General features: G+C 41.5%; 3 protein-coding genes across 4 annotated transcripts; 2 read left to right on the top strand and 1 right to left on the bottom strand.

Annotated features, from left to right (window-relative positions):
• Positions 1-2,758: 2,758 nt before the first annotated feature.
• Positions 2,759-63,062, bottom strand: ITK (IL2 inducible T cell kinase). The gene is made up of 17 exons (XM_002912500.4): positions 62,925-63,062; positions 44,075-44,179; positions 41,880-41,961; positions 40,027-40,155; positions 36,754-36,794; positions 34,066-34,217; positions 30,212-30,277; positions 26,255-26,309; positions 17,769-17,851; positions 15,739-15,872; positions 15,277-15,351; positions 13,259-13,430; positions 12,660-12,876; positions 11,478-11,542; positions 11,269-11,387; positions 8,115-8,272; positions 2,759-6,422 (listed from the first exon to the last, which is right to left on the bottom strand). The coding sequence occupies exons 1-17, from the start codon at positions 63,060-63,062 to the stop codon at positions 6,351-6,353; spliced, it is 1,863 nt and encodes a 620-aa protein (XP_002912546.1). The 3' UTR covers positions 2,759-6,350.
• Positions 63,063-75,858: 12,796 nt separating this feature from the next.
• Positions 75,859-78,484, top strand: FAM71B (family with sequence similarity 71 member B). Its single transcript, XM_002912499.3, has 2 exons — positions 75,859-76,467; positions 77,291-78,484. Exons 1-2 carry the CDS (start codon positions 75,859-75,861, stop codon positions 78,482-78,484), a joined length of 1,803 nt encoding a protein of 600 aa, XP_002912545.3.
• An 18,094-nt stretch (positions 78,485-96,578) lies between these two features.
• MED7 (mediator complex subunit 7) lies at positions 96,579-103,859 on the top strand. Of its 2 annotated transcripts, none has more exons than XM_011219231.3 (2): positions 96,579-96,659; positions 102,549-103,859. In XM_011219231.3, exon 2 carries the CDS (start codon positions 102,566-102,568, stop codon positions 103,262-103,264), a length of 699 nt encoding a protein of 232 aa, XP_011217533.1. In that variant the 5' UTR covers positions 96,579-96,659; positions 102,549-102,565; the 3' UTR covers positions 103,265-103,859. The 2 variants fall into 2 exon arrangements, with proteins under 2 accessions (XP_011217533.1, XP_034512699.1); XM_034656808.1 differs by lacking the exon at positions 96,579-96,659 and adding an exon at positions 96,665-96,764.
• Positions 103,860-108,558: the final 4,699 nt, after the last annotated feature.

A 108,558-nucleotide genomic window follows, 5' to 3' on the forward strand; every position in this document is an offset into this window, starting at 1 on the left:
AGAGAATCCCAAGCAGGCTGAGTGCGGAGCTGCATGCAGGACTTGATCTCACAACCCTGAGATCATGAGCTGAGCCGAAATCAAGAGTCAGAAGCTCAACCAACTGAGCCACCCCGTTGTCCCTCAATGACAAATTTTTAGAAAGAAAGAAGGAAAAGGGTATGAGATGGAGAGAAACTGTAAATAATACAAAAGAAGTTTCTAAGTGCAATGGGCTTGCTACGTGCAATGGGCTCACACACTTGGTGCATGCAGCTAGCAGGAAAAGAGAAACTTGATGGTCAGTTATGCAACTGATGTTGTCCATTAGATAAAACCTGAGCACTTGCTTAGAGTTGCCTCATTTTACAGATGAAAGAACTGGGGCCCAGAGAGGGGAAGGGTTGCCCAAGGCCGGCTGGACCCAGACCCAGGTCTCTCCATAGGAAACTGGGTTGCCTATTTCCTTCTTTGAATCTGGAATAATTTGTTAAAACATATGTTTTAAACTAACGTTTGTCAAATGTTTATTTAGGGCCAGCCTCTTTGCTAAGTATTATATATGGCTCAGCTCATTGCAGCCTCATGCAATCCTAAGAAGTAGCCCTGCTATTTTACAAATGAAGAATTGACGACTGGTGTGCTGCTGAAAGATTGCAGCTCCTTCCTGGGCCATTTGGAAATGCATGTCCAGCCTTCATGCTGTCTTTCTCTCACTTTGCTCATTTCTCGCAACTTCTATGGAACTGGTTTCCCTTGAAGGTCGGATCTTTTACACATAACTTCACAGCAAAGAACATTTCATCGTTATTTAAACAAATTGTATACACAATAATTCTAGATAAGAAGTGTTAAGGATGGTAGAGCATATTCTGAACAGAAGTGCAGCCACGGAGCTGAGGCACAATGGGCCCAGTGTCAGAGGCTAGCATAGCTAGCTTCCTGTGAGCCTCTGGTCAGAACATTTTCATCTACTGAGCTATCCATAACCTTGTTTTACCCACGTTTGTGTTAAAAAAAAAAAAAACACTTCCTTTAATATACCTATGGATTCATTAACATTAAACTTACAGTTTACAGCATTATAACTCATGCCTGAACGAAACTTATTTAACACACATTTTCTTGGAAAGAGATGTCACAGCCTTTTTGCTCTTAGGAACACTACATGCCACTTCAGCTCTGGGCTTAAGGATCATTTTGAACAGCAAATGACCAACAAAAAGTACCCAAGTGCAAAACATGGCACTAAATAGACCTCGAAAAGGATACTTGTTTACAGAATGAGAGCTGAAATGAGAAGGCAGAGCAGCACCTTCTCCCCCTCACCTGGGGATGTGCGGGTAGGGCAACTCACAGGTTTCTCGGCGCCAGCATGGGCACGCCACGGATGACCATGAAAGGACTGATTTGGGAGTTACAAATACATTTTGGCAAGTAGGCAAATCTGCAAGTAGAGCAGCTGTAAATAATAAGCATCAACTGTATTTGTTTATGTGTTAGACTTTTTTTAGCATGAGGGCTTCTTATGGGAAGGCTGGTGTCTGTACTAGATATCGTCTCTTTCTCCAAAACCACTGCTCTCTCCCCTGGGGACTTACCTCTGTGGACGGCCCTGCTACAGTTTCCTTGTCCTCCGGCTTCTGGTTGGATTTGGCCAACAAGAAGCCCCGGCAGTTGATGGGGTAAGGGAGGAGAGTGGGGTCGGTGTATTTATTCCCCTGGCTTCCTCTTTGTGATGTTGCCTTGGGCTTTCTTACTAAAGGTCCTCTCCTCTCAAGGCACCCTTCTCCGGGTGACTGTCTGCTTTCACGTTCAAAAGAGCACTTCCCCTCCTGTCTCTTCAGGCCTCCAGGTGGTAACTGCTCCTTGGCTGTTATTTTCCTCTGTACTACTTTCTGTGGTTCTCCTCAACCTGACCCACACTCTTTTAAATAATGCTTTCATAAATAAGTCCTCCTTGAATTATCTTAATTTGAATGTGAAGTGTCTGGTCTCTAACTGATATCTTATTCATCCTGTACGGCCAACGCAGTGCCAGGCAATGTCAGGTGAATCGATCACTATTATTTATGAGGTAAATAAATGATCTCTAAAACTCCTTCTAACAGTTACTGTGTGATTCTGTGACCCCACAAGGCAACTACACATCATGACTTGGAGAGGGTCTCAAAGTCATTGAAGACACACACTCACATACCCACAGACACACACACAAATACACGCTGCCCGTCTTGCTGAGTGGATTATGTCCCGTTTCTTCCTCAAAGTGGTGGACTTGTGTGTTGGGAGATTCCAGGGAGAGTGGGCTCTGCAAGATAAATGCTCTGAGAAGCAGAGCTGTTCATCCAACTGCTTTAGAAGTTTCTTATCCGGGTCATTTCCCAGTGGGTGTTAAGCCCAAAGGTGAGTCCCACAAAGGACCATGCAGAAGCCGCAGGCATTTTCTTTTTCTTTTCTTTTGTTTTTTCAGAAAGAGTTTATTTATTTGTTTGTCAGGAGTAGAGAAAGAGCACGGTAGCGAAAGGCAGAGGGAGAAGCAGGGAGAAGGCGGCTTCCAGCTGAGCTGAGAGCTTGATGTGGGATTTGATCCCAGGGTCCTGGGATCATAACACAAGCCAAAGGCAGATGCTTAACAGACTGAGCCACCCTGGCGTCCCAAACCACAGGTGTTTTCATTTGTGCCTAATGGTCCTCTGGGGCATGAACTGGCTCCTGCCGTGGACGTGGGCATTTGGTAAACTAAAAGGCACAGGGAGAGCTCAGCACACCAAAAATACAAGCGAGCCTTTATTTCACTGGGATTTTAAGAGGCAGGGGAACAGCTATTCATCGCTGTCCAACTGTGACTGAAGAACTCCGAATTACAATTTCTGCATGTCACCCACACAGCAGATGACAGTAAATGAGTATGGACAATAATCTGGTACTCGGAACAAGGCAAAAAATCATCTTCACATTGGCTTCTTTTCCATCAGCGTTCCTCTCTCAAATCCACTCACCATGCTGCTGTCAGAATGTATTTTTAAACACAGATTTGACTTTCTCTCCTTGCTCAATGACATCTTTTCTATCTATAGGTAGAGCTCCCAAATTTTTTGTCTCTTAAAATATGGTCCTTATCTAGATTTTCAGCTTCCTTTTCGATGCACCTAACCCCTTCTATCATCCTTACCCTTGCCAACACCTCACACCCACCCCACAACTTAGGCGCCGGCGAGGATAAACTGATAATAGCTTCCCCATCCATACATTCTGCTTCCTCTATCCTTCTACCTGGAAAGTATTTCTCTTATTTCTCTCCATTTACTTCCTAAAAAAACCCCATAATCCATCTTCTAAGCTGGGCCAGACATTATATCTTCTATGATGGTACTTCTCAAACTTTAATGTGCTTATGCTCACCTGTGGATCTTGTGAAAATGCAGATTCTCATTCAGTGAGTCTCAGGGTGAAGCCAGAGAATTCACATTTCTCATAAGCCGGTCCTATTGCTGTTGATGGTCCGGGGACCACACTTTGAGTAGCAAGGTTCTGGGAAGTTTTTCTTGATGTCCCCTTTCCCCTGAGAGATTCCATCACTTTTTCTGGGCTCTTCTCCTCTTTGACTATATTTCTGTTCTTGCTCTAGTTGCTGGATTATAATTTTACTTGTTTATATGTCTGCTTTTTTTTATGACTTACCTGGAGTTTCTAAATGTAAAGACTGTGCTGTTTTTCATCTTTGTTTCCATAGCTCTCTGCAGAGTGTATCATAGGAACACAGGAAGCATTTGATATTTACTTGTTGAACAAATGTTGACTATATATAGTCCTTACTCGTTTGTGGAACATGAAGCCATGTAATCATTTTTATTTAAGGGAAATTTTAGGTTGTTTGACATTTGGGCAAATGTGGAACCCGGGCCATATATACTGTATTTATTAAAACATACAGCTAGACCCAATCTTTAACTATGTGTGTCTTATAAATGGTTAGAGATATTTGTAACATTTTTATTGTGCATGCTAGCAATCACTGTACACTAATAAATATTCAATACATCCAAATATAAATAGTCTCAAAAGGTACAAAATGCAAAATCTATAAAATGCATCTAGAACCAAAACCTTGGATAAGGAAATTCCCTGTGAACACATGGTACCATTTCCAAAGCATGAGAGGGGTAGAAAAAAACAGGCAGGAAGCCCATTTTTCAGGATAGGACACTGGGGAGTTAACATGTTCAGTTAAGGCCCCAGTGAATCTGAGCTTGAACACCGTAATACCATGCAAGGGGCAATTTTTGAAACCAGACCACAGAAATAAGTCAATTTTGATGTTTTCCTTTGGGCTGGATGTTCTAGAAACTGTCTCTAATTAAGGGTTCCACAAGAGAATGCACAAAATGCCAGAAAGTAAACAGGGATGATTTGGGATATGTTGAGTAAGATCATGTTCTGAATGACAGAGTTTTATCTTGAGGCAACCAGTTTCACAATAATTATAGTTACAAGTTATGCATCTGAATCTCCAGCTGGTCAAAATATCACACGATTTAGAAAGAGCTCACTGCAACACCATCTAATAATCTCTCTAAAAGTTTTATCTGAACACTGTAGGAATATGAAATCTCTCTTACATCAGGGAATACCCTTCCCCACAAAGTGGCCAAGAATGCTGCAGCTGGCTCCAAGTCGAAATGATAATTAAAGGAAGCATTTATACACCTGCAGGAGGATCTTTCAAAACTGCTTTGAAGCTCACCTATAAATGGCTTCATGCAACAGGACTCTGGAGGGGTGCGTGAATCAAAGGGTTAATTAACTGGGTAACTCCAAAGTCATTAACTCTAACAAAGGTGAGAAGACAGATGAGAGAAAGAAGATCCTATTCCAAGTTGGAGAGCTACACGGCCAACCACAGTGGTCTATGTGGGAGAAACATCACTTGATGGTGGACTTCTTTATTGCCTTTCTGTGTCTTTCCCCAGCTGTGTTTATTTCCTCTGCAATCCCTTTCATCCTCAGTAGAAGGCAGTGTTGAACAGGAATAAAGAAACGTCATTGGCAGCCCACAGATGTGGGCTCTCCATTTCCTAGCTCTGTCATTTTGGCGAGCTGTCTTGGCTTTTTAAAGCTTCAGTTCCATCGTCTGTAAAATGGAAACAAGAACACATTCTCATGGGGTTGGTGTGAACTCAAGAAGAAATGAAATTCTGTGGATAAGGCCTGCAGCTCAGTACATATTCACTGTGCATACTTCAGTGTTCCATCAACAGTAGGCTGCCTTGTGCATCTTGGAAGCACCCCACTCAGTGCTTGACTCACTTTCCATCCAGATGGTTTGAATGAGAACTGAACTCTCCTAACTTCCAGGAGACTTGAAGCCTCAACCTTCCAGTTGCAAATCTCTAGGGCCTAAACAAGCTTCCAGATGTCTGCAAGGCCACACTGCCCGACACAATGCTGCCCTCTGCTGATGAGGGTGGGAGCGTGCAGAGAAGGGACTAACTCCGGAGGTCAGAAAAACTGAGGGCGGAGTCCTCAGTGGGAGCCAGTGTTCCAAAGCAGTCATCTCCCAGGATGCCTGTGGAAGCATTCCATGCAGAAGGGGAGGCACTTGGTACTAAAGGTGGGCATTGGAGTGGTAACAACCTAAGGCCTTTCTCTGCGCCAGTTGGTTCCCCACCATCTGATGCCCTCTTTCTATACAGATGCCATCTCCAACCGTGGGATCAGAACTGTTCACCCAGTACATCATGCCCCTTCAAGGAGGGAGGAGGCCGTGTGCTCAATGAATAAAACCTCCTAAAGCTGCTTCTCAGCATATCTGGCCTCAGAGGTGAGCAGCTGTTCCATCATCCTCGTTGGCAGGAAGCTGCGGCTGACAGCATCACAGCCGCTGAGCTCCCTCTTTCTGACCTTAATTAACTCACCAGTCCTCCTTGAAAAAGAGTCACACTCCTCATTTCTCTTGCCCCACATCCTGGGATTCTGTGTTGTCTGGTCAAGTAAAAATCCCTCGATCATACACTTTAGATCCATGTTGGAAATAATAATAAAAACCATAATCCACAGCCCTACCGTGTCTCTCCTTTTCTCTAAGAAGTGCAAGAAATGTTGCCTGGAAGCCAGCAGGTTGAGGTCTGCATACTGCACAAGGTAAGAGGCTGGAAGGAGGAGAGAGACATGGCTGTCACTCCCAGTTCAGCGGCCCAGCCTCCTGCCTCTGTCAGGGCGCTGCTGCCTCTGTGGTGACTCGGGAACTGGTGCCACAGACCAGCTGCCTCTGGGGAATTCTGGGCTGGTGGCGCTTTTAATGCTCTACAAAGAGAGAATTTGCTTCCCCCTTTCAGGATGTGCAGCCCGGGGCCTGGGGCTGAGTCCTGCTAAAGTCCCGATTCTGCAATTTCAGCCAGTTGACTCAAGAGTCTGCAGAAAGGTGGCCGGTCTTCTGGTTTCTAGAGAAGGAAGAAAAGGACTCTGTGAGTTCCTGGTACTTATGTGTCATAGTTAATTCCAAAGCAACCCGGAATTCACTAGCCCTCTGCTCATTTTCAAATATGCTTCCATATGTATTGTTGGAGGCCATTGTGTCTCAGTTGTTGACATCAGGGATTTGGAATCATATGGCCTGCTTTCGAATCTAAGCTTTTCCACTCATTAGCTGTGTGACTTTGAGCAGGTTACTTAACTTGTTTGAACCTCAGTTTTGTCGTCTGTAAAATGGGGATAATAATAATATCCATCTCATAAGAATTGTAAGAATTAAATAAAATCATGTATTAAAAGTACATCACAACATAAGTGCTAAATAACATCAAAAAAGAAAATATTTAGGTATAAATCTCACAAAATATGTGTAGGACCTCTATGAGGAAAAATATAAAATTTTAAAGAAAGAAATGAAAGATCTAAATAAATGAAGACATTTCATATTCAAGGATGGGAAGACTACATTAGTAAAACGTCATTTCTTCTCAATTTGATCTATAGATTCAACACAATCACAATCACAATCAGAGTTCTAGAAAGTTGTTGTGTAGATATTGACAAACTGACTCTGAAGTTTACATGGAAAGGCAAAAGACTAAGAATAGCCAACACAATACTGAAGAAGAACAAAGTTGGAGGACTGACGCTACCCAACTTCATGACTCACTATAAAACTACAGCAACAAAGAGAGTGTGGTATTGGTGAAAGAATTAACAAATAGATTTCTGGAACAGAGTTGAGAGCCCACAAACAGACTCTCACAAATACAGTCAACTGATCCTTGAAAACAGAGCAAAGGCCATTCAATGGAGAAAGGATAGTCTTTTCAACAACACTGCTAGAACAACTGGACATCCACATGCAGTGTAATGACTCTAGACACAGAACTTACATCCTTCACAAAACTAACTCAAAATGGATCAGAGACCTAAATGTAAAATGCAAAACTTAGAAAACCCTAGAAGATAACATAGGAGAAAATCTGGGTGACCGTGGGTTCAGTAATAGGTTTTTAGATACAACACCAAAATCATGATTCATAAAAGAAAAAATTGATGTTGAGCTTTGTTAAAATTAAAAACGTCTCCTCTGTAAAAGACAATGTTAAGAGAGAGAAAAGACAAACCAAACATAGACTGGGAGAAAATATTTTCAAAACACATATCTGATAAAGGATTTGTATCCAAAATATACAAAGACATCTTCAAACTCAAAAGCAAGAAAACAAATAACCCAATTAAAAAATGGGCAAAAGATCGCAATAGATGCCTCATTAAAGAAGATATACAAATGGCAAATAAACATATGAAAAGATGCCCTAAGTCATATGTCATTAGAGAACCGCAAATGAAAACAATGGGTTACCACTATGTACCTATTAGGGTGGTTAAAATATAAAACACTTGATAACAAATGCTAGTGAGGAGTGAGTGAGGATACAGAACAATAGAAATTTTCATTGCTGGTGGGAATGCAAAATGGTACAGCAACCTTCAGAAGGGAGTCTGGCAGTTTCTTACAAAGTTAATGTATTGTTATCATATGATCCAGCAATCACACACCTCATTGAGCTGAAAGGGTTTCTTTCTCTAGAGAAAGGGACAGACCCTAAAGTTGTCGATTACAATGTAGGGGGAAAAACACTTCCTTTACTGACCTCTTTCCAGCAATGACTCATGATCTGGTAGATATTCGCAGAGGCCAGCCGGGGCTTGTATAAGCGAAATCCGGTACTGATGTCTTCTACCACTTCTGAGTTGCTTCGGTTTTCATATGGGATTTTGCCTTCACTGAAGACTTCCCACATCAGCACACCTACAAGAGATGGTGAGTGCAGCACAGAAAATGATGCAGTTCACAACTAGCAAACAAATAAGCCTACATAGAGAAATTGAAGATTCCTTGACATTCAGACTCAAGTCCCTACCTTCAGGAAGGAGAATACAAAACCATCTGAGGCTTCTTAAGCCTGTACTATTTCTTTTTTTTTTTTTAAGATTTTATTTATTTATTCGACAGAGATAGAGACAGCCAGTGAGAGAGGGAACACAAGCAGGGGGAGTGGGAGAGGAAGAAGCAGGCTCATAGCAGAAGAGCCTGATGTGGGGCTCGATCCCATAACTCCAGGATCACGCCCTGAGCTGAAGGCAGACGCTTAACCGCTGTGCCACCCAGGCGCCCCAAGCCTGTACTATTTCTAAAGAACAGAGATTTCCCAATCTGCCTAGTGGTGAGGAGCTTTCAAGCTCAGTCCTTTTTTATATCTAACTCAAATGCTACTACTAAAAGTTGCAGGGGATGTAAACTCAAATGTCTTCACATCATGTAAATGGATGGAGTGGATGAGATGTGCCATAATGGAGACTAGGGGGGACTGTGGAGAACTGGGGGTCTAGTTCTGTCTTCAGAGGACAGCTGTGATTTAGCTCCAGCCACCATAGGGCACATGGGAATGAGGGTTTGGGATTGCCACATTTTCTGATTTTTTAAAAATAAGTCATAAATTGAGAGTTTAGAAATAGAAACTCAATTTGATTTTTAAAAATACTGTGTAGACAGAGCAAAACACATCCCGGGGTTGTCTATTTTTGACCTGTGATTTAATCTCCTTCCCTCTTCTGTCTTTAGCAGAAATGTCACGCCCAATTTTATTATGTACTAATATATTCATGGGATGTCAGATCCGGAAGAGAGCTTGCAGATCACCTGTTTTGGTGGTTTTCAAGGAATATTTCAGAGATTCTTAGGGCAGGGTTTTCCAAAGTATGGTTCCCAAAACAACTGAATAAAAATCACCCCAGAAGTTTGTTCAAATGGTAGATCCTGGGCCCCGGCCCAGACCTCTGGATCAGGGTTTCTTAGGGATCCCCATAGGTGCCTCTGGAGTTTGGAAATTTGGAACCTGCTTGTAAATAAGACTGTTTAGCTCCCCAAGTTGCCAGGATTTTCTTTAGAAATTGAGATTTCTTTGGGAAATTGAGGCCTGCAGCTCAAAGCTCATTTGAAAACAATTGCTTTCATGTAAACCTTGTAATGCGTTGGTTGGAAACCCAAAAGAGCTCACTTGACTTGCTTAAAATCGCACATTTAATTAGGGCAAAAACCTTAAAATGCAGGACAAAGTTCAACGGCCTCGAGGCAGGGATCAAGCTCTCAGTCCACCCAGGTTTCTGTTTCTCAGGCTTGCCCCTCATGTTTTCTTCCCCTCTCTACCCTGCTTCCATCCATTGGTCAGTCTCATTTTTGGACACTTCAGGGGGCATATCCTAGGCAGGGATGGACTGTAGCTCAGCCCTCTAATTATAAGATGCAACAGAAAATTCCCAAGCTGACAACCTGTGGTAGAATAAGCCTTATGCAGAGTTGGCAGGTGAATGTGACAAAGTGGCCATGGAGGCAAACATCTCTTTGCTGGCCACTGGGCTTGGTTCAGTGTGAACAGCTGCATCACCCATAGAGAGTGGCCACACGTCAGTCATACCTTTCCTTATTATATACGGACTTGGGGGGAGAAAAGGATCTTCTGAGATTGCTCTGGTGCAGTTTTATTTCTTCTAAATTCATTCTCTAACTTAAATTTGAATAACGAAGTCTTGGCTGGGTCTGTCAAATGGGAAGCTGTTTTAAGGAACAGTTTAGAAGAACTAGAAATTTGCAAGCCACTCGGTTGTCGGAAGTTGGCTATTCTAAAATACTGGGGGAGACTTCAAAACTGGTTCCCTGAAGAGATTTAATTAGTCAGCTTTTCCCTGGTTTCTACTCCTAAGTCGATACACTTGGCAAAATCAAACTCCACTCATTCCTTTCCAAAGTATAACCCTTCTTATAATTCAAATCAAAGAGGTTGTCCGGTACGTTTTTGTGTATAGTTTAGTCCTCACAAATTATGGCTTAGGATGATATGCAAATCCAGTAAGAATATTTAGCACTTTCTGCCACACCAACATCATTCCTTCTGCCTTTCATTCATGCCCATTTACACTTATCAGAAATTCTACTTCCTTATCACGGACAGCCAACTTCATTGTCTACTGTTCTCTCACTAAGACAGTACCCCTCTTTTCTTTGGACACACCAAATTTTTATACGTGCTGGTTTTTGGTCAGGGACACTGTTCCCTGGATCTTCAAGTGGGGATGACTGTCTCTCACCATTCAGATCTGTGCTCAAGTGTCATCACCCTTGGGAAGTCCCAGACCCTGCTATTTAAAACAGACCCTCCATCCCTGTCGCTTTCTATTCCATTGCTATTTTGTTTTATTCATACCACTTACTTATCACTATGTGACTTTGTCTTATGTATGTATCTATTAGCTTGTTTATGTGATTGTTATCTTCTCCCCCTAAAATTTGCCTCCAAAAGAATTGGAATCTTTCTTATCCTATGCACCCCTGCATTGTGAGCACCTAGATTAGCCCTGGCTTATAGTAGATGCTTGATAAATTGTTGTTGAATAAATGAGTAAAATATTGATTGAGGGTTAAGTGTGGGAAAAGAATGTTGAACAAATATGCTCCCGGTCCTTAAGGAACTCATATTCTAATCTCCTGACTCCCCCAGCTTTTGGTCTTACAGAAGGGGTCACCAGATCTGTTTCCACTCTCATTTTAACTACCATTTCAAAGATCTCCAGGAACAAATGCAGTAACGAGGCCTCTTCCCACTCTTCAGAGCCGTTGTCACACACAGACTCTCAGTGGGATGCCCTCACCATACAGTCCTGGGCAAGTAGAGTTGCCTGGATTTGACAAATAAAACAGCCAGTCGGCAGTCCTGGATCATGTGGGTGTGGGGCTAGGATGACACTCACCGAATGACCACACGTCTGACTTGCTGCTATAGCGACTGAAGGAGAAGACTTCCGGGGATGCCCACTTCACCGGGAACTTGGTGCCTGTGGAACTGGTGTACTGATCATCAAGGACGAACCTGGATAGAGAGTGGAGGAACAATGTCTGAACATTCTGGGGCCCTGAGTCCCATTCCTGAGACTCTCCTGGCACCACATGCCCATATTACCTTGTCATCCCAAAGTCGGACACCTTGATGACTTGGTTTTCTCCCACTAAACAATTTCTGGCAGCCTGGAGTGGAGACAGGTGAACAAAAGGGAAAGGAAAACTGTTGGTGGGTAATCAATATAAGGAGTCTCCTGGAATCTCAGTCCTTTGGGTTTCTATGTGCTGCTGTACAAGGGCTTTACAGATGGTGATTAAGTTTCCCTAGTGTCCAGAAGTGAGCTCAAAAGTTAAATGTGTGATCTTTTATCAGGATGAGTAAATGTGGTCCTTTAGCTTTGTTCCTGAGATCCTAAGTAGAAGAGAAATCTGTGGTGTTGTCTAACCAACGATGTGCTCTAATGCAACCTGATGCAATAGGAAATGTGAACATTAGGGATGATATGAAGAAACTATCACCCATTTGTTAATCCTCTTAAAACAATTCCTCAGTAGGAAGAGTACCTAGTCCCCAGTGAGGACCACAGAATTGTGCACTGGAAGAGTGATAAAAGACCTCACTCTTTTTTCATGTTTGAAATGTGCCTACAAATCCCAAGGGGGTATGTTAAAATGACTATCCTGAGCTCCGACCTCCAGAGATTCTGAGGATGGTTTTAGTATCACCCAATGTGATTGGGGTAGATCCCTGAATAATAGTTTGAGAAAAACTGTGCTTGTCCATTTCCCTCATTTTACCAAGAGGAAACCAAGGCATGGAGAGGTTAAGGAGAGGCTATAAGCTTCATTTTGGAAAAATGTCAATTCAGACTCAGAGGGTACAAATCAGAAACAAGGCTGAGGGGCGCCTGGGTGGCATAGCGGTTAAGCATCTGCCTTCGGCTCAGGGCATGATCCCGGCGTTATGGGATCGAGTCCCACATCAGGCTCCTCTGCTATGAGCCTGGCTTCTTCCTCTCCCACTCCCCCTGCTTGTGTTCCCTCTCTTGCTGGCTGTCGCTGTCTCTGTCAAATAAATAAATAAAATCTTTAAAAAAAAAAAAAAAGAAACAAGGCTGAGATTAGAGCCCAGATCTGAGTCCTACTAGGACATCACCATGTGGGTGGAAGAAGGAAGAAGTTGAGAATGGAAGAGAGATGGTCTATGACTTATTATTTATAATGTATTCCCAGTCTGGGTACTCCACATTTCCACAAAGCCCTTCATCCCAGACCTATAGATGTTGGCCCTGCCTCCTCTTACCAGGTCTCTGTGGATGACACATGCCTCTTCCAGGTACGCCATGCCCTCACACACATCCAGGCACATGCCCAGCAGGGTTTCTGAGGCAAAGAGCCCCCGCTGGCTGCGCAGGTAATCTGACAGGCAGCCGTGCTCCATGAACTCAAACACCAGGCAGATGGGGGCCTGCTCTAGGCACACCCCGTACAGCTGGACCAGTTTGGGGTGAGAGAGTTTCCTAGAGAGAAAAGGCAAGGGGCGAGATGGTCTAAACTCGGTCTCCCAAAATTGCACCCCTCCCCCAAACAAAAACAACTCGAAGGATGGTGAGGAGTCAGATGGCATGCGCAAAGATGAATGGAGGCCAGCGTGGCTGGCACACCGTGGACTAGAGGAGAGACAAGGGAGGGGATGAGACTGGGGAGTGGACAGGGCAAGACCGTGACAGGCCTTGCAGACCATGATGGTGAGGAGTTTGATTTGATTCTCCATGCCACTGGAAACCATCAGTAGATTTGAGCAGCAAAGTGGCGTAACATGACATCAAAATGTATGTAAAGAACACAGCACAAAACATCCTCCCCAAGACATCTTTGCGAACTTTTGTTTTGGCTACTCACATCATGACTTCAGCCTCCTCTATGAAGTCCTCTTCTGACATAGCCCCTTCTTGAATGGTTTTGATGGCCACTTTGTCCTTGTTGAGCCAGTAGCCAAGATGTACCAAGCCAAACTGCCCACTGCCAATCTCCTGCACAAAAGTGAGCTCTGTGGGATCAATCACCCATTTCCCTGGAAAAGAGAGAGAGGTTTTTCCAGGGGTGGCAAGCAGTAGATATGAGGTGTAGGGCTACAAGGAGACTATAGATAGCCCTAGATAACATGTTACCTTATTGTTAATATAACCCAAAGACAGCAAATAATACAAGCTTCAGACTTAGAACTATCATAGATAGGTAAAATTATTATCTTTTCCCCACAAATAATAACATAGGATATGCATTTAAAACCATGAAAAATGTATGTGGTGGGGGGAGATTACATGGAAGGAGGAAGGAAAGTGGCATTAATCAAGATACCAAAGAAAATAAATGAAAGGGTTCTTGTAATGTCTCAACTATTTTCTATACCTGATTGAAAATGTTTTATTGTCATTTTTCACATACAGCAAATTTCATTTGAGCTGATCATTCATTCATTCATTCATTTACCCACCAAGTGCATCCACAACGCCCTGTTCAGCCATAGCAGGGGTTGGGAGGAAGGATCCCAAAGGGTCTGGTACAGAGGTAGCAGCCAGCACAGTCTGGCACATGGTAAGCTCTCAAAAAATGTTCAGTAAATGAATAAAAGGAATCCGATTCTCAATTTTTACATTGACAAAATGAGTGGGTTCATCAAATAATCTCTGAGATCCCATCCAGCATAGATATGTTAAGATTCTACCGTTATTAGAATTAACTTATTTTCATAAGGAGGCTAAGAAAGTATGACCGTTTCCTGGCACTTGGCCTAACCATGAACAGCTCAATTTCTATCTCTTTGAGTCAACAGAAAATAGTATGGAATTCCTGCTATGTACCAGGTATGGTGCTAGTTCGGGGTGGAGAGTCCAAAGCAGTGTTTCTCAAAGTAGGACTCTCTAATCACCTGTGTCAAAATCACCTAGAGCGTTTGTTTAAAATGCAGACTCCAGGCCTCCATTATCAGGGATTGTGTTTTGGTTAAGTGTTAGTTAGTGCCCAGCAGCCAACATTCTTTTTTTTTCCTTTTTAAGATTTATTTATTTATTTTTAGCAGGGGGAGGGGCGAGCGAGAGTCTTAGGCAGACTTTGCGGGGAGCACACAGCCTGATGTGGGGCTTGATCTCATGATCCTAAGATCACAACCTGAGCCTAAACCAAGAATCGGATGCTTAACCGGCTGTGCCACCCAGGTGCCCCCAGGAGCCAACATTATTAATAAGCATCCCAGATGACTTAGATGTACACTGAAGTCTGAGAACCACCCACCCAGGAGATACACTATGAAAATTACTCCAGCTTTCTCCTCGACCAGAACAGTTTAGAACAGGGTATGCAAACTCAGATGTCTTTAGGCTCCAGGCAGATAATCAAAAGTGAGGGAAGTAGGGCCAAAGGATAAAAGGACTTATGGCAATGGAGATGCAAGCTTTGCCTAAAGGCATTGAAAAAAAAATCAGCACCATGTTATGCAGACAAACACTTGTAAATGCTTCCAGCTTCCAGCCCTTGCAATGGACCAGACCCAACAAACTAGATGATACAGAAGTTCTAGAAGACAGGGAATGTGGTCCCAAGGCATTATTTTCTAATAGCATTTAGTAGAGTGCTCTGAACAAAGTAGGTGCTCAATAAACACTTCATTGATGAACTCTTAAGTAAAACCAATGGACACTGATTTGACCTTGATAAACGTGCTCATAGATACATCTCTCTCATACACTTGAAATATTCCTTAGTGCACACCATCTCCAGACATACAGTGGACTTGTTATAATGGTTATTTTAAGTCTGGGGAAAAATCAGGTACATGGGAAGTCCATTCAGAATTTGCCTCAGACCTTTAGGGATGTGAGTTAGTGCAAATACGTAATACTGATGAATGCACTGCTCACCGTATCTCAGTCCTGCTGTGACCGGGGCTTTCTGACTCCAGGAACAAACTGGATACCGGAGTCTAGTGACCAGACCTGGGTTGATTAAAACGTGAAAGGCAGTAGTTAGAGCTTTACTGTAGCAATTGTTCAAGTTAAATTACCAGCAAAAATATAATCCAATGCAAAAGCTATTTTTATTCTGGAAAACAAATCCCAAAGTCCAGTCACTGATATTATACCTCCTCCAACAAGAGTAATAAATACAGATGGGCAGGTGGTGAAATCCCATGAGTCTAACAACAGAATTTGCTAATGGAAAATATATAATACGATTAAATATTTGGCATCATTTTCTATTTGGAGATTTAGTTATTATTTATGGTCAGCTTGTCTGAGATGAAGAAACCCGGCGAGGTGGTTGTCATTTTTTCTCTAAGTTCCCCTGCAAGGGGTCCCCCTGGCCTCATCCTTTAAACTCACCTCCTCCATTATGTTGGTGATAATTGATGAGGAGAGGGATGGAGTCAAACACATACTTCTCAGCCACATAATATCGCTTGGGGTTCTCATTTGTTTCTTTGATGTGATAGTGCTTTATACAGGGGTTGTTCTCACTGCAACAAATGAAACATAAATGCAGTGATTATTAACAAGCAATACTTAGACACAAAAATGCCTACTGGTGTCAGATTCCTATTAGCTTTGTTTTTTACCCTCGCAGAAGGATGGCAGGTATATTTCAACTTGTGTGTCAGTCTTGACAGGGTGGCCCTGGGTGCTGGAGTCAGGAGGTCTGCGAGGCTGCATCTAGACGCAATTAGAATCAGTGCCACGATGGATTGGTGATGCTTCCTCTACAGCCACAAAGTGGGGAATGGTCTCGTGTATGCTACATGCTTGCCTCCTCTGCTGTGCGGATTTTACTAACTGGCAGCAGACGATAAGGGAACACTCTGCACCCTTAGTACTCTCGCGACTTTGCAGAGCAAACAGTTAACATAGCTGTCCTGAGTGCTCTCTTTAGAAAGGCCTGCTTGCAAGGTTGGCCCATGGCTGGCATCTGAGAACTTGGATTTTGGGAGGGCTCTCACCATTCCCTAACTGGTAAGGATGGCTCCCTGTTCCTAAATTGTTTGTATAGCACTGTGGTTTATGTTCCATGCCTGCTTTTCTCCTGGGACTCTGGAATTTTGCTATGTGCTAGGCAGAGGGTGTTAGGTGACCAGCCCCCAGTGAAAACCGTGGGCACTGAGTCTCTCCTGAGCTTCGCTGACAGACACCGTTTTACCCCTGTGGTCAAAGCTCGCTGCTGGAGGAATTAAGCACGTCCTGTGTGACTCCACTGGGAGAGGACTCTTGGAAGCTCACGTTTGGCTTCCTCTGGATTTTGGCCCATGTGCCTTTTCCCCTTGCTGCTTTTGCTCCGTATTCTTCTGCTGTAATAAACGTTAGCCTTGAGTACGACTGACTATATGCTGAGTCCTGTGAGTCTTGGTGGTGGATCACTGAACCTGGAGGTGGTCACTCACCTTGGACACCCTCAGCATAGACTTTATTTCTCATTCCTTCTCCATCACATCTTATGGAGCTATAGGTCACTGTCCTCACTGTCCCCAGCCATGGCAGAGGCACGGCCCCTCTGTGATGTGCTTCCTCTCTCCCATCCCTGGGCAGCACCCTTCTTCCCCACCCCCTGTCTAGACCCTGCTCTTGCTCCGAGTCCTGCTCATGTCCTCATTCTCCCAGAAGTGTTCCCTGAGGACACCTTAATCATTCTTTCTCTCTTTTTTCTTAATTCTTACTGGAACTTGCTCATTGACAAACTGCTTTGTTCTTACTTATTTTTTAATTAGAATTTGAGACCTGAATAGGCTCTTAGACATTTGTTTTACTGAGCAGGAAGCTGAGGTACAGAGAGGGGGAGACAAGCAGGGCCTTGTGGTCAGCCAGCTGGAGCGTGATGGTGGCTTGACCACTGGAGCTCCATTGCCTCAGGGACATACCATCAGCTCTTTGAGCCTTGTTTTTTCCTATGGGGGAAGGAGCAGAGTAACTCCTGCCTTCAGAGTTTGTGAGGATGAGAAACAGTCTGTAACATTCTGGCACATGGTAAGGACTCAACAAATGGTAGGTAACTTCATTAGCGGAGCCAGAACGAAGACGCCTATCTTCTCACTTCTGGTTGAAGGTATCTTCTCTGCTAGCTGGGTCAAATTATAAACTCATCCATTGCAACTCAAGTATTTTATTTCTGTAGCGTTCTGCACTCAGGGGTGTTAACTTAGAAAGGAACCTGGCATCTGGACCCAGCTCTGTTATTTTCCAGTGCAATCACTTCAGTTATGTTCTTCATGTCCTGGCCTCGGTTTTCTCGGAGAGATCAGGGAAAGCACACCATTTCTGGTGACCCCTCTACCTCTTGCACTGTCTGATGTTGCTGTGTGGGGCTTGTGGCTTACCCACCTCAGGACCGTCTCTCCCCACTTTGCTGAGCTGACTTAACACCGTACCTTACAATGGCTTTGGTGAAAACAGACACCGTGTATGTTCCTGGAGTCCTGGAATCTCGTACCATGAAGGCTCCTTCTTTGCCCTGGAATGGTTAGAAAATATAGAAGGTTAGTGATCCCAGGAAACCAGCCTCATGCCTCCAGCTCCACTTTTTTGTCTGTGAAAGGAGGAAAGACAATAGGCCAGCTTTGCACAGAGCAGACTTTCAGCAATAACAGCTACCATTTCATTTGTTCATTCAACAGATGTTTCTTGAGGTCCTACCATGGATCAGAGACTTCTGGTGATGACATAAATAGGGAATGAAGACAGAAAAATACAAGCTCTGCCCTTTTGGGGGTCCACATGTACCAGGCTCATTACAGACGTTATCCAACCCTCACTACAACATGGCAATCTAAGATTTCATATCCTCAGTTTGCTGATGAGGACACTGAGTGCCACAGAGCTGGTGTCTTTCTCACAATCCACAACTAGTAAGGGCAGACCTGGGCTTTGAACCTTGAGCGTGGCATGTGAGCAAAGCCCACGTTCCTTCCACTGCTCCATGATACCTCCCCTCAACACATGTTGGAAGCCACTTCTCCATTCCCTTCCAAGGGCACAAAGCTTTCTGATCTTGAATCTTCCTCAGTTCCTTAAGGGGAATGTATGTATTAGGCCCTTTGTAGAGTGCTGATTTTGCTGTGGGCAAAAAGAGGGGAAAAAAAACAAACGTGAAGTTCCTGGCCTCATGAGGGAAGTGGAGAGAAGGGAAAGTCCCAAGAATGTACTCGTCACCCTCACCACCCCCAACAGTTTTGCCAGTGCTGATAGAAAAAGTACAAGCAAATGCATAAGCCAATGTATTCATTCCCAGTGGGAACTTTAAAATCTGAACTCTGTTTGAGCACCTCATGTCTAATGCTCTGTTCTTGCCCAGCTATAAATCTGTGCTGGTAATATTTGCAAAACCTGTTATTATGATTTACGTAACTTCAACATGGTGAGGGCCACAAAGTGAAGCCAGAGAAACACATGAGCCTCGTGGCGAGCCACACATACTGGTTGCATATGGAGCAAAGTCTACACAATTTAGAACAACATGAGCCCCTCCGTCAACCAGCCCCCAAAGTGGGTTGTCTATACCCAACAGAAACAATACACCGAAATGGCCATGTTAATGGTTTGACTCCTAGAACCCCAGCATTATAGGCTGTTTAACAGCACCCCTGGCCTCTATCAACTGGATGTCAGTCCCCGCCAAGTGTTCCCTGGGGGACAAAATCACCCTAGTTGAGAACTACGGATCTGGCTAAACTCCTTATACCCCTGTGTCCCACACTTTGTTGATTATCGTGATCACCTGAAGAATCTGAAGCACAGAACAAGACAAAACAAAACAAAAATAACAACAGTTAACCGTGCTTCACCCCTTACCTATACACTTAGAATCTCTAAGACTGGTACCCTGTCTCCTGAACTTTTTAGAAGCTTGCCACATGATTCTTACAGACATCTGGGTTTGGTCTCCATTGACTCAACTGAACATGGAGCGCTTACTTGTAATAGTCCTGACGAGTAGTCTCTCTCTCTCTCAAAACAGCATTGTGTGTTAGAAAGCTCACCTTGAAATATAACCTGCTACCTCTAACTTGGCCCTAAACCTGCAAGGTGTGTGTGTTTGGGGGTGGTGGCTGGGGACAACTGGCCTTTACATCATTGTGCATTCTTGCCAAACCTATAATTTACTACATAAATGTAAAACTCCCCAAGCTCTTCTTATGTCTTCTAGGATTTCAAGGATCTATTTTGAAAATTGGAGGGGTGTGGAAGGTGAGGGAATTGGATGAAGGGGGCCAAAAGGTATCAACTTCCAGTTACAAGGTAAATAAGACCTGGGAAGTAAGGTACACTATGATGACAATAGTTAACAGTATTGTATTTTCTATGTCAAAGTCGCTAAGAGAGTAGATCTTACCCATTCTCATCATAGGAGAAAATAATCTGTAACTATGTCTACTGATGGATATTAATGAAACTTATTATATTAATCACTTTGCAATGTATACATATATCAAATTATTACATTGTACACTTTAAATTTATAAAATGTTATTTATAAAATGTTATTTATCAGTTATACCTTGATAAATCTGGGGGGAAAAAGGAAATTTGAAGCTGAGACCTGAATCTTCAGGTCTCTATTGCTTAGCCATGTTCTCCCTATCCCAAGGCTGTGAATTTGGGCTGCTCTGGTTGCTGCCTGAAAACGGGGGAAGAATGGAGGAAAATGCAGAAAGCTACTGTATTTCTTTTTCTAAGATATCCTGAAATAGTCCTAGTATTCTTTGTTCACATAGAATTTATTTTAGTAGCTAATTTTTATTTCATGATTTTCTTTTCAATTTAAGAAAATCTGCTGTAATCTTTCTGGAGCAATATATGATCTTAAGCCTACAGTTTGCATCCCACATTACCCACAAGGTGTTCTGTGCAGAAACTTGGACATGGTGAGAACAGAAGAGAGGTAAACAGATTCTGATTTTCCCATTCTCAGATATAAATGTAAACCATTTCTCCAGTGAATTATTAAAGACCCTTTTAATATATGCTTACAAATCCTCCTTTAAAAAACTTGATTCTCCAAGTCTTAGAGTTTTTTCCCCTTTGGGGTCAGTAGTTTATTGAATTTCTAAAATAAAGGTGATCCATGTGACATGAAAAATCCCAGATTAGTTCATTTGATTTTAAAATAGCTTTTGAAGCGTAATTTATATACCATGAAATTCTCCCAGTTCAAGTGTACAATCCAATAATTTTTAGTAAATTTATAGAGCTGTGCAACTCAATCTAATTTTAGGACATTTCCATTACTCCCCAAATATACCTTTGTGGTTTTTTTGCACCCCTGCCATACTAATATGCTTTCTGTCTCTATAGATTTGCCTATTCTAGACATTTCACGTAAATGAAATAATATAATAGGTGGGTTTTTGTGCCTGGCTCCTTTCGCTTGGCATATTGTTTTCAAGATTCATCCAAGTTGTAGTGTGTTTCAGTACTTCGTTCTTTTTCATGGCTGAATAATATTCCATCATAAGACCACACGACATTTTGTTTATCCATTCATCAAAGGATGGACATTGGGCTGTTTCCACCTTGTGGCTACTGTGAATAGTGAATCCGTGTCTGGCTTCTTTTGCTCAACATCATGTTTGTGATACTCATCCGTGCATTACATGTAGCGTAGTCTGTCTTCAGAGATTTCCCCCTTCACTACATATTGAAGCTTTTGCTCTTGCTTCACTGGAATGTGATGGGTTAAACTCAAGGCAGGAAGAAGCAAAACTTCAGCAGAGGAAGATTTTATCTGCATATCTAAGTTATTCTAAAAGGGGAAGAAATAGACCAAAAAAACCCACACAACAACAACAACAACAAACCAAACCCAGAGGTTTATCAAGTGTCTGTAAAGGGGGGAATACAAACATCTCCTCTATTTAATTAGGAATGTTTTATTGTTGTTCTTATTCTTCCAAAGAAGCCATTATTGTTATTATTTTTTAAAACTGTAATCAGAGTGTGGCCCAACTGTTAACAAGAGTATCCACAGACGTGAGAAAAAGGGGAGGTAAGGTTTGCAGTCAGCTCGGCTGAGCATGGGAGGCTCAGAGCTCTTCCCCCACCACCGTTGCTCTAAGTAACATTCAATGAGGGTGACAGGAAACTCTGGTCTGGGGCTGAGGCAGTCTAGAGTTCTGAGGAAAACGAGGCATCCAGCATGTGTGTTACCGCCTACTTCCTGTAAGGGGCTCAGAGGAAGTCACAACCACCAAGAACACTGGAGCTTAAGGGGTCTTTGCTCACATCACCGCCATGCAGAGGGACACTGATTTGTACAATGCAGCCAGAAGGGGGGCCCTCATTCCCTTGGGACATTTTCAAGGTCTCAGTTTACCTTTTACTAATTTACCTAGAAAAATAAAGAGGCCATAATAGGCAGAAAAAAAGTGATGGAGGTGGTGAAATATATGGATGGGAATTATGGGGATGGGAGAATAGAACTTAACTCATATATTCCCTTGTTAACCGTGTGTGTGTGTGTGTGTGTGTGTGCGCATGCACCTGTGTGTATGTGTATGTAGGCATCCCTCCTCTAGTCCAGAACTATGCCACTGATTCACACTCTGAACTTGGCCTCAGTTTACTCTACTGTAACACAGATATTCTTTAAAGGGAATTCTTATTCTACCAGCCCATAATTCTGTGAGTTTCAACTATTTCCTGATTAAATGTATGAGCTTCAGTTTTCTTATCTGTAAAGGTTGTTGGGAGAATTAAAATGCATACAAGATTTCCTGGAATCTACCAGAACAAGGATGATTAGGGCTCTCATTAGCCATTATTGTCACATGCTATGGTATACCATCTGTTGGAAGTATTAATTCTACTGTCTGCCTTTATCTGAGATATATCAACATATTAGGAATATATTTTCTTCTTTCTGATCATATATTTCAAAGGTGAATTTACAGAAGGTAATCTCAACACACAGGGTAGGTTAACGCAAAAGACAGACTGATAATTCATAGCCTTGTCATGTGGCATTACACTTTAGGAGAATGTCTCTGACACATTCAGGAGCTGGATGTTTTCTTCTCTTGAAACAAACCCATTATTAGGTCAACATTGCATCTTTAATGGCTTCTTTGAATCATAGAAATATGATAAACCAATGCCTTAGAATAAGGTTCCTGCCTAAAATTCAGGTCACCCAGTGTGTACAATGAGGTAAGGTATGGAATATCTGCTCTACCTAAGTGGGTTAAGAGAGAAGAGAAACTCCTGAGGCCCAAGGCAGAGTGAGAACAGTGCCACTGGAGAAGTAACGACATTGTACCATAAGGGTTCCAAGGCCAGGCCACCACATTCCGTGGCCAGGGAAAGGGAAAGCATGAGAGGCTTCTTAGAGGCGGTGTTATCTGATAAATGGATAGGACGATGTAGGAGATGCTTTTCTGTGGTTCCCAAACTTGGGTAAGTCCCGGAATCAGCTGGGTGCCACCTCCAGACGTTCTGTCTGGTGAGGGTTGGAGTCTGGAATTTGTATTTTTAAAAATACAATCCCCTAATGATGCCCTTGATCAGCTAGTTCTCTTTAAGCATGGTTGTTAATTTAAAAACATTAATGAAGCATTTGATGTATTCATTCATTCAACACTATTTATTGAGCAACTGCATCGCCATAAATCCAATTTAGGTGCAGCAGGGAGATAAAGCCTTTATATTCTAGTGGAGAGCTATGGATGGGGCCGTACATCAGGAGGTCTAGTTAATAAAAATGTATCAATCCACCACATCAGCGTCCTATACGTGTTAGCTAAAGAGATACTAAACACACCCAGGAAACAATTCTGCTCTAGTTCCAAGCAGCAGACAATACAGGGACTCCCTGAAGTTTGCCCTTATATTACCTAAGGAGGCAAAGAGGATTCGGCAAAGCAGTTCAGAATAGTAGCAGGGGGGAATGTTTCAACTGCCCCAGCAAGCCACATGTACTTAAGTGCGTCCGAAGCACTGCTGTAAAACAGGAGACCTGCTCAGCTGATCATTCATGTGGGCTGTTTCAAGTGCTCCGTGGGTAACACTTCATTAACCAATGTGTGATTGAAAATGACAAAGCTGCACTTGTTTACACATTATAATTCAAGTTTTTAATTAATTTTGCCATCTTCTCAGTTAGTTCTCATCGGCCAGGTTTTACTCTGTTCTCCAGTAACATAGGTTGGGGAACGGGGAGCTGAGGCGGCAGCCCAGGTATCACAAGTCTGACTTGAAAAAATACAGGTTCCCAGGAACCATCTCTGGAGAGTCGGATTTGAGGTCTGGGGCCGGGCCCTCCAGGATTCTGGATTTTTAAGAGCTTCCCAGGGATTCTAACATGTGGTCTCCCGGGGACACAGATGATCTTAAGTGCTGAGCTGATGTGGAACCAAGGAGAAACCAGGGTCCAGTCATGGCTCAGCTCAATTCCTCTTCTCTCCACAAGATGTGACTCCGTAGAGCCTTCCCTGAGCTCCAAGGTCACTGAAGGCCTGCCTCATGCTCATAGTTTACCTTGAATTACCCTCTAACTCTTCAGTTTGTCTTGTTTCCCAGTAGAGCTGAAAGCTTACTGAGGTTAAAGATCCCGTCTCAAGCACCCCTAAGGGCTTCGTCCTGCGCTCAGCAAAATGGTAAGGCACTCGAGTTCATAGGCAGCGATCGTAATCAAGGAAATGGTGCACACACCATAGCTGAGCGGGCTGCTAACGCAGACTGCGGCCAGAACACAGGCTGCCTCGTGTGCACCCCTCCCTGGTAAGCACAGTCTTTTGGGAAATCCATAAACAACTGAACTTGCTCTCTTTGATAAGAACAAGCTGCCCAAGGGCAGAACATCTCACCTGTCCTCTACACTAGCTGCTTGCTAGTCGGCAACGTACCCGAAGAAAATGGAGTTCTCCGCTCCCAGTATGACTGTGGGCTTTCCTTCTCCCCTCCCCTTTTCCTCTTTTAGAAATTCTATTTTTGCCTTTGATAGAATGAATCAATCTGTTACCAGTTTCCCTTTCTACAAAAGTACATAGCATGCTAATAATTAACTGTACGCCTTTAAATTATCGTTTTGGCAATATTCATCAACCTTCCACCTTCCCATCATAGCCTTTCATTCCCTCCCTGGCACGGTCTCAGGTCCCCTTCTCTGTGGCTCATCCCCAACAACTGTGCAAATAGTGGCTACTAGGTCGGTGACCAGCTGTCGCAGTTTGTCCAGGACTGAGCAGGGTGGGGATTTCTGGACACAGGACTCTCAGTTTTTAAAACTGGGACGGTCCCAGGCAAACAACCAGGCAATTGGCCACCCCACCTGCAGTCCATGCAGGAAAGATTTGCAATTCAATTTAAAATTCTTAAAGATAGAAAAACCTTCAAGCCCAAACTGGGAAATGTTATATGGTGAAATGGCAGGAATAGGGTTGACATTTTGGCACAAATAGACTAATGTCTCCATCAGCTCATACCTACTGTTTACTGGTATCACCGGTTAGGCTAGTGTTGGGCACAGGCCATTAATATAGTCTGAATATTACACTTACCTGGAGAGATTTTTCTCTGAATTACTAATGCCTAGATCTTACCAACTAGATATTCTGATTTTATTAATCTGGGGTGGGGCTTGGGCATTGGTATTTTTAAAAATATTTCCCAGGGGACTCTAATGTGCAGACAGGCCTGAGGACCACTGGTCTAGGCATATATGCTGGTAAATTCATTGATTGCTCTGTGGAAGACTTTTTCTCTGTAACTCCATGCATTTGGTTTCTCTGAAAGAGCCATAAATGTGCAATTTTCAGTGCTACCCAAAGTGCAGTCTGAGGATGGGTGCCAGATGGCAAATTGTTGCTGGTCCGCCACCATACAAAAAGAGAAATTGAGAGTAGGCATTTAGAAATTTTTTTATAGCAATCAGAGCAACTTTACGTCTAATGAATGAAAGACTAATAAAAAAACTGAACTTGCATTTTTTGTGTCTTTGCTTCTTTATTTTTCTAGTAGATGATTTTTATTTATTTTATAAAATATAAGTCTGTGACAAATTAGAAATTGAAAACCAGCCACGAAAGTGATCCATCAACACAGCTATTTGAGTGACATTGATCTAGAACAACAAATGACCTTCTGGTCCAGGCAGAGAGGGTTCACCTCGAGTGCCAATCACCTCGTGACAGCTGCCCGGAGCCTCATGTTGAGAAGGATCCCAAAGCCATGGACCATGATCAACTGTGTCACATAAGATCAGGAGCAAAGAGTGACAGTATAAGTACTGGGTAACTGTCATTGCTGATTTAATCCAATGCTCATCTTGTACTCATTGAGAAACTAAGGTCCAGGAAGAAGAAACTAGAATCACCAAATCCCCCACTGTGATGGTGACAGAGCAGGGACTGGGACCTGTGCTTTCTCCACTGCACCATGCTTTCTCTCTTCTTATCCCTCTCTCCCTTAATTCTGACATCCCTGGGCAAGATCAGTCCTGTTGCTCATACTGCATGGCTCTTGAGAACCGTTGCGTAAAAACAAGTTAAAACAAGTGATGTATTTCTTCTGGACACACAACCCAACCAAGGTAGTATCTAAGTCACAGCCGCCCCTGACCTAGCCAGAGAAGCAGGCAAGGCAAACTTAGCCCCATGGCTCCCTGGGGTCAACCACTGCAGCCAGAAAGGCCAGTCTACCTGCTGTGACAGTTGCATGTCAATACCGAGGCCTTGGACCTTCCCCAGTTTTCTTATCCTATTGTATGCTAGTTTCCATAAATCCCCGGAATATTTCCACTGGCCATGAAAACCACTGCATTCCACTATATCAGCTTACTGCATTGGCATAAACCACAGGATGGCTGGAAAAAAGAGCACAATTCATTTTATTTTCAGTCAAAAGGTAGGTTAAGGAGACTTACTGTGTCCAAAAGAAGTTTTTCAGCTTTGTCTCGGCTGATACTTTTATTGTACCACCTGAAAGCAAGAAAAAGTCATATGTCAATGACAGTTAAATTTTTTTTATTATTTACTTGTAAAAGATAATGCTAGAAAATGATTTGGTCCTTTTCTGTCTATACCTGTGCTTTCCAACTTAAAAACAAAGTCAGAAACCATTCCCAGGGAATAAAATATTTAATTGGAAGGGAACAAATGAACCAGAATTGGTAAAGTATCAATAATTTTTGAAGTGGGGTTTTGGGTATATGGAGGTTCATTATATTATTCTCCTTACTTTTGTGCATGTTGGAAATTTTCCATAATAAAATTTTAGAAAACCTTCATCTTCCCCATTTCATAAGTCAGTGGGTGGTTATAAGTAGGATGATGCTAGGACAGCTATAAAAATGGAGCACAAATTTGAAAGTTTAGCCTTGTAAAGCAATTGCAGTATCTTCCTCTTTTAGACTAGTTTTCAAGATCTTCTGCAAAGTAATTATATTATTTTTATAATTTTGGGGTCTGGTGAAAAAAAACCCTAGAAAGTGGTAAGAAGAATATGAGTGATTTTTAGAGGTAAAGTTTTTGAATGTTGCTGGTAACACTTGAGCCATATCCTGACTTCCCCGGCTACTTATGAGATAAGAGAAGATAGAATGATCCAGTTAACAATCAGTTTTAGGAAAGTATAAGCCCCAGAAGAGAGAAGTTCTGGGTAGGGAAGGGACACTACTTATCAAACTTATGTGACTATTAGAAAGCAGCCACAAATCAGGGAATTAGTGGACCCAATCTGATTGTCTGAACATGATGCAATTGAACGGTGCTTTGTACCTCAGTGGACTCTCATAACTTAGTTCAGGGGTGGCCAATATGCTTCATCTCATGCGCAGGCTCTGACCAATCAGTCACAGCTGCCCAAAGCTGCGCACCTGAGCTCAGTAGGTAAGTGTGACACTAAGAGTGATGTCTATCCTGAGTTCAGGAACGGGGAGGGAATGCCAGCTGAAGTGCCTCCTGCATCTAGTCTGACCCTTCATTTTAAGGGAAAGGGATGTGAGATCCAGCCTGGTAAGGAAACTTGCCCAAGATTATGCCCCCAAATCAGGGCAGGAGACCTGAAGCCAATCAGTGGATGTACCAAACCATGATTATGCTCCCAGATGGTACATTTTTTAGTTCTTATGCAGACAACATTAAGTTCAAGGATAAAAACTCATCATATTGGATATTTACATATATATATACACAATTCTAAATGTCTGGATGTTTGCTTGTGAGTCATTTTATTCTCTAGCTGTGATCCCATAATCTGAAAAATGCAAGCCGACAGGGTGTAGAATAAATAGGGCTCACAGACTGTTTTGCTTGTATGGTGTAGTGTTTTGTTTTGTTTTGTTTATGACTTAAAATACCTTTGGGAGGGGGAGCACACTTTTTTATTTGTCCCAGACTCCACCATTCTCTAGTGCTTTATACTCTGCTGGAATTTTGAGTTTGCCCCCTCTATCATAAATGATGAGATTCTGATTAAAAGCAAAAACAAACAAAACTTCCCAGCCTAGTGATCATTTGAAATAAATGCCTATTTATTTTCCTAAAGGCACTGGCTATAAAAAATGAAAGAATTTTATTTAAGCATATTTCCTATATGCTTCATTGCAGCTCAAGTATTCTTGGAATTGACTCTTCTGTTAGCTGAGGGAGGGGCTACTCACACATACTTGATCAAAGCAAGTCTCAGGTTGAGAGACTCTTCAGAAAATGATAGCTCTTCACTACAGTGTCTATTAGAATTTCACCAACAAATAACTTGACCACATTTGAACTAATAAGAGCCCAAATGAGTTAATAGAAGTCTTCATTAGCTAATATTTTTCAACCCTGGTATCTTAACATTTGGTGAGGACTTAAACATTTTTCATTTTTAAATAATTTCAAATGTACAGAAAAGTTATAAAATACTATAAAAGAACCCCCATATACACTTGACTCAGATGAACTAATTTCTGACATTTTACATATTTGCTTTACCATTCCCTCTGAATATATATATATATATATATATATATATATATATATATATGAAATTCTTTCCCAAACCATTTGAGAATAGACTTTAACTCCTAAGTACTTCAGTATGTATTTCTAAGAAATAGAACATACACTTACGTAAACATAATACAACTACCAAAATCAGGAAATTTAACATTGGTGCAATACTATTATCTAATTTCAGACTTTATTCAAATTTCGTTGGTTGTCCCAATGACGTGTTTTGTCACTTTTTATTATTTTTTTTAGAGAGGGAGAAAGAGAGAGAGGCAGGAGAAAGGGGCAGAGGGAGAGGGAGAGAGAGAATCTAAAGCAGGCTCTATGCCCAGCATGGAGCCCAACACACGGCTCGATCTCACAACTCTGAGATCATGACCTGAACTGAAATCAAGAGCCAGATGCTTAACCAACTGAGCCACCCAGGTGCCCCTATTATTTTTTTTAATGGCTCAAGATCCAATCAAAGATTACTAGTCCATATAATCAACACTCATCTCCTTAGGCTCCTTCAATGCGGACCAATTTCTTAGCCTTTTGTGTCATTTATGATATTAGCATTTTTGAAGAGCACAGGTTATTTTGTTGAATATGTAATTGTCTATTATTTCCTCATGATGAAACTCAGATTACGCATGTTTGGGCAGGAATATCACAGAAGTGATGTTGTGTCCTTCTCGGTGCGTCACATCAGGAGGCCCAGGATGTCTGTTTGTCCCTTTATTGATGCGAACTTTGACCACTTGGTTAAAACAGGGGTCTACCAGATATTTCCACTCTATAACTAATAAGTGATTTCTGAGAAGATATTTTGAAACTAGGTAAATATCCAATTTTCACCTCCCTAGTTGTGAAATTTTCATTGATGTTTCTTGCCTGAATTAGTGGATACTTTGAGTTACAAATGGTGATCTTTAAACCTGATCATTCTTTCTACATTCATTAGCTGGCACTCTATGGTAAGAAAGAACTTTCTCGTTTATTTATTTATTTACTTACTCACTTACCTATCAAACTATCTGCATCTTATTGATTGTTATTTTATCCAATGGATTATAGTCCATTACTGTCACTACTTATTTTGACACTCAAATTGTTGCATCTTTGGCCAGAAGGAACAATTTTAAGCTGACTTCTTTGCCCATTTCACAAGTCTACATCATTAAACATTTTGGGGGGCAGTACTTGTTTACTTTCTGGTGCAAGGTGTTCCAAGTTCATTTTGTTCTTTCCCTGCCTCGAGTCTGAATCCCCAAGCCATTTCTCCAAGAACTCCATTTTAGTGGGAAGTGCTACTTAGAAAGGAAGATCTGGGAACACAAGGCTGTTGTGATGCTATGGGGCTATTGCTTCTGGGCCTTCCAGCGGCTGAGCTAGGGAGCATACGTCCATGGTGAGTACATGGTCCACTACAATCGGATTTTATTAAATGGTAGGTAGTTCCATTAAAATTATATCCATGTGAACTCTTCTGTAAATGACAAATTAAAATAAACAATACAAGCTAAGCAGATATTTAATACCCATTTGTCTGCTATTTTGGTATTGGAAGTATTGCCTTAAAGCATGTTTTAAGTGACTTTGTATTTGATCCAGTATTCATACTGTTTTCTTCCTTCTCAAGTAAGACCAAAATTCCTGGAAGAAACTTTTCCTTTTACCACAATCTATGTGGGTATCTAGAGTCATCTCTTTGATAAAAGGGGAGGTGAGTACATATATCGGCCCCCTTCTCCTATTTAAAGTTTCCTCTACTGTTTACTTAGGGATCAAAGTACAAGGAGAAAAAAAAATGCTTGGTACTTTTATCATCAACCAATAATTTATTCCTAATCTAAAGAGGACCTTAGTACCATATTTTTTAGAAAACAAATAAAATATCTTACTCATAGGTTTCCAGGCTATTTGGAGATTTTTCCACCAGATAACTGCTGGGTACGTATCCTTCATGCCTGTTAAGAGGGAAATTCATGTTTAGCCTATTATAGGACAAATTTTCATATCTCCATTTTAGAGGTGGTTCAATCTGCTAAAAGTCATTTAAAGATGGGAGAGTCTCACAGTATTTGGCATTCATGATAAGACATTTTGAAGTTTTACAATAAAAGAGTCGCTAAAAATAAAAAAAATCTGCCATCTGTTAAAGGCAATAGATTTCACCAGTAAAATATGAACCATAATAAATAAGAAGTAGTTACTTCACTTAGAAAGCTCTGTTTGTTGCTCTCCTTATTGTGAAATTTCCTCTAGTGGAAAAAAGATTAATGTTCAGTCTCTATTTTCTATCAGGAAACATTTTCTTTGGGGTGCGACAATCAGTATTCTTTCCACTTTAGTGCTACCATTTTATAGTCACGAAACCAAAATAATTAAAATATAAAAAAATCACTTTCCAACCACAGGCCCCAAAAGATACTGCCAGTCAGCATTATAAGTTTTTAATTCAAGGCCTCCCTAATATTTTTTTGTTGTTTTTAATTGAACTCCTTCAGACATAAATGGTAAAACATGAGAACAAAGAATACAGTCACGCTGGATTTAGAGGTGGGAGTTTCTTTTGAGCAAAAATACATAATTGTGCATAAACAAAGACATATGGATAGATACTAATCACCATAGCAAAATACTTTACATTTGTGTATGGTCCTGTATTTTTCAAAGCACATTAACATTCACTATTGCATTTCATACTACAAGGTGAAAACAATGTCCCTGCTACTCTCTGGGCCTGTGGCTCCCTATCTGTAAAATGAGGGCCCTAAACTAGATGCCACATAAAATTCCTGCCAACTCTGCCAGTCTCTAAAAAGATGCCTGAGAGTTTCTTGCTCTTTATTTCATAAGGCATATTTTAATTTTTATATCATAAAGCAATTTTTCAATCTAGTGATGATGTTTAATGAGGAATGCATAATCTATTTCACAGAATTGTTTTGAGGAGTAAAGCTATCAAGATTGGGGATGCCAAATGTGGGATGATTGTCTCGTATCCTGTGCCCATGGCTGACATTGCTAGTCAATCACGGCATGCTTCCTTTGGAGAACCAAACACCCAGCTTCAGAAGCATCTCTAATATGGTGTTCAAGGCAGTCTCTGCCAATTGATAGAAGTCAAGTTATTCTAAAATTCACTCTTTCTTTTATATCTGTCTTTTGGAATCCACTTGATTATGTCTGGTTTTGCCACACCATATGTTTACAATTCTATTAATAGGTCAAATACTATTTTTACATTCTAAGAGAATAACTGTGTTCCAATATGCCAACCACATAACATTCTGTGACAATATGATGATCACAAGTGGTGATTCTCTTCATTTGTCTGTGGATGTAGAATTTACAAGCTCCCTTCACTTTTAGCATCTCATTGATTTCCTCAACACTGAGAGATAGAGTTGATATTATCATCTGCGTTTCATAGATAAGGAAGTGGACACCCAAAGTTTAAGTGACTTTTCCAAAGACCTACAGCAAGAGCAGCTGATGTTAAAGTCCAAGTCTTCTGTCTCCCCAACCTTGTGTACTTCCCACTACACTGCATTATTACAAAGCACGTTGGGGAAATTCCCAAAGCACCAATTAGACTCTAGGGTGTCCTCTTTGATGGCCTTTGAAGTGCAGAGCTGAGCATTTCCACAGGCCACCGAACAAAGGGTACACTGTCATTTGGGGAAGCGAAACCTAGGAGAAGAAATTTCCTGGCACATTAGGTGTGCTACATAAATGTCGTTGACTGGAGGAGTGAATTTCTGAGTAAGTTCTTCTGGTGTTTGTAGAACAGGGCAGTCTTAAACCTGTTTCTGATATGGGGCTCCTTATAATAGGCAAAAAGGAGGTGATGTGACAGTCCTCACTTGCTAGTCAGTTAGACAGGGGGGTTCCACATGAGGTGCTTTGGGGTCTATTCTCAGCGAACCAGCAACACTGTCTCCCAGACCACAGTCCTTGAAGGAACCATATTTTATACCCCTCCCTCACTCCCCCTGTAGTGGTGTCAATAAGGCTACTTAAAGAGAAGGCACTTTGACAAAGCAAGTTTTGGTGTATGTAAAAAGTAAAGCCTTAACCCTAAAGATATTTGTGTGCCTCTTTTTTTACTCATCAGATTAGCTAGCTTTTTTTTTTTTTTTTTAAGATTAATGATACCCAGTGTTGACACTCCCACACACTGTTGGTGGGTAGTGGGAACGTAAATTTGGCAACCTTTCGGAGGGAATTATCTACCAAAATTGAGACAGGCTCTGACTCAACAGTTCCAGAGTTAGAAATGTGAGATATATATTTTTTCAAAAGAAAAATATATTTTCAAAAATATATATGTTGCAATTTTTTTTTTCAAAAAATTGGCCAGAAACATGAGCATGAGCAATATAAGATCTTCATTGTGGGCTTGTTTAAAATAACAAAGAAAACAAATAACTTGGAAACTAAATGTCTTACCATTTAAGATCATTCAAATATTTATAATACAAGCACACCTTCCAAAACTATGTGATTATTGAAAAAATAAGGTAAATTTGTATCTGTTGATATGAAAAGATCTCCAAGATATATTACTAAAGGTCAAAAGCAAGGTGAAGAGCAGAAGAATCACCTTTGTGTGAATAACAAAAAAAAAAAGATGCATTCACGTATGTATAAATTTTTTGTCTGGGAATACACAAGAAAACGTCAATAGTGATTACTTTTGGAATTGATATGGGGACAAACGGAGGTTGGATTTTTATTTATTTTAAATTAAACAACTATCTAGACCATCCAAACATTGCAGTGATGGAATGTTTTTTTTTTTTTGTTTTTTATGTTTTTAAATCAGTAATAACCTCATACTTTAAAAATATGTAAACCCCTAATATTAATATACAAGGATCTTCATTGCAGTGTTGTTAGTATCTGCAAAATATTGGAAATAACCTGAAAAGCCAGCAAGGGAATTGCTAAATTATGGTACACTTTTGTGTTGGATCCATGCAATCATTGAAATCATATTCTGGAGAATATTCAAGGACTTGGGTAAATACTTCTGATATATTAAAAGCAAAAACTGAAACCTTATAAAGCAGCATGAATCTGATGCCTTAAAACTAACTACTAGTATCTAAGTCATATATATTCCAGAGCATTCTGAAGGTTAACAAAAGTAATTTTGTTGTATTTCAGATCAGAGAAGGGCTCATAGATTTTTTTTTCATTCAGAACTCCCATAGTGGACAATTGGTATTAGCACAACTCAACTTTCTCCCCGAATCATGTAGATGGCTAGTTCAAAGACTGGTAGTGTGGCTAAGTCTTTAGTATCTTCTTCCTGCTGCTTCTTAATATAACCACTCATCTGTACCATTGGTACATGCCTTTTCTTTTCACTGAAAATAGACACTTCACAATGGGATGTGCCTTCAGTCTCTTCTAAACACTCAAGAACAATAGTGCTTCCTCATAGAACAAGCTGTCAATCTCCTACTCTGTGGATTTAGTGAAAAAACCCAGGGAATTTTTAGATGGGCTTGGGGGCTGGGAGTGCTTGGTGGGGAATGAACATAGCAAGTGACTTCCTCTGCCACTTCTGAGAAGTGGAAAGGTCTCCTCAACCACTTCTGCCTTCCCCTTTCTTCTACCTCTGCTCTCCTCTTCTAACTCAGTGCAGCAGTCATACTGACGGAGGCAGGACAAATCTTTCCAGTGTTTTCTCTATTCCCACCTCCCCTCAAGCCCTGGGACAGCAACCACAAAGATGCCTTACCCATTCTTGTCCTGCACTCTCCACCAGTGAATCTCAGAACTGTCCAGCAGGTAGTACTCCTCATTGCGTTGTATCATGAGTTCCTGTGGATCATTTGTTTGGTAGTCATACAAGGCAATGACAATGGTTTCTTCAGGTTCCCGAAGTGATCGCTGGAGGAGGTAGAAAAGAAAACCAAGTGATGACATAGAAAGGAGGTAAACTGCAGAACAAGGTCAACAAGTCCCTAAATTATAACTTGCTCCTGGTTTTATGCCAGGTCAACACACCAGTTCCTATAATCCTTTGGGTATTCGCTGAAACCACCTGCCTTCTCTAGTTGGCTTTCTTTATGACTTAGGATTGTAGTGTTGAATACGACACAAAGACAACCAGTACCTGGGATTCATTGCCCCTCTCACTCTGTGTGCTGAGTTTTGACCACAGTGAATTCCAAGCAGCCACATGCTTTTCATAAAAGTCTGTTGGTCATACTTTGCAGCCTCTCTGCTGGAACCATAATATTCTTTTTTTTTTATATTATGTTAGTCACCGTGCAGTACATACCCGGATTCCGATGCAAAGTTCGAGGAAGCATCATATTCTTGATGAAAGTGATGCAGTCAGTGCTAAGTTATTCAGTACATGTTTTTCTGATTTGACTTGTGGGTTTGTTCAGATCCATAGGATTATAGACTACCAGAGCTAGAATGCCTCTGAGGGATCATTCAATCCATTCTTCTTCTTCTTTTTTTTTTTTTTTGGATGGGGAAACAGAGGCCCAAAAGGGGAAATGGATGTGGCTAAGCTTAGCCCTTGAATTAGTCTTAATGCTCTTTCTATGATAGCACATGGACTTCCTTCTTCCTCTTAGGGGCTCTCTTGCCTAAGTCTCTACTTCTCAGTACCTTTTTAAGGATGTGTTGAAGACATGAAGAAGAGACGATAAAGCAAACAATTGTGGGAGTTCAGGAAGGGCACACTTGCGACAGGTTGGCAGATTTTGTGAGACAGTAAATATGGAAGAGATTGAGATTACTGGTGGGGATGAGATTTGGTGTTGAGAAGCCAATGTTTCTATGAGCACATCGAAGCATTTGGTGGTATAAAAATCCTGGAGATCTAGAAAGAAGAGCTTGTCATATTGATGTAGTATGTCATCCCAGCTGAGCCCAGATTAGGATTTGAAGTCTAGATATCAGTGGAGTTCATGAGGTGGTGTATTGGCGTACTGCAGATAAGAGTCAATGGGATGGAGGCTTTCACCCCAAGAGTTAATGCGGGAAGGAGTTGTATTCAAGGGCATCTGAAGATTAAGGAGGGCTATGACATCATGGTTTTCATCCCATTATAGGCCCAACTAATTGGATCAATCCCAATGAAAAGAAAGCTATAAGCAAGGTTCTCAAACCGTGGTGGTACCTTTCCATAGGAAGCATCTTGGACATCTATGGGGATGTTTTGAACATCACAAAGGTTTAGGTGTGCTGCTAGCATTTAATGGGAGAGGGCCAAGAATGCAAAAATCTCTGCAGTATTCCACATCCTGTACAACTTTTGAATGTCGTGTTAGACGTTCATGTGGTGAGAAACCCGCTTATAATAATAACAATGTATAATAATACTCTGAGCCTAGATCCTATCTCTACCCTATACAGGTGGGACTATGGGGGAAACCATCTGCAAGGCAGTGTTGACTTCCCCAGAGTTGGCTTGGTATCACCTAAATCTTATAAGTCAGTATATTAGATCAGTGCTTCTCCCTGCTTCAGTGTGCTCCAGAATCACCTGGAGGTTTATGAAAATGCAGATTGCTGGGGCCCTCTTCCAGAGTTACGAATACAGATCTAGGGTGGGGCCTGAGAATTTACATTGCATTTGTAACCAGCTCCCAGGTGATGCTGATACTGCTGGTCCAGGGACCACACTTTGAGAACCGCCACTTGAGTCCAGAAGCTGTGCTGCCCACTGGCTTAACTACTAAGTTGTTGAATGTCCTTGGAAAAGCCTCAAAACCTCTCTTGGGACTTGATTTCATAAGCTTTAAAATGTGAATAAAACTATAACACTCTGAAGTGGCTAGAATAGAGAGTGAGGAAAGGAGGCACATACATATATATAAATAGTGAAAGTGTGGAAGCACTTTGAAAAATATAAAGTATTATCAAAAGTAAGGTATGGAGTAAATACACAATTTTATTTTATTTTTTAAAAGATTTTGTTTATTCATTTGAGAGAGAGAGCATGAGTGGGCAGAGGGAGAGGGACAAGCAGACTCCCCACTGAGCAGGGAGCCCAACCTGGGGCTCAATCTCAGGACCTGGAGATCATAACCTGAGCTGAAGGCAGACGCTTAACCATCTGAGCCACCCAGGTGCCCCAATACACCATTTTATATAGATAGCTGTCACTAAACCCCAAAGGAATCAGATGGCTGAATACACAGTTTGATATCAATAAGTTTTTGTTGAGTGAATAAAGTAAACTAAGGATTTAGCAGCTGAGTGGTCCTTTTATGTAAACAGATCCATGAGACAGTTCAGGTCCAAGAGACCCAGTGTGTTCATATCAACTGAATTACTACAACCTGCTGCATTTGCCCAGGATTTGAGAAGTCTGGGCAGATGGGGAAAGTGCGAAGGGGACATGCTAGTCAGGCCGCTGCAGGGATGGGTGTCCACCATGCCCAAAGCTCAAGCCTTCACTTACCCTGTTGTCTTCAGGAGTAGGAGGAAGAGGCTTCTTTGAAGCTGAAATGAGAAAAACAGAAAAAGAAAATGAGCATGAAACCGAATGTGCCCAACCGGAGGCGAGCAGCCAGGGGGCTTTTCAGAGAAAAAGGGGCCCTTGGGTGAACAACAGAAGAAAAGGGCCAGAAGATGATGAAACACAGAGAAATGAAAATCGGCCTTATAGAGACCATGTTTTATCTCTTTTAGCCTACTGGTTCCCCATTTCATTTTCTAGAAGATACCAGAAACTTGTAGAAGTCAATATTCTGTATTCCCAGTTAAAGACTAATCCAAAAGTTGCTTCAGAGGCATTAGGCTTGTGTCCTTCCCTGTGGGCTGGGAGACCTCCACAAACACACATACCATCTGCCAAACCTCGGAGTGGGAATTGGTGACTCAGGGTAACAGTGACTCACTGGCTTCCTGAGGCAACCGTGGGCTTGGGGAGGAGGTGGGTGAGGTGAGGGGTCATTATGTTGTTTTTTGGGAGGGCTGGAATCTACTTTTAGTTACTTTAATGCTTCCGAGCATGTATTCCTTCTACCTCCTCCAAACAACACCCTTAGCACCTCTGTCTCTGTTTATCTGTTTGTGTCTCCATATTTCCCTCTCTTCTATGCCTTCTTTCCTCCTCTCTTCTTTCTCTCCCTTTTTTTCTCCCCCTCCATTCATCTTTTCCTGTCTCTTGGTATTTCTCCTTTGAGGCCCTGAAAAGGTCAAGCCTGGAATCAATAGATCAAAGTTGAATGTCGGGGGGTAGGTGTGGCATGGGAAGCAACACATGGGCTTCCGCTCAGTTCAAAGAATGATTTAATAATTAGAGATAATACAGGAATAGGCTCCCTAAGTAGGTGGTGAGCTCCTCTTCCCTGCATGAGGTTGACTCATGTACAAGGTTGATTGCTGCCTGACCAGGACAGCACCTCTCAGGAATGTGGTAAGAGGAGACCCACACAGTGACATGGGAACACAGCCCGTGTGCTAACTCCTTAAGCCAGGGCAGGGTGGGGTGCTGACTTGGGTTTGTGATTAACAGAGAAGAAGCAAACAAACATAACTGGAAGCATGGTTCCGATTCAGCACCCAACACCGAGCACCAGGTGACTGGCATTCTCACTCCAGTTCCACTGGGAATGAGCTGTGTAGCCTTGGGCCCCTTCCAGCCCTGAACATTCTGCAATGTGTATCTCTTCCTCTAGTCTTGCTCTTCCCTTCCTTCTTCTCCCTCTGGGTGAAGTTGGTTTGTATTGACATCAGGGCCAATTCTGGTTGCAGAAATGAGTGTCGCTGTGGGCTGGGTAGAGCAGGGTCCATTTTTACCCAACCACCTCTGCTGCTTTCCAGACATACACACACACTGCTGTATCTCAGCTTCAATTCCTCTGTCCAAAAATAAGAAAGACTAGTGGGCACAATTACCATGTGTTGAGAGCTCAGTAAGGGCCAGCAGATGTGCTAAGAGCTTTCCACAAGCCCATTGTTGCAAACATGAATGTAGGACCACTAAGAGAGTGACTGTATAGTAGTGAGGCCCTGGATTCATGGGGTGAGCAGTTCAGCATGAGCAGCTGTCTCCAAGTGTGGTGCTGGTGAGTCATTCAGACGCTCCTCCCCCTCAGTCATGTGTCTAGCACTCAGCCGAGGGAAGTACTATGCACCCTGAAGAGGGTCAGCGGCAACATGCATGGTGAAAACTGCAAAACACAGGCTCAAGGAATCCCAGAACTGGAAAGGGGCTTGGAGATTGTTTCATTGTAGGACTCCTAAAAGTTCCCCTAACATTGGAGAGATGAGGACATTAGGGCCCTTGACAGCCAAGTGATGGGTCCAAGGGCCCACAGCAAAGGTGCTGCCAGGAATCTGGAGACTAGACCTCTAGCTTTGGAAAGGGTTTTCATGAACTGGGGAAAGCCCATGCCATCTTGTTATGATGGTGGATTCCACCCATGTAAAACCTTCTGTTTCCTTTTAATGAAACACTAGCCTTTGTGAATATGGTCCATAGGGTAATGAAGAAGATCATTCACTTCTAAAACCAGGTACATATTGTTCTGCTCCAAGGGACTTGTAACCTTAAACTTTCTCTCCCAAGGTGGAGGGTGAGAAGTGGTGGTTTTTAAAGTGGTACTAAGAGGGGCTGTGACTCAGGAAGCCACGGAAAACCCAGCCATGTGTTACATTTCGCACATCCGCCTTGGGTTGTCAACGTGAGGTATTCGGTTTTCGTGCAAAAAAGAAACTGACAGATGAGAAATTGTGGCTAGGGTAAGAGAGGTTGAGAGGAGAGGGGAATGGAAGCAAAACAATTCACAGGATCCATCATTCCTATTCAACAATGGCTTTGCAGAGCATTTCCTCACTGTGAGACCCTGAGCATACGCAACTGCTCAAGGTCTCCTGGTTCTGTGACCCCACACCATCTCCCCCGGATGACTGTGGGGAATGGGAGCACCCATGTGTCAAAGTGCATGCAAGTGAAGTTGCACTTCACTGAAGGTTCAGGTCCCAGAGCCATCACAGAAAGGAAAAACAGGTGACACCCCAATCCCGCAATCCGGGGCCTTTGACCTCCAAGGACCAGAAACAATGTCTTTTGTTTTCATTTTGCATTTAGGCTGTGGCCTCCTTTTCTCTGAGATTATAGAGATCAACGGCGAGTTTGAAGGGGAGGCAGAGAGAAGCCACAGAATACAATAAGAAGTTTTTGGTTTTGCTTTCTTCCTCTCCAAGAGTATAAAGTTGAGCTGGTGGAATTAAACACATGTGCGATGTGACATCACTGTAATAAATAAATGATGTTATGGACCTCTAAGTCTGTCTCAACAACTTAATATTTAAGTCAACCACGCCATTCACATTTTCTAACTTGAAGGTTATGGCTGTGCTTCCCCAAATTTATCGTGCACACAAATCTTCAGGAGATTTGTTAAAATACAAACTTTGATCTGGCAGACCTGGGATGGGGCCAGAGAATTTACATTTCTAACTAGCTCACAGGTGATGTTTTGACACTACAGGTTCAAGGATGACACTTTAGTAGCAAGGAGCTACAAAGACATAGGTTTGAGATGAAAAACATCAACAGACTAGTGGTAGAGGCAGATGATTTCCCTCAGAAAGTTCTGAAAATGCAAAACTTTGTATTCAATCCCTGACATCCCTGATGATGGGAAGCTGAGAGCTTTTACTTCCTACAACTAGAGAGGTCAATCATTTTGCAAAGAAGAAAATGGAATTCCCAGTCTCTTACCATTTTTGGTTGGATCATACTGGGCACAGCCCACTGCGAGCTTCTCTAGCTGAGCACAGCATCTCCACCTTCCGTCCATCCAGAAGTTAGGATGATACATGGGTACCAAACTGTTATTATTCCTTGTTTCTGAAAGAGATTGGCACCAGTAGAAGAGTTATTTCCAGGTCAGTCTATCAAGGGCTACCAACTTTACAACTCCCTTAGGTTGGACCCCGCTATAAGCTTGAGAGAATAGTACGTGTTGGATTTAGACATTATCAGATCTGGATTCTTGTCTGGCCTTGCATTAATTGTATGTCCCTAGGTTGGATTACACCCTCATCTGAGCCTCAACGCCCCCTCTGTGCAATGAGAATGTTAGACTGGATCAGTGGGCCCCACAAAAGTGCCCAAGGGGCACTGGGAAGACTGAGCGGCAGGGATTCCTGCCCCTTCATCTCTCTCACCTTCAACCACAGGTATTTGCCTTTATCTGTTCTAGATTTATGGCTTTAAAGTGAGATTTTAGTAGGAAAAAAAAAAAAGAGGTTCTCCTGCTGAAGAAAAGAAGCATAAGAAATGGAGATCTGGACAGGCCATCTCAAATGTTCCTTCCAGCTTTAATATCTTGTGAGTAAAGCCCTACCCAGAGGGAAAACAGCCAATGCACATAGTTGGGGCCCTTTTGATAACTTTTTACTTTAATGTTTATACTGAGCCCCATGACTTGAGAGCATTTTTCAGCTTACCCAGCACTGGCTTATTCATACCCCATTTGAGACAACGACCTTGGAAGAGGATAAGAACTGTATTTTTATTCTCATTTTTCACATAGAGGCATCATGGCTCCCAAGATTCCAAATGGCTTGCTTACTCTTAGTCCTTAAAGCTACTTAGAGACAGATTAATATCTGAACCCAGTTCTCCTGTAAATGCAGGGCTTCAGGTGAAATAACAGTACTACCGAATGAGTGCTTTCTCTGGGTATTATTCTAAGTGTCTGACATGTCTTAACACATTTAATTCCCACAATAATCGTGTGACTGATTGTTACTAGTAAGAATTTATAGCTGAGGAAATAGAGACACTGGAAGTTCGAAGAACTGGCCCCAGGTCTCGTACTAATAATTGGCAGAGCTGGGATTTTCACCTTAGCAGCCTGACAGCACCTCTCACGTACACCCAAACACTGTGTTGGTTCTAATGATGCCGTCAGGAAGGCAAGCCTTAAGAAATACCCTTCCTGCTGATCTGAAAACCTTTAAAGCTAGCTAACGTTTACTGGGTGCCGACTCTGGGCCAGGCTAGTTCCAAGGGCTTTACTCGCAGCAGTTCCGGAGGCAGGTACTATTATTATTCCCTCCTTCTTTCCTCTTTTACAGAAGGGGAAACTGAAGACAGAGCAGCTGGGGACGTTGCCCACACACGTCTGCTAGTAAATAGCAGAGCCGGGATTCAAACTCAGGTCATCTAACTCAAGGGCCCATCCTCCTATGCTTCACACTAGACCAGGAGTGGAAAAACTTTTTCTGAAAGGGCCAAAGAGTACATATTTTAGGTTTTGTTCACCAGCAGGCAAAATCGACACATTATGGAGGTACTTCTCTAATCCTTTAAAACGGGACCATTTAAAAACACAAAGACCTTCCTTAGCTCAGAGCCTTATGAAAACAGGTGGTAGGCTGGATTTGGCTGACCCTACACTGTACTGATTGCTGCCTCTTGGGCCCAGGGTGAAAAGTTGGAATCTAACACCAGCACCAAAAGTCAGAAATATTTGACCATCTGCTGCCCTGTATCTTACTGTGGAGCCCAAGCCCGCTAGACGATCAAGGGATCTCAAGGAGCCATCGGCACAGGAAAGTAATTACCTTCTTTAAGGGCCAGAACCCAACGCTGCCGGCTCTCGCGGTCTGGAGCAAACACATACAGGAGGTAGTTGTCATGCACAACCTGGAGATACACACAGAGTCCAAGGTGAGCTGTGCGCCCAGAGAAGGATGACTGACAGCAGGCCCATCTAGCGTAGGGGGCCGAGAGTGGGGCCTTAGGTGTTTGTTGCTTAAAAGCAAACATCTGGGTGATTAGGAGACCAGTGTCCTTTTTATACAGATATTTAAATGCTATGCAGACACAGGGGGAATTTTCACAGCTCAGACTATCTGTCTGAGATTCCATGTTCCTAGGAAGCCATTGCTAAATTAAAACAGTTGGAGAAAAAGCTCTCCATGTGACAGCACATTTGTTTCTCATATTAATTTTTAAGTGATTAAAAAAATCTTTCTGGCATATGAAAGACTAAGAAGTTAGATAAAAAATGTATAATTGAGATTTTTAAAACTTCTTATTTTGAAATAATATAAGACACCCTAGTGGTTCTGTAAATAGTATAGAGTTCCTGTGTTCTTTTCACCCACCTGTCCTTAATGATAACATCTTATTACATAACCAGGGTACAGTTTCAAAAGCAGGAAATTGACATTGGTCCAACACTACTAACTGAAGTACAGATCTTTGAATTTCACCAGTTTTTTTCATGTACTCGGCTTTTTTTTTTTTTTTTTTTTTTTTTTTTTTTTTTTTTGAAAAAAAACCAAAAAAAAAAAAATCCTAACCCCCCCCCCCCCCAGCTCCTTGCCTCAGGGCTATAAATGCTTTTTAAGAGACTGNTGCAGGGCTTGAACTTACAGCCCTGAGATCAAGAGTCAAATGTTTAACCAACTGAGCCACCCAGGCTCCCCTTTAATGTATTATTTTTTTTTAAGATTTTATTTATTTATTTGAGAGACTGAGAGAGTGAGCATGAATGGGGGTGAGGGGAGAAGCAGAGGGAGGAGGACAAGCAGACTCCCCACTGAGCAGGGAGCCCAATGTGGGGCACTATCGTAGGACCCTGGGATCATGATCTGAGCTGAAGGCAGACACTTAACCCACTGAGCCACCTAGGCCCCCTTATGTACCCATTTTTAATTGGAATTTTAATGACGGGAAAATACATGCTAATTGTTTTACTTTCATTACTAAAAATTTCAACTCATGGAGGTCAACTTTCTAGTAGGAAAGAAGTCCTTTTCTATGTCACATTAAAAATGGAATGTTGGGGCGCCTGGGTGGCACAGCGGTTAAGCGTCTGCCTTCGGCTCAGGGCGTGATCCCGGTGTTATGGGATCGAGCCCCACATCAGGCTCCTCTGCTATGAGCCTGCTTCTTCCTCTCCCACTCCCCCTGCTCGTGTTCCCTCTCTCGCTGGCTGTCTCTATCTCTGTCAAATAAATAAATAAAAATCTTTAAAAAAAAATGGAATGTTTAACCTCTCAAATTGGCAAAAAAGACTGGTACCCTAGAATGTACAAGGAGATATCCGCTGCTTCAGAGTCATAGATGCCAAGAGTGATGACAAGATTTGGACAATGTTGTGACCTAAAGACTAATGATAACCTCCACCAGCTCTGTCCAGTAGGACTTTCTGCAATGGTGGGAATGTTTTATAAATTGTTCTGTCCAACACACAGCTATTAAACATGTGAAACGTTCATTCATTCAGTGTGGTTTAGTGTGACTCAGGAATTTTTGATATTGTTTAACTTAAATATTGAACATCCACATGTGGCTCGTGGCTACTCTATTGGACAACAAAGCTCTAGATAGTTCTGAGATTATAAAATTTGAGACTTTTTGTCCCAGAACCTCTAAACAATTTATAATCAAGTACTGCAATGGTTGCCCCAAAACATGAGTGAATTGTACTTAAAGAATATTAGGTTTGGGGCCATTGAGAGTTTTGTGGGTTTTTTTCCTTCCTCTAGGAGCAGAGAATTGGGATTTTTATTGAGGTAGGGAAGACATGAGAGAAAGGGAAATGAGAAATGAAAACTTTTTCAAGACTTTATGCTTTGTTGAATTGAATGAATGAATGAATGGACACCAACAGCTTTCTTCCGGACTTAGCAGAAGATCTAACTATAGATCAGAGTCGTCCCTGTCCCTCTTTCTATTACAATGACTGAGGATTTCGACCATTGTCCAAGGACTGGGGAACTAGTTCCCTCTGGTGTAGCTGACTTACCTGAAATGGGTATTTATAGTGGCATGGGATGCAAATGTCACTTTTCACAATCTCGACACATTTGATTCGGGAGAGTTCAATGGAGCCCTTCAATGTGCGCTTTTTCTGTGGGGAAAAGAAAGTACATTCTGTTTAAAAAAGAGAGCAGACAGTATTTTTGTCTAGGTTCCTTATAGAAATCCACTACGAGATAAGATCCATTAACTTTGTAAACTAACCCCCCATATATCCAGAAGCTACTTCTTGGCCTCCTGTGCCTCAGAGAGGCAGTAGCAAGAACTGAGATGAAAAAAGTCAAGAAGTGAAAAGTATCCCTATCAAATACAGGGATGCTTTGTGGTGTTTCTTTTTAAATTTTCTTTCTAAAAACTACTTTATTCATTTTTGAAAGTACAGAATTTATCCATGTTCATTGTAACAAGTGAAATAATATGGAAGTATGTTGAAAAAATATTTATAGTGTCATATCATTCCACCCTTCTCCACAACCCTGAGGTAGCCAAGGTTAACCATTTGGAAGGCATTTGTCTTTCCCACACACAGTTATAGGATATATACAAACAAAAACAAGCATCTGTTCCACACAGTGGTCTACAGCTTGCTTTTGTAATCTAAGGATGTATTATTGAAAGGTCAGTTCCCTTAAAAACCTCTGAAAACATGTATCCTTTGAGCTCAAGATATCTTGTCATTTAGAGTCTTCCACAGCTAGAAATACCTGCCTTGGTTCTGCCCATAATCATAGTTCTTTAGGATGGTTAATCTGTTTCTGAAAACAGAAGACCACAAGGGAGGCGCCTTTTCAACACCCCTCTGCCGCTGAGGATAAACAGGGAGTCTGAGCTTTGAGGTTATCTTGTTTTTTGACCTCTGTTGTATTATTTCCTTAGTAGTATACATAGCAAAATGCAACAAAAGGCTTATGGCAGTAATAGGACCACTCTGTTTGCAAGACATGTTTATCCTTGGAACCCACTAAGTCCTGCTCCCCCTGAGAGTGAGACCAGGAAATCTATCAGCATATCCCTAAGGCATAGTGACAGGCCTACAACAGGTGCTCAGTCAGAATGATATGAACGAAGGGCACCATGTTGAAACACAGTTTAAATAATCTCAGGCAGATTTAAAGCTAATGCATTTAGCTCTTCAGGAACTATCTCCTGGGGGCCAGCTATAAGCTAAGTGCTGTTCTGAGAGCAGAAAATAGAGAGATGAACATGCAGATCTTCTCATGGAGCTCACAGTCTTGTTGACAAGGCAGACAATATAAACAAGTGCCATAAAGACAATAGAACAGGTTGATGTGACCACCTTGTGGACAGGGAAGGCCTGTCTGGGGAAAGGGCCTTTGAGAAAAGATCAGGGAGTTAAAAAAAAAAAGGTGCCAGACATGAAATTAGGGGGTGTGGGGTTGGGTAAGCATCCTATATAGAGTTCACAGCAAGAGCAAAGTTCTGGGTACATATTGGTTGTTAATAGCCTAGGACTATCATCATCAGGGTATAAAATGGAGGTAAGTATTAATGGGAGTTGTGAGTAGGGACAAAGACTCTGTGTAATGTTCTAAAGCAGTGCTGTCCAAGAATAGCAGAACGGGAATCATATATGTTACTTAAAGATTTCTAGTAGCCACACTACAAGGAATTAAAAAGAAACAATAAAATTAATTTTAAGAATATATTTGTTTACCCTATTATACCTAAAGTATTATTTCAACATGTAATCAACATAAAAAATTAATGAGATACATTATTTTTGTACTAAGTCCTTGAAATCGTGTGTTGTAGAACACATCTCAGTTTGGACCCGCCACATTTCAAGTCCTTAGTGGCCACACATGGCTGTGGCTCCATTATTGGACAGTGCAGCTTCAAGATATCCAAGGAGGGCTTCTCCTCTAACCTCAGATTATCTTCTTTAACCTCTTAATATTCACTGACTTCAAACATGGATTTTAAGAGACACTGCGTCAACAGCCTGTCAGGTGAGCCGGCTATGGGGTTTGCTCTTCTGTTGCAATGGATTTCATGTTCTACCATCAAAACTCACTGTTTTTCCTAAACGAGTTCCCTGAGGCGGGTTGTCTTCAAAGTTCACAAGATCTGATACGTGGTCAACAAGAGACCAGCTGTGCATCCCCCGAGCTGGGGACTGGGGAGTAGCCTGTCAGTGAGATAAACACAGTTCTATCTCTGAGAAATGGTGATTGCCTGTAATCATCCCAAACAACTGTGCTATTTCTGAAAAATGCCAGGGTAAACCTTCCAAGGAAACCACACAAGAGCCATCAGGAAAAGAGAGACAGCAAGTAAAACCCGCTCTCATTCTTACGTGTCGTTCCATCTGCATCACTTGGGGTGAAAGTCACAAGACCTCTCTTGGCCTTTGTCTCTTTTCTTGGCCATGTTCAAAGCTACCCTGTCTTCATATTCCAAAGCTTCCCCCTGGACACCTAACATGTATCAAACACAACCCAGCAAGATGCTGGTGTTTACGTATTTGCACAAAAGCAAGCTTGTGCACGCAGCTTTGATATTTCCTTTCTATGTTAATACATTGCATAAAGTAGAATTTTGGACTGTGAGTTTCAAAGAGAGAGGCAGGGAACAAAACCGAAATAAAGGACGATTCACATTTTTGAGCACATCTTACACTTCAGGCACTCAACAGGCCAGCGCACATTTAATCTATAATCCTGCAAAGTACCATTGCCCCATCTTGCAAGTGAGGACCTTGACGTTCAGAGAGGCCAAGTCTCTTAATAAGTGCAATGGCAGGGTGTAAGCTCAAGTCTATGACTGCAGAGCCTGAGCGCTTCACAACTATGTTTCATGGCTCTTGCATGTGCCCTGACTTTCCACAGGAGATTTTCATCCCCCAGACTCCACACTGACAATCAGTTGCATGATCTATACTCCAAGCTGTGGTCCGGCAGACATTTGTCTGTGCCCTATTGGGTCGTGCAATGATTATGCTGGATTTGAAAGGGGAGCGCTTTCTCTGCTTCCTCAGAATGATAAGTCCACTTCACTCCTATTAACATTGGCTCCTTGACTGTTTGGCTAGTCCAACAGATATGTCAGTGAGAAGCTAGGTATCTGAGACCTATGAAAGAGGTTATCTTCACCCTTCTGAAAAACAGCTGAATTTCAGCTTTCTGCTTTGGAGAGGCAGAGTGGGAGAGGATTGGAACTTTCAGTTCAGGTAGACAGGCATTTGCCTGACCTGCTGTGCAACTGAGGCAAGTGTCTCAACTTCTCAGTTGCCTTGGTTTTTTTTTTTTTTAAGTGAGAATGACAATAGACCCTGAGTCATTGGGTTAATTTAGAGGACTTAAAAAAACCATGTACACCTACTCACAAAATAAATTCATTCAAATGATAAACCAATCACTCAAGTGTTACTTCCTTTCCTTCTCCAAATGCTGTGCATAAGATAAGACCTTGTTCTCTTGTCTTTATGTGTCCACAGTTTGGGGGGTGATTTTCTTTTGGGCAAATATGTAATCAGGAACGACCATTTGGGAGGGGCAACGTTAATTTTTAACTGGCGATACTGGTGATTTTGACATTCCGGAGTCATTTGTTTAATTTGCAAATTGTTTGTAAAATCAGGCCAAAAGCACGGAAGGGGCCTATTTCCTGGTCTGACTGTGTTACATTGGCTCTCAGAGGGCTTTTCCTTTCTGCTTTTGCTTTCTGCTTTTCCTCCCACTCGCCCATCAAAGCCTTCCCCAAGTAGTCATTCACCAAGGGTTTAACTTACTGATAGAGTAAAGCTTGGCTTGTTTCAGAGGAGTTTGGATCAGGACAGATGTTAGAGACCGAAGCCAAGAAGGAGCTTCGATACTGGAATTTCAGGCATTAGCTGAGAGAGTATTTTTCAAAGGGGAGTTCAGACTTTCCCGGACCACACTGTAAAAGTAACCACATACTGCCTTTATCAGAGTTTCTTTGTGATTGGAAAATCTTTCTGGTGATGATTTTAACTAAGGCATTTCAAATAATTTGCTCAACGCCTCTTCTGGCCCATGATACATTGTACAAATCTGAAATCACACAATGACACAATTGAAATTAAAACTGATGTCCTGTGAAATGAAACTTAAGTGACTGATTTGGGGGTTGTCCTTTCCCCAACACACACAGCAGAATACCAGTTCTAAAATGGGTTTTAGGGGTGCCTGGGTGGCTCAGTTGGTTAAGCAGCTGCCTTAGGCTCAGGTCATGATCCCAGGGTCCTGGGATTGAGCCCCACATCGGGCTCCCTGCTCAGTAAGGAACCTGCCTCTCCCTCTACCTGCTATTCCCTCTTCTTGTGCTCTCTCTCTAATAAATAAATAGAATCTGAAGAAAAAAAGGGGTTTAGGGGTCTTCCTGGATTCTAGTTTCATCGTCTCTGTAAAATATGCTCAAGGTAACCCACAAATTCGCTCCCAGTCTCCCAACTCGGCAGAAGTCTTTGATGACAAAGGGGGCCTCGTGCTTTGTGCTGCAAGGGAGAAAAGCAGAGATTCAGAACTCGGAAAGCCATGGTTTGAATCTCTGTGGTGACAAATAGCACAGTGCAAGTCGTCTCAGTTCTTTGGACTCAGTTCTCTTTGCTCTTCCTCGTTCTTTTAGTTCTTGAGGAGTAGTGGTATTGCTGACAGCTGCCATGCAGGGTCACTGTGACCAGAGCTACGGAAAGGCACCCGGCACGTTGTCTGATACCCAATAAAGATGTGATTGTTACTGACTCAATGGAAAATGTAGCCTCTTCTAAAACACTGGGGCAATTTGGGATTAGCTGTTGCTGGGTCCTCTCCTCCCCCAACCCATCTTCACTTGGCCTTATGTCCATGAAACCACAGTTCTGGGAGAATCTGGAGCTGAGGGGGAAGATTTTAAGGCTCCTGGGTTGACTTAAAGTCAGGAAACTATGATCCATCCCACACCTGCCTTCTTTTCTTTCCTCTTTTCTACAAGCCCTTTTAGTCATAGCTAAACCAGAGTCAACTGGCTTTCCTCACTTCAGCTTTTCGTAATATGGTTTTCGATGAAGCTCGTTGTGCTGTGGGGAAAACACTCTAGCTTCCTTTAAAGTCTGCCATCTTATCAGTAGTTGCACCCTGACTACCCAAGAGGAAAAAGTGAGGATTTTACCCCAAAAAAGGAGAAAAAGCAAGAAAAGAATAAAATAGATAATGGACTATACCCTCATACAGTTTCCAGAGGGAAATTTGGGATCCTTTCTTAAAATTATGAATGTATTTTCTCACAAGACACTATTAAATGCAGACATTTGTGGGAATGATTCTGATGTTTGGGAGTAGGAAGTAGAAAGAGCTTTGCTTTTAATCTCATATCCTTCCATGAACATACATATTTTTTATTGTATTTAAAAACAATTAATTGAAAGAACGAAGAAGGAAAAAAAGAAAGAAAGAAAGAAAGAAAGAAAGAAAGAAAGAAAGAAAGAAAGAAAGAAAAAGATTTCCCTTATAGTATTTATCCTATACAAACATTTGTTCAAAATACAAAAGATGTAGGGAAAAGGATTTCATAACAGCATTATTTATTTCACTAAAAACCTAGAGAAACTTAAATATTCACCAATAGACAAATGAATAAATTACTTATGGTTCATCTATCCTGTGACTACTCTGTAGTCATTAACAAAGTGAAAGCAATTGATACAGAGGAACAAAAATATATACATTAACTGAAAAAAAGGTTTAGAGCCATAGATGGAGCACGATCTCATTTTTGGGAAAAGAAATAATAAAATATATAATAGTATATGCAAAACTCAAAGAAATAACACAAAAGGAACTCCGCTAACACGGGCTGTCTCTTGTCGGAGGCACTATGGCAGACTTTCCCATGTAAATTATATGTTTCTGTAATATTTGAAGCTTTTGCAGTGAGCATGTAATTTTACTAAACAGAAAAATGAAAATAATATTTTAAAGCAGTCATAAACTTAAAAACAAAACACTGTACAACAACCTTGGCAGATGACTATAGGAGAGGGCTGAGAGGTACACGTCGAATGCTGGGTGTGCAAAATGATGGAGCTCTTTGCCATTGTAACCTCCTGACCCCATTAGCAGTAAGTGGCATCTAGGCAGCACCTGTCACCTGCTCATCTATCTCCATGGAGGTTCAAGTTCATGATGGGTCCTCTTGTCTTCTTGAGTGATAGCCATTTTCTCCATAGATTCTAAAAAGGCAACACTGTACTTTTATGTGGGTGTATTTATCTTAGAAGTGAAGCAATAACTGAGGAATAATTTCCAGGCCTCATTCGTGTTAGTTAACGATATTAGTGGTCCTAGCCTTACAAAAGCATGTTTGTTTAGATTTGCCTTCAAAAGGGAACAGAGAGACAAGGAGTGTTGTAGAAACTAAGAGCAAGAAGTGAGTGCTACATGTCAGGGCGAAGCTGACCCTCCACGTGCCCAAACACTTTGTCTCCGCTCCGTCAATGCTCTTTCAAAAGCTTCCTTCTTTCCAGAATAGGCCCCGTGGACTTTTAACGAGCTTGGAAGAGTGTATTTTTCCATATACCTTTCAAACACCGGAGAGTCAGTAGCCAAAGCATATAAATTAATAACTCCACTGCATTTCAGAAAATAACCTTAACACAAAGGTGATGCTCGATCAATATTTGTTGATTGGTTGACTGAAGGAACAGCAGGTAAGGCTAAGTGTGCAGCAGAAAGTGATGAGTATGAATCCTATGACAAAACTTATAATAGAAATGATTTGAATAAGATTTCCAGAATGATTGGCAGGTGGATACAAATCTCTCGACAATGAAAACATAGGTCAAAACTGGTCTGCACAAAGGATTGAGCTAACGAAGAGCTCCTATAAATTACTAAGGAAAATACTAACAAGATTATAGAAAAACAGGCAAAAAGAATAGAAATTGGTCTTAAATATATGAAAAATTGCTCAAAGTTACTACAAAAACAAAAATGCAAATAAGGTATCCTGAGATACCATTTTTAAAACCTGTCAGACTTGCAAAGACCAAAACGTATGGTAATGGTGTTGGTGAGGTTTTGACAAAGCAAGCATCTCACATGTGGCCCTGGAGAATGTTCATAGGCACAACTTCTGGGAGAATAATTTGGTCACGTTCAATAAATAACAGATGCAAATATCCTTTGACACAGCAATTCCACTTCTAGAAATATTTTCTGTAGACCAAGGCGTCTCAACCTTGGCACTATTAACATTTTAGGCTGGATAATTCTTTGTTGTGAACTCGTCCTGTGCCTTGTAGGATGCTTAGCAGCACCCTGGGCTCTGCCCAAAAATGTCAGTAGCACTCCCCTCCCCAGTTATGACAACTAAAAATTTTTCCAGACATTGCCAATGATGGGCAAAATCGCCCCTTACGGACATATTGATATAGAAAGTGACATACATATGAGGTTATTCATTCCTTGTCATTTGTAATGACAAAAAAAGTGGAAAACAGACTACAAATCCATCATTAAGATAACTTTTTATCCATTCAATGAGAATATTATACCACCACAAAAAAGAATGAAGAAGCTCTTTGTATATAGATCTTTAAGAAGTATTGCTGACAAACCAAAAGAAAGGCTAAGAAGTGTGTGTAGAGTATGCCATCATTGTATAAAAAGGAGGAAAAGAAGAATATTTATCTATATTTACATATATATGCATAAGGTATCATTGGAAGAACTGATAAGCAATTGATAATACTGATTGCTTTCAGGCCATGAAGTGCTGTGGCTTAGGACAAGGGTGGGAGTCGGCCATTGCCTAACATTTTGTAATTGTTTTTAAAACATTTATGTGCATGTAGTATCTATTCAAGAATTTTTTTAAAAATTAGTCTGTATTTTGCATAAGATGGTCTTACAAAAGTGGCTATTAATACAGAGGCCTGAAATCCAATAGGCATACAAGCAAGGCAGCAAGAGTTCATTCCATCAACAGTTCTGTTTTGTGAACTAAGATCAATTTGCAACACAGATGAAGTGACGTGAACAGCAGTAACCTAATGTCACTGTGATTTATAATGGACTTTTAAAGAATTATACCAGCTTTCTCGTGAATTCAGAGAAATTTGGGGGTCAGACATTTGTGGCAGCAGGTTCCCTTACCCCTGAGTCACGGCTTTCTAGGGAGAGCAGGGGGGCCAAGAAGCTCTATGTTGCCTGCCTTTTCCATGCTCGCCTTTCCAAGTGCCCTGGTCTCTATGGATTCACCTCCGTGTCTCTAAATGTCCAGTGGGACAATTACACTTCATTCTCTGAGCGACTAAGTGTCTGTTGTTTAAAAGCAGAGAACCATGAAAGGTGATTCATGTTGCTATTCCATGGATTCAGTGTTTCCAGTCTTCACTTTGCAACCCACCCACGAAATTTCCACCAGTATGTGGTTCCACCAACTGGTACCACATACTTAATGCTATTATTTAAGCTGATTTTTCACTTCAACAAATTTATTCTAAAAGGAAGTCTTAAAGCATCACCATACATTTAAAAGTACTCTTTTCTAAAGTAAATTGTAACAAACATATAACTAGTAAATTAAAACTATGTCAAAACCAGATTTGTCTGTGTACCGTCTAGTGGGTACCTCATGGTACTCCACTTTGGGAAACACTTCATTGGATCGCTGTACCTGAAATTAGCCACAGTAGGACTGTGAAGAGGGGCTGCGTTTGGTGTTAGTGCCCTCAATTTCACTTTCTGGGCCCCTGGTCCTTGGCTGGTGCCCCTCTTTGGTGGTCTTTCCTGTATTACCACTCTGCATATGCATTCCCAGAATGTTATTCTAAGAAAGAGCCCAATGAGGGGTAGCCGCTATTAGGATTAGCTAATCTGCTCAACTGAACAGTGCTGAGGTTTATACAGCATCTTTCCTTGGCAGAGATCACCCCCAGGAGCAGAGCCTCCGGTTTCCAAGTTTAGGAGCGCATTTTGGTGAGCCCGCAGAGACCAGGTGGACAGAAGCACACTGTGCAAGGTCGCAGGAGACTGGTGACTTCACAAACTTGCAGTGAGAAACAGCATGGCCAAGATGCTTGTGTCGGTGTTGCAGAGAATTCTCACAGAAGGAGATTGTACTTGGGCAACCAAAGTGATATCAGAAAAGCGCATGTTAGTGGGATCCAAGTATAGGGGATTACTGTAGCCCAAGGCGAGAGGCTGCTTTTACACTTATTACTACTACAGTGACCTTGGGCGAATTTCTTAACTCCTCCATGTCTCAACTGCTTCCTCTCTAAGAAAGAATATTACTTTTATCTTCTTCAGAGAACTGTGAGGATTACATGAGGAAATTTGTAGGAATGTGTTCAGTCCTCTCCTTGCGGTGATGCTGGTTATTGTTGTTGGTGATAATGTTGTGCTGTCATTCAGGTAAGCCTGGGGGTCCCCAATCAGGACTCCATTACACAGAGTTGGAAACTCACCGATGAAGTCTTCACCCCAACACGACTTCTCAAACCCAAACAAGCTTAGATTTGAAAAATACCCATTGAAGAGCATTTAATCCAACTTTTAATATTTGTCCCAGATGTGAGGCCTAGGAAAACGTAGTTAGCTTCTCTAAGCCTCTCTTTTCTCATCAACAAAACGGGGATCTTTTGCAGAGGAGGAAGCTTTCTGGCACTCCTTAAATCCTGCTCTGTCGGTGCTGGGTTCATCTACATATATGTAAGACTGACTTTAAATCAAATCATCTCATCCATGTATAAAATATTACATATCTTCCCTCTCTCTCACCATCACATTCAAAGCCTATAGAAATAGTGCACTTGAAAATCACCACAACAGTGGTATTCTTTCGTTTTCATGGGTTCCTTCTTAGAAGCATAGTTTTCTCTAATGGTTCTGCTAACTTCTGGTCGCCCCGTGCATTGCTTTAATTTCTGTAAGACGGTATAGCAGCAAACGATAGAGGCCATAAAATATCTTCTCCTGTGACACAGTTATCCCACACGCAGTACTAGATTGTAAGGAGCTGATTTTAAAAAGGAGACAGTTTTATGTTAGGTATAGTACTATTTTTCAGTGTTCTCACCACACATGGAAACAACTAAATGTCAAAGAATAGAGGATAAGTTCGTCCACTTGTTCAGGTACATAGAATAGACAAATATATCTCCAAAGTGAATTAATTTGATCATGATGAAAATCATATGCATGAGAGGATAATCACTTTGGAGACCACATAGATATGCAGAAATATATCTATAAAAGAACAAATGAAGAAAGTAGAATATAAAATTGTCATGCATTATGATTATAACTACATGAAATTTATGTCTTTACAAGAGCAAAGGTCATTCTCACAGAGACTATAAATTGATGTCTTTAGACAAAAGAGTTATGGAGAACTCTTGGATATAATTATTTTATCAATTTTTAAAAATAGTGTTGGCATATGAATGTTTGCTGCTCTGTCTCTTGTATTAATCAAAGTGGATTTAACCTGATTCTAACCTGTCCTCAGTCTTTGCTGCTAATGGCTGCCTGTGCTCAGTGCCTGAGGTCCTCAGTGTTGGTACACCAAGCACGTCTCCACCAAAACATGGAGTAGGATGACTCCAGACAAAGTATCCCCAGAAGAAGAATCCCATAAGATGTCAGCAAGAACCCCTGTCTTGAACTCTGTATGTTTAAGTCTCTGTTCCTCACCTAGGCCAAGCCTTTTCCTACCTCCGATTCTTTACACTGTCAGTATCCTCTACCTGAAATGTTTTTCCCCATTTCTTCATGTCACTGGATCTTTCTCATCCTTCAGGTCTCAGCCTGGATATAAATTCCTTCTCTGGCCACCTTTCTTCTCAACTCAGCCCCAGCTACTGCTTAGTCTTTCCATAGAAGCTACCACCATCTATATCTTCCCCATGTATTTATTTACTTGCTTGTCGTTGCCTTCTCCATTAGCATGTAAGCGGGTGAGGACAGACACCTTTTCTCTGTCATTTACCACTGTACTCCTAGCACCTAGCCCAGAACCTGGCACATAGTAGATGCCAAGAAACGTTTGCTGAACGAATGAATGACTGTTTATACCAAAAAAGAAATGTTTCTTTGATACAGTGTTAGGTTTAAAAAATAATAATAATAATAATAAAAACTTTGGCACAAATAGATGTAGTTTAGGGTGGAAATAGTCCTATATTTGGATTTCCTATAATAAGCAGGTATAATTTCTGTGACTTTTTAATTATCAAAAAAGGAAAATATAATGAGAAGCTTGCTTATAAATACCTTTACATTAACGGGGATTATATGACAACATAAGACTTCGGATCAGTTTCTTATTTAATTAAAATACTGACAAATCTACTGAAATTTCAAGGACCTGAGCAGACACTGGATCTAAAAAGGGAATTTTATATGCATGGAGAACCATTTCAGAGCTTCTATTTCTGTCCCTGAATCTCTTTAAGTGAAGACCCACAGTGTCATGAAGTCAAACCCAGACCGACCTCTGAATGAAAATTAGGTCCTGGAAGATTTACTTTTTCAGTCCGCCTAATGCCCCACGGAGAAGAATTTATTACTACTTGTTAAGAAAATAGAGAGATGAGGATTTACTATTTGGTGCATGAAAACTTGAGAAGAGCTTTAAATGGTTTTCTGCGGGGTCCATTTTTATGTTTGAAATGAAGACATCCTGTTTATATGGACCTCATACCTCAAGAAACCGAGCTCTTGGACTTTCCAGTCAAACTTTTCTTCCAGACCGACATTCCAGACCTTTATAGTATTGCTCCGTGGCCTATTTTTACTGCAAAGACTGGTTGACAGATACACCAGTCCCTGAGCAGTAGGAATCAAATTTAATTTTAATGTGGGAGTCTTTGCTTCCGAAACAAAACTCTCTATTCACTGGCTTTCTCCTTATAACATCAACCTCACATCACAAAGGCCAACCAATTCACAAAGAAAATCCATTAAGGTGGACATTGAAACCGCACATCTTTGGATCCTTACTTCCCTTGGCCTCGCTAGACAAGGCCGACAATTTTTAGCTCCCAGATGCTCTTCTGAATTCAATTTGACTTTTGGGACCTTTGTTCATTCCCTGGGTATTTATTGACCACTTACTGTGTGCCCTGCACTGTTCTAGGTGTTGGTGATGCAGTGATGAGCAAGGTCCTCCTGCTTTCATGGAACTGACCTTCCAGTGGATACACAGACAGAAAAGAAACAGGGAAGCACGTCAATAAACAATAAATACATGTAGATGCTGATGTATTGAAGTATCAATGTACTTAAAAAAGAAAAGAAAATAAATAAAACAAACAGGATCCTGAGAAAATACTTAAACAGACAGAAATAATAAGGAACCAGCCCTGCAAAAAGCCTGGGGCGCTCCTGACCACAACTAATGCAAAGACCCTGCACTTGCATGCCCCGGATGTGAGCCCCTCAAATGTACCCCTCACTTGCCTTACCCTAGTTCTGGCTGTGTCCAAAGGCCCTACAGGGAGCGTGAGCTTGGAGTGTTCAAGGCTCAGAAAGGAGGCAGATGTAGTAGAAGGCAGTGTGGTGTGAAATGAAATTGGAAAGGCAGGTAGGGACCCCTGGATGAAGAGTCTTGTAGGTTAGAGCTGAGCATTTACTTAAATACTCTAAACAGCCATGGAAGGTTTTGAAGTTGGGAGTAAGACCTGATTTATCATTTTAAAAGTTCATTCTATGGGGCGCCTGGGTGGCTCAGTCGTTAAGCGTCTGCCTTCGGCTCAGGGAGTGATCCCGGTGTTCTGGGATCGAGCCCCACATCAGGCTCCTCTGCTGGGAGCCTGCTTCTTCCTCTCCCACTCCCCCTGCTTGTGTTCCCTCTCTCGCTGGCTGCCTCTCTCTCTGTCAAATAAATAATAAAATATTTAAAATAAATAAACAAATAAAAGTTCATTCTAGATGTTGCTTGGAAAATAAATTGTATGGAGCCTTGAGTGTCAGTGAAAGCCCAACCAGAAGACAACTCAATCACGTAGGAATGAGATGGAGAGACGGTGACTGATGAAAGTCTCAAGCAAAAATGCTCAGGTAACTTTAAGAATATTACTGGCAAAGGGTTTAGCTGTAGAGGGGAACGAAGCGTCAGACAGGGAGGAGGAAAAAGAGAGCAGAGTGCTTTGTTCTCCTGAAAAGAGTGGGGGGCGGGCTAGCGGTGGAGGGCTGGCCCACTGCTGTCTCCTACATGTGCCTCTCTGACCCAGCTTTTAAAATCCAACCTCCTGAAGCCTCCTCTTCCTCTTTCAAGGCCGGGCCATGAACTTCTACCTCCAGGGGGTCTTGTTTACTTACTTGTACACCCAGAACTCTTTCTTTTGAAGTCCATCATAACTTGCTTTGTTCTCTACTCTTTTGGAATTGAGCCTTGTTCTGTTAGGGGCTCATTTGTGTAACTCTAACCTCTCCAATGGTATCTATCCCTCATGTCCTTGCTCTTTCCCTCCTTTTCTTCCTTCCACAAATAATGAATGAGTGAGTAGAAATTGCCAGGCACTGTTATAGACACTGGTGATGCCATCTTTACCAAACTGGGTGCTGGCCCTCATAATGCTTATTACAAGAGGGTGGAGGAATGACATTAGCACAATAATCACTTTAATAAATGGGTAATTGCAACTCTGGGACGTGCTCTGAAGAGAGGGCAGGTATGGCTAAGGCAGCGCATAACAGGAGTAGATGACCTAGTCCAGAGAAATCAAGGAAGGCTTTCCAAGCAAGTGACTTTCAAAACGGGGCCTTAACACTGAAGGAAATCTTTCGTAGTTGGATCCCAGAGAGACGGAAGAAAAGGGGACACGAGCTGATGTGGAGGATGGCATGTGATAGATTCTGGTGTCTGCTCTAGGTCTAAGGGGAGAAGGGTTGCAGGGACATGTCCACTTCTGATAAGAATCATCAGGACATGATCACAGTCACCATGTGTCATGCTGGCTGCTGTGTGGGGAGTAGGATGGTGGGGGGCTGGGGCAGAGTGAGTGCAGGGAGACCATTAGGAGGTGTTAGCCATCCCAGGCGAGAACTGCTGGCAGCTTTCACGGGGAAAGTGACCATAGAAAATGGAGAGAAGATTCTAGAGGACCTTTAGGAGACAAAGCTTGCCATGGCTCTCATTTCTTTTTGAACACATAGCAGGGCTCCCTGAAGCGATGAGGACAAAGATTTGTCCTGGGGTATGTGTGGAAATGCCAGAGCTCACGACATGTGTCACTGAAGAAGATCCATGCCCTGGCTTACTGATTGTAAGGACTGCCCTTTCCACTGAGGACTTCAGAGCAAGAAGGCATTGCACGCTCTGCAATAACCCGAGGGAGGCCCCAACTGCCCACGGGTCACCCCTGCTAATAGTGATAAGCACCATTTATCAGGGAGGCTGAGTAGGCCTTAGAGACATATGGCAGTTTGTTAAATCCTTCCAACATAAGGTATTGAAATTTTCTTTGTCTCCGTTACCTGCTCTGTCCATTAGGGTAATAGTACTTGCTAATTTATAGGGTGGTGGTAAGGATTAGATGAAAAAATCTACATTTAGTACAGTGGCTGATACCTAGTAAGTGTTAAGTAAATATCAGTTACTATTATTGGAATAATCGTAACCTCCCCCTCATTAAAAGGAAATAAGATGAAGACGGAATGTTTAATTATTACAAAAGATGTAAATAGCTTTATATAGAGTCACACAGCCTTAAGCAACTTACGCAATGCTTCATGGCTTCTAAGTGGGGAGCTTGTCTCTGACCCAGATGTGCCTGACAGCAGAAGCTCTGTCTTTGACTGACGTGCAAGGAAAAGCAAGGAAAAAGCAAGGAAAGGGGACCATCTCCCCATCTGCCATCTTTAATTTAAGAGGGATGCACGCTCCAAGAGATGTTTCTGCTGCTAGATCAGACTGCAGGCTAACAGGAAGAGCCCATGGGGAGTGAGACCATTGACCAGACACTGACTAGCATGGCAGCCTTGACTTTTTATCCTGCCCCACATACATGGAATGGCTCACACGCTTGTGAGCACCACAAGCTTGATGCTGAAGGTGCAGAGACATTAAAACAGGGAAACATTGCAGTTCTCCTGAGGGTCCTTCCAAAGATCGAGGTGCTACCAGTAGGGCTGAGCTTCTCACATGCCTTTGTCATGAAATACTCAATGTTGCCTGAGGCAAATAGGATCGAGGTCCTCACTTTACAAATAGCAAACAGAGGCTTAAAGAGGTTAAATACCTTGCCCAAGATCCACATCCAGAAAGTGATAGAGCCGGAATTTGAATCCAGCTCTAGCTGGCTATACTGGCCTCACCAGTCAGTGACGCTTGTCTCCATCTATGCTGCCCCTTCAATCTCATGCTTACTGGAAGGACCCAAGGCCCTCCATTTCTCTTTGACCCCTGGAAGGGATCTGGTTTCACTCATGTGCAACTAGGCATGTTGCACAACTGGTGACCACTTCTCAGGACATCATTTGTTTGTAAAGCTGCCCAGTGGTATGTTGGAGTTGGCTTGCTGTGGCCCATGAGGGAGGATGATTAAATTTTGAGGAATTTTGGGAGCCAGTAGACATCACAACGGTAGTTTGAAATGGGCCACCATGGGCGTATTTACATGAGCAATCAGCCGACACTATGGATTGGGGCTCCCTGACACTCTCCACGCCATGACCAGCACAGCAGTTGTAAACCATCACCAACACACCATGGGGCCCTGATCTCATTGTCCTCTGCTAAAGAATGTCAGGCATCATGGACCACTTTGCAAAGAAGTTGGCAGGCACAGGGTGCTGTCTGCAAGCGTGCCTGCCGGTGAGCCACGAGCTGCCATCTCTGTGCTTCTTTCTGGCCCGCTGTTGCTGCCAGGGGAAGGCACTTCTGGACTCCACTGAAGATGCCTGCATATTTCACCAGCAGACACTGGAACCAAATCCATGTGAAAAGAAGAGGCTCCAGCAGTGTGCGTGTTTAGACATGGATATTTAAAGTTAGAAGGTTGATATATAAAGTTAGAAAAAACATACTTCATCTGCGGTATTACAGAATTTTTTTCTGAGCAGGTAGGATTATTTTTCACACAATGTCATAAATCCACAGATTTTTAAAACTTCAAGGAACATAATTTTCCAAATGGGAAAAGAGAAAAAGAATCTGTGACCCCGAGAGGGGCACTGGTTGGCTCAGCATCCCACATTTCATCATGCACACGTATCTCCCTCCACAGACCTGCATTTAGTCACCGAACAGAAAGAAGCCAGGCCCCTGATGTTAGCCTGACTTTAAAGAATACTTTAATGTTGTCCTTCATTTGAAAATGAATATGTTATGCCACTCTGCTTGCTCCTTTGGAGAATTGATGATGATACAAATACTGGCTAATTTTTACTAGGCGCTTACGAGGCGGCAGGGCTCATGCTAAGTACTTCATATATTAAGTTGAACTCTATGAAGTTGCTAATACCTGGCCTTTTTTGATCTGCTGAGTAGTAATTTCAAATAGTTCAGTCTAAATGCATTCTATCTGTTAATCTTTACCATATTCTCATGAAGTGAATTCTATTATCACACCCACTTCACAGATGGTAAGACTAAGGCTTTAAGTTATTGAAAAACGCTTCTTCCCATAAGTGTTATGCTATTGTTGTCTGTAGGTGGTACGTAGTGCACACTTGTGTGCAAATCAATGGCCCTAAACAATGGAACACACATAGGGGATGAATAGTAATAGCTCACATGCCTTACCTTTCTCAGTGACCTTGGATAAATTTCTAACCAATGGATTTTTATAATATTTGAAGAAATGCTTTTATTAATGTTATATATGAATATAAACTATAGGCATTAGAAAACAAAAAATTTGATGTTTGTGCACTATGTATCTGCTATATCCCATATGGAAATGTTAGGAACTATAGCCTATGGTTCCCCAGAACTAAGTGTACTGAAATTTTTTTATAATACTTAAATGAACAAATGAGGGGCTCCTGGGTGGCTCAGTTGGTTAAGTGTCTGCCTTTGACTCAGGTCGTGATCCCAGGGTCTTGGGATGAAGCCCCGCATGGGGCTCCCTACTCAGCAGGGAGCCTGCTAGGCTTCTCCCTTTGCCCCTCCCCCTGCTTGTGCTTTCTCTCCCTTCTTCTCTTTCTCTCTCTCAAATAAATTAATAAAATCTGTCAAAAATGAATAAGTGATTTTACAACATTGCCTATATGCAAATTATAACCAACAAAATTCTAAATAAAGACAATTTGGTTGTGTGATTATTTGCAAATAATATGTAATAATAAAGCTGATGATGCCTGGAAAACAAATATCAGGAAAGCAAATTGGTGAAAGCTGCAAAATAGGCTCTGAAAAAATATTTAAAAGGAAATGACTGCTCTTTCAATATGAAACAAGAAGTTCTAATATCACAGTAAGAGAGAAAATTGACCGATGCCATGTGATTTATCAGTGATGTATGATGAATCCTCTAAGTTGACCGCTACCCCTCTGTTAACTTAGTCAACAAATACTGAGTATCTAGCAAAGGGGCCCTCTCCGTAAGTAATTCCATATGCCTTCACATTGATTATCGATTATTTCCAATACGAGTCTGCTGAAGATGAGCATGTCTGAACCGCTAAAGAAGCAGCAGTTTGATTTCACCTGCAGCATCTGTCGGCTCCATACCCAGCCTGGCCTCCTTCAAGGCTCCGTTTCATTGAACACTTCCAAGCCTGCTCTCAGAAGATTCCAAACTCATGCCTATACCTACTAAGCCAGATCCCAACAAGGAATGGGGATGCCTTTGTCTCTAAGTGACCACCAAGCACCTAGTGTTATTTCCCCTTCAGTAAAATATGAGTGAAAACCCCTGCCTTCCCTTCCTAATGTTGGAAAAAATAATACAATGATATAGTAAGGAGTTACACACATGCTTTGAAAATTTGCTGAGAAGGGCTCAACAGGAGCTAGAATTTTTAAAGAAGAAAGGAATGTCTTAGGTAGTATTTCCAGACCTTTCATGTTGGAAAGAAAGAATCTGATGCAAAAGGTAGAGACATTTGCCCAGGCTCAGTCACCTAGAGAGGAGCAGAGTTATCAGTGATAACAACAGCAACATGAACAATTGTAACAATATCATTGCTGTTGTGGAATACAAGAATATCTCTAGATATATAAAAAGACTGACGTGGCTAAGCAGGTGTAATCTTCTGGATAAGAAGCACTGGTCTATACGGCATAACACTGTGACAGCCCCTGTCTCCTGCTAAGTTTTCCAAGGGATAAAGAGGTTTACCATTGGACCTTGCAAATTTTAGATAATTAAATGCCCAGGGAATATTATTCCAAGATATTAAGTGAGTAATGACCATTGTGACCAATAGAATTAAATTAATAAAAACGTTGACACTGATCTTATCACTTAACCATTCCAAGTATCATTTCCCTCCACTATAAATTAAGGAAACTGGGCTAGGTCATCCCTTAGGTCCCATTAAATGCTAATATTTTATTAATCATGTCCCATAAAATCTAGTATATTTCAGATGAAGTTCAGATTCTATACAATCATAACATTTGCCACATAAAATATTATAATTTTAAAATTAAACTTAAACTTGCAGGGAAAAAACACTAATGAATATTAACTTATTCTTTTCCAAATTTTACAACTAAAATCACCTAATACAACCGTCCCATCTCTGAATGTTTTTCCACATTCTCTTCTGATGACTCTTACTGTGCTTTTTAGGCTGTTATAACAAACATGTCTGTGCCCCCTTTGGCTTTATTTTATTCTACGTATGTCTTCATAATTCAGCCCACTCTAAAGAAAAAATACTGTTTAAAAAAAAAGACAAGACAAAGTGCTCACATACCCCATGACGGTTCTCAAAGTACGCCAGGCTGGTTTTGGTTAAAACAAAGAAGCGGACTTTGAAGTTTGAGGGAGAAGTTCTTCTCTTCTGTTGTGATTTCTTGATGAGCTGTTCTTCCAGGAGGATAAAGTTGTTCATGATCCAGTTCTTGGGATGTGATGCACCTTGGGCCTCACCCCGGGGCACCACCAGTGGAAACAGCTTCAGCACGAGGAAGGTGTTGGCGAGGCAGTTGATTTTCAGAGGGCTGTTAAAAGGCCTCTTGCCTCCAGTGTTATCTTTAGATCAGTGTTCAGTCAACAATGTGGAGCTTCTCCTCTGATGTCAAAGGCTATAACCACATCCTTTCGAAATTCACAAAACTAAGAGGCATATGTAAAAACTATACATGCCTTTTGCTGTATGGTTTGGAAATGATATTTGAAGAATCTTAGACTCAAAATGATAGGAAGCATTAGAGTTTAATCTTTACAGTCCTTGGTTTAGCCTGGCTGACAGTTAAGGCATGTTGCACAAGGGGTGGGAACGCAGGCTCTGAAACCAATGGGTATAGCTTGTGTATTAGTTTCCTCTTGCTGCTGTAACAAATCATCACAAATTCAGTGGCTCACAATTTATTATCTTATAATTCTGTAGTTCAGAAGTCCAAAATGGGTCTCATTGAGCTAAAATCCAGGTTTCTGCAGGCTCTTGATCCTTCCTGGAGGCTCCTTAGGGTAGCATCTGTTTCCTTGCTCTTTCAGCTTCTCCGACCACGTGTATTCCTTGGCTCGTGGTTCCCTTCCTCCATCTTCAAAGCCAACCACAACTGGTCAAGGTCCCTCACCTGATACAACTGTAAGTTCTTCTGTCTCCCTCTTCCAAATTCAAGGACGCTTGAGCTTATCCTGGGCCTAACGAGATAATCTAAAATAATCACTCTATTTTAAGGCCAGTTTATTGCAACCATAATCCCATCTTCTACCTTAATTCCCCTTTGTCATGTAACCTAACACATTCACAGGTTCCAGGGGTTGGGCACCGACATCTTTACCAGATTCATTCCTCTATCTACCACAGTTTGAGTTCTGGCTCCAACACGTAACTAGCTGTGAGTCTCTAGGCAAATTACTCAAGAGCTCTGAGCCTCAGGTTTTTCATCTGTGAAAGGGGATAGCTGTGCCCCTATACAAGTCACTGTAGGGCTGCTCTCTAGTTTCCTTGCCAGTCTCATTTCACAGCTTGCTCACCCATTCTCACTCCAGCCCCCATGCATGCCCCTTACACCACTTTGAACATCTGCTCGCTTTGCCTGAAAACGGCTTCTCTCCCCTGCTTTGCCTGTTTTAACTCTAAATCATACTGCAAGTCTCAGCCTGCATGTCACTTCCTTGAGGAAGCCTTCCTGGCTTTCTAAGTCAAATTTGCCAATTATACGCAGATGATCCCTTATACATTTCTCTTTTTTACCCATTATGACAGTTGTCATTGCACATAGGGAGGGTGATTTTTGCATTAGTGTTTCTCTTCCCCACTATTCTAGAAGCCCCATGATGGTAAGGACTACGTGTGGTTTTGCTCACTGTTATATACTCAGCAACAATCACAATGCCTGGTGTGTGTAAAGGATGTTAAAAAAAATGTGCTGAATGAATAATCACCAAACTGGGTTAGACAGTTAAAAGAGACAATGACCATAAAACACTTAAGAGAAATACATTGAAGTTTATTGGTTTTTAAAGTTTAAATGAAAGCCTATAGGAGTTACAAATAGATGATTACTTTCCTATCCAAAAACTTAGTGGAAGAGCAGAAAACAAGTATGGACGGTATAAAAAACAAAGCACGTTTGAGCTTTGAGACAAAGAAACCTGTGTTGGAGTCCCATTTCTGTTATTTACTAAGTTAGTTCTCTTTGAGTAAGCTACTTATTCTCTCTGATCATTAGTCTCCTTGTAGCATCCTGTTGAGGACTGAATCCCATAAACTCTGAATGGTGGGTGCTACTCACACACCTTGCCTTAGAAGTAGCACATGGTTGAAGTAAAATATGTGTGAGTCTTACTTCTGGCATGAAGTAAATAAGAAGAAATCTCAGTGGAAGCAGAGATGGTATATACGGGACAGGGACAAATAATGAAACAAAACAATCGTTATTGCTGGACAGGAGTGTAATCATCTAAAAGTTTGTTTTGAATGTAAATTACCAGACTACAGCTTAATTTTGTTTCATATATTGGATGCTCCAGCATAGTCAAGACACTCAAGAATGTGAGGAAGGGAGATACTTTAAATGATTCCTTCTCCCACATTCTGAGGTTTTAAGACATGTGTGGAAATACACTGCCCAAAAGATGTAGTATCTTTTTTCTCTCTGAAGATGGGCTTGAGGCAAGGAATGCTGCTTTCTCCAAACACCTACTCTCCCCCCTTCTTTCTGGATAACTGACTTCCTAAAGGTTATCTGGGCATATGGCTTCCAGAATAAAGTTTTCGGCACAAGACTATTTTTTAGCCAACGGAACATAGCAGATGTGATGATGGCAACTTCCAGGGGATGTCCTTAATGGCAGTCATCATACTCTTTTCCTTCTCTTTTTCTTACTTCCTACTGACTAGAATGTGGATATGATGGTTGGAGCTGGAGCACCTACTTCATATCATGAAGTGAAAATTGCACGTTGAGGACAACAGAGGGTAAGGTAGAAAGAGCCATAGGTCCTAATAACTTGGATCTCGCCAGCGTGGAATCGCCCTTTTCTTTTTTAACATAAAAAGAAATAAAACTACATTTTCTAAGTCTCTGTTATTTTGAAGTTCTGTCACTAACACCAAACCTAGTGTTAACTAATATAGTGCTATCTTTCAAAACAGACTGTAAACTCCTTTGAGAAGGGTAGATTTATACCTATTCGGTTCAGCTTGAAAGATTTACAGACTTCACAAAGTGTTCTCATCCGGGAAAGCAAAATATCATCAGTAACTGTTGTAACAGGTGCCTTTCATTTGCCAAGTCTTCATGAAGTGCAATCATAAGTTATTTTATTCTCTTTCTCATAATACCTTCAAGCCCACTCACTGGGATTTGTCTTTGTCCTCACCTAAATGTCACCTTAAGAGGCCCAATATTTTCTCATAGCTTTCAGAAAACATTCATAAAAATATATAATCCTTTTGTTCTGTTATGTTTTAAGATTTTATTTATTTATTTATTCGAGAGTGTGAAAGAGTGTGTGCGAGCAGGGGGAAGGGCAGAGGGTGAGAGAGAATCCCAAACAGATATGCTGAGTGCTGAGTGCAGAGCCTGATGCAGGGCTCAACCCCAGGACCCCGAGATCACGACCTGAGCCTAAACCAAGAGCTGGATGCTCAACCGCCTGAGCCATCCAGGTGTCCCCTTTGTTTTGGTTTTAAAAATTCCAATTCACAGGAGCTAAATTCAAAAAGCTCCCACTTGTCAAAGATGGAACGATTTGGGCATCAAAAAGAACACTAAACACAATGAATTGAAGAACAGCCAAATGTTAAAATAATGAGTTCATATGATGCTTAAAAAAAAAAAAATCTCAATCTTTTGATCACTTTTGGAGGATGCTGGAGAACCAATTTATTATTATGAAAACCAGAAAACAAAGGGAAAGAATAAAACATGTCTCCTGTCTTTCTTGAAGAACTATATCTCAGTTTAGTATTCAATATTTAATAAGGGAAAGTCTTTCATTGGAGAAGAATATTAACAATACATGAAGAGGGAGTGATAGAACACTGCCATCTCACAATCCCAAAGACACAACGGATTTAGGCAACAATCATCAGTGGCTGCTAAAATCATTATGTGAAAAACCAACAGGAAAATTTATAGTTTATACATTAGCTTGATAACACTGTCACGTACTGATGAATCTTAACATCACAGAAAGAGAGAGACAACTAGACATATTATGTTTCCTGACGCGATGCAATAGGAAGTACACAAAACCACCTACGCAGAAGTCTTACCAAAAAAAAAAAAAAAAATCAGACCTCAATCTCATCAAACCTCTAGATCTAAATCCAAGCTTGCGGGAAATATAGGAGATAAAGGAACACAACAAAAGACACAGAGAGCTGCAATTGGACAAGTCCAGATACACAAAACACTGAACACAAGTGACCCTGTGTCTACAACAAAGTCAGGGAAAGAACCTGGAGATTAAAAGACTTTAAGAGGCATATCAAGCATGTGATGGTTTTGTTTGGATTTAGATTTAAACAAACCAATCATACAAAGTCATTATGAGACCACTGGGAAATCTGAACATTGACTGCATATTTGATGATTATTAATTTTTAAGGTGTGATAATGGCCCTGTTATGTTAAAAGGGTCCTTATTTTGCACAGAAACATACTAAAATAATTATTTATAAAATAATAAAATGCTCAAGATAAGCTTTGTTTTAACTCAGGGAAGGAGGAGAAATAGCAGGGGAAGAGATGAAAAATGTTTGTCCATGAGTTGACAATTACTGGAACTAGGTGTTGGGTAGATGGGGGTTCTTTATTCTATTCTCCTTATGTTACTGTATGTTTGAAAATTTCCATCATGAAAAGTTAAAAAAAGAGAAAACAAGGCCAGTCCAGATCAGCATAATAATCAAAAGTCCAAACATGTATTCAATTCAATACTTTTCCTCAACCTAAGCATGAGCCTGCTTCAGACTTAGAAGCATGTTGACTTTTCCACCGTGTCCTAACTCCTCCTCTTTCTCCTCCCATTAGCCTGGCTCCTGACCCACCCATTCAGGCTCAGGCTGAGTGGGGAGAAGGGAAAAAGGTACAGCATCAATGAGGCTACCATTGTAATCTGGGGTCGATGCCCTCTGCATGTGGTGGATACACAATTGTTGCTTTTCTTCCACAGGAAAGTTTTTTCATGTGTTTTGTTGTTGTCATTATTTTCAGAGGGCTCTGACTGCAGCTCTCTTGATGTGGGAGATGCCACTTGGACTGGCCAATGAGCCCAACCCTCAGCGCTTGGATATCTGCTGCCACATCTTCAATGTGCCTCCTGCTCTGTCCAACTCTGTTGGGATCCCTTTCCCCATTTGGGCTGCCCTCTTGGGTGAATTTTCCTTGAAAATGAACTGCATGCCATTTATTCCTTTTATGGCTCTACTGCAAGCCCCAGGGATCCTTGCCCTGCAATTGAGGGATGTGCCATTTGCCCCACGCACAGCCCCTCCTCCCTCTTGGCACCAAATAAGCAGCTCTTCCACAAACTTTCACCAGGACATTTCTCCAAGTGGGATTTAGACACCAGTCCTTATGTCTCCTAAACTCTATGAGACTTGTGTCAATTTCACTGAGTAGTCCCTTCACGTCCCTGTCACTAGGCTTCTGATGAATGCAAGCATCCACTCTCCTTCCCCAATGGGGGGGGGGCTGTGAGAGGAAGTACGTAGTGCACCAAAGTCTTTCTCTTGACTTTTCAAGCCCTTGTCTTCTGAGGGCTGGAGGTGGGCAAACACTATTCCTGGCAGAACCTGTTTTGCTTGGTACTGTGTCACAGATGACATAGTATCCTATTTTAGGATAGGAAGGTACTTGATTCCCTTAAATATAGCATTATAGGCCTTTGCGGCCTCGACTGAAACTGAGTTAGAGAACCTCATTTAACTTCCTATAGCAAAGAAAAAAACCAAACAATTCAGTCCAGCACTGCCGGATCCAGACATCAGAAATGTTCGCTTTCATTTCTTTGTTTGGTGTTGACTTCATGCTGAGGCTGACTTTCCTTCACAGCAGCGCAATGGATGCTGGGAGTTATAGGCTGGCATGTTACCGCTGGAACTGGATTCTTTTCCCTAACAGTTCCAGCAAACCCCTCAGAACTGTGGGTCATCCACCTGGCTTGGGCGGCCTGATCACATGCACCACCAGCATCACAGCCAAGGCAGTAGAATGTTCTGTTGCCTATTTCTAGGTGTACTCTCTCCTGGATTTGGGGGTGGGGTACAGTGAGCCCTACCCACCCATATGGGCCAAGAGTATAGATGGGGGGTGGAACACCAGATTGTTGCCACCAGAGAAAGTGGAACGGATGCCAACTCCTCAATAAAGGATCTGCCTTTACACTAACCGAAGGTCCATCTTTGTTGCTTTATCATTTGAGGTCCCACAATTCTTGTCCTCTTCCCTGGTCTAGGGAATAACCATTCAGAAAAGCAAAGATGCTTCTTATGTAACCCCAGAGCCTTCCAGTGTCCAGGCCAGAGATCCTTTAATGGTCCTCTTAGGATGTGGCTTCGAAGCTCTCTCTTTTCCTTGTGGTTCTCATCTGAACTTGATCAGGTTTATTTATATCTGTATAAAAATGATACCCAGAATATTTCGGTAATTACATGGCCTCTTCTGAAAAATGTTTTAAAAACCCTTAAAAAATTAAAAATTGAGCTACCCTATGATCCAGCAATTGCACTACTGGGTATTTACCCCAAAGATTATGGTGACTAACATAATATAATAAAAAAATATTATTATAAAAACAAAACAAAACAAAACCTCACAAAACTTTATTCCTTCTAGAACTATCAACCTTACAGAAAAAAAAAAAAAAGCAAGAGCACATAGATATATATGCACAAAGTGTTCCCTGCAGTGTCATTTGTAACAGAAATGGTCTATATGTGCATCACTGATAAACTTGTTAAATAATCTATGGTGTATCCGTTTGACAGGACGCTCTAAGATCATGAAAATGAATAAAGTTAATCTATAATGTATCACTCTTAGAAAGTACTAGATATATTTAAGATAGGAAATGTGCAGACCAGTAGGTATGACATAATCCTGTTTTTACCTAAAAACATTTTGTGTTTATATTAGTGTGTGTGTGTGTGTGTGTGTGTGTGTGTGTGTGTATACAGGGCAATGTCAGGGAATTCACATATCAAACTTCCAGCAAATGGAATTGAAAGGGTAGAAAGATATTTCACTTTTTAATTTATATGATTAAAAAAATGATATGGGAGAATTCTTTTCTATTTTCCAATTTAAAATAAAAGAAAACTATGCCCTTTGTTGTAAATCTTTGGTTTAATTAGCAGAAGACAGTAACAACAGGTGGCCAGGAAACTTAGAGCTAATTTTCTAAAATACATACATATTTCTGGTTATAACAGTGAAATGCATCCTTGCTGGAAAAGGCAAACCAGCAAATATAGACAAAATTAATAATTACTTCTAGTGTCACCCCTCAGAGATAATCAATGCTAACACTGATTGTACATTCCTCCAGTACTTTTCAGAGTTAAGTTTAATATTTAATTGTAATAATCATCTTATCCCAGCTCCTGAATCAGCGACCTCCCTCTACCTGCATACAGTTTCTAATCTTTGTTTTTATCTTTACTGTTAACTGTTTTAGCATTTGTGTGTATATTTAATGACAAGCTTCTTTAGTACAACATCAAAGAAATAAGTATATAAGCCGAGGTAGGACATCTCTGGGCTTCTAAACAGCAAAATTGGAAGCTGAGAAGGAAACAGTCTTAAGACAAAATGAGGGCAGAATTTTGGCTCAGCGTGGGGCTACATATGGCGGTGTAGGACAGAAGAAAGAAGTCAAAAGAAGGTAGAAGGGGAAGAGAGGGTGATGTGAGTTGGATCATAGTGCTGAGAAATAAAATTATTTAGATCACCTGTCTGGCTTCTTTTATGCTTACCAGCTCATTTTCTTTGTAACCCAATGCAGAAGCAAACTGATTTGCATACTGGCCCTCAGGGGAAGAGTCAAGGTGACTGCAGTCTTTTTCTGACAGCCAGAGGTGAAACAGAAATCAGGTTGGCTTCCTGAAGTCCTAGGTGCCTAAGGCTAACCACAGCTCATCCCACGCCACCATGCTTAGCAGCATTGACATAAAAGTACTGTAGATTGTATTTTAGGCCAGGGGATTTACCCAGCAGATACATATTGTGTACTGTATGGAAATCTCCCCACCCTCACATCCTGCCCTAGCTCACAATGCCCTCTTGGGTGGCATATTCATTAAAAAGGCTATATATAGCTGTCTGCTTGCCTTAGTTTTCAAAATAATACACGGGGGACAAAAGTTATTGACTTGAAACCTCTTCTCATGATAAACATGCAGACTTCAACCACCTATAATCTTGCAGGTCGACATATACTCAGTATATCATATACAGTGTTTTCACTTTGCACGTCTCTTTAATCTTAGGCCAATTAAAAATTTATGGAAAATTATGCTTAGAATTGTGGCTTTGGCAGGTTTTTTTTTTAAAGATTTCATTTATTCATTTAAGAGAGAGAGCACAAGTGTGTGGGGGCGGGGCGGGGGGGAGGGAGAGCGAGAAGCAGACTCCCCACTGAGCTGGGAGCCCGACCTGGGCTCCATCCCAGGACCTGGAGACATGACCTGAGTCAAAGGCAGATGCCCAACCATCCAAGCCACCCAGGCACCTCAGCAGTCTTTCATACAAAACAATTACTGTTGATTTTAATATCGGGATGGGTGTTACTAGACTCACCATTCATTCAACTCATTCACTATTACCCTAGCATATATTTAATTGCCTTCCTGTTTTGTTCTCTGTTTCTACCCTGTGTTCTCCTGGATAGTGAGCTTTCTGAAATTAAGGTTGTGGCTTACACATGCTTCACTATCTTCTTTGTTAAGAAAAATTACCCACTGGGCGCCTGGGTGGCTCAGTCTGTTAAGCATCTGCCTTCTGCTCAGGTCATGATCTTGGGGTTCTGGGATGGAACCCCACATTGTTGTTGTCCGGCTCCCTGCTCAGCCGGGAGCCTGCTTGTTCCTCTCCCTCTGCCCCTCCCCCTAGCTTTTGCTCTCTCTCCCAAATAAAATCTTAAAAAACTAAGAAGTAAAAAATAAAAAATAAAAATTACCCAAAACTTGTAAGTAAAAAAACTGAAAAGCAGGCAACATGTACTTTCAGTGCCATATTAAAGCATTCCTTAACAAGCCAGCCCAAGGATTATTTAATTGTCTAAGAGAAGGAAGTAAGACAATGGAATTGGATCAATAAGTTATGACTGAAGTATTGCTATCTATTATTTTTAGCAGCTTTATTGAGATACATTTCACATACCATAAAATCCACCTATTGAAACTGTACCGTTCAGTGGTTTTTGGTATATTCAGAGTTTGTAACCATCACAATGTAATTATTTGAGGACATTTTCAGTCCCTAAGAAGGCTATTGACTATTGATTCAAGTCTCAGAGTCTGTGAAGTTCTGTAATAACTTACAGATTTTTGTTTAGAAGAGATGCAAATGATTTCTGCCTTGTAAAAAAAAGATAACCCCAAAGGTTAAGATTTTATTGCCCTGTAGAGATTTAACCAGTTTAGTAACTAACCTGGCAATGTTCACCTAACATTCTTTTTCCAGTGCCAATGACTATTCCTTGATTCTCCTTGGAAGCAGCTTTACCATCCTGCTGGTTCCCGCATTGATGGATTAATTAAATCTTCAAGATGTTTTCATTCTATAGTTGTATGAAAGTCATTTTTAAAAAATTTTTTGAGACTTACATTTTGAAAACCTGAATGCTCTTAGCACAATAATGGGCAATGGAATAACCAGTCAGTAAATATATCCTGACTTATTCATCTCCATTTTATTGATAGGGGATGTGTCAGACGTTTAAAGGTTGGGAGGAGAGAATAAATTTTTGAAAGGTCTTAAAGAGAAATCAGAAAATAAATTTGGAATGATATTTTATATTTTGGTTCTCAGTTTCTGAAGTTTTGTACTAAAGAGAGTTACCTTCGAATGAAGCTATTTACTTCTTTTCTATATCAAAACCTGAATCAATAATATTCTAAGAATAGAGCTTTACTGACATAACATTTTTATAAGTCTATAAATCTTAAAATATCATCTATTATTATGTAAGTAGTATACGCAACAAAACAAAATCTGAAATGTATAAAAGAGAATGCCCTGGAGAGCAAAGTCTCCATCTCACCATTTCCCTCAGCCAACAAGTTGCCCTAAGGTTGCTCCTGTTTGTTGCCAGTTTCTTGCACATCTTTGCACACATACATACACACACATAAACACGCACACGTTTTAAGAGTTTTGATTTGAAAATATATGGCATACCATACATGCTATTTTGCAACTTGCTTTTTTTCACTTACTAACATCTATTGAAAATTGTTCAACATCAGTATGTATAATAGTTGCCTTAATCAAAACAGGTGTAGCAACTGATCATTTCTCACTTCTTATGCTGCTACCACACTCGTCTTAGCCATCATCATCTCTTGCAGAAGCCACCTAATCTCCACTTCTGTCCCCCTGCACCTCTACAATCTCTTTTCAACATGGTGGCTAGAATGATCCTCTGTCTACGTCAGTCCAATCATCTCCCCTTTAGAGCAAAGCCAAAGACCTCACAGTTCTACAAGGTTTGTCCCACACCATCTGCTTCCCCACTGTCACCACAGTTGCCTCTTGGCCTCATCTCCAACCATTTTCTTTCGTTCCAGTCTTGTCACCATCACCATAGACCCCTTGGTGTTCCACTAACACACCAGCCATTCTCCTACCTCAGAATCTTGGCTCTTCCCATTCCCTCTGACTGCGAGGCTACACCCCCAGGTGTCTGCACAGCTTCCTCCTCGACCTCCTTTAGGTCTTTGCTCACATATTGTTTCTCACTGAGCTCTTCTTGACCACCACCTCTAGCTCCCTGTTCACGCAGACTCCCATTCAGTTTGCCTACTTTATCTTTCTCCGTAGCAGTTATCATCAGGGGGCACCAAATATTTTACTCATTTATTGTCTGTATACAAGTTCTGTGAGAGCTAGGGTATTTGTCTGTTTGTCCACTGCTTTACTCTTAGCATCTAGAACAGGGCCTGGCACAAAGTAGGCACTGAATTGTCATTAAATGGGTGAATGTATGCTGCACAATACTCATATATGTGTGTTCTATTTGTGTGACTCAGTCTGGCATAGTTTAACCACTGCCACATGTGGGGACTTCCATGCGCTTTTCATCTCTTGTGACCTTGAAGAAGTTGTTTAACTTCTCTCAGCCTTGATTTGCTCCTTTAAAAAACACAGATAGTAGTTGTACCTAAATTTATAGAGCTGCTGTGAGGATTAAATTTTTAAAGGAATGTGAAGTGGTTAGTAACATGCCTAGCTTATAAGTTCTTAAAAATATGGTTATGTTTTCTCTCATTATTTATCATTCATCAGAAATAAACTTATGGGCATATATGGTTGACTATAATATAGAAAAACCTAACTTCTTATTTTTAAACCTGAGAGTGTTAACTTTTGGTGACTGTCTCCTTATAATAGAACATAAGTCACTTTGTTCTTTTTTTTTTTTTTTTTTTTTGGAGAAGACACTTAACATCTTTGAAAAAAAATGTTTAGCTCTTCAGAGGTACGACCTTTATCTTTGCAATTCCATTTTCTAGCTGGTCCCCAAATTCATACTTGCTCAATCAGTTGTGTGGAATAAACAAATAGAAGAATTAATCTCAATGGCTATAAGAAAGTTTGTATTTATTGGAAGGCAACAATGTTTCTGGTACTGTGGTAGGTGCTAAGGATACAAAAAAGAACATTTTGGGGGTGCCTGGGTGGCTCAGTTAGTTGGGCGTCCAACTCTTGATCTCAGCTCAGGTCTTGATGTCAGGGTCATGAGTTCAGGCCCCGTGTTGGGCTCCATGTTGGGCAAGGGGCCTACTTAAAATAAATAAATAAATAAAGTTTTAAAAAAGAACATTTTGGGGTTGAAATTTATTTTAAGACCTCCACATGGTAATTGTTGAGTTGGGGGGGGCACATTTTTATTTTACAAGTAGTCTTCTAACTGGTGGAGGGGGAATTTGGATTCATCACCTGTACGAAGTGAAAAAAAAAAAAAACCTCCAGAAAGATGTCTTTGCCATAATTTCTCTGAAGAGCTTTTCAAAGAAGCAAAACGTCAGCGGTTTATCAGGTAGACATCAAGAGTGAAGCAGCAGACACACCAGTGCGGGAAATCCTATGGTGATTCAAGATCTGTATGAATTCCTGTGGTTCCCAGTAAGTCCCCACGCATATTGCTAACCGCAAATAATTCCATATTTGGTGCAGAATGAGAGTCCAATGGTAAGCCGTGCGCCTTGAGGCAGAGAAAAAGTCCTGACCTGAGTCACAAGACCTGGGATGGAATCCAGCTCTGCATTCTGATGCTGACCAAGATAATCCTGAGCCTTAGTTCATCACCATAAAATTGTGGTTTTAAAGTTTCACCTCCTTCATATGAGAAAATGGGTGAAAGAAGCCTCCATACCCTGAAAACCACTCTACAAATGGAGCTCTGGTTCTAACAGGTAGCAGAAGCCCCTTTGGGCCATTTACTCAGCAACTCCTGAGGGCCTACAGCACTGCAGTCTACGCCAGGGCATGCAGAACGGCAATCCCAACAGGATCCCTGCCCTTAGCAAGCACACAGTCCACTTCCAGGATTGGATCCCCAGGACATAATTTAGCAGATGGAAACATACACTTGCAGGAAGATAATCACTATAGGAATATGTGTAACAACAGCAAAACTGGAAGCAACCCAGATATTCACAAAAGCAGAATGGTTTCATACACAATACATCCTAACATCTTGACTGAAAGAAGATGCAGCCTACCCCCACCTCCACCCTGGCAGGGTCTGCCTGTCCCCTGGGGGAGGTGTTGGTTAGTTTGGGGGGGGAGACTAGTGACCCTGCCCCCAGGGGGTGGCTGGTTGGAGGCTGGGACAAAGGGGTGTGTGATGGGGACAGGTCACAAAGGACTGTGGAGGATAAATGAGGTGGTGAGAGGAGATTTAGGCAGAGCCCTGCAGGGAGATGGGCAGTTGCCTTCACTCCCTCTCTCTCTCAAGAACTCGATTTGTGGCTGGTGGAGCTGTCTCAAATGAAGAGAACTATGAGCAGCGAGTGTTTGTTACCTTATTACACGGCCCACAGCTACCGTTCAATGGGCGTGTTCAATACCTCCATGGGGGACCTGCAACGACAACTGTACAAAGGAGGAGAGTATGACATTTTCAAATATGCACCTATGTTTGAAAGTGACTTTATCCAGATCAGCAAAAAAGGAGAGGTGATCGATGTACACAACCGCGTCCGAATGGTGACCGTGGGCATTGCATCCACCAGCCCTATCCTCCCCCTACCTGATGTCATGCTGCTGGCTCGACCAACAAAAATCTGCGAAGAGCATGCCAGACACGCCCGGACCACCAAGGGGAGAGGTCGCAAGCCCGCAAAGACCCTAGAGCTCACCAGGCTGCTTCCCCTCAAGTTTGTCAAGATCTCCATTCACGATCACGAGAAACAGCAGCTGCGCCTGAAGCTTGCCACTGGCCGCACTTTCTACCTGCAGCTGTGTCCCTCTTCAGATGCACGAGAAGACCTCTTTTGCTACTGGGAAAAACTTGTCTATCTCCTGAGACCGCCAGTGGATAGCTGCAGCAGTACCCCGACCCTGCAAACTGGGGACGCAGCCACCCTAGAGGATGACAAGGGCCTAGTGGTAAGCATTGACAGAGACTCAAGAGCATGGGGCAGGGTGCTTTGGGAGAGCAGCTCAAAGCTGGCCCTGCAGAAGCTCTGGTGCTCTCTGAGGCTCACCTGGGAAATGCATTCCACTTGAATAGGCTCAGGGCCAAATGAGCCCCGACTAGGGGTCTTAACACCCCTAGTGCTTCTTTTGTCTCGTGGTTCCAAGTGCTTCTCCCAATTTTTCCACGAGGCTGAATTTCAGAGAGACCTCACGTATCAGCTGTTCTGGTCTCATACCCAGGGTTGTAACTCCTTCCATCCATCTAGGCATCCTGATGGCCCAGTCTCTTCTCGAACACTTACCCAAACCCAGTGAGCCTCAGCAGCTATGGAACATTGTTAGCAATTAGGAAGTCTTTCCCTCATTCCATATCCCTGTGACTACCATGTGCTGATCAAAATCAGGACCACCCATGTGTGTCTGCACATGCTCGATTTTTGCAGCCACCAAAATGCAAAATGTATGGATCCCTTGACCCAGCCATCCTACTTCTAGGAATCAGTCCTGCAGAGATATAAACACAGGTGTGTAAAAGAAAAGTATATGAGGATGGTGAATTGTATCAGTGCTTTCCCTGGCACTGGCATTAAGTAAAAACCAAGTGACCATTTGACAGGGGTGCGATAGATGGGACCTTGCATCGAGTGGGAGCATAGATTTGATCATTTCAAAGGTCGTTCCCATTAGAAGCCCTTGAGTTGCTCAGCTCCAGCGCCGCGTTGAGAAAGGACCGGACAGTTCTAGTCTCACTTTATCATCTATCTCTTACCTATTTCTCCTCCCCCTGGCGCAGGCCACAGAGCTCCATAGAGAAGGGGATCAGGATGAGTTCAGGCTTCACAAGCCCCGTGAGGTGTCTCGAGCCACCTCTTCCGCGTACGCGGGGGGAGAGGGACTCCACCACGCCCACCGCAGAATGCCAGGCTCCCCTGCAGTCGCGAGGGCTGCCGGGAGCGCGGAAGGAGCAGCCGCCAGGGCAGCCGCGGGCATGGCGGGGGCGGCCACGAGCGCTACCACGGGCTTGGCCATGGCTGGGGCGAGAACGAGCTCTTCATCAGGTGCGCTGAGCGTAGCAGCAAGCAAGGCGACAGGTACAGGCCAGGTAAACGCGGCCCTGTCTGGAGCCACCAGCAGATGTTCAGGAGAAAGTGGATCCAGCAAGGCCCTCGCAGGTGCTCTCAATATCTCCTCAGAGGGTACGAACGTGGCGTTGGGTGCTGCAAGCCTGTCCTCGGTCGGTGATTCCACCCTCATGACCGGGGCTGCCAGTGTCTCCCCAGGGAGCAGCACGAGCGTGGTGTTTGCAGGCGCAGTGATGACGGGCCCACCTGCTGCAGAAAAAGCCACATGCACCGTGCTAGGACCCCTGGTCTCCACCTTGCAGAGTGAAGGCTACATGAGTGAGCGGGATGGAAGCCAGAAGGTCTCCCAGCCTGGTGCTGAAACCCGGAAGGGAAAGAAAGAAAGAAGAGAAAAGAAGGACAGAACTTCCACTAGGAAAAGTTCCCGTCACCACAGGACAGGGGAAAGTCACCACAGGACAGGAGGGGACAAGTCGACCCGGAGATCATCCTCCCACCGGTCCATATCCGGCCACGACAAAAGAGATGACAAAAAGGAAAAAGGGCAGAGCCACGGAAGAAGCAGAGGACACAGCTCTCGCAAGAGTGGCAGCCACAGCCCCACAGCAAAGGAGTCAAGGACAGCTCACAAATTGGGGAAGATCAAATCTACAAGCAGTTCAGGTGCTGTAAGTAAGAAATCCAGTAAAATTGGCTCTTTCTTCAGGAACTTGAAAGTCATTCCTGGCTCAAAAACAGTGGTCACATCACAGGATAGAGGGGTAGACTTCGTGGCTAAGTCAATAGAGAAGCGCAACATAGAGGCCAAGTTAGAGAAAGCCCCGGGCAGCAAAGATCTGGAGATCTCTGGTACCGTGACATCTGAGACAATGGAGACCATAATCATTGAAGGTAAATCTCTTTGAATAGGAGACCCGGCAGGAAGCTGCAGTGGAGACCCAGCCTCAGGGAAGAATCCCTAGAGAGTCAATTCTAGCTTTCTCTAATAAAGGAAACCATGCAACTCCAACAGAAATGCTTTCTCGTTTGAATGTCTATATCCCCTAGCCTGGTAGTGACCTCACAGTGGCTCCTGTCATGTGATCCATGCTGCAGCCTGAGACCCCAGTCTCCAGTCAAACAAATCCTCACCTCCCACCCATGACCAGCAGAGCCAGTATGAGTGCCATGCTTTGCCTCAACCCCTTTCTGCCTTTGTTTTCCCCAAGACCATGGCTACAAGTCACAGAGTATAGGCTGGAAAGCACCACCAATACCATGTTCACATGCCCTTCTTTCTCTTCCCCAAAGGTCCCTGAACATGGACTTTCAATCCAGTCCATAGACTAAAGACAGGACTCATGTCTTCTTGGGATAATTGGGAGGTAAAGGGGGTATAGCCGCATTTGTAGACATTCAGAATGAGGAGTTTATCATCTAGATCATGAATTGGCAGCCAGAGAACCAAATCTTGCCAACTGCTTGGTTTTGTAAACAAAGTTTTATTGGAACATAGCCACAGCCATTCATCTGTAGATTGTCTATGGCTACTCTCTCATTAAAATGGCAGATCTGAATAGTTACAACAGAGACCTTATGGCCTGCGAAGTCTAAAATATTTACTATCTGGCACTTCACAAAAAAGGTTTGCCCACTCCAGATCCAATATTAACAACTCTTCCTCCTAGGTATATACTTTGGAGAAACTTTATCATATGCTCACCAGGAGACAACTAGGAGAATGTTTACAGTAAAACAGTTTGTAATAGCAAAACTCTGGAAACAGCACAAATGTTCATCCAATAGGAGGGTCGATAAATTGTAATATATGACTACAATGCATATTAGGTAAAAGTGAAAATGAACAGCAGCTATTCATGTTAACATGGATGAATCTCACATAATATCGAATAATAGAAGCAATAGAAAAATACAAAGGATATAGTTCCATTTATAGAACAGTTCAAAAACAAGATCAAACAACATATTTGGGGGTACATATTTACTAAAAGTGTAGAGAAAAACAAGAAAACAGTAACACAACATTCAGAATTGTAGATATCTATAAAGTGGAAAGCCAAGAGGAAGATCTGGAAGGCACAAAGAACTTCAGCGGGGTGGAGATTGTTCTGTCAAACAAAGGACTGTGTCCGTGGTAATTTATTACGGAATCTTTTTTTTATTTTAACATCCCTGAAATCAGGATGGTTTTTAAATTGTTGTCAGCCAGGTGGCAGTTGCCACCTTAGAAATACCTTAACAAATTTCACTTACATTTTCCTATTAATATATGCAAAGAGAGGTAGACGACAAAAGACTTAAGTCTGAAAGATATCTTCCAGTCAGTATAAAATAAAAATTCTAAGTGATATAAATACTCAGAATTCAGGAACACATAAAAGCCATAGATATGTTGTTAAGAAATAATAGAATAATCTAAAAGGTTGTGTACAAATGAACTGTGTAAATTATGTATGCATGTGGAAAATAATTCCAAAAATAAAAAGTCATACTACATTAGGAATGAGATTATAAATTTTAAAAATGCCTGCTGTGAAAAATAACATTGCCTTTTCAATTTTAAAAGAAGTTGTAAATAAGTTTCACAGGTCTATGGAAATCATTAAACTGTTAACAGATGATAAAAGTTGGTTTTGAGAAAAACGATTCTGAGAACAGGTGTGTTTGTATAAGCCTGGAGGTCATCCGCCCAGCTTTGCAATTCTTTGCTTAATCTCTCTGACAGTCGTGTCTGCTAGGATGGAAGTTGGGTTTCCAGTACAACCTGGGGACTTTCTCTGTAGAACAAATTTGTGTGGCAAAGTGGGGGAGGTGAGAAACGAGGTACTCTCTGGAAGGAGTGGTGGTTTGGGAGCATCAGGGGGAAGTCCTTCTCAGTCGTTCTGGTGGGTGGCTGGAAAATCCCACCTTGTGATTTCCAATATGCAAAGACCAACAGATGCTGGGGATTAAGGTGTCCTTGGAAGTGACTCTTGAAGCAGTGGGTACAAGTAGAAGGAGAGAAAGAGTCATGTCCTCAAAGACCTGATAGCGCCTTTGGAGAAGCCTCCTGGGAATGTGTGAGGTTATGGGGTATGGGAGACAGATAAAAGGGGACTCATTCCAAAGCTTTTGACTCAGAGTCCCAAATTCAAGCTATGCCACAGATTGAATTATTGAAGATACAGATGCCTTAATCACATGATTCTGTAGACCATGGCTTTATCTTTTATCCTTCTCTTAGTCTTGTTCTGTGCATTCCTACTTCCACACCCCAAAGGGCTTCTTTAATATAAACCTGTTTGTCCACCATGCACGATGTTAGCTGAGCAGGCCCATGATTTACACAAATGCCTCCAAAGTAAAATGGAGGTGGGGACTTGCACACTACAACGTGCTCTGCCAGGCACTTTCTCTCCATTTCCTTTTCTATCTTGACAGCTCATCAAGAGACTCATGCATAAATACTTACGTATTTCAAAACAACAGACCTCTTCCTCTTGAGGGAGATATCAATTGGGGCATCAAGTCAATATACCCTATCAGATAAAGTCAATATTTTTGACAGCAATATTCATCACCATGGTAGCAATTCTGCTGCTGCAAGTACAATGATGCGGTGGATGGTTGATTACTAACCAGAGTCCCAAACATAAAGTCTGGCACACACACAAAAGACAAGAAAGGGATCTTTGGCCGGCAGCAAAATAAGGTTATTCATGGCGTTGTTGTGATAGAATGGAGTCCTTTAGACACAAGATGTGCTATGGTGGGAAGAAGCAAGGTGCCTCAAAATGTTGAAGGCAGTGTCAAGACTGATGGTGAAAATGATGGGAAACAATGCAACAGGGATAGGCCACACAAGGCTTTGAGGTCATCTAAAGGATTTTAACTTCTGACCGTAGAGTAATAGGAAGTCACTGAAATGTTTTATTTATTTATTTTTAAATATTTATTTATTTATTTGAGAGAGAGAGAGCACGTGCAAGTGAGCATGCGTGCACACGCACTCATGCAAGTGGGGGGAAGGACAGAGGGAGAGAATCTTCAAGATGACTCTGCTCTGAGCTTGGAGCCCGATTCAGTGCTGGATCCCACGACCCATGAGATCATGACCTGAGCCAAAACCAAGAGTGAGACACTTCACCGACTGAGCCACCCAGGTGCCCCTGAAGTGTTTTAAATGAAGGAGTGGCTTGATCAAATCTGAACTTTGTAAAGGGCACTGTGGTTGCTGTGAAGGGAAATATTTGGGAAAGAAGTTGTCGATATGTGACCTTTTGTCATTTCCTGTCTTTTGCCACAGGACCCATAAAATGAAGAGATTGGAGGGGATGTTTTGAAAGATACATTTCCATTTGAAATATCCCTGTGGGGTAGTCAGTCCTTCAATGAAGTACTTGTAGCTGCAGCTGCTAGGAGTGCTGCCCATGGACAGCCTTCAGCTGTCAGTGAGTCTGGAAATTGCCTCTGCTTCAGAGAACTCCCTCACCCAAGTAACACTTCCCAGAGCACACAATAAGAATGGATTGATGTGGAGTGTGAAGATCTGGCCATCTTATCCCAATACAGACCAACTCTCAAGAGCTGTTCTAGTTCAAGAGCTCCCAGCGGAGCCTGCATCACAGCTTGGCTTTGCCCTGGGTGCGCTCCTGCTTGCGTCCTTCCCTTCCACAGGTGCTGGTCCTAGGCGTGCTTCTTAACATCTCTTTTACAAAATGCCATCTCAAAATCTGCTTCTTGGAGAACACGACCTGTGATGCTGTGCTAGCATAATGTGCTGTGATCACCTTCCCTGATTCCACTAACCTTGTGAAAATAGTTGGTGATAGCCAATAAGGGTATAATGCACTCTACACGGTTCAAGTTTAAATCACTTAAAAATGAAATACATTTCCTTATTGCAAAATTGTATCTATTTTAGAAATTTTAGAACATGTAGATATGAAAATGAAGGAAACACACCATTGATTGCCTTGATAATGCATTGCTTACCCCAAGATGGACCAGTTAGACTTATGCTTCCGGAAAGATGGAGTAGACATATTTTCTCTATTCCTCTCATTGTTTATATGACTAAAGATCTGTTAGAAGAATCTGAAAGATGGAGAGAAGAAGAAAGACCAGCCAGGAATTCTAGGAAATGAGAACAACATGGGGATGAGTTCCTTGGGCTTTCTTTTTGCCTTATACATTTCAGACTTGGAGCTGCAAAGAAGCTGGCAATCCTGAAAAAAAAAAAAAAGTCCCAACAAAAGCTTTATCTCTCTAGCCAAAAGACCAGTAAAGGAGCAGCCAAGAAAGACAGTAAGCTTTCAGAAAGAAAAAGAAGAAGAAGAAGAAGAAAAAGAAAGCTTTTAGACAAGGATTAGCCCAGCTAAACATCACAGAAAGAAACATGCTCCCTAACTTCCCACTCATGCAGGCAAGGGTTAAGGGGGGAGTCTAGACTAATAAGGCATCCCATACTCCCAACTGGGTGTTGTCAGAGAATGGCAAGTAAGCAGCTAGGGCTTATATCCAGCCAGCTGGCAACGAAGCTCCTCCCCACACATCCCCATGTCATTGGAGACCATGTGGGGAGCTGGAAATCTCACCATGCCAGAATGTAATGACAAGCACCTCCAACCTCTGCTATACGAACTGAGGCCAAGTGGGATATCTGGACCCTTACACGAGTAACAAGATGGTGTCCTTCTCCCACCCTCATTCCCTTGCTGGAGTAGTGTCAGAGGAAGCTTGTTAAAAGAAGTTTATATAAGACACAGAGTCTCCTAACATAATACAAAAATGTCCAGGCTTCCACTGATAGCATCACTTGTCTTACTGAGAAACAGGAAGATCTTACACTGATTTAAAAAAAAAAAACAATCAAGAGTGCCTGGGTGGATAAGTCAGTTAAGCGTCCAAGTCTTTATTTTGGCTCAGGTTGTGGTCTCAGGGTCCTGAAATGGAACCACGCTGGGCTCCATGCTCAGCGGGGAGTCTGCTTAGGATTCTCACCCTCTGCCACTTCCCCTGCCCTGCCTACGTGTACACATGTGCATACACTCTCTCTCTCTCTCAAATAAATAAATCTTTAAAAAAAGACAATCAATAAATGGCAACCCTGAGATGGCAGATGTTAGAATTATCTGATAGAGATTTTAAAGAATTCATAAAAAAGCTATTTGGAATATGCCTAAAAACATGAAAAATAGAAAGCCTCAGCCAAGAAATAGGATATGAAAAGAAAAACCAAATGGAAATTTTGCAACTGAAATACAATAACTGGAAAAAGAAAAGAAAATCTCAGTGACTGGGCTCAGCAGCAGAATGGAGGGGAAAGAGGAAAGAATCTGTGAACTGGAAGAGAGAACAATCAAAACTACCCAATATGAGCAACCCAGAGAAAATAGACTGGGGGAAAATGAACAGCGCTTCAGGAAACTGTGGTCCTAGAACAAAAGATCCAACATTCACATCATTGGAGTCCCGGATGGAAAAGAGGAAACGTGGGGCTGAAGAGATGCTAGAAGAAATAATGGCTGAAAACATCCAAAATTTGGCAAAGGATATAAACCTACAGGGTCAAAAAGCTGAGTGGATCCTAAACAGGAAAAACCTAAAGAAATCCACAGCAGTCCAAATCACAGTTAAATTTCTGAAAACAAACTATTAAAAGCAACCAGAGGAATATGATGCCTTACCTATACAGGAAAGCAATTTGAATGACAGTGGATTTGTCATCAGAAATTAAGGAGGACAGAAGAAAGTAGCACAATGTTTTTTCGAGTGCTGAAAGAAAAAAAAGGAAAACCCAAAACCTATGCCCAGTAAAAACATTGTCCGGGATATTTATTTTATGAAGCTAGTGTTATTCTGATAACAAAATCAAAGGTAGTACAAAAAGAAGACCATTATTACTCATAAATATGGATACAAAAATTTCTAACAAAATATTAGCAAATAGAATTCAGCAATATATCAAAAGAATGGTACACAATGACCAAGTGAAGTCCTCCTGGGATCAGGAACAAGGCAAGGATGTCAACTCTCATCACTCTTATGCAACATAGTGCTCGAGTTTTAGGCAGTGCAATAGGCAGAAAATAAAAGGCATGCAGATCAGAAAGGAAAAAATAAAACTGCCCTCGTTTGCAGAATACATGACCATGTACGTTGAAAATCCCAAACAATTTACAAAAAAGTTCCAAAAACTATGTGATAAAAAGGAGATAAAAATAATAATAAAAAATAAAAAGTGAGGTCAAATTTGAAGAATACAAAACTAATCACATTTCTATATATTAATTACCAATGAACTCATGCAAAATTAAAAAAATTAAAAATACAATACCATGTACAATAGCTAAAAAAATACTTATATGTAAATCTGAGAAAACTTATACAGAATTTGTATGCTGAAAATGACACAATGTTGAGGAAAGAAATCAAAGATCCAAGTAAATGGAGAGATATATGTTCATGGATTGGAAGTCTCCTCATAGTAAAAATTTCAGTTTTCTCCAAATATATATATATGTTTAATATAATTCCTATTAAAGTGCCAGAGAGAAATTTTGTAGATATAGACAAGAAAGAACTAAAATAGCAAAAATAATTATGAAAGAGAAGAATAAAGTGGGAGGAATCAGTCTACTTAATTACAAGACTTGTTACACAGCTATAGTAATCAAGACTGTGACATAGGTGGAAGGATAAGACACAAAGATAAATGAACAGAATAGAGAACCCAGAAACAGACTATACAAACATTCCCAACAGATTTTTGATAAAGGTGCAAAAGCAGTTTAATGGAAGAAAGAGTGCCTTTTCCAAATACGGTGCTGGAGGAATTGGATATCCATAAGCAAAAAAATTAGCCTTGACCTGATTTTACACCTTATTAAAAAAAAAAAAAGAACTCAACATATATCACAAACTTAAGTGAAATGTAAAACTATAGAACTCTTAGGGGGGAAAATAGGAGATAATCTTTGGGATATAGGGCTGGGCAGAGTCTTAGATTTAACACCAAAAGCATAGTCCACCGAAGGAAAAATTGATAAATTTGACTGCATTAAAAGCAGAACTGTTTGCTCTTCGAATGATCCTGGAAAGACAATGAAAAGACAGGCTACAAACTGGGAGAAAATATTTGTAAAAGACACATCTGATAAAGGATGATTATCTAAAATATATAGAGAACTCTTAAAATTCAACTATAAGAAACAAACAACCCAATTAAAAATTGGCCAAAGACCTAAATAGACACCCACCCAAAGAGATACACACATGGCGGATAAACATACAAAGCAAACAAACAAACAACGTTCCACATCATATGTCATCAAGGAAGTGCGGAGTAGAATGATGAGCTACTCTAACACAACTATCAAAATGACCAAAATCCAGAACTCTGACAACGCCATGTGCTGGTGAGGATGTGGAGCAACAGGAACTTACTCATTGCTGGTGGGAATGTGCAACGGTACAGCCACTTTTAAAGACAGCAGTGGTATTTTACAAAACTAAACACACTTATTATGATCCAGCAGTTGTGCTCCTTGATACTTACCCAAAGGTGTTGAAAACCCCACACAAACCTGCGCATGGATAGCAGCTTTATTCATAAGTGCCTGAACTTGGAAGCAACCAAGACGTTCTTCAGTAGGTAAGTGGATAAATAAACTGTGCTCCATCCAAACAATGGAATATTACTCAGCAATAGAAGGAAATGAGCTATCAAACTGTGAAAAGACATGAAGGAAACTTAAATGCATATTACTAAGTGAAAGAAGCCAATCTTAAAAGGCTACCTACTGTATGATTCCAACTCTATGACCCCATGGAAAAGTCACAACTATGGAGACAGTAAGAAGATTAGTAGTTGCCAGGGGTTTAGAGGAAGGGAGAGATACATAGGTTAACTCCAGGGAATTTTTAGGGCAGTAAAACTTTTATATGACAGTCTAATTGTGGATACATATCCTTATATATTTAGCACCAAGAATGAACCCCAATGTAAGTTACGGACATTGTGTAACAACGATGTGTCAATGTTGGTTCATCAATTGTAACAGATGTACCAGTCCGGTGGGGAATGTTGATGGTGGGGAAGGCTATGAGTAGTTGGGGGAAGGGGTTATACAGGAACTCTACACTTTCCACTCAATTTTGCTATGAGCCTAAAACTCTAAAACTTTGAACCTGAAAGCTCTAAAAAGTAGAGTCTATTTAAAAATTGTACTTACAGAGCTTTTCAGTTATGGAATTACGGAGCTTTCTCCTGAAACCTGGGAAGAAAAGCTTTTTATCCCATTGGGCATGACTTTTCACATGCACTTTGAAATGTGTGAGATTGCTATCTCCAAGGTGTATATACTCAACGATACAGACATAGGGTGATAACAATAGAATTAATCAATGTCAAATCTTTTTAAAAACTTCGAAGCCATGTGATTTAGTGACTTCCAAACTTTTGGTACAGTTTGACCTTTAAACATTTTTTTTATATGAAATCTTTTTTTTTTAAGATTTTATTTATTTATTTGACAGAGAGAGACAGCGAGTGAGAGAGGGAACACAAGCAGGGGGAGTGGGAGAGGAAGAAGTAGGCTCCCAGCAGAGGAGCCTGATGTGGGGCTCGATCCCAGAATGCCGGGATCACTTCCTGAGCTGAAGGCAGACGCTTAACGACTGCGCCACCCAGGCACCCCTTTATATGAAATCTTAAATGGAATCCAGTAAACAAAGAGATGAAGGTGTAGGTGCTCTGGTTGAAGGTGGGGATAGAGTGATCAGGCTAAAGACCTACCAGTTAGGCTGCCCTTTGCCTCAGTAGATACCTGGAAAGCATTTCCATGACTTAGAAACTACTGATTCTGCCTAAGATTCTCATTTTGCTGAGAGGAGATACGGCTTGCCTAAGATTATCTACCAGACTGGTGGAACTCTGATCTTTTGACTCCCAGACCAGAGCATTCTCCACTCTGTTCAACTCTGATTAAATTGGAGGGTTCCTCAGCCCATGTTAACATGTGCTAGAGAACAAATTGGGACTCAGGTGTCAGAGCCAGAGGAAGATGGTAAGGGGACAAAGTTGATTCAGAAGGAAGATAGCCAAATCCTGCATAAGTCACAAAGACTGGAGTCTGTATACATAGGGTAAAGGAAAACATGGGAGTCTGAATTCATAAAATCTGGCTCCACCCTTTGGAGGCCCAAGGTTCTAAGAGAAGTTCATTTTGGACCTGAAATAGGTAGACCCAAGTGGATAAAGACCTTCTCAGATAACCACAGAGAAACAGCTCCTGGGCTTGCAGCGGGTTTGGCCACTCTAGCCACAGGCCCTAGGATAGCAGCTGACATTCAGTAGGTGAGCAATATATACTGGTGAATGAACAAATTTATTAGAACACAAACACATCATTAAACTCTAGAAATCTGTCTAAGAGGATATTGCCACCCATGCTTTCAGGAAAATAATTCCAATCTTGAATGAAAAGAGTCCCTCGGAAGGACCTCTCCTCTTTAAATGGTAGCACATGAACTACTGATCCTGTCTTTACTTAAAATTGTAATATTTTATCCATCATGGATGGAATTTTTTTGCCTTAATTTTTATCTTTAAAGTATTGCATTTAAATAATATTTATCTTGGGGTGCCTGGGTGGCTCAGTCGTTAAGCGTCTGCCTTCGGCTCAGGGTGTGATCCCGGCACTCCAGGATCGAGCCCCACATCAGGCTCCTCTGCTGGGAGCCTGCTTCTTCCTCTCCCACTCCCCTTGCTTGTGTTCCCTCTCTCGCTGGCTCTATATCTGTCAAATAAGTAAATAAAATCTTAAAAATAAATAAATAAATAAATAATATTTATCTTGATTACTGAGTTTTGCTCCCCCTCCTTAATTTTGCATCTGAGGCAAGTGCCTCACCTGACCCTAGTCCCAGTCCCAATGTGAAGTGATATCAAAAGCAGGAAGCTCCTAACTGTACACACTTGCCATTCAGAAGACATGGAGTTTTTCTTCTTTCTTTTGCTTTTGTTCAATATCAGTTTTTTACCAAAAATATATTTAGCCCTGGCTATGTGGGAAGTAATGTTGGGAATGTTAGAGCTGATGCCAGATAAATCAGGAACTGAACTCTCGCCACATAAATAAAGCAGGTGGATAATTACAACTTAAGGAAGAGAGGTGCTGTAAGTACAGAAGAGAGGCTATAAGAGGTTTTAGAGGTAATTTTTATTCGGGTGATCTTGGAGAAACCCTTTGGAGAAGGTCACATTTGAGATGGACCTTAAAGAGGACCTTAAATGGGTGGGAGGTAGCCTAGAGTCTTCAGGGAATGTGTAGGAAATAAATCAAGCAACCTATGAAATGGGTAGATCTTGCGATGATTCCAAAACAGTTACGATAATGGCTGGGCTACTTTTTCTTTGGTGAAGTTCCACATCATAATGTAAATGTGGACTAGTACAGTAACAGCTACAACAAATAATCCGAAAGGGCTTCCCCGCCTTTTCGTAGGATTCTAAATCCTTTTTTAGGTTCTTCCACTTGTGAGAGCTAACTGAAATTGTCCCTTAGTGGGACCTCGTATGCGGGGAAACAAATCTTGCTGTTGTAAAAGAAATTGTGAACTGGGGATCTTTCCCAAATGCCAGGGTTACTGCTGCCCCCTGCTGCCGTAGAAAGGTGTAGCAAGCAAGGCAAACTGCCGTCATCCTCTCCTCCCATTTGCCAGAGGCAGGTCTGGGTTGTTGAGATGGTTATTAGTGAGAAGGTCTGTAGTACCCATGAGACAATAACATGAAAATGGTGGTTACAAATTGAAACTATACAGCAGATTGTGGGGGAACAATACATTAGCCACGACTCTCACCCAAAGTGCATTGTTTAAACAATATATATGAGCTGATAAAAATCATATGACAGGAAGAAACAGGGACTGGAGATGAAAAATTTAATTCTCCAGCCTCAATTTTTCTATCTGGGCTGATTAACAAGCAGAGACACAGTGTAATTGACTAGTATGAGCTCATAGATTTTTATTTATGAACTTGTCGATCAGTGATAGAGGTAGTTAGACCAACAAAATCAAAATCAGGGTAAATGGTGCCGGAACAATTGGACTCCCACATGCAAAAAAAAAAAAAGAAAGAAAAGAAACAAAGAAAGAAAAAGAAGGAAAGAAAGAAAGAAAGAAAGAAAGAAAGAAAGAAAGAAAGAAAAAGAAGAAAAAAAGGAAGAAGAAAAGAAGAAGAAAAAGAAGGAAAGAGGGATGCCTGGGTGGCTCAGTTGGTTGAGTGTCTGCCTTAGGCTTGGGCAGGGTGATAATCCCAGGGTCTTGGGGTGGAGTCCCACACCGGGTGGGCTCCCTGCTCATCAGGAAGCCTGCTTCTCCCTCTCCCTGTGCCCCTCCCCCTGCTTGAGCTCGCTCACTCTCTCTGGCAAATAAATAAATATTTTTAAAGAAAGAAAGAGAAACAAAGAAAGAAAAAGGAGGAAAGAAAGGAAATATGGGAAGAATCTTTGTGACTTTGGGTTAGGCAAAGATTTCTGGGATAGAATACAAAAAGTATAAACCATAAAAAGAAAACAATAGATAAATAGGACTTCATCAAAACTAAAAAATTCTGCTCTTTGAAAGGCACTGTTAAGAAAATGAAAAGATTAGCTACAGACTGGGAGGAAATATTTACAAAACACATATCTGATAAAGGATTTACATCCTGTGTGTGTGTGTGCACCTGCAATCTTACAACAGAATAGTAAGAAAACAAAAAAGCCAATTAAAAAATGGGCAAAAAATTTGGACAGATAGTTCACCAAAGAAGGTGCATATGGCAAATAAGTACACAAAAGATATACAACACTAGGGAAATGCAAACAAAAGCACTACATAGCTATTAAGAAGTAAAAGGAAGGGGCGCCTGGGTGGCACGGCGGTTGGGCGTCTGCCTTCGGCTCAGGGTGTGATCCCGGCGTTATGGGATCGAGCCCCACATCAGGCTCCTCCGCTATGAGCCTGTCTTCCTCTCCCACTCCCCCTGCTTGTGTTCCCTCTCTCGCTGGCTGTCTCTATCTCTGTCGAATAAATAAATAAAATCTTTAAAAAAAAAAAAAAGAAGTAAAAGGAAAATACCAAGTGCAGTTGAAAATGCAGAGTAACTGCAAGTCTCATAGTTTGCTGGTAGAAATGAAAATGATACAGCCTCTTTAGAAAACTGCTTGACACTTATATAGCTAAACATATAACCAAGTCCCAGCAATCCCATTCCTATGTAGTTTTTCAAAAGAAATGAAAACATATGTGTATATGAATGTTTATAGGAAAATAACCCAAATGTCCATCAACTGGTGAATGAATAAATGAATTTTGGTGCATCCACACAATAGAATACTCCTTGTCTGTAAAACGGAACAAGCTATTGATTCATTCGACAACACTGATGAACCTCAAAGGTTTTTATGCTACATGAAATGTCCACATACTGTATGATTTCATTTATATGACATTCTGGAAAAGGCAAAGCCATCTGAACAGAATCAGATCAGCCGTTACTAGGGGCTGGGGGTAAAGGGAGGGGGTTGAATACAAAGGGTGCACAAGGAGAATCGCTTGGGGTGTTAGAAGTATTCTATATCTTGGGGCGCCTGGGTGGCACAGCGGTTAAGCGTCTGCCTTCAGCTCAGGGCGTGATCCTGGCGTTATGGGATCGAGCCCCACGTCAGGCTCTTCCGCTATGAGCCTGCTTCTTCCTCTCCCACTCCCCCCTGCTTGTGTTCCCTCTCTCACTGGTTGTCTCTATCTCTGTCGAATAAATAAATAAAATCTTAAAAAAAAAAAAAGAAGTATTCTATATCTTAATTCTGAGGGTGGTTGTTCTAGGACAGTATGTATTCATCAAAACTCATTGAACTGAAATTAACCTGAAGTTAATTTTATTTAATGTAAATTATTCCTCAACAGACTAATCTTAAAGAAAATCAATAGGGTAGAGAAAATATTTCTGCTGCCATTTAGGCTCAAATGATCGTGATGACTTTTATGATGTGCCAAGTTCCTAAAGGTAAGATGCCAGTGACCATGAACCCCTGCCTGTTTCTGCCCCTTATCTACCGCTCTTTCTTGCTCACTAGCTTGAGAGCATACGGGCCCCCTCTGTCTCTGTAACTCGGGAAGATCATGGCAGCTTTGGGCTCTTTGTACTTGCTATCTTCCAAGTCTTTGCATCGTTGTCCCCTGTCATCATTCATGTACTATCTTCAAAGTCACCTCTGGGAGAGGCTTCCCTGACCACTCTCAATAAAGTAGCTACCCCCAAAACCACACAATTATCACATCATTTTATATTATTTTTTTCCTCCATAACCCTATCACTATCTGAAATTCTTATTTGTTTGCATGTTGCTGTCTGTGTCTCTCCATTAGAAGGCAAGGCTTTGTCTTTTTTACCTTCTAGAACAGCGCCTGGCACAGTAGATATGCAGTAAAGATTTGTCAAATGGACATATTCCTTGTCAGGCTATAGAAGACATCTTTCAGGAGTAAACTTTCCATTTGGAGTCTGAAAATACAGCCGCATAAATATTTATTACATGCTATATTTTCACTAGCCCCTTTCCTTTCACAATATGAATTTCGTACCATTATTTATTTGTAGTTTATTGTAAAGAGCACTAGCTTGAGAGTTAAGAGTTCTAGATTCTAGCCTCGATCCTGCTATTGCCTGAGAGACACTGCACCTCTGGGTCCAGCAATTCAATTTTCGGGAGTTTATCTCAAGGAAAAAATTGGACCTATGTACAAAGAGATATGCACCAGGATGTTCATCCAGTGTATTAATAATAGCAAAAATTTAGAGGAAGATAAATTCACACAATGGGGCCTTGGCTAAGTAGACTGATTTATCCTTCAGTGTCACACTGTGAATTCATTTGAAAATGATGATTGAATTCATTTTGTTATTTATACAATTAATGTCCATTGAGTACTTGCCAATTTCAGCCACCATTCTGAGTGCTGAGAATGTAGCAGTGAATGAAACAAAGGCCCTACATTCATGAACCTTGTATTTTGATGGGGAAGAAAGACAATAAAAATAAATATACTTCATAATATGATATCACATGATGATAAGTTCTATGAAGAAAGGATAATGCATTGTAAAGGGATTGGGGCATCCCCCAAGAGAATGATTAGGGAACCTGCTATTTTATACAGTGACCAGGAAAGACCTCTCTGAGAAGGTCACATTGAACCAGAGACCTGAATGAAGGGAGAAAGTGAGGCATGTCAATATCTGTGGAAGAGAGTACCAGGCAAATACAATGCCCCTGAGGCAAGAGTTATGGTGGCAATTTTAAGGGGAAGAAATAAGGCCTGGAGAAGAGTGAGCATGGAAAAAAATGGTAGGAAATTATATTGGGGAAGCAGCCAAGGACTGGGTTTTGTAGGGCCTTATATAGGCCATTGTGAGGACATTAGATTTTTATTGTAAATATGATAGAAAACCTTGGAGAATTCTGAATAATGATAATTCTTATATTTTAAGACTGTGATAAAGTGGCTAGGGGAGGACAAAAGTAGGAGCAAGGAAACCATTTAGAAAGCTATTTTGGAAGTCCGGTTTCCAGTCCTGTGGCGTGGATTAGAACCATAGCAGTAGAAATGGTGAAAATTGGATATATTTGGGAGTTTTACTTATTCTAAATACAAGTAATACAAAAGGCAAGTGTGGTAGTCTCAGTGGTGTACAGCAGAAAGACGACTAAAAGGTAAATCTTTAGATTCGAGTCTTTGCAATCGAGTCAAGTGCAATTGAGTAAAGATGTGTGACAGTGTTGGATAAGGGGTCTGAGGACAAAGGAGAGTGTGTTGCCAGGGTCTGGATATAACCTGGATTTTATTACTTGGATGAAATCCCATTAAGAAATGAGAACTGAGTCCTGGGGCAATTCAAAGGATCAAGTGTGTCAAATGTTGCTGAGTGTGGAGTAAAATGAGGACTAAGAATGACCATGGGAGGTCCTGGTGTAGGTCACATTGAATAAGGAAAGGGTTAAGGTCTAGGCAGGAGAGATAGGAGGCCCCTGACTCCCCTGACTAGGCTTATGCGGGGGGCTACGTGACCAGGCTCACAGAAATCCCAGATGTGGTGAAATGCTGAGGCATACAAAACCAGAGATAAAGGGAACAAACCAGACCGCTTGGCCCTGAATGTTAGGGAGTATTTTTTTTTTTTTCTGGCAGCTACATTGTAATCACAGAAACTGACCAGACCTCAAAGAAGTAAGCCATTAAGGATGTTATCAACAGTCCTTGCTCAAACCAAGAAAGCACAAGACTTTCAAGGCCACAAACTTCCTGGTCAGTTCTCAATAAAAGACTGCAAGTAAAAGCCCACAGTGGCAACCCCTCTCACTCTAGAGTGCTTTTTCTGTCCTTTCTGTTCTCTCCTTCACTTAAGAAACTTTCACTTCACTTCACCTTTTTGTGTGCGTGAGATTCATTCTTTGACTGTGAGACAAGAATGCTGCAACCCTGTAACAACATTGTTCTTAGTTGGGGAGAAAGTCTGATTGGAGTATGCTCACAAGTGAATGGATTTCTTCAACAAATACATTGATATGGGGGGAAAATTGAGATGGAGAAGGCTATTAAAAAGAAAACCATAAAGGGGTGCCTGTGATCGGTTGGTTAAGAATCTGAGTCTTGGTTTTGGCTCAGGTCATGATCTCAGGGTTGTAGGATAGAGCTCAGTGGGCTCCATGCTCTGCAGGTAGGCTGCTTCTCTCCCTCCCCCTCTGCCCCTCTTTCCCTTCATGTGAACGCCATGTACTCTCTTTCTCTAAAATGAATAGATAAATCTTAAAAAAAGAAAGAAAGAAAGAAAGAGAGAGAGAGAAAGAAAGAAAGAAAGAAAAAAAGAGAAAAGGAAAAGAAAAGAAAAGAAAAGAAAAGAAAAGAAAAGAAAAGAAAAGAAAAGAAAAAAGAAAAGAAAAAAGAAAACCATCCAGGTCCAAGGTGGAGTCACTTGCCCCCAGGATAGCAAACTAAGACTTAACTGTAATTTCAAACTTCCCAGGAACAGAATTATGTTATTATTATTTTTTAAATTTTTATTGAAAGTTTTTTTTCTTTTTTGAGGTTGTGATCTGAATTTTTTAAAAAGATTTTTATTCATTTATTTGAAAGATAGCGAGAGAACACAAGTGGGGGGAGTGGCAGAGGGAGAGGGAGAGGCAGGCTCCCGGCTGAGAAGGGAGCCCAATGCGGGGCTCCATCCCAGGACCCTGAGATCATGACCTGAGCCAAAGGCAGACGCTTAACTGACTGAGCCACCCAGGGTCCCCAAGGAGTGGAGTTTTACTTGTTTGTTTATTTATTTATTTATTTTATTATGTTTGGTTAGCCAATATATATTACCTCATTAGTTTTTGATGTAGTGTTCAATGATTCATTAGTTGCATATAACACTCAGTGCTCATCACAACATGTGCCCTCCTTAATACCCATCACTCGGTTATCCCATTCCCCACCCCTGCTCCTCCCTTCTTTTACCCTCAGTTTGTTTGCCAGGGTCCAAGAGTCCCTCATAGTTTGTCAAGGAGTGGAATTTTAAACCAATCAATCTGGAATTTCCTGGTCAGCACCAAATGAGGTAATCTGTGGCATGGGCCACTGCCCCTCACTCCCAAAAGAAGATGAAGTAATCTTCACAATAAGGCCCCTGCTCTTCCCCTTAAGGAAGTTTTGTGAAACAAAACTTTCTTTTGTTAATAACTTCTTTGCTCCACCCTCCTTTCTATAAAACCTTCCATTTTGTACAAATCCTTAGAGTTCCCCTTTACTTACTAGATTGGATTCTGCCCAATTCATGAATAGATTAATAAAGCCAATTAGATCTTTCAAATTTACTGGGTTAAATTTTTATTACTTAAAGGAACCTTTAGATTAAAAGGTAATTTAAAGACACATCAGCCAGTCACAAAGGTTTATTGGATCCTGAAACAACTGGTATACTGACTTGATTTTGATTATCTTTTTTTCCCCTAGGGATAGAGAGGTGGGGGAGGGGCAGAGGGAGAGAGACAATCTCACGCTAAACACAGAATCTGACTTGGGGCTTGATCTCATGATCCTGAGATCATGACCTGAACCAAAATCAAGAGCCAGACTCTTAACCAACTGAGCCACCCAGGCGCCCCTGATTTTCATGATTTTAAATAATTGCAAATTTATTTCTAAGGGAAATAATGGTTCTGTGGTTATGGGGAAAATAAGAGTCCTATTTTAGAGATGCAGATTGAAATAATGTCTAGTTCTAATGGGTAGATACTCATTGAAGGTGGATGAGTACATTTCTTTCTATTTTTTTATATACTTGGAACCCCATAATTTTGTAAACAATGAAATTCAAATAACCTTGTTTTAGAGAGGTACAATTGAAAACTTCTATTAGAATAGCAACCTTATTTTTTATGTCCAATATGCTCTTGTAAGAGTCCCACGAATTTATAAGTTTGTGACTTATGAAAATTACCTCCGAAAGAAATCCTTGACTGACATTTTTTAATTTGTTAATCTGTTAACTGGAAAGTATAATTAGACATGTTTCAATTTCTAAATGAAAATAAATATGAATGTATAGTTAAGAAATGGAAATTGATTCCCAATCATGTTCACAAATATTTCCAGTTTAAAAAGAAATTTAATGTTATTTTTGACAGTGGGATTAGAGTAGATGTAATTTAAAAACTCTGCTTATCTGTATTTTCTAACTTTCATGTAAAGCATATGGATGCCTTGTTTAACTTCAGGCGTTAAAAAAGAAGAAAAAAAAGGAGCGAAGCTATCAGGCGCTGCTTTTACAGATGGAAATACTAATACACGCCCCCACTTCCAATCCCGCAAACAACTGCCTAAGGAAGGAGATATGCGCAGGCGCAATAGCGAGCTATTGGTTGGAGGCGGGACTAGAGCCTCGGCTAAAAGACAGCTCTTTCAGCCAATCAAAGGACAGCCTCAGGGGCTTCTTCCTGGAGGAGGCGGCCGGAAGTCGGATTTCGGTTGCGGAGGCGAAGGCGGCTCCAGTATAAACCCTGAGCTGAGGTGAGTGGGCGGCGACGGCTTGGGGCTTCGTTTCGCGTGCATTTCTCCTTCCGGACCCCGCGGCTTCCTCAGGGCGGGCTAGGAATGGGGGAGCCCTGTAGCGGGGTATGCTCTCTCACCTTCCTGTCGCGCAACCCTTGGAGGTTGCGGCCTCGCTACTGCTCGTGGGGCGCCGGGTGGAAGGTGCTCTCGGCGCGGCGGGCTCGGGGCTTCCTCCGTCTGGGGGGGGAGGGGGCGAGTCGATCGCAGGTTGGGAGACCTGAGTTCTAGTCCCGCGCCGCTGGTTTGCTAAGCTGTGTGGTCTTGGCGAGTCCTTTAGCCTCCGGCCTTCGTCAACTGAGAATGACCATCCCTGCCCTCCCTCCCCGGGGAGCGATCCTGAAATCGGCTGAGTTAGTGGGGGGTGCAGGAAGCCGGCTGATCCCAAGCCTAATGGTCACACTCATCTGTAAAGTTATAAGCTGCTTTCTACCGGCCCCATTCACCGTAGACGAAACGAATCAGGTGTCTGGGGGCGGGACCCTGGAATACCTTCTTTTTTGGTTAAGTCCCTAGCTTGGAACAAACAGTATAGAAGGTGGATCTTGACTCAGATAACCGGTTGTAGCGCGTGGCTCTGGTACTAAAGACTTAAGGTTTTGGAAAATTAAACAACTTCTGTAATATGACAAGTTCCTTTTGTACAGTTAAGATTCATAGATTACTGATACAAGAGAGCTTGTACTGTGCAACGAAAAGGACCCAGGATAAAAATTCTTGCTGTGCTTTTTACTAGCCATTTGATCGGGTGCAAAACGCTTCACCTTTTTGAGACTCAGGAGCTTCCTCTCTAAAATGAAATTGACAGTAGTACTTAACTCATAGAATTTATAGGAAGACAGGATTTAAAACGTACCTGTCACGGAGTTGGCCTTTGGAAAAGGACAGCTTGAATAGAGGAATGCCCATAAGTGTTGGGAAGCCCAAAACAGGACGCCCAACTAAAAATGGTTGAGTGAGTTGAAACTTGGGGTGTCTAAAATTGCTTTTGAAGTACCAGATCAGTGCTAATTCTCGGATTTTGGTAGTAATGAGGTTATAAGGGAACATTCTTATTTGGGGGGAGACCAATAAAACACGTGAGTGAAAACGTTAACGTGGAGAATCTGGGTGAAGAATATGGAATGTTCTTTGTACTTTTCATTCAGCTTTCTATAAATCTGAATTTATGTTAAAAAGTTATCACTATTTGCAGCTATCCTGTGTTATAAATTAGTGAAACAGGACACGGTGTTTATAACCCTGGCCCCATGAAGTTTTACCCCTTTTTCCTTAAGGGTTGCATTATATTATATATAAATATTTTATCCACTCATTCTGATGTCATGGATTATTTCCGACTTTTCCTATTCTTTTCAAACATTGCTGCATTAAACACCCTTAATACAGATTTTTATGTACATACAGATTTTTATGTACTTGTGATGTAGGAAAGATGTTACAATTTGAAGCTGTGGCTGCTGCTGCCTGCAGCCCCTGGATCATGTGGAGCAAGTGATTTTCTACCTTGGGGTTGGGAGAAGTAAAGATAAGGGGAGTTGCAAAAGGACTTTCATATGTTAAAGACTAACTGGATCCTGGAGGAATGTTAAAATCTGCCTATCTCAAGTATTTGCGAATGGGCTGCAGGTTGTAAGGAGACTTAAATTATCTACATTCCTTCTGCCTTTGTTTCCCACATCACTTTCTTTCATTTTCTTCGTTCAGAATGCCATCCCAGTTTTAGAATCAGGCTTTTAGCTATTCTGGTCCTGTAGGGAAACTGGTTGGGGTGGAAAGGACCCACTTACCTCAGTGCTCACAGAAGCCATCATCACAACCACCCCTACAACACTCTTGGGTGGTGGGCCAGTACCACCCAAGAGAATATGGGAGAATTCTCACACACAGCTGACAGGAAAGGAAACAAATATATATTTGGAGTTTAATTTGCAGTATCAAAATTCTAAATGCTGATATTCTTTGAACCAACAATTCTACTTCTAGAAATTTATCCTGTAAAAATATTGGTACAAGCGATGTGGGAAACAAAGGCAGAAGAAAAATTATTAAATTTCCTTACTACCTACAGCCCGTTAAAAAGTCCTTGAAACAGGCAGAGTGACATTCCTCTAGGACCTCAGTGGCCTTAATGTTAGTACTTCGCTAAGGGCAACAAGTAATCTTAGCTCAACCCTCAGGATCCTGTGAGTCTACTTTAACATAAAAATTCTGTTGGAAACTTCCTTTGTCTCTATGCCCCAGATACATGTTAGCAATCATCCCCCAAGTATATGACCCACTTATATACATCTGAAGGGCCTCATGACTGAGTTTTTACTAACCAGTAATAAATGACCTTTCCTAACAATAGCTACACCTCTCAGTATCTTGGAAACCTTGTTTCCTGGGAGGCTTAGACTGTCCCTAACTCCCTCTCAACTTGAAAGTATTTAATGGGTCACTCCTCAGGACCCGTCAGCAAGAACATTCCAAAAGAACTACGTCAAAAGGATAGTGTGACCTCTGCTGGAATTCAGTGCCTGTCACACAGAAGGTGTTTTAATATTTGTTGAATAATGGAATGTTTGAAATCTTGATAGTCTGTTAGATGAAAAGCATCCTTTTTAGAAATTTGCATTTATAAATGTATCAATCTGAATATTTTCCTGCCTTTATTCAGCATATGCATTTTCCTTGTTCTCTTTTTTTTGGACAGGTTTTAAAAAATAGAGGTTAAAAAAAAAAACCCTTATCCAGGGGGCCTTTATTGAGGATCTTCTAGGGGTTGAGATGCTGGAGGTGGAGTTGTGTACAAGACAGGCAGTTCCTGAAGTCCTAGTGCTTTCCTTCTGGTGGGGGTGGAGTCAGAAAATGTTTTTTAAAAGTCAAAGTAGAATTTCTAGTATTTGCTCTTGGTTAGCTTGCAAGCATTTTCTCCCAGAAGAATGGGACTTTTAATTTTGCTTATGATACATTTTCCTACTGGAATTTTTAGATTTATTTTTGGTAGTTAGATCTGTTGGTCTTTTGTAGTAGCCTTAAAACTTGGTAGTTAGTTATTTTTTGGCTGTTTTCCTTGATAGGTTGTAAGTAACACTAGGATGGAGGGGGTGTTTTTTGTTTATCCTTGAAAGATAGTATAGTGTAGTGTTTGAGATCTTTAGGCTCTGGATCCTTTACTACTTAATCTGTGACTTTATGCAAGTGGTTCAGCCTTTCTGAGCCACAGTTGTTCATCTCCAAAATGGAAAGAGCAGATTTTCTCACAGCCCTGAGAAGAGTAAAATGTCTAGCACATAGTATGTACTCAGATATTATCTGTTGTCAAAATCATCATCCCTGGATACTCATTGTCCTATATTAAACAATAAACAATCAGAAGAGTGAATACACATGAAGGATGTTTGTACCTATTTCCAAATTCCATTGATTTCCAAATTCCCTCTTGAAATGGATGAAGCTGCTCAAATATGAAGCCTCCGTGTGCAAGGTTGTAGACCTAGAACTATGATACAGAGTTCTTCCCCTCATGGAGCTTATGATCTGGTCAGGAAGAGAAATCAAATACTGGTTCAGAGAATAAAAGAAGGAAGGTAGGATCTGTTTTTGATGCCTAATCAACTAAGTTACTTCTTTAGAGGTGACATTTTAAGCTACTGCCTGAGCAGGAAAAAAAACATGGAAAGACCCAAAGGCAGAAGAAGTGGGTATAGTTAATAGTGTAGAGATACTAGATTAAAGACAGTTTTGCTAGGATATAATGAAACAGAAGGAATGTGGGATGAAAATAATTATGCTGGCTATTATTTGGAATAACTGTAGTGAAAGCAAAAAGCAAAATGGTTTCCTGGGGAAACCATTATATTCTGGGCAAGAAGAAATGGTGGCTTGGTCAGAATTGATGAACTTGAGATAGTGAAGGTGTGGAGTCAACAGGACTTGATAAATTTGTGATGATAGGAGAGGAGGTAGTTCTTTGGGGGGGGGGAGGGGAGGGTGTCTGAATGCTGTATGAGCTATCCAGAAGGAGTTCAGACAGTCTGGATTGGAGGTAGAAAGTACAGAGTCATAAACATAGAACAGTGTTTCTCCACTTTGGCACATTTTGTTGACACTTGGGGCTGAATAATTCTTTTCTGGGGACTGTCACATGCATTGTGTTTAGCAGCATCCCTAGCCTCTACCCATCAAATGCCAGTAGCACCCCATCCCCCAGTTGTGACAAGTAAAAATATCTCCGGACCTTGCCATATGTCTCCTAGTGGACAAAATTGCCCTTGATTGAGAACACTGGTAGAAATGGTGTTTTATAAAAGCCATGGAATTGACTGATACCACCCAAGGGAAAATAAAAAGCAGAGGTCTAAAACTATTGGCCCATAGACCACAGAGATTGTTGTAGATAAGGTCTTCTTGACCCCACAGAACTTGACGATTTCTGGAATTAATTACCTGTATTTAAAAGTTGAGAGATTCTGCATAAAATCTGGATTTTTGCCCTCTTTTAAGAAATCAGGAAACTGAGGAATAATGAGTCTTCTTTCCCACATGAATGCTAATGGCTGGAGGCTTTGAGTCGTAATTCATATGAATCCCTGCCCCAGAGTACTTACCCGTTTATGTTGCCTGCCTCTCCCCTTTGGCACTTGGGTTTGTGATTCCCAATTTAGAGTGAGAAGAGGGCCCCAGAGCAACCCTCTGAGACAGGTCAGTATTAAAATTTGGGTAGAAGAGTGGCAGTGGAGGATATGGAGAGGGAGTGGCCAGTGAGATAGGAGGAAAACCTAAATGGAGGCTCACAGAAGCTGAGGGAGAAGGGACGTGTGTTGAAAAAGAAGAAAATACTGCTAAAAGATTGAGTAAAATCACCTTCGAAAAATATCCATTGGATTTGCTGGTGCGGTGATTGTTGATGACCTTGGTGAGCAGTTCTGTGGAGTTAAGTGGTTAAGGCCAATTGGATAATGACAAAAATGAATATACAGAAGCAGTGACTTACGAGTTGGTAAAGTTACAGTAGATCCTGATGCCTTTTGACACTGCCTCATGGCTTCTCAGCAGCGTCCTGTTCACCGTCGTGGCTTGGTAGAACCTCAGGGCTGCGCTTGTTCCCCTTAGTACCTCACAAATTCCAAGTGTAAAACTGCCTCCAGTGTACTATTTGTCGTCTTTGGTGTTGAATGATGGTGTTATAGCTTGAAAATCTGGTAAGAGCAGTTTAAATGAGCACTCAGGATCTTCTCATTTTATCATATACCTAAGCTTAAAATGGAACCTCTATTTAGAGCTTATGTGGCCATAGGGATACATTTGGGTTTGAAATTCTGCAGTCGATACAAAAAAGTTAACTTGTCCATAAAATGTAGTGTACATTGCAAGGAAAAAGGTATGGAATTAGGTCATCATTTCATCAAAGTAGTTCAGGCGATACCAGCTATCTGAAATACAGCAGTGTTAATGTTATAAGTAAGTGTTTGCTTTTGGAAATCAACCTATGATATAAAACAAAAGTGATTGTGATATGAGATGGTGAGATAGCATGTGTGATGCTATAGAGAGGGGTAGAGAAATGACGTAACTGGTGAGGGGTGTGGGATCCAGATTTTATTTATAGATGGAAGTATACGACATACATATTTTTTGTGTGTGCCAATGAAAGTCTTAAGCAGAGAAGGAGAAATAGTTGGATGATTGAAGTTATGCTAATTAGAAAAAGATGGCTGCCTTTCCATGTTATTTTAGAAACTGAGGAGATCATTTTGTCCTGGGCCCCAAACTGCCGAGGAAAAAAGGAAAATACTGTCTATAGTACCCAGTGTGGCAGGTTTGTTTTGTAGCTCTACTGTAAACCTTATTTTATTTCCATAGGTTCTTGATCTTCCGCTATGGGTGAGCCACAGCAAGTGAGTGCTCTTCCACCACCTCCGATGCAGTACATCAAGGAATATACAGACGAAAATATTCAGGAAGGCCTAGCTCCCAAGCCTCCACCTCCAATAAAAGACAGTTACATGATGTTTGGCAATCAGTTCCAATGTGATGATCTTATCATCCGCCCTTTAGAAAGTCAGGGCATCGAACGGCTTCATCCTATGCAGTTTGATCACAAGAAGGAACTGAGAAAACTCAATATGTCTATCCTTATTAATTTCTTAGACCTCTTAGATATCTTGATAAGGAGCCCTGGGAGTATAAAACGAGAAGAGAAACTAGAAGATCTTAAACTGCTTTTTGTACATGTGCATCATCTCATAAATGAATACCGACCCCACCAAGCAAGAGAGACGTTGAGAGTCATGATGGAGGTGCAGAAACGTCAACGCCTTGAAACAGCTGAGCGGTTTCAGAAGCATCTGGAACGAGTCATTGAGATGATTCAGAATTGCTTGGCTTCTTTGCCTGATGATTTGCCCCATTCAGAGGCAGGGATGAGAGTAAAAACTGAACCAATGGATGCTGATAGCAACAATTGTACTGGACAGAATGAACAGCAAAGAGAAAATTCAGGGCATAGGAGAGACCAGATTATAGAGAAAGATGCTGCCTTGTGTGTCCTAATTGATGAAATGAATGAAAGACCATGAAGGAAGTCCTTTTTCTTTTTGCTTTTCTCTTTTCCTTTCCAGTAAATGGCATATATTCGTTAATTTGCTCTTGGAAAGTTGAGAGAAAACTAGAAGTCATGTGAATGGCTTGACTTCAATTACGAAATGTCACAGGCTGTAATTGCACTGTATGGCAAGCAGAGGCAAATGAGTATATGTGTATACACATTAAGAGTAATCACCTTAAAAAGGAAAATGCTGCAGTGTGAAACATTCTTGGATTTGGAGTAGCAGAAAACGTTGAAGATATCCTCAGTAATAGCCAGCTTTCATCTTTGAAAAGTAGATTTGTCATTTGCTTTAAGAATGATAGATAAATAAAGGATATCAAGCTGTATAAATGTAAAATTATAAAATCTTTAGATTTATTTTACTTAAAAATTTACTTGATCTCTAAAAATGTAGTATAATGTGTTAAAAGAGAGCAACCCCATAGAGTTATAAAACAGCAGTTTTGTTTCCTCTTCACTGCTTCTGTAAACACTGTTTCAGCTTCTTGTTCCTACCCTGGATAGGTCTATTAACTTTTTTCCAGTCTCTCAGATAATAAATCCTTTGATCACTTTTTGTTACATTCGTTTTAGTAAAATGTGTATGTAATTAGCTATACATTTCCTTTAATGCTATACTCAGATTTGCTAAGGCTGAAGTGTGCAATGGGGTGTAGTGGATTGGCAACAGAGACTGTTGGTTTGTGTACTGGGGATGCTTGTTCCCCTGAGAGATCGCTGCCATGCCAGGGTCTACATTTTTTCACTCTTCTTGGGTCTACATTCAGCCATGGAACTGAGTTATTAGCAGTGGAATATGGGTGCAAAAATTCAGGCCTCTTCCGTAACAATTTCTTGACGTTTTCCTCCATTTTCTTCTCAGCTGCTGTTTGGGTGGCCACACCTGGGATAACTTTGGAAGCCACTTGAAGATGATAAAGGATTAGTCAGTGGGGTCTTTGAATGACTGAGGACTAGGCCCTCCATTTATTAACCACCCATCCACCCTTGCTGATTTGACTATGTGGGCAAGAAGTCAGCTTGTTTTTGAGCACTGACAGTTTATTTCTACACTTTCTTTCCTGCTATCTGTTCTCTCTTCCACCAGGGTCTTGGTGGAGAATGCACTTTCTATTTGAAGTTCTCTGCTGATCTTTCTCTTTATATAGGCCACTGGTTCTCAGAGTGTTATCCAGCAGCCTTGGCATCACTTGGGGACTTGTTAGAAATGCGGATTCTCAGACCTCACCCTAGACCTACTAAATCAAACTCTGCGGGTGGGGCCCAACAAGCTGTGGTTTAAAAAAGCTCTCAGGTTCTGATGCACATTCAAGATTAAGAATCACTGATAAGGGGCTCCTGGGTAGCTCAGTAGGTTAAGCAGCTGCCTTCAGCTCAGGTCATGATCCCTGGGTCCCAGGATCAAGCCCTGAATCTGGCTCCCTGCTCGATGGGCAGCTTGCTTTTCCCTCTCCACCACTTGTGCTCTCTTACACTCTGTCTCTCTTTCTCTCTCAAATAAAATCTTAAAAAAAAAACCAAAAACAAAACACTTATAAGGGCCCTGGTTGGCTTAGTCAGTTAAGCATTTGCCTTCGGCTCAGCTCATGATCTCAGGGTCCTGCATCAGGTTCCCTGCTCAGTGGGAAGTCTGCTCCCTTTCCCTCTGTTGCTCCCCCTGCTTGTGCTGTCTTGTCACATTCCCTCTCTCAAATAAGTAAAATCTTAAAAAAAAAAAATCACTGATAAAGGTAGTACTTTTTCCAGATAGCTATTTTTAATTCTTCCCCAGTTCTTTGTTCCCAGTGTACCACCCTTCAGGATTTGCTCTGTTGAGGGTTCTAGTCCTAAAGCTGGCAAAGTCCAGTTTAATGTGGCCACAGGCTTATTCTGTATGTGAAACATTCATGCATCCTTTTCTTTTAAAATCTCAGGAGTGTAGATTGTTGCCAAGTAGATACCTCTCTATTAGGCAGCTAGTTGGCCAATTTTTTTTTTTTCTGTATGTGTTTGATACAGATTTTCTGACACAGGGAACACAGTCCAGGCTCTCAAGGTTAAACTGAAGGGGGAGAGGAGCCCCACATCTGCTTGTGGAGGAGCAGCTGGATGTTACATAACACTTAAGCAAATCTCCAAAGAAATCTTTTCTTTGGCTTCAACCATTTTATAACTTGGAGGATGTTGGGCTAGGAGGTACTAAACCAGTTTTTGGCTGCTTTGAATTCTGGAAAAAGCTAAATGAGTCACGTAAGAGTCACAACATCATTTGTGTAAGTGTGTGTGTGTGTAGGGAGGATTAGGAGTTAAAATTCCATGAGTAATCTTAAATTCTGACTTCGGGAGGATCTGATCTTGGAGGTCTGGGTGGCACTTGACCAAAACTAGAGTTCTAATGTGAACTGTAATTAGAATGAGATTGCGAACACTAGTGGTCTGATAGTTGTTACAAGTTTAAAAGTTATAGTCTTTCAATCTTGTGAAGGTCAAAATACATCTCTGCCTACCTAGTTACAGTGAACATTCTTGATAGACTGATTCTTCAAAGTGGAATCTCTGGAATAGCCTGGTACCTCTTGAAATTACTGATTCCCAGACCACAGAGATTCTGACTTCATTGTTCTGGAGTGGCGCTTTGGCGCTGGTTTTAAGAAATCTCTAGATGGCGTGACTGTTAGTGGGTAGATTGTATTAGTACACTCCGTTCAACCTAGTTGAAGCAAAAATTTTCAAAAAATTTTGAAAAGAAAGCTATCCTGTTGCAGGATTGAAGGATAAATTGAACATCCAAACTATGAAGAGGACTAGTAGGATTTCCAGGGCAACTGGGACTCAAACTCCATTCAGATCCCTTCATTGTTTCTCCTGTCTGGTTTCTTTTTGTTTGTTCCATTCTCTTTACAAACCAGCTTCTTTGTGCATGGATGGAGAACATGGCTGCTAGCAGTTCCCAGGTGTTAAGTCTTTGTGCCCCACTGTTGGAAAAAAAGGAAGAATAATTAACCACTCCAGAGGAGGAATTAGGGGTGGTATTTCTGATTCCAGCTGGGCCAATCAGTTGGGTCCTGAATCCTGTAAGAATTTGGCAGTCCCCCAAATGTCCATGTATTGGAGAAGGTAGTCCATCTCTCAGGAAAGGAGGTGCTGAGTTGGTCATATTGTAAAATTGAGCACATGTAAATTTTAGATAAAAATAAACAGGTTGTGCTTATTTATATTCCCAAACTCCCCACCATCACTGTTCATTTATTAAAGTATTCATTTAGTGAAAAGTGTTGTCCTCTGCCTGACACTATCTAGTTACCATGGATATGGAGAGTGGGGAGGAAAATGGAAGAAAGATAAACAAAACAAATGAATTAGTTTTTGAAGGTCTAAGTTTGTGTCTTAACTATCCAGTGATTGCAACACTCAGAAGAATCTTGCTTCTACTTTTTTTCCTATTGCCTGCTCAGATTTCCTTGTCCACATTATCTTTTCAAGTTATGTTTACATGTTCACATTTGTTAAGGGTTTTGGAAGGGAGCTTCATTTGCTTTGTGCTGTATTTCAAAGAAAAGGCCTGTGCTTGGTTCTGAGGTCGCTGAAAACTGATACAAATGTCTCGTGAGGAAATAAAAAGCATGATTTGGGTGAGAAAGGCTATTAATGGCTGCAACATAGGAAGGAGTTTGGAGCTAGAGAAGCAGATGGAGGGCAGATTGCAGGCATTAGATGGTCAAGGAAAGAAGTTTGCTTTATCCTAAATAAGACAGGAAATCAGTGGCAAACAGAGAGCTTTGCTAGCACTGTTATAATCACTTGACATACGTAAATTCATTCTATCCTTACAGCATCCTGATGAAATCAGTATGACTTTTTACATCTATATTACAATGAGGAAGCAGAGGTTCAGAGAGGTTATGTAATTTACGCAAGGTCACCAAGCTAGTGAGAGGCAGAGACGGGATTGAAATCTAGTTTCAAAGCCTAAGCACTCAACCTCCGTATTTGAGCACCTTTCTACTGCATTGTTTAATAAGTCGTAGTGGAGCCTAGAGTGGAATCCTATATTTTGACCCTAAAGTCCATACTCAAGACACTACATGATACTGGGCTAAGGGAGGAACAGATTTGTAGATGGAAATGATAAGCTTCCTTTGAACATGTTAAAGCATTTATGTCTTAGACTTCTGCAGGTATCTTGAGATACTGTGTTTATAGCGCTAATCTTCCACAAAAACTGCTCTTGGTAGGTGTTGCTTCCACTTTATGAAACTTGAGATTCAGTTTTGTGCCTTGCCCAGGTGGTGTATCCAAATTAGAATCTAGGTCAGAAGTTGGCAAACTTTTTCTGTAAGGAGCGGGTTAGTAAATATTTCAGGCATTAAGGACCATGAGGTCTCTGTCTCAACTACTGAACTGTATACTATAGTACAAAAACGGCCAAAGACAGTATCCAAGCCAGTGAGTGTAGCTGTGTTCCAATACAACTTTATAGACACTGAAACTTGATTTCAATAATTTCCACATTGTGAAATATTCTTTTGATTTTTCCCAACCACTTAAATAATCCTTAGCTTGTGGACTGTACAAAAACAGGCAGCTGACTGGATTTGGCCCACAGGCTGTGATCTAGGTGGTTGGATTCAAAACCCTGGAGGGTGCTCACAAAACCAGTAATAACCAGAGAAATAAAAATTATAGGATTGTTGTAAGGCCTAAATGAGGTTATGACTACAAAGCACTTAGCACAATTTCTGGTATTTAGTAAGCATCAAAGGTCAATTAGTATCTTTCCCGGTAAATCCTTTGTCTTCATTTGGCATTGGACTCTGAGATTGAAGAACTTTTCAAATTGCAATGTGAAGAATCTAACAGTAAGTGGCACTCTTATCTCAAGTTTAGAAGCTGCAGGCATGCAGGCTGGGGAAACTCAGGTGCTGCTTTTGATACTGAGCTTGTTTTTATTCAACAAGTGAGACTAGTTGCCTGTGCCTCTAGCCTACAAGATCTTTTCTCATGGAGAGAACAGGGTGTGAATTTTTCAAAATACTTAGTATTATGTTGTGAATACAAGTCTTTTGATCAGAGTCTTTCTTTCCTGGGGAAGACCTTGTCACTATCAGGTTAGTACTGAGTGAATAATGGTGACACATGCTTCTCACATTTGCTTAACACACATGACCAAGGTCTGGGAAGCTGCTGGTTCCCTGCCCCCCACTCTGATTTGGAGTAAGGGAAGATAGTCAAAGGATGGGAATCCGATGGGGAGGTAAGGCTGGGCTGACCAGGAATGCATTG

The sequence above is a fragment of the Ailuropoda melanoleuca genome, chromosome 3 (assembly GCF_002007445.2).
Source record: "Ailuropoda melanoleuca isolate Jingjing chromosome 3, ASM200744v2, whole genome shotgun sequence".
NCBI classification, from domain to species: domain Eukaryota; kingdom Metazoa; phylum Chordata; class Mammalia; order Carnivora; family Ursidae; genus Ailuropoda; species Ailuropoda melanoleuca.

Coding starts and splice junctions, on each gene's coding strand:
- ITK (XM_002912500.4), bottom strand. CDS start 63,062: ATGAACAACTTTATCCTCCTGGAAGAACAGCTCATCAAGAAATCACAA. Junction 44,180..62,924: donor ACTTTGAGAACCGTCATGGG/GTATGTGAGCAC, acceptor TTTTCCCCACAG/AAAAAGCGCACATTGAAGGG. Junction 15,873..17,768: donor TTCACCAAAGCCATTGTAAG/GTACGGTGTTAA, acceptor CATTTGTTGCAG/TGAGAACAACCCCTGTATAA.
- FAM71B (XM_002912499.3), top strand. CDS start 75,859: ATGAGCAGCGAGTGTTTGTTACCTTATTACACGGCCCACAGCTACCGT. Junction 76,468..77,290: donor AGGATGACAAGGGCCTAGTG/GTAAGCATTGAC, acceptor CCCCTGGCGCAG/GCCACAGAGCTCCATAGAGA.
- MED7 (XM_011219231.3), top strand. CDS start 102,566: ATGGGTGAGCCACAGCAAGTGAGTGCTCTTCCACCACCTCCGATGCAG.